This window comes from Nyctibius grandis, chromosome 1 (assembly GCF_013368605.1).
Source record: "Nyctibius grandis isolate bNycGra1 chromosome 1, bNycGra1.pri, whole genome shotgun sequence".
In the NCBI taxonomy this organism is placed as follows: Eukaryota; Metazoa; Chordata; class Aves; order Nyctibiiformes; family Nyctibiidae; genus Nyctibius; species Nyctibius grandis.
Window position 1 is genome coordinate 7,136,235 of NC_090658.1, and position 115,277 is coordinate 7,251,511.

At 38.6% G+C, this 115,277-nt stretch overlaps 1 protein-coding gene across 1 annotated transcript; it reads right to left on the reverse strand.

The window, feature by feature from the left end:
* Positions 1 to 18,668: 18,668 nt before the first annotated feature.
* TASP1 (taspase 1) lies at positions 18,669 to 108,254 on the reverse strand. Its single transcript, XM_068405196.1, has 14 exons — positions 108,191 to 108,254; positions 104,407 to 104,624; positions 102,566 to 102,633; positions 100,930 to 100,998; positions 92,465 to 92,585; positions 90,912 to 90,996; positions 84,640 to 84,719; positions 72,305 to 72,411; positions 64,721 to 64,840; positions 63,728 to 63,806; positions 47,615 to 47,725; positions 37,775 to 37,885; positions 31,874 to 31,947; positions 18,669 to 20,105 (listed from the first exon to the last, which is right to left on the reverse strand). Exons 2-14 carry the CDS (start codon positions 104,549 to 104,551, stop codon positions 20,013 to 20,015), a joined length of 1,263 nt encoding a protein of 420 aa, XP_068261297.1. The 5' UTR covers positions 104,552 to 104,624; positions 108,191 to 108,254; the 3' UTR covers positions 18,669 to 20,012.
* Between the last annotated feature and the right edge of the window lie 7,023 nt (positions 108,255 to 115,277).

The following is a 115,277-nucleotide window of genomic DNA, read 5'->3' on the forward strand; positions in this document are numbered from 1 at the left end:
TATCAGGTAGTTAAAATGCAAGGACAACACATTTCCCACTCCCTACTTGACTGCTATCATCTTCAGAGCAGGAGCCCATGGATGCTTCCCAGTTGCAAACTTTTCAAACTTCCTGAAGCCTTCCCCTCCCTGGTGGCACCAGTGCAAGTGCTTCTGCCACATCCAGTGGCTTTGCTCAAGTCACCCATGGCCATGACAGCAAAGACCATTGCCTCCTTTAAGGGTGCTGTGACTCTTTCATTTCCACCATGCCAGATCTGCAGGACACGTAGGGCAAAATCAAAGGCAGAATAAGAGGAATCAACGTGCAAAATTTTGGGATGTGACTGAGGAGTGGCAGAACAGGCAGGCATTTGTGCAGGGGGGCTGTGCACATCAGCCCGCTGTCAGCACGCTGTGGGGCTCAGCACACCGTGCTCGCCCGGGCGAGCGGAGGAGGGCATTCGGCGCCAGCCGAAAAACCAGAGACTGAGCTATGCCAGTCTCACAGTGTAAAAACACTCAGCTCCCTCTCAGCCATTAAAATGAATGAAGAGCAAGACTGTTTGGATAAACATCAGCCAAAAGAAACCTTGGAGGCGGTTAGAAGGCTACTGCTTCATACAATATAGACCATGTTTCCAAATACAAATATTACACTTGGCAAAGACGCTCCTTTGCTTCATGAGTTATGCTGCATTTTTTGTTATGTTTAAGTTTGTGCAAGAGGTATAAATAGCTAGACTGGTATTAAATGAGCTTTTCATTTTTTTTTTGCAAAATATCAAAATGGTCCCAGCTCTTCATGGAACAAACACACACTATATTCTTGGGCCTGAATTTTCGTTGCTAATTACAGAAAGTACCATGTAACTGAAAAACAATGTTCAAGAGCCAGACGTGAAAAATACAACTTTCCTATATGAAGTCATTTTTCAGAAAGCTGTCTGGAGAAGGGCATCTGGTTCACCATATAATTTACATGTGTACATACATGCTTATTTGCCTCACAGAATGGTAATTAGTTTCTGCTCGCACCATGCTAGGACATGAGAAGCCCCATGTCCAAGCTGAGGAAGACTGCACAAGACAGAAGTACCTAGTTTTGGTCTTTGGTCGCAACTGCTTTGGTCGATCCTGTACTCCCCAAAAGCAGCATTAATAGGTAGCCCTGATTACAGACCTATAGACACAAGATTACACTTTACCCCACATACAGCCAGTTGCTGTAGCAAACCTCAGCAAGCATCCATGCTTCCCCATCTCATCATGAGAAGATACTACAACCTGGAGGCCCACAAAGCCACTGTAAGCGTATTTCAGGTCAACTTTGGCAGAAGTACACCTGGGGTTGGGAGGAAATTCTTCAGTGAGAGAGAGCAAGTTGCTTTAGGTGGTTATTCATCCCAAACTCAAACACAACCACATACTAATCACCAGAATACGCTGGAGGCCAAATGGCATTTTTATTTATTCTTCGGTAAATCTGAGTGTGCATAAACACCAGAGCACAGCAGGGCCCTCACTAGCTGAATCCCCAGCCATGGCCAGGACCTGACACTGCTTCTTTATCAACATGACAGCAATGTCTACCTGGTTTAACCAATTCATGCCTGAGTGGATAAACAAGTTAATTTTAAAGATGGATATAAATTGAACTACCCAACAGTGATGCAACACTAAATGACTGTCTTAGATAAACCATTGCAAGGAGTTCAAATACACCATTAGTTTAGCATTGCAAAGGCCTTTCGACTTCAGACAACACAAAGAGCTGTCTATTCCCATGAAAGTCAATATTTACTTCCATTAAAAAAAAACCCTCACCAAATATTCCCAAGTATTTTAGAAGTGTTATAAGACCACCATACCAATAGAGCAGACATCAACCGAAACTACGAGAGTACGATTAATTCTTCTGCAGCCCGCAAGTCCACAGCAAATGCATATTGCGCACTGTTTACTTACAGGGGGTTAAAGGGAGGGGCACACAAAATCCTCTGTTAAACTAAAGTGCTTTTGCTTGTGAGTGGAAGTGGTGAATGCCCACCATGAACAGCTATTATTTAATGTGTCACACAGGACCTCTCCATCCATTCATCTGATCTCACCAGTCAGGCAAGAGCAACCAAGGAGAGTGTCACCTGCACAAATGCCTCTGAGGCTCGAATGTTGGACAGCGCTAGGTCAAATGCTGCAGATTAGTGGTCGAAGTACAAAATTAAACACAAAGCCATTTTCTCCTCTAATCCCTCACGGTTTTGCTGATGGCCAGAACCTCTCGTCAGAAGCAGGTCAAGTGTGCATTGCAGTACATCTTCATAAATGGCTTGTTTACTATTCTTCAGGTTGTTTCCCCTTGTACCAATGAGGGAAAAATATTGACCACCACTGATACAGGGGCTGATGGGACAGAATAAGAATTACTTTTAAAAACCCCACAGAAATGTTGATAATTTTAGCTCCTGACACCACTCTCTGGGAGTTGTTGAGCATTTCAGGAAGTGTCTGACCAGTAATAACCATCCTACGGCAGTGTGGCCACTCTTAATTGAAAGGCCTCCGTGCATCTTGTAATCAATGTTTCTTGACCTCATATTCAGTTCAAATCTCCGGCTGTGAGAAGTGCCTTGTTTTTCAGCCAACATGATAATCCCCAGAAAACATACTTAGAAAGAGCTGACTTAGACTTACCCAGCTTTGCACTCATTTGCTATGAAAACAGCATCTCCCAAAACAAAGGTGTGGGACAAAGCAAACACACTATGAATTAGAGAAGAGCCATTCCCTGCATTTGCTTACTGGTGCTCTTCATTTGGAAAAAGCTTATATTTTTAACACCACAGAATTAGTACAGGGTGGTGAACCTTAAGCTGTCATTAGAGGCTGCCAAATGAGCCAACGTCCCTTGTGTCAGTAAGTAAACAGGGGTGTACGAGTGTTGAACAAACAAACAAACAGAGCAGGCAGGGGTGTCTTTTTGACTCCGGCGTTGGTCAGAGGAGTAGGAGTCTAAAGAAGCCCTGTGCTATTTTCTCTCTGCTTTTGCACCAGACGCTGGTATGGGTGCCTTGGGTCCCTATGCGGACTAGTGAGATCAGTTCAGTTACCTGTTTCATCGTGGTTAAACCATCAAAAGATCATCCCATTCTTAGATGAGTCCCTTTCAGTAGTATCGAAGAAGCAAAACATGAAGGAAATTCAGCCTCTGGATGAATTAATCTGGTCAGCGAGATTCCTCTACAATTCAGGCAGATGTTGGTCCGTGCAGAGCTGCAAAGACAGCTGCATATTTTTTAACAGGTTTTGCTCACACCGAGCCACATCACAATAGGAGCTAGACCTGGGAGCCCTCCTGTCCAACCATGGGTGAGGGAAGGGACCTGGGGCCGCAAAGCCGCTTTCTGGAGGCACTGGAGTGACAGGCATGTGAGCAGGTCCAGCGTGGTGTGGAGGCACGGTCAGACAAACCTGTGTGAATTGTACCAGTGTCCAGTGTACCAGTGTACAATTTGCATACAGACAAACCCGTATGAATGGTATGAGCTGTGTGCCTGTCCATGCATGGTCACTTCCAATATTCTCTTCTCAATAAAGCCCTGGGAAGTCAAATGCAAACCAGGCTTGTGATACCTGTCCAATGGTGGCCTCGCCAGCTGAGCTCAAATTTCCCTGCCTTTGTATGCAGAAACAAAAATACCATCCTTCATCTCCCCTCCTCCAAACTGCCCATAAAAGCCTACCAGAATTTCTTCTAAAATTAACATCTTACTCATGCACAAAGGGGAAAAAAAAGAGATGGAGTAAAATACACAACAATGTATATAGAGTTGGCAAACATGGGTGTTCATTTCTGTCTGGGGAATAGGACAGCCCAGCCAGGGTAAGTCCCTTGCTGGTCTCTGGGCCCTCTTACAGCTAGATTTACCATAGTTGTGATTCTGCTGAAGATTTCATTTTCCCATTCACACAACCTTCCCCACCTCCTTACTCTGCCTTCATCCCAGATCCAAAATTGCCCATTTACTTTGAAGACACATCACAAGCCCTTTTTCCTCTCCTTGGCTGAGATAGTTCTGTTAAGAAAGAGTAAGACTTTAAATATGTTGTGACTTCAGGTTTCATGCTTACTGTGGACTGAAAAGATAATACTAAAGCTTGCTCTTCTCATTTTTTCAAGTGCAAAAGCACTATTGCATTACACATATCCATCAAAAGAAATACTGCTTTCACTTGCATATTGTTACCATAAAATCTCTCTAAATGACCTACAGAACTGCTGACTGTGATCCTCATACAGGCAGCAAGGACAAACAATATGTGATGCACAGGGATTTTTTTTAAAGTCATGATCTAAAGGTAGGAAAAAAATAATGAGCTATCAATTCTCTGTTGACATCCCCACTGCTGTGCACTTTGCTAAGAAGTTACTGCCTCTGCAGACAGGTTGCCTGGAGGTTTGCCTCCTCCACTTCTTTGTGTCAAATAAATAGGTGAAAGCAGCCCATAGGCTCCTTCAAGCACAAAGTGGATCCTCAGTCAAGAACTGGATGTGGGACTTGTGTTCCCTCGTGTTTGCAGTGGCTGCTGCCTTTCAGAGGTGAGATGCTTTATTTTCCACAGGGAAGGAGTTTCTCCCCCCCACAGATAGACACCCTCTGGCCAGGCAGCCGTGTACCCATGGGCTGCCATCACTCCTGCACCTCTAACTGTTGCAGATTGTGCATAACTTGAGGGAGGAGGATTTGGAGCAGTTTAATGTGAAGCTCTGCTGACCATCCCAGGTGGGCATGAGGTCTATTACACAGTTTGGAAGAAGTTTCCCTGCATAACTCAAAGGCATCACTCAGCCAAAGCTAAACACTTGCCCTCTTTATCTCCCTGAAAACTGTTCTTTCTTCTGCACCAGGGACGTGCTTTCATTTAAGTTACTCAAGTTTAGCATCTTGTCAAAAGCTCCCAAAGGTCTTGCATTTTGCAGAGGTGGACGGTGCTATGAAAACACAGGAGGTGTGCAGCTGAGTCAGGGACAGGCGTCACCCCCCCGGGACACCTGATGGCCCCTCATATTTCCTGCACTTCCCTCCATCCCATGGGCCTCGTGGCTCCGAACTCCAACATGTTCACGAGCTAGTGACATTTCTACGGGAGAGCATACAGAGTATTAGGCAGCCGTGATTTAGCTGGTGAGGAAGTAATGATTTATAATAACATTTGAAGCAGGTCATTAAATATGACCCCCTCATTGCAAACCCCATGCTGAGTAAGATATTTTCTTGTAAATGATTTGCCAGCAAGCTTTTCATACTTCTGCCTAGTAGCTTTTCCATAACCAAAGTCAGACTCACTCACATTTCCCAAGCCCTGGTAGTGGTTTTTCTTCAAACTGTGAAAACATCTCAAGGTTGCTGCAAATTGGTTAGGGTAGCTCAGCAAAGAGGCAGAATTTGGGGCTGTTTCAAGGACATAGCTGCTTTCTCTGATCTGAACGTCACTTTGTTAGAAATACAACCCCAAAGCTTCTGAAGTGAAAGCAACTGAGATTTTGTTTTCCTCACCTGTACAAGGTGCTTCGCCAACTGCTCTCCTCATTCTTCTCAAGCTCCCAACACAAGGTCACCCAAGCACCTTCAAGAACCGTGCCCACTGCTGTGACTGGCATTTTTCTCTTTACAACCCAGCTCTTCAGGAAGACTTAGTCCTGAAACCCATGGCCACAGCCATCTCGAGCTGCAGAAGTGCAGAGCATCCTGCCAGAGGCTGGAAATTACACTGCAACATTGGGCAGCTGTGAAAGCACCCAAGAAACCTACTGCAGTCAAAACCCAGCAGAGCAGCCTACCTTCCAACATGGGAGGCTTCAGCGAGAGCAACTTTCATATTCCCTTCTTTTTCTTTAATTCCCAGAAGGAAAGTCTGCTTTCATAGCAGGGAGAGCAAACTGTTGTGCTGCTGCCTCAGTGTTGACAAGCTGCTGGTTTGTAGTACCAGAGTCAAGGCTGTCCCAGTGCTCTGACAGGGGATATAAAAAAAAGAATGTTGCTTTTGGGGCACCCAGCTAACTTGTGTTTAATTTTCTCTGTCTGACATCGCTAAGCAACGTGAATCCCTACCTTCCATCTGCCAAACAGTGGATACTGCTCTTCTCCGAACTCTCAATGATATGGCCAACATGTTGCTGAGGCTGCAGGGTGGGTCCCTGCCTGCATGTGAGCATTCAACGCACACAGCAGCCCTGTGTCTGCTAAACGCTGATGCCTTGACTAGAGCAAGGAGGATTTCTGCTGAGGGCTGCTGCTCTTCCTCGGATGGCTGTGCCCACACTCAAGCTGAGACAACTCAAACCATGCCAGAGGGCAATAATGGAGTACCCAGAGGTGTTCTGCTTTGTGGGGACACCTCAAATTCTGCTTGCCCTTCCTCTTCTGGGAGTGGCCTTCTCCAACATGAATCTGCGGATACACCTTTTCAAGGCAGAGAAATCTGGGAATCTGAGGTGATCACTTTTTCAGTCGTGAATAAGTTATACTCCTGTCCTTCTGAGAGGCATTTATAGTTTTGCAACATCACATAGCCCAATCCAAACTCCCGCTGAAGTCCATGGAAGCAATCTATCTTGTGTTATGTCAGCTCCAGGCCAGGCTTCAGTCTCCAAAGGACAATCACAACTGAAGATAAGCAAACAAGCTGCACAGTTTTGTTTGATTTTGCCTTTTAAGTATAATTTTTCATCTGTGTAACTAGAACTGTTCCTTCACAAATGAGGCTGGATCATATTGCATTCTGCATTTGATAGCATGAGAAACAAAATGCTTGCATTTATTTAGCTAGCAGAATTCTTTCGCCTTTTATGGAGAGAAAAAAAAACCCTCCACCAAAAAATCAGAATATTTACTCTCATCATAAAGAATACTGCTTTCTGGTATTCTGCATATCTGATGTCCCTTAAAGAAGAAGGTACATAAAAACCAAATAATAAGCATGTAACATGAATAAAGCCTCGTTCTTGCTTTAGGAAGAACCAGGCCACATGTAAAAGGTATCAATACTGAAAGTATCCAGTATTTGATGTCAAGCACTGGGTGCTCTGTAAGCCTGTTCATACCTACAGCACAAGCAGCTGGAAGAAGACAACACTTTCAAGAAGGCAGATAATACTTTCTTTGAAGCAGAAACTCATCTAAACCATACAAGGGAAAACAATTTGCTTGTGAGCGTGTTTGTAACCTTAATTTTTTAAATGGCTCCAGCTTTGGACAATTGCAGGCAACTGAAGCTGCCCCCGTTGATGCCAGCCACATTCATGCCTAGTGCAAGCTATGCAGCTGCTCAAACACAGGCACAGAGTTGAGCCCAGCATGTACAGAGCCACCAGGGAGATGACTGGATTTACTGGCGCTCAGCATTGCGCTCCAGGTCCTTAAAACCAGCAAGAAGTTTGTGCTGAATTTCAACCTCCCCAAGCAACCGTTTTTGCAAAGACCGATTTGCTCTCAGTGTATTTACAAAGCCAAGCCAGAAAGCAGCATTGCTCTCCACGGTTGGAGTGCAGGGCAGTCTCACAGCCGTCACAGCGTTCTGCTAACACCTCAAGCACAACGTGAAGGCTTAAGCCTGAAGGCACGTTCTCAACAGCCCAGGGGAGAAAACACTGAAGAGGATTTATTCACTAACGTACAACTGGCTGATGCTCTGCTCAACTCCATCCTCAAGCGCACTTGCAGCGGAGGGGCAGGAGGGGACATAGAGTAGCAAGCTGTGATGTTACCACACGTGTTAGTTCCAGCAGCGAAGCCGTGTCAGCGGCTGTGTCACTGTCTGTGGTACCCCCCTGTGGCCAGGTCTGACATAGCAATCCCCGTGCCACCTGCGACCTTCTCCCACATCAATCTCCTGCTCTTCTTCATCGCTACCCACCACCGTGCCACCCGCCATGCTGCTTCACCCCTAGGGACCTCCATGCCACGTGTTCATCCATAGCAACCTGCGAGCCACCCACAGCACTTCTTCCTCCCCAGCAATCCCTGCACCACCCTTGACCCTCGGGCCCTGGTTTCTGAGCACAGCCCTTGGTGAGCACAGAGCTCCCATGGGGCCGAACCTGCCCCGGCACAGGGTGCAGGAGCTCCTGGCTCTGCTGCTCACTGAAGGCTGCCCAGAGGAATGGAGCTGCCCTTTCTGCAGCTCTCAGCTGGGACTCTTTGTAGGGATGGCTCCTGCCTCTTTCCACATCTTCTAATGTGGACTGGGGCCCCCCAGTTCAAGAAAGATAAGGAACTACTGGAGAGAGCCCAGCAGAGGGCTACAAAGATGATCAGAGGGCAGGAGCATCTCTCCTACGAGGAGAGGCTGAGGGAGCTGGGTCTGTTTAGTCTGGAGAAGAGAAGACTGAGGGGGGATCTTATCAATGCTTACAAATACCTTGGAGGGGGCTATCAAGGGGATGGGGCCAGACTCTTCTCAGTGGTGCCCCAGTGACAGGACAAGGGGCAATGGGCACAAGCTGAAATATGGGAAGTTTCACCTGAATATGAGGGAAAACTTGTTTACTTTGAGGGTGACAGAGCACTGGAACAGGCTGCCCAGGGAGGCTGTGGAGTCTCCTTCTCTGGAGATGTTCAAAACCCGCCTGGACACGACCCTGTGCAACATGCTCTAGGGGAACCTGCTTAGGCGGGGGGTTGGACTAGATGATCTCCAGAGGTGCCTTCCAACCCCAGTCATTCTGTGATTCTGTAATCCAGCTGCTCCCTCAGCTCCCTTCCAGCTGTCTGTGTGCCGCAGGCAGGCAGGGCCCTGTGTGGGCAGGCAGGGCCCATGAGCCCCCCACAGCCACCCCATGCTGCTGGCCACCTCCACCTCCTCTGTTGCCAGCAAGCACAGCCCCTGTCAGCCCTTGGCAGGGTGCTGCTGGCCACACGTGGCATGGCGAGTCTGGGCTGGGAAGCGAAAGGAAATGGTGCGAGGACACAAGGTGCGGAGGGTTTCCCTCCTCACCTCTGCCCAGATGTGCAGCGTGCTCAGCAGACACATGGTGTTCCTAATTTCAGAGGATGCTGAAGACACAGGGAAGCTCAGGGATGCAGGAGTTTTAGCCAGCAGGCAGCTGGTGCACGAGGCCCCCCATGCCCATCATTTCTCTTCACAGTCCAAGCAGAAAGGCTGTTCTTGTTGCTGCTGGGTTTTGCGGGGCAGGGGGGGGGGGGATATTTTTTTTTGTTTTTAGCCTTTTTTTCGGTATGGCAATGCGATGCCAACAGATGGAGCTCTCCAGAGCAGAGACCGCTCTCTTTGGCAAAGCACGGAGGAAGCAGGGGACAAGCATGGAATTCTAATTATTAAACATAATGAGAGATGAATCATCTCCAAGCAGGAGACAAACTCTTATTTACTATGCTAAAGTGAAAAATAAGTCTGTTAACAAAGCTATAGCCCAGAAGGGGGGAATCCCAGGATTTCTCCATCTCTGCATGTGCGGATGTTCTGTCCCAGGAGAGAGGAAGGGCTCATCACACCCCTTCAGCAGAGGGCTGGAGCCTCACAGTCCTATGCTGGACTCACATCACCACTGACCACAGCTTCAAATCAAAAAGATACATCATGCAGGACTTCTTCCTGCCCCCCAGCCTCATCCCAGACTTCAAAGTCAGGACACATCGGCATGTCACAGAGCTTCCTCCCGTCATCTCCTTGGAGTTGGATCAAAGTCCTCAACCCTCTTCCCTAAACTGAGGCCACAAGCACAGCATGAAGCCTCCACAGCTCACCAGCAACCAGGGATGTGTTATGGGCTACCAGGAGGACAGGAAAGAGGAAACAGGTGACCCTTCTTGGATTTGTGCATGTGTGTGCATGGACAGTGAATTTGGGAGCTGCATTGTTTCACCAGGGAGCAAACTGGGAGGAAAAATGCACTGTTAAGTGTTATTGCATTTTTTTCCTGGCAAGACAGACCAAAACAAGATGTATTTGGCATCCTTATTGGCACATGACTAACAAAGAGCAAAGTCTTGCAGCCTGTCTGCCAGTGAAACAGAAATAACTAGAAAACTTAAGAAGAGGAGATGTCAGTTCTCATTTGAAAGACTTTTGTCTTTTCGTCACTTTCAGGTAAGGAGAATTGATTAGTTACCAGGCAGGGGAAAAGAGCTCGTGTCTTCTTTCCAGCCACATGAAAGGTTTCAGCAAAGAAGAAACAAAAGATTACGTGGTCTTTGTGTCATAAGCCCTGTTCCAAAAAGCCAATGTATCTACTTTTATATAACGGATATAGGATTTCTCATGGCGAAATTACCTGAACATTGCATTGTCCTTAGCAAAAGGATCGCATGTGCACTAACGGAGGGACATCTTTGATGGAGAACTTGCGGGGCAGGAAAAATAAACTGCATCAGTACAGAAAGCAGGTATGGATCCTTTGTCACCTTCACCAGCTCCACTGTTGCCAGCAGGGATGCACTGGCTTCTTCAGGTGATAGTCAGTGTAAGCCTGGCACTACATTATTGTGCAGGTGATTTTTACTGGTTGTGAAAAATATGAGAAGTGAAAAAGGCAAATAAACTGGTGAAAATGAAAAAAAAACTTTTGCACCAATCTAAAAGGTTCTTAATTGTGAATTGAGCTGTTCTGTAATTGCTGGAACAAACAATGCCTTGTTTCTTCCAGATTTGAGCCAACTGGAGCTCACAGCAACCTACATTTTAGCTCCAACTAACTGGGGAAAAAATCCTGTATAAAGGCTTTCTCCTGCATGGATCCTCAAAGGACTCATCAGTCTCCTTTTAATTCAGGAACTTACTATAGTTCTTCATTCTTTCTGACCACATACATTAACTGGGGAAACTTAACTGTTTACCCTTTGTTAACAGTATTGAACTGAGACAAGTGATGCTGTTGGGGGAAGAGAGGAGAAAGAAGAACTGAGAAGAGTGGAGAGAACGGGACATAAAGATGGACACACATAAAGACAGCACACACACATAAAAACCTTATTTACAGGAGCACACTAGCCTGAAAAACCCACACCTAGGATTTCCAGATGAATGAGTAATCACACTTACTAGCCAGCCTGGCCACCATTATTACTAAAAAACCACTAAAATGGAGTTTATGGAGAATACTCTTTGACTTATTTAAAATGGGGGCTTCAAGGATTTTCTCAGGCGCCAGATTATTCTGCTGACCCTTGACAGTAATACACTGCTAGAAGGGGCAACAGCATCAGAGTGGTGGAAACAGGCTTTAGTACTCCTAGTACTGTGGCTGCAAACCGTCATGCTGTAGCATTCAGAAAGCGTCCTGAAGAAATTGTGACATATCCTCAGGGCAGGGTTAAGGTAAGGGTGAGTGGTACAGTTCAGTTTTGGGGGGGTGGGGCGAGGAATCAACAGGTCTTGTTTTCTTCATTAAAAAGGAAGCCTTTTACCTCTTCCTGTGTGTCATTTATGAAAACACCTATATGTCTGTGGCTCATTCTATTGTGGTTATAGAGATGAAGCAGTAGAATTTGGACTAGGTTGAAGACAAAGAACAGGGGTTACTTGAGTGTTGAAACCCACCGCATTTCCTCAGACACCTAAACACTTTTGGGTGCCACTTCCCTGCTGGGTTAATCCCTACCAACCACCTTATCTGAGCTTGTCATCTCCACAGAAGTAAAAGTAACTTTGTTTTAAATGAGTTTAGGCGACTTTAGAGACAAATAAAGTGAAAATAATTCTACTCTAGCAAGGCAAACAAAAGGCATCTTAGTTTCAAAACTGAAAACAAATAAAATAGAAAAGTACTGAAAGAAGAAAACAGCATTAGCTCATACCTGAACTTAAAACTCTGTCTGAGTCACATTTTGGACAACAGGATGATTCAGTTGCCTTCTGCCCCTTTTATATTGTTTTTAACAGTGAAATTCATCCTGGGTTTCTATTCATCATTTATAGTTGGGAGTTTCCTTATTTTTGAGTTCTCTGCTAATTTAGGTACCTCCCTTATGTTGGTCAAGATTCTTGAAACTTACCTGGGAATAACTATTTCTTCGATGTGCAAAGAAGACACATCAAAATTATGCTTTTTTCTATCATTTTCCCTGAGGAATGAGCTGAATTGCAGCTCTCAAGTTGTAACATTTTGCAAATCATGTATCATAAAGCATTTTCTGCTGTGCCATGGCATTGTTTGTCTTTTGGTTTGCTAATTTTCTTTCATGGATGTTACATGACACATTAATACAATAAACATGGGGGTTGAAACAATCTCCCTTCCCTCCTCAGACACACATAGTATTAGTTTCAAAGGCCATCGTGTCACAACATTGACTGTTAATTACCTCAAATCTTGGCATGCTCTTATCTCCCTGGAGGAGTTCACCGCCTTTCAAAAGGGCTAGCCTCCAACCTTTAGAAACTGTTTCTTCATCAGATGGAGAACTGCACTTAACTAGAGTAGATTCCTGTAAAATTAGACACAAATGCAATTTTATAAACATGGCGAATTTTTCCCAACAACATCAATGGTGCATTGTAGCAGTTACTTCCAGAGGTGGACTGGAAGCAATAAGAGCAACATCCAACAGGATGAATAATCACAGTGAGCGCAATGAGGGGGCAGTTTCATTTTGTACCTTATCTGATTTAACATCAGCCAAAAGCGGGTTATCCCATCCTCCCTATCCCTCTTCCAGCTGTGCATGCCTGTGTTTCCTTTACGTTAGCTCTAACAATCATGCAGCTGCAGGGCACAAAAAAACAGTTCACTGGCCCAAGAGAAAACTAACCTACCAGAAGAATCTCTCCTGCAAAGTTTTACTTTTAGATTTGGTCCTGAAGGGCGTTCTGGGTGTGATTGTAATGGATATCTGCGGTGCGTTGGTCTCAGCCAGCTGCCAGGGCCCACCCAGCCGCTCTCTCCCTCCCCCCCCTCAAAAGGACAGTGAGGGGAGACATTAAGATGAAAAAACTCATGGATCAAAGTGAAGACACTTGCCAAGTGCCATCACGGGCAAAACAGATGACTTTGGGAAAATTAATTTAATTTATTGCCAAGTAAAATAGGTTTGGATAGTGACAGACAAAGGCAAATTAAAACAACACCTTCCCTGCACCCGCTCTGTCCCAGTCTCAAAGTCACCCCCCCCAAAATTCTCCACCACACCCTACAAGAGGGGCTCACGGGGCTGTTTCTCACATTTTTTGTCCTCACTCCTCGCTGCCAGGCGCTGTTTTATCCCTTTCTTACACCGGCTTCCCCCGAGGTGCTACTGGCATCATGGAGGGGCCGGGCTGTGCCCTGCAGGAGGGCCAGGCTCTGCCCTGTGGTAGGGCCTGGGCTGTGCCCTGTGGAGGGGCCGGGCTCTGCCCTGCAGTGGGGCAGCTGGAACCGGCCAGAACCGGCAGGTTCCGGCCGCAGCTGGCACTGGGCAGCCCGGGCTCTCCTCAGAGCCCCCCACCAGCCCTGCACACCTGCACACAATTCCATACCAGAGCCAAAGGAGCTTGCTTTTAGCCACAAAAAGTACAGCAGCAATATTTTTTTTTCAAATACGGACAATTCAATCTCAACATTAAATTGAATCTCCTCTGGCCCAGGAGATTTCCATCTAGGCGTCACGCTGCCCAGCTGTATCAGTCAGATACAACCCACATGTTAAGGAAACAATTCTAAAAAATATATTTAACAGGATTTCTGTGCAGGTAGAATACATACAGAAGGTGTTACAATCCAGGCTGGTATGGTGGTACATCGGCACTTATTCTTGAACACGGGAGCTTTGCCACTGCTGAGCTGTATGGTGGCAAATCGAAATCCTTGCTCACATTTGTGTTGTGATGCTCTAATCTGTACCATTCAAACACATGCACCCAAAGTGAAACCAGGGCTGTAGAAATGATCACCTTTAGCACAACTCTTTAACTTATAAAACTATGCCGAGAGCCCTTGGCTAGTGAAGAGCTCCTTTTGGAGCAGTCGTCGCCTGGCTGCATCAGATTATTTGCCCGGAGGAGACTGCGGTTTGGTTCTTCCACTTGGCTTTTTGAGCCCTGCACACCCACCAGATATTCCCAGATAATCCAAAAAATAAGCATGAGTCATCAGAACATCTCGCACCATCTAATTTCCAAAGTCTCCAGTGTTGACATTAAGGGACTCGTAATGGTTGAGTCCTCTAAAAGAAATACTTCCAAGGGTGACATCCTGGCTCTGCCGAAGCTGACGGCCGAGCTCCAAGTGACCTCGCTGGGGACAGGATCTCACTTCAAACACTCGCCTTCAAATAGTGCTTTCTGAAAACTGCATTTTAACAACTTTGAAAGGCTTTTTGTTTTAGGAAGATGAGTTTAGTTGCTCTCTTTCTGTATGTCTATGTGGATATTTACAGCAATATAACTGAGCATAATAGATCAGGCAACCCTAGCCTAAATATCAACTATGATATATTGTAGCTGATTGATAGGCTCCACGAGGAATGGTGAGATAAACTATGGGGGCTTCTCCTCTGCGAGTCCACCTTGACATCTGACTGCCATACACCCGCACAGTGTGCATAGGAATAGCCATGTGTGCCTGAAGGTGCAGAGTCTAGTGGGAGTTAACCATGCGAGGACGTGACACTCAGTCCTTAGCTGGCTTATACAACCTCCAGGAAATATACTGACACCATAACTTCACAGCTGTTTTCTCTCCAGGATGACTACACTATGAGCATGTTGGAACCTGCCAGCTTTGCCACCTTTACACCCCGCAATCACCCTTGAGGGACTGGTGAACGTAGTTCTCTGTGTCTCTCAGCTGCTGTTTAAGAAACAAGGAAAAGCACCTGCTTCAAAATCCTGTAGCCTGGACCCAAAGGAAACCGTGCTTGCACATTCACACTGTCCATCTGTAGTTTCAGCAATCCCTGTGCCCGTTAGCCAATTTCTACAAAGCTGAAGAGGACCACAGCTCTGACAGATGCTCACTGCCTAGGGGGGTTACAGGCAACCCCTGAGACCAGCAGCTAGGAGGCACTTACACAGTCACCACTCACATATGCTGTTTCTTGTGCAACAGTCATATGTGGACACTGGAGGCATGGGGGTTGGCTAAAAGTCTTGCAGCAGGTGGAGACAGAGGAGCTGGGGTAGCTGACACTTCTGTACTGTGATAGAGAACATGGGAAGAGCAGCAGGATAGTACCTTGCAAGGCACTGCAAACTCAAGGAGCATAGGACAGAAAATAAGTGTATTGCATCACTGTCACACAGTAGACTTCTAAGGCAAGTAAGGGTATCATGGTTAAGGCACAAAGCCATAGGAAAGCAGTTCTCACTGTATCTGTTGCTCATGTGTTCGCTAACATTTTATTTGGTTCATTAGGCGGGCAGGAGTGGGTAACAAGACAGACATTTATTGTGTTCAAATCACCATTAAGTGATGCTAATGGTCTTTACAGGGATTTATTGCCCAGTCCTCCTTACCTCTGTGTTATCTTGTAATGGAGTGAATAATCAAGCACAGGGCTATTAGAGCAGAACAACCTCCTCCAAGCTTTCCTGTAAAAAATGAGCAAGAAGAAAAGAGGTAAGTTCTATTAATCAGTATTAATCTTTAGACCTACTACACAAGTCCTTTACCACAAGCTATCGGTGATGTCAGCTTCCATATAAAATCTCAATACAATTCCCTGCAAGTTATAGGTTCTCAGCATCTCTTGGCAGATCTGGGCTCTTATCAGAGGCAGTGGCACTTTCTCAGCTCGCCTGCAAGGCATCTACAAAAACCTCTGCTGACACTCCATGCTGAAAGACACAGAAATTCTGTGTTTGTCCTCAACTTTGCCATAAACCAAAATTACTCTTTCACATGAAAATCCTGGCCAAGTGTAAGGTGACAGTTTGAAGAGATGAAGGAGTATAAATATCCCTTGGAAGACGAACCTTATTAGCACTGTGAAGGATATATCAATTCTTACCCAGGTTTCTTCAAAGTTCTCACTAGTATTTCCAACTATTCTTTCTCTTCTTTCCTTAAAAATAATTTTGTTTTCTCTCCACCCACTTTACATGGACTCCTGTTCTCCCCTGTTAGAGAAGTTTCTTTGTATACTCTGCTTTCTAACAAGAGCCTTTATTTCCTTACCTAGCCACATTACAAACTTTCCCTTCAACTCTCCAGTTCTCTTCTAAGCCTTCTCCTGCCAATCAAGCTGACCTAAAAAATCAGATTCTTTCCTAAGTTGTATTTTAACCTGAAAGGTGCCTCTCTACTGAATTAGAGGATGGGATTGCAGTCACCTAGAATCACATAGGTCCAAATACCGTTAGAGTGGCAAAGCTTTAGAGATTCAAGAGATGCTTTTGAAATAGGGCTGCACAGAGACTGCAGAGGGTGTTCAGTTATTTGCAAACATAACACCATAAAAACTTTCCATGCAATTCAATGTCTTTGAACAAATGAATTCTGGTACCACTGAATGACTAGAACTGTTAGTATGTCTTGTTGACTCAAAGTAAGTGACTCACATAACAACCAGAAGACAAAGAAATTATGGTGGAATTCAAAGTTTCCATTTTTAAAATGTGTAGACACATACTCCAGAACTTTCCATCTAATTCCACATCATTCTGCTCAAAACTGAGCTATAAACTGTCCGGTTGCACTAATACCACATGCCACTGTGAAATGTTGCACCTGTTTCACCTGTAATACTATAATAACCATTAGTTTTGGCTTCTTTTTCTAGACTCTGCTATTAACCTACATTTTAAGTAATGATGGCAGTTACCACAGCCTTGCTAATACCCCTGCATTTATTACCAGCTTTGCTTGCACTCAGGCTTCATTCTGCTTTCACAGCATCTTCCATATTGTTCTTTAAAGGCGAATGGCTGCAGTTTCCCTATCCTCCTTAGTCACATCTCTTTCACAGTCTCTCTCTTTCACAGGATTTCCATAGATGAATTCACAAGCAGAGAAGCATGCTCTTTGTACCTACAAAATACACAAAATTGAGTTCAAATCACCTCTAAACTTTCTTTAGTGTCAGAGACCTCTCCTCCCCGACTTGCTCAACTGCAGCCCTCTGAAGTCATTCATTGCAGGGCCCCACTGTTAAGGTACAGAAGTAAAAATTAAGGTATAGGAGCAAAGGAAGATGGAAAATGAGCTATATGTTAGGTTTGTTTTAGGCTATTATAAGCTTTTAACAGAGAAATTTATTATGGCAGAAGACTGACTACTCTGGCACCAACCTGTCTGCTACAAAATACTCTAGGACACGTAATTGTGTGTTGAGTATAAAATCAACAGTATTCAAATTGTATTTATATGCATTTCAGCTGGTTGCCCTTCCTTTATAATTTTAGCCAGCTATTACTGTCAGCTGTATAATTTCCTCTCGGACTCTATCTGCTTATGCCAGTGGCAATGGTTACTCATCACGTACAAGAGTTTACAGACCACTTCATTACAAAATGTGTCCATCTTCACCATATATTTTTTCATAATAAATTTTTTCTTTTTTCTTTAAGTCCAAAATAGAACTGGTAGCAGAATTAGACCCACAATTAAAATAGTGTAAGATCTTTCATTGGCTTAAGTGGGAGTTGGATGATAGGAATTTCTGCTCCTGCCAGTCTTGATGATTGTTGATGCAGAAATTCATATGTACTAACACAGTTTTCTTCTCACGAGTACCTTAGGTAGAAAGTCAGCTCTGTACCTGGTTTGTGCTCTGCACCTTGCTTGTGATTCTCAAGACAAGAGACTTTTTTTTTTTCCCTCCTTTTTCCTCTATCTAAACAGAAGGAAGCAAAGTTGGACAATGAAAAGGGACACTGCTCAAGTTCAAACAATGATTCCTAAGTAGCTTCCTGAAGAAGCCTTCCTTTTTTGGCAAAAAAAAAAAAAAAAAAATCTAGTATTACATAGACACAAAAGCAAAGTAAAAGCAAAACATGTTGTCTGCTGTTCGAGTTATGATTTTTTTATATATATATGTATGTATACATATAAATAAGATTTTGAGATAGCATGTGGGAAAAAATTATATGCTGTAATGCAAATCTCCATAAGGAGATATTAAGCAAGTAAGGGGAAGAAACAATTTATCAATTTACACATTTTACAAGCCATTCTGCCATGCTTATTCCATGAAAGAACAAATTTATGCCAAAGTTTCTATGAAGCACTTTTAGAATGAAAGCAGGCTAACACTGTTACTTTAACTTTCCCCAAAACAATGCCATTTTCATACATACAAACCCATACATGTGATCTTCAAATGTTTCACTCACTACATAGTGAAGTGCCCACACAATCATTTAACACTTCATGCTAGAGCAATTTTAATGGCTCTGACAACACAGCTTCTCTGCTGGAACATTTCTGAAGCAGAGTCTGCACTGCCAAGCTCTCAGCTAGCGTAAAATGGTATAGCTCCTCATTTCATCAGACCATGAGTGTATCACTGAGGAGCCAGTCTGATATCTCAGCACAAACTATTTCAAAGAGATGCATTCCACTTTTTGTTCCTGCAACCTGCAAAGCCTGTTTCTTATTGTGTACAGAACTGTATCAAAATATCTTCAACTATAGGACTACACTGATGCCACAATTAAAAAAACAAAGATGACAGTATCTCAATGTATGCTGTAACATAAGAGTGAAAATGAACTCAGGCTATTAAAAAAATTTATTAAGATTTTTATCCATAAAAGATTGGTACTACAATCAATGTAACCATTTAATCAGTCAAGTATGTCTGTTATAGGCAGGCACAACATTACAAAACAGGCAAGTACAATGCCCGATTAAGCGAATACAGTCTGAATATCTATTCATCCACTATTTCTGAAAACAGAATTATCAAATATCCACCAGGGAAAAAGATGAGCTATTTTAGTTTCTCTTTGGCATACTTATCAGGACAATGAATTAATTACAAAAGTCTTCTATTGCTGCCAGTGCTGTGAAGAAAAAAGTACTGAATGGAAGATTTTATGTCAGAACTCACTTTGAGGACTCAGGCAATCTGGCTAATGTATTAGAACCGGTGACAGAAGACAGTTCAGCTGCCAATGCTTCACAAGGCAGACAAGGATTACATTGTTTTATAATGCAGTTTTGTTGAAGGTATAAAAAGAATTACAGTAAATTTATGCACAGTACATACATATTACACACAGTTATATAAATACCCATGCTGTGGCTGGACTTTAGGAAGCTGCTTTATCAATAAGAAAGCTAGTATCAGACCTCCCAACATCCATTTAATACACATTGCACTTCGCATCCAGGAATATGTTCATTTCTGTACCTCTCAAAAATAGATTTAAAACAGAAGTGAAGAATAATATTGAATCTTTCCATAAACTTTGTTTTCTTATTTACATTGTAATATTCCATTATACATAAAGACTGCGTTACGATACATTATCTTCATATAGCTTTTTGTAATACATACAGCTTGAAGCTATTAACATCTTAGTTTGGGCACAGAGATATGACCTATACGACTATTTAAAAACAATTCTAGCCTTAATTTTGCTCTAGTTTGTTTCACTGAAACCATTCTTTGACAAAAAAAAAATCCTCCTTATTGGGGAGGAAAAAAACCAACCCATGTCTAAGCCACCTCTGGATTTCCTTAAACCACTGAGAAACTTAGAAACCATAATTATTTTTGCATAATTATATAGCCACTTCAAAGGCCTGTAACTTTTAAATTTAGAACATGAATGACAATTGTGACCATATCTTTAAATTATTTTTTTTTTTAAGCTTTTGGTTATTTTTTCAAAACATAAATGAAAACGCAATCAATCATACATAATCTTTGCACAACTGGGAAGAGTTCCTATTTTATTAGGGAAAAAATGAACATGCGCACACTCCCATTCGCAGAGTGAGAACATAAACTACAGCAGCACTTGTCTCAAGTTATGGTGCACATACGGGGTATAAAACAAGAGTAGAATTTCCAACATCTGTTAAAACACAAAAAAACCTTTTGTACAAAAAGTCATTCACATTCTTTGCAATGAAGTGAGGAATCAGCTGTTCAGCTTTCTGGACTCTCCAGCCGGCAAACTCCTCCTTCTATGGCCACGGACTGTCCTGCCACAGCTCCAGGAGGAAGTCTTGAAATGTGAGTCTGTGGAAAAGTCAAGAGAGTTTTATCAAATAAGAATAGAGGCAAAATTACACAGGACACAAAGCAAGCTTGTAAGTATTGAACGATTAAGCTGCTCCATCACTGAAGTCTAAGGGCAAACTACAAAGCAACTTGAAAAGCTGCAAACAACTGGGATTCTTTTTTTATTTTGTTTGCGTTAATGTTTAACACATGAAGAGAAGGACCATGACAGATGTGTAGAAAAGGTAAACTGGATGACCCAGTTCACTGAAAATAGAAGAAAGGAATATCTAGCGTGAAGACAAAAGAAAAATAGCTGTGGCATTCCATGGTTCGTAAGTCTATTTCTTAGGGAGATTCAAAAAAGTTTAGTACTGCATACAGAAACATACTTTACAGAAATCTTAGACACAATAAACTATTTGACAGAGCTAAACTAACACTGCAGAGCATAAGGCAACTGTGATGATCAGGACACAAAGAAGAAATTTATCTGCATACAATACCTACTGACCCACCTAAAAACCCAAAGACTTCCTCTAAAATATTTGTTGCCAACTGTCAAACAAATGGACCCAAAGAGCAACTGTGTTTCTGTCAACAGGCATCTTTTCCATGGAGACGTTTTAAAAGCAGGCCTTTCGGATGGCTCTGTAGCATTTTGGCCAGAAAGTAAAAGCCAGAAAGTGGCCATGTGTGTCTGTGTTCACAAAACTTCAGCTTCTAACTCTATCGTAACTCAGTGACACTAAAAAAATCTGTTAAAAGATCCTTTATGTTCCGAGGTGTATTTCATTACTGATGGGCAAAAGCATTCACTTATTAAAAGATACTTTGACTTATTGTTAAAAGTAATGACTTTTTTTTTCCCCCCTTTGCACACATTTTTATACTGTGAAAACTGCTTATGTTTTCATCCACACTGTTGATTTGGAGCTACAGCAAGAGCCATTTACAGATACATCGATTGCTTTCATATAGGGTCAAGTGGCTAAAGCAGCGTTTAAACAGAACAACAAAAAAGAATCAGAAGCACGTTTCTACAAACTTCAGCATTTCCTACTTTCAGAGCTGCTGAGTGGGCTCTGGTAAAACACATAGAGCCTTAGTAGAACTCTACAGTGAAATACAGCTGGTAACAGCATTTCCACAGGCTCGAGGCTGACAGTGGCAATAGCAGGGACTCACCAGCTCAAGCTGTGCTCCAGCCATCCTGCCCACCGAAGCAGGAGTGCTGGCCTCCATTCCCCTCGTGAGTTACACATTTCATTAAGTGATTCATTAATGCTCAGACAATATAACACTTAAACAATTATTAAATTAGGCACTAGAAATGATTCCTACTACAATACAAAGCTCACAACACAGAAGTTGCTGTCATTTAGAAATTACAGCTTTCTGTAAGTGCAGCCAACTACTTATTTAAGGTTTTGTACGTACATTATCCCATTTAAAAGATTTAAGGGCTGCAAAATGTATAACTTGCAATGAGTTGTGACAAATAGTATAGATGTAAAAGTTCAGCAAGAATATCTTGCATTAATTGAGCAGAAAGTGATTTGAGACTGTAACCACAATTCATTGCATCAAAGAGACATTTTGTATCTCAGGCAGCTTCTTTTAATTCCTTTCTTGATAAGGCTATCCTGGTGTCTGCTCTTAGGTGGTCTTGTTTTCGGTTAAATTACAGAATGAGATTTAATTAAAAACATTTAAAGGTTTTCATTTTACTGCTAAAACTTTGATCTCTGGCCTCCCGCTTGATATATGAACATCTTCCTACTTTCAGAACAATTCTGGTTATGACTGTGATTTACCACTTCAAGAAGAAAAGATTTCTTTCAAATCTGTTACAGTTTCCCCCAAAACGTAACTGAAAATTTTTGGAGATGTTATTGCGTAAGTTTAAAGTAAAAAAAAAAAAAAAAAAAGGAAGAAAAACAAGTGGAAGAGGGACATTTTTTATTTTATGACCCAAGATATTTTTCCAGGTCTGTGAAAATTTCTAAATGACAAGTGGGACAGGATGACAGCATAAAAGCAGCACTATTCAATGAGCACAGCAGCAAATTTCCTTAGTGGAAGAATGCCACCGATTGTGTAGTGCGATACTGCAATCGAAGCAAACCAGCAGCCCACTGTAAGGCAGGCATGTTTTATAAGTGAGACTGCTTATACAGTTATCAGTCAGAATTACTAGCACATCATTGTAGCAATACAATAAAAAGCACAGAGGCCCATGGATCCTGCCAAGAGGCATAAGAGAGGAAACTTGTTACTGAAATAGAAGAAATATTAGCACTATCATGGATCTTATAATCACATTTTTTCATTATAACTACAACAGACGTGATTTGTGTAAATTAGTTTTCTGACCTAAGTCATGGATTAACCTTTTGCATAGGCTTGATTTATCCCACACCTCAAAGTTAAATGCCTAATAGACCCTTATGTAATTGCAGGAGCAAAGTATGAGGCTTCATTGAATCCACATGAAATTTATAGATCTTTTTATTTTTAAAAGTTAGTTAAGCATAATATGCTAGTAAGTTCTTGAGCAAGGAAAGGAAAATACACAAGAGGGGATAAGCAGATAGTCAATATCTAGCAATACATTACCAAGTAGCTATGCTTAAATAGCTGTCCAAAACACATTTCCTATACAAAAACTCATTTCCTATAAAAGGAAAAACACTTTTCCCATACAAAAGCCTCCAAACCACTACAGACTAGCATCTGTACATTTCCATTTACAGAAACACCCATACCACATAGAACAAAACCTTTCTTAAAGCCTTTACTTGCATCCTGTGTATTTGCACACTTTGTATGATGGAGAAAATACAGACACTGACTACTTACTATTGTCACCAATGGCTGCCTTATGTAGAACAAAAAGGAGACAGATCTAAGATGATGATAGTGTTTAAAATGTTATCTAATAAGTAATATGAAAGGATAACATTGCCATGTGAAGACAAATTCAGATAAACTCCCAAGTGAATTCTGACAATTATATCTTCCTTGTTCTTAGCCGTAAGAACAAACTCTAATATAAATAAAAAGAAAGATCAAAGAGCATTTAATATTTTTAAATGCAACCACAGAACTTATTTGTACAGTTTGTTACATTTTTATATCCCAACATCATATTTTACATTGAGTCCAGATTGTACAGTGGATTAGGTTTAGATTTTAAAAACATAAAAATAAAAAGAAACAAAAAAGAACAACACTGGAAAGCTTTTAATTGAATTTGATTAGTCCGTCAGCTTTACAAGTCAAATGAACACACATCTGGGGGAAATTGTGCGTGGGAGCAGAAAAACAGGAAAAGAAAAAGTTTTCCTGAATTAATCCTCCACTCAGCTTCATGGAAGCCTCTCTCTGAGGAAACCGTATGCCAAGAAAAGGTAGATTAAGAACGATGGGGCTATCCATATCTACAGCTCCATAAGCAGTAATTTTACTGTCCCTGAGAATATTCTGATTTGATTTGCGTTCCTAGAGAAAAGTGAGGTTGGTGAGGGCCCAGCAGGAGCAGAGGTCCTGACAGGCAGGAAACCAGTTAGTCACCATAGATCTTTGTCTGCAGCTTAACGGAAGAACCTCATGCCCACAGTTCAAAAGGAAAAAAGGTAAATGCTAGATGAAATACTTGATTTTGCTTCTCACCTCTCCATAAAGCACAGACAAGCTAACAACCTTCAGACACTGATTCTTACTCTGTGTACTTGCCATCCAAACACACAACGTTTCCTTCTTTCCCTCTGAACCAAACCAAAACCATGGAGCAACCAACTCCCCCAACCCCAGTGCTGCAGACACTGCCCATGGAATGTCACTATCTCTCAGTCCCTTTTGATGCACACTGGAAAGTCCAAAACTAATAGGTCTTTCTGCCCTGGAATAAGTGTTAACTGCTACAAGGACAATATATGGTTTCATCTTTGCGTCATGCACACTTGATCTACTTTTCAAGTTACGTATTTTAAATAAATACTACAAGTTGTGCCAAGACTTACTTTACTTCATGTCTCATAGACAAAGATTCTGAAACAACCTTGAGACCAACTAACATCAAAAAGATTTTTTTTAGCCTTTAAAGAGCTAGCCTCCTCCTTTTATTAACATAAAAGTATGTTTGTCACAACAGCAGCCTCATTTTTTTTTCATTAAAAGCATAAATACAATGTAAAATGAATATAAAGTTTAAGCCAAAAGACAGACAGTGCTGCATGAGAAAACCGAAGTCAATCAAATGCTGCCAAGAGGACAGAGTACAACTACCACATGGCAGCACATTCAGTTCTTAAGCAAATCTAGGGAGTACTTCATGTGTTTAGCTTTCTTAAGACATGCTCAGGATGTGCTTTGGACAGAATAATTTATAAAACAAACTTTTTCCATTCATTACCCCATTGAGATGAAATATAATGAAAGACCAAGGACATCGTAAATGAAATTACTTTATACCACCTTAGTCCTTAAAGAAAAGTACCAAACCCATATATTCTTCAGAAATTCAAAATTACTCAGAGGCCTACAAGCTTTTTAGCTGGGTACACGCTTCCACCACGAGAACCATCTGGCCACTTATTCTCAATTTATTTTCTAGGCAGTAATAGCCCATTTTGGCAGCAATAGCCATCCTCTGCTGCTCTGTCTCCTGGGAAGCTTTCCTCCAACATGGTTTGAATGTACACCTCCCATACGACAGGAGAAGGTGCCCTGCAAAAGACTGGCAACTGCTGCTGTCAGAATATACCATGTACAACTTGTTTGGTGAAATTTTAAAAAAGAAAAAAAGCAGGGGGGGAGGGAAGAGGGGCTCAGAATGGTTGTCCTTGTTGGCAAAAAGACAGAAAGACAGATGTACTGATGGCATGCTTCTGGCCCTCAGGCACTGAAAATACTGATTCTACATACAGGTTGCTTAGGAAACTAATGGTTTTTTCAAGCTCAAATTCATTCTCTGGGTTAAGTATATTACCATACACTATTTATGTATCTAAAAACATTAATATAATGCATTAGAAAAAAAATTTTTAGAAAGTTGAAAACTAAAGCATTTTAATCTTTCTAAATCATCCATACATGTATTTAGACAGTCTAAAGCCATGTACCAACTAATCATCTGTTCAGCTCAGCATCCCAGGCTTTTGTAGAGGTATTCTAAAATACTGCCATACACCTTAAAATGTGATTTTTACCATTCTGAATTGCAGATGCTAAGTCAGGTTATTGCATTTATATTTGCATACCTGGATACACAATGCCATCTTCTCGGCTCCATTCTAAAATACGTTGGCCAAATATGAGGAGAGTTCCAGAACTAGTGGCTTTATGCAAGAACTCAACCCAAAAAACTAAACTTATCTTCCCATCTCAGAGCCCATAATTTCCATGAAGGTCTACAAGCCAAATATTTTAACTGGTATCTTAGCACTGAAGGTTATTTCCAGCAAATATAAATACCTTACTTTTATGAGAGAACTGGATGCTCTACTGTATGTAGAGAGTTCTTTTCAAGTGAAAATTTCTGACTGATTCCCCAGTCTCCAGACAAGAGTGCAGATTAAAGAAAAAAAAGTATAAGAGTGACATATACTTTTCCTGTCTCATGAAGTTAAAAGACTGTCTCTGTAGCCTGAAATGAATGACTGAATTATTTGACTTAGTATTTCTGTAAACTAAACAGGCTCAGTAAATTTTTCCACTAATTTTCAAATTAGAATTAGGATTCTTCCAAGATGTGTTTCTTCACCCAACAAGCACTGGATAACCACCCTTCTCCTGACTAAAGGCCTTCACAGACCTTTAACTCAGCAAGTAAAATACAGAAGCCCATCATCAGAAAACCAACATCACTACAATCAGTGTTTGTCATATGTATCACTTCAAACATAGAGGGAAGTCATTTTGCTGAATTTTACAGTGTTAGTAAAGGCAAATAAATCTGATTACGGCACCTGACATCTCAACAGGAAAAGTGAACTGGAAACGGTCTCTCTGTACGCTATGCTTCCTCATACTGGAAAATGAAATTAACTGTCAAAGATAAAGTTTCTGTTTGCATACTGCAACCACAACATTTGGTGTAGACAGCAGTTGTTGCTGATGGGTGTTTTCAAACAGCAATATGCAACGCTCTCCACTACTGTCACCCCATATCTTGCAAAACAACTGGAATTTGGTTCATCAGAAAATGGAAAGAATGGCATATGTAGCTTTGCAACACTAAAACCTGCCATAACATAAAGCTTAGTAATTCATGTTATAAGAACTGAATATCTGCCAAAGAGAGATTTAAACTGGCAACTGAATTGGATTCCGTTCAATATTACAACTAGGTTTTTAGAAATTCACTATCTAGGTCATCTAGTGCTACAAAAACTAAAACCTATGAAGCTGAACTACAAGGATATCTCAAGAGTATTGCAACATTTATACACAGATCATATAGTACATTTATACCCACGAAGAACCATACTGAGGTGACATATTATTTCAAACATCTACACATAACACAGGACCAAAACTGCACTTTTTTGGTATTGAAACTGGACCTTTCACCGGAAAGCAAGCACTCTGACTTCAAACACTACTGAAAACACAGTGAGGAAGCACCTATTTTCAAGCAAAAACATCATTCACTACCAACTACTCCTCTCAATCACTAAGATAATACAAGGAACTTGGGAGATCCAGGAAAAAAGAAATTCTGTCGCACATCCTGCCCACTTACACTTTCTGCACACAGAATACTGTGGGCCTCGAGGGAAGAAATACTCTGCAGACCCCGCCTGAGATAAAAGGGCTCCTGCTTGATTATGCACAGATACACAACACAGCCAAAGAGAGGCTGCCTACTCATAACCAGAACCTTCAAGAGATGCAGTTGGTATGCGAATTCACATTGCAGGCATACGCTGCACTGTCCTTTGAGATTGAAGAAATTCTCTTCCTCTGCAGCGTCCTTCATTGGGCAAGCAGACAAGGAACAAGAAGATATGAAGACTATATAACTAAGAGGAGTCAATTAACTTGTAACCTACCCACAAATCTCTTTCCTGTTCTCCATTTACATCTAAAATCACATTAAGGGTGAATTCAAGGAGTTATTTCTCCCCCTCCCAAATTACATGGCAGAAGGTCTCAAAGCCCTTCATGCAAACTGACAAACTGCTCTACCAAAAGCTATACCAACCACTAAGGCCTCAAATATTGCACATCACCTGTGACAGTATGGACAGAGCTCCTAGAAGCGACACTGTAGTCATCAGAATACAGCTATTTTCCCAATGGTGACAACACAATTGCTTAAGCTCTCAGAACGTAACCTAATCAGTTCAGGAAAATTGGAACTGATTAATTGAAAGCTGCCAGAGTATCTTTAAAGAGGTCAGAGCTCCAGTAACAGGATGACCTTCTTAGCTGATGCTATGATCAGCTGTTGGATCTATTATGTATCCATAAAAAAGCATCTGGAAGGTTTTCTGAAGACTAGTGTGTCAGAAAGAGAAGAACATTTGGGCAGGAAATCTAAAAGAGCTAACTGCTTACCAAAGATCTTGGATTCATATAAACTAATTCATGAGTCAACATCACATAACAAAAAAGAAAAAACATATCTCCTCAGTTCATGAAGATATTTAATCTCGCAGTCCTTCAATCTAGCAGTCTTAACTTTTGCTGATGCAGCAGCTACTGCTACAAAAGGAGCCCGGTAAGTGCAGAGGAAATCCACAGACTAATATTTCCTATCTGTTCTCATGGCTGTGGCCACAAACTTCCACAGCAGCCTAGAAGGGTCTAACAGCCTCACTAACTGCTAGAAATAGTTGAATGTCAGCTTATGTGACAATTCTACCATCATACGGATGGCAATGCAGGAACATGCTTCAGGAGATCTCAGGAAGTCCATTCATCTTCCCATGGAACAGGACTAATGTTGAAACAATCTGTCATGATACTGCTTCAGGAAAGAAGTCTGGGACTGGCAACTTTTAAAACAGAATGTATCTGTCCCTTAAACTCATTATAGCAGAGGCTCCAAGGCACCAGCCTGGATAAGTTGTATCAATAGCTGGTATAGGTGAGTTCCAAGAACTATATATAAAAGTCAAAGCTGTTCAGATGAAAAGTTAGTTTCCTTCCACATCCAATACATGACAAACACTGGCACTGAGTGATAATGAAACTGCTTGTGTCAAGAGGGATGACAAGAAACAAAGAAGAGTACAGTTCAACCAGCGAGGATATGGCTTTGATCAGCTGTTTGTGGCAGTGATGTAAGGGTTCAAGGACATAAGAATCAGAGGGAACTCAATGAGATATCCACTATGCAGGTAGTGAAGATGACATTGTCAGTGCTATCTGTGGTGGAGGAGCTGAAATACTTTCAGCTTTGAGAGAGAGCTGAAGGCAAGTAATAGGACATGCAACCAGAGATGACTGTGTCAGCAATAAGGTGTGAACTTAGTTCATCTGGCCAGCCTCCACAGTATTTTAGAAGTAACATTCAACCAAACATTTTAAACCAACGCTCAACAGGAAACAGTGACTTTTCCAGGCAACTGGTTTTCCAAAAAAAGACTGGACACCTTTCCAGAAAGTATGCTTTAAATCAAACTATTAGCCACAGTGCAAAATTGTTCCACAGCTCTTGCAGGCTCAGCCATTTTATACATTTAGGCTGGCAAGTTAGCATTTGGGCAGTCTAGTTTGGAGGTGAGTGACTGGCTGCAGAACTCAGTCTTTCCTAAATCGGGAGGAAATAAACCCCTGTTGCAAGGATACCTCCAAATCAGTACTTGGAGAGCTCACGGTGCTAACAGCCAGAGGCACCGGCAGGTCAGGATGCACAAACCACTTCAAGTCTCTGATCTCACTTTCCTGTCCCACTGTTCTTTTAAGGAGATGCTGATAGTTACTTGGTTGAGTATGTTTCTACCTCCTAAGCATACCACTGCCTGCAGGTGAGCTGGTATCTAGCCTGCAAGCACCTTCTAAGAAGGCCTCCTATATTGCCACAGTCTTCATGTGGTGTTCAAGAGCTAGGTCCTATTGTGAAATGCATTAACCTCCAATGCAAAAAGAATCATGCTAAGATTATAAAGCAGGATTCTATTTTTCCTTAGTATGTACCCCTTTATATAATTGTGACTCTAATATCAGTCTAATTCATAACAGTAGACACTTAAAAACCTCCTCACTTTCTAAAACTCTTGCTATAAAAATATGTTTTAATTTTCATTAAATTGAACCAGCCCAAAATCTGCCACTGTGACAACCCCTCGGTTTAAGAATAAAACTTGCATCCTAGACTGATGAAAGAAATAAAACTGAAGCTCTTTACTACCCTAGAAAAACAGGAAAGCAAGATGTTGCCTTACAAGCTGCTGCCTGATCATTTTGCTATGGTACTCATAAACAAGTGATATTTTATACTTCTATGAATTCTTACACCATTATTCTCTCATGGCAAGCACACAAAATTAATTGTACCAAAACAGTTACTCTATTAAAGAAAAGGGATTTTTTTTTTTTTACTTGCAATACATTGTGTTCTATTTCAAGCCCAGTTTTCCATCTATAACTTAGTCCTAGTTGCAGCAGAATAAAATTCCAGCTTTTATGACAGAAGACTTTTTTTTGATCAATAGAAGTCAGCAGCAAAAGTATTTGTGGTTTTTCTCTGGAAAGCATTTGTGGCCACAGACTCAAAGGAGGAAGAAAGGGAGGGGGATTAACTCTTCAATGAAGGTCAAAAACATAATTTAAAAGTGAACCAAGAAGAGCAGCTGTGTCTGTCAGCACAATCAAGATTACCAGCTGGAGAACCTACCAGCAGTATGAAAACAATGCACACCAGATGTCAAATGTTGCAACTGTGAGTAAGAAAACATCTCTGGGCATGGCACTGTCATGCTAGTACTCATTACCAGACAGATTTCATATTTAGCTTTTATTTATTAATTAGACAGACACTACCAGGAAGAAACAATAATATTTTGAGCCTTGCAGTGTAAGCCAGAGGCAGGTGGAAGAATTTAACATCACGCATTCTAATAATTCTTCTTCTTTCACTGCAAACACAAGATAATGATTTTAAAACTAACTAGCCAACACTAGAACATCTGCAGCTGAGCTTGCTTTAGTTTCACTCAGTTCAGTCTGAGCTTTTAGCTTGGGTTTGGATTCTTCTCTAATAAATCTGAAACAAATATTAAGAAAAGAAGTAAAACCACACTCTATTCCATGGATAATTAACTGGAAAGAACTCTACATAAGTCATGAAAGTGAGGACTTCACTAACACCTCTACCAGCACTTCCTTTACCAGCTGCTTTTTATCTTCCTCCTCCTTCTAGAGCATTCTTGTTTCTTTTCTATACATTTTACTCCTTGAGGATGAACTCATCCATTCCCAATGCTTCAACCAGCATGTTACACCATTCTTGCTGTTTAAAAATATCTGATGTCAGTTTCCTTTTGTACGTTCTTTTATTATCTTGCTGACATCCTCCTCTGTATTTCTCTCTCAAATGAAATACAGAAAAAAGAAAAGCGGGGGGGGGGGGGGGGGGGGGGGGGGGGAAGAGAGAGAGAGAGAGAGAGAGAGAGAGATCTGGGTTTTGTAGTCCTCACCCTCCATTGCTGATGACTAAACTTTCTTCTTCACCGGATACACAACCAGCCATTTCTGGAGAAAGCCAACAAATCCAGGCCCTCAAATTCTTTCCTTTTCCAGGCTTTAATATTAATCCTTCAGTCAAAACACTGAGTGTCTTTCTTGCCCTTATCTGCTGGTATAAACTTCTTGGCTATCATCTTCTCCTCTAATACATGCAAGTATTCCAGTAAACACCCCTGCCTCCTCCATTATTTTAACCATATCAGGGAGCCTTCTTATTCTAGCTCTTTCCCCCTGTTTTTTCACTTCCTTTAACTAGTTCTGATCGTTCACGCTCAGTCTTGAATATTTATGGACATACATGTATAAATGTCTACAGAAATCATGAGTGCCTCTGCTTGCAGCTTCTCCCATGTTCATTCTCATTGTCCAAACCCCTCTCCTAAATGCTCTGGTTGCTACATTGCAATACCTGCCTTTTTCTTCCTTCAGTGCTATATTCCCAAAAAGAGGTGGCTCATCCTCTTGGTTAATCCCTACTTCTTCATCTTGATATTAAGGACTTTTCCAGTTTCCATTGCTAAACTCAATTTTAACATACTATTTCTCTCATTCAAAAAAAATATGATTAGGCCCCAAGAAACTGAAAACATGGATGTTAATATCCATATTATTTATCATAGAGGCTATTCTAGGAACTAGCTTGGAAGTTTGTTTTATATTCTCTCCGTTCTTCCATGATGGTGCAATTGCTTTACCTGAAAGAAGACATGCCCACAGAAAAATACCTTACCACCCTAAATAGCCAGTATAACTGAATCAAGCTGGATAAAGTCACTCAAATATGTTTACTGCCAGCAGAGTGAATGGACATGAATGAATGTGTTTGTGGCACCTTTTCCTGACATAATACATATGTTAGCATAGGTTTATTAACTGTTGCATGTAGGTTTGTTAACTGCTGCAATTAAAAAAAGAAGGAATTAGAAATGCCCAATCAATAGATACATTTAACTGCTTATGCCCCCATTACTTTTTCCGTTCTCTTAAAGATAGACACTTCTTATATATTTCATTATCATAATTTCACATTCTCCTTAGCTTCTGCACTCATTCTACTGTATTACAGCCTACTCTTCATGGCTTACCTTAGCTTTGCCGTCCTGTGCAGACATATATCCTACACACATGCTCTCTGTTGTATGGCTCCACAGAAATTCCACTATAAAGGAAAATGCAAGAAGTCACAAAAAATGCGTTGGTTTAACATTTAAGATGTAATTTAACAAGACTGGAATCTTGAGAAACAAATATAGCTTAAAATATAGTTTGGGAAAGGACAAAAAACGAACTTAAAGAACAAAAACTACTTACCAGAATAATTCAATCTCAAAAGAAACAGCTATCAAACAAGGAAGATTTTCCTGCACTATTTGCAGTCACACACTGCAGAACTAATACCCAGAATGAGAACATTAACGATACAGAGCCTCCAAGATGAGAAATACACCAGCTGCAACTACAGTTAAAAGATAGGACCAACTTTTAAAGCAGAGGCCTGTTCCACCCATGAAGTAGAAGCAGATATAATTTGCATTTGTTTGCCTTGAACCCAGACATAAGCACACTACGACAGCATAAACCCAGATGGCGTACAAGGATTCTGTAGAATTGTAACACTATCAACAGAATAACCAGTAACAAGCATTTCTTCACAGAACAGAGCATAAATATATACAGAATATGTAACTACCAATGTGTAAATGGAGATTTGTGGTTTAGCTGCCCAAGTAGGATACAGGAAAACATGCAGAAGTAGTAAAGTCTGCGAGATGAGAACTGAAGATACAGATCAGGCAGGAAAGACATCTGGCAAAAGCAAAATAATCCTGCAGAAGATGCAGGAGAGACGTCCAATGGAAGCAGAGTAACACTGCATAATAAGCAAGAAAGACGCCTGGCAAAATTAGAGCAAGACCTGATCCCAAAGGTATGCTGAATTACATCGAGAGCATATGCAATCACCCCCTTTCTTTGGGGAGAGGGTAAGGAGCACCAAAGGTAAGAGAGGAAAGAAAGATGAAGAAATGAGCCCATTTTGATTTTGGCTTCCCCATTAAAGCACTCTCAGGTCTGATCACCTTGACTTCTAGCACTAACTATAAAGCATCAGCTCTCTGGTACTGTATACTCACAGTTAATTTAGGATATAAATGTTAAAGACCAACTGTTGTGTTTGTAGTGATAATGATTAAGAAACCTAACCACTGGTAACGTGTATTGTTAACGCATGTTAATCCAGTAAGGTGTTCTGAAGTGTGAAAGCGTCCCAATTTATTAATCGTTTAAAAGCCCATTACAATGATCTTTAATTCCCTGATACATACACAGGTATCTTTAGATATACACAGGTATCTTTATATATACACACACATATCCCTACTCAGCTGCAACACAAAATTCAGACAAGCAGCACATTATTCATATGTTTAGCTCCCATCAAGTGGAGCTTTATAAATTGCCACACTATATTCTTCCTGCTCTATGTCACAGCATTTTTCTTTGTGTTCATTAAGTACATAATTTGGAAGGTGGAAAAAGAAAGAAAGAGTAGCTGATCAGAATTCAGGGTGTTTCATAGAATACTGTAAAAAGTTTAAAAAATTGCACTGAAGTATAAAGTTTTCCTTTGGATTACAGGAGGAGTCTTACATGAATCACACAAGATGCCATGAAAAGCTATTCCCAGATATTTCTTTAGAGACAGACTTTCACATACTGCAAAAAGCATCAACAGATAGTTTTAAAACTCTTATTCATTCCTATTCCTCACATTCCTTTAATAGGGTTGATGAAGGTCACAGCATGATGAGTATGCTTATCCTTTGAACCATTTATCCTTTCACAGCAATTAACCCAGAGCAGATGATCAAAGTTTAGACAATCCCAGCAAGACTTGAAGATTCTGACAGATATGTAGATTATCATCATAAAAGAAAAATGAACTTCATTTAGGTATACACTTTGCTCCCCCATAATAGATTCATGAGTGATATCGCCAAAGGTTAGTCAAAAGCTTTCAGAGAGTGAAACATATTCAGTGCAATGTAACTGTGTTCGATGAGGCCAACCCCTCCCTAACACCCTAAAGGTTCAACTGGAAGTGAAATCCTTTATTTTTTGGAGACAAATTTAATCTTATCTTTCAATTTTGAGAAGCTAGACAACAGTTCAGGCCAAATACCCTCAAAATATTATTTCTTTGCCTTTGATAACTCTAGGTATGTTCTTTTATGTTTTTAATAATTTTTTACTTCTACATTGTCCACCAAAGGTAGCATATACTAGCGTAAAACATAGTTATTGCTAGCTATTACAAGTACTGGAATTACAATGAAAAACCTAAATTACACACTTATCTGAAGACATTTTACATATTTTCAACCATTTAATAAATCACTTTTTTGCAATTTGTTTCAATAGTTAAAAAAAAACAATAAAAAAGATCATCCTTGCAACAATGACATGAGATTTCACTATTCTATACACCGAGTTCTTCAGTATTACACAACTTCTCTTCAATCCAAACACCACAAATACTATGTATGTTTACTTATATACTAACTCAGCATACACTACAAGGCAGGAAATTTCTGTGGTACAGAAAAAATATCTTTAGAATAAGCTGTGCTACATGAATCTTACTTCAGTGTAAAGAAAACCAAAAATCAATGGACAAGTAGTCTTTACTTATGATGTATGATATATGGGGATTTTCTTTATAAAATTTTTGAGGAAAAAACCCCAAATCTTCCTTAATAGGAACATGTTTTCTTACATGAACAAACATTAAATTAATAGAAGTATTTCTCTCACTTCCAAACATAATAAATTGAAGGTTAAGTTGATCTTGTTTGTTCTTATTCAATCAAATTTGTATTTTCATTTTCTTAACTCCTTTTTATGGATAGAATTTATGTTGTAGGATGTTTTTCCACTAGATCAATGACATCATAATTAGTCCATTCTTAAATCTGAAAACTGTAAATCAAACCTGCAACATTCTCTGTATGTTTAGAAACCCATGCCCTGATTCTGGAGTCAGGATTAGACAGTCTTGGCTTTCAAATAGTTGAAAGACAAGAGTAAGATGATTGTCAAAGTCTACTTTAGAGTCTATTTCTTAAAAAAGACAAGTTATTCAAGTAATAACTCCAACAAATATAACATGCAAAAGCTACTTCTAAAACCTTTTCCCATCCAAGCCTTCCAAAATTCCTTTGTTGTCCATCAGGATAATCCCAGAACCATCATCAGAACTGAAAGGATTCACCTCCCACACCTCTGGTTCTTTGTCTTATGATGAGATGTTGACCAAAAGCATAAGACACACAAACTTCAACTATGGGGTAGAAAAACATGAATGTTATTAACTGTATTGAACAAAATTACTTATTAGATGAAATGACTGGAGAGGGAATATGATCAGACTCAAGCTGACCAGCACAAAGTAGTGCATGATATTTAAAGATTGTTGGTATGCAAGCCAGCAAGGTGTAATACCAGAACAAAACTGAAAGATATCATACATCTCATCCTGTGCAACTGTAATAATTTGACCCTAGAATCCTGGAAGTCACTGAACAGACAGCAATAAATACTTGAGTTTGTGAGGCTTAACTCATCATTAAGACTGTATCTGCTGGCTCACCTTTAGCACATGCTCTGCCTGCTACTTGAGGCTGGCTGTAAGCAGGCAAACTCTGGTGACACACTGTTAGGATTTAGCGGGACAAAAGCAGTAATAAATTAAAACAAAGGTGTCTTTCTAAACAATAGCCGATAGATTAAAAAGAAATTACGCAAGTCAAGAATTACCAGGTGAGATGCTATGACCTGCCTTAATACACAAAGTTAAATGAGGTGATCAAATTTGGCATGTCACAGAATCACAGAATCAACTAGGTTGGAAGAGATCTCTGGGATCATCGAGTCCAACCTTTGCCCTAACACCACTGTGTCAACTGGACCACAGCACTAAGTGCCACATCTATTCTTTGCTTAAACACCTCCAGGGATGGTGACTCCACCACCTCCCTGGGTAGCCCATTCCAACGCCTAATAACCCTTTCTGTGAAGAAATTTTTCCCAATGTCTAACCTGAACCTCCCCTGGTGCAGCTTAAGGCTGTGTCCTCTAGTCCTGTTGCTAGTTGCCTGGGAGAAGAGGCCGACCCCCACCCTGCTACAACCTCCTTTCAGGTAGTTGTAGAGGGCGATAAGGTCTCCCCTCAGCCTCCTTTTCTCCAGGCTAAACAATCCCAGTTCCCCCAGCCACTCCTCATAGGACATACCCTCCAGACCCTTCACCAGCTTTGTTGCTCTCCTCTGGACTCGTTCCAGCACCTCAATGTCTTTCTTGAAGTGAGGGGCCCAGAACTGGACACAGTACTCGAGGTGTGGCCTCACCAGTGCTGAGTACAGGGGGACAATAACTTCCCTAGTCCTGCTGGCCACAAAGATGTCAGATCTTAAAAGACAGGAAAGCTACTTCAAATCTGTAATACTACTTACAGCGATTCATGAAACACTTGAGGAAACAATAATAATGCAGAGGGTCATGCAAACAAAAAAACCCTTTAATTCTGGTAGCATAACATAAACATATATTAGACAGGTCCATGTGACCCAATACATAAGCACATAGCATGACCAGACATGTATGCCCACGTCTGAGAAGCACCACAGGAAAGGAGATGGTACAAGTGTCATGCTGAAGTAATTCATATGCCCCCAGTCCCAAATCCCTGTCTTCAAAGAGGAACATCGGGTTTATTGTCTCTGGGTTCTATTTCCACCCACCTCTGCTAGTAGCCTACAGCATTGACTTTTCTAGCTGTTTCTCTATGACAAACCGCCTGACAGTTTACTATAATACACTTGTTCCATCGTAAAGCAGCAAGACAGATGAGGATCTTGTTTCTGGGACATAAACAGGGCTGTACAGCTCAGAGCCTTTTTAACCAGTCAGCTACTGATGGAGGCTAAGTACAGTTTTCTGCTGATCTCAATATAAACAGCAAGTAATCCTGTCATCTGCATATGCAAATAGTAACTGCGACTTATCTGAACAGATTTTCCTGGCATAAAAAAGAACTTCTAACCATAAACCAACTTCCCTTCCAAATTTTAAATCTATCCTTCAAATTTGCACGTTTTATCCTGCAAAAAGGAGGAACAAAGAACTTTTAAATGGCATTTTTAGCATATAAACTACTGAGAAGCAGTAAACAGCCATATGCATTATCCTGTGCTGGTTTTGGCTGGGATAGAGTTAATTTTCTTCATAGTAGCTAGTATGGGACTATGTTTTGGATTTGTGCTGAACACAGTGTTGATAACGCAGAGATGTTTTCATTATTGCTGAGCAGCGCTTACGCAGAGCCAAGGCCTTTTCTGCTTCTCACACCACCCCACCAGTGAGTAGGCTGGGGGTGCACAAAAAGTTACCGATTGGAAGGAGTGAATGAATCCCTTATTTTGCTTTGCTTGCGTGCACAGCTTTTGCTTTACCTATTAAACTGTCTTTATCTCAACCCACGAGTTTTCTCACTTTTACCCTTCTGATTCTCTTCCCCACCCCACTGAGGGGGAGTGAGCAAGCGGCTGTGTGGGGCTTAGCTGCTGGCTGGGGTTAAACCACAACAATCCCTAGCTAAAAATGTGATTCTTTCTATGAGGAGCATACCACGTCTCACCACAAGCAACCGTTACTCCTATGCCATGGTTTTAGAAGGATCCCACACAACCCTCTGAATCACAATTCTGCTCAGAAATAACGAGTCAGAAAGAATGCTCTTTTCCACAGTTTTAGAGAACAAGGCTAATACTATTTCACCTTCTAGAGTTTCATCATCTCAAACAATTTCAATCCCTTTTTGTTTTCTCTGTGGCCTTTGAACAATGGTAAATGTGCACAGACAGTTTTTATTTCACCTTTCACTTTGAGTTAGCACCTAGCTCAAGTAAAAATGAAGAAGAATTTCTTACCTAGTAAAGTTGGCTTTTCCTGTGATGATTCAGGCTCTGCTGAACACCTGCAAGACCGAAGAACTATCACACCCCCGAGTACACCTTCTTCATTCGCTAGAAAAGGTGAACCTGGGTAGAACAGTTGGAGAGAATTATTTGCAATGGGAATTGTTTCTTGGGTATCTTTTTTATTTCACTTTTCCTGCCTTCCCTCTTTAATCCTGTCACTAAGCATTGATAGGACTGTCAGTTCAACCAGTGTTTTTACTAAAGTATCAGTTTTATTTTTTCTAGTGTTTCTAATTACTAGATTACTATTTAGAAACTTACTTATCTACCAGTAATCAAAAAAGGAAAAAGAGCTACATGGAATAAAAAAAAAATTGGGAATTACATTTGTGAGTGCAAAACCTTTTGTTCTTGGATCAGGGAAGATATAACAATAAAAAATAGAGTGTCAAGTTGCAAAAAAAATCATGTCTCAATATTTAGTTCTTTCTGTACTGTAATTAATATAAAGATGGCCACATATGAAAAAAAAAATCAAGCAAATTTGGGTCACTTTTACAGTTTATTCATTCTTCCAATTTAAAGCACTTTGTACAGAGACATCAAACTGCTATAGACTGTCTTCCTTGCTGTTTTATGAATACTAGCAGAAAAGCCAAAACACATCCTACTTTTTAAAGTGGCTTTTCTGTTGTTAATTTAGGACATATGATATAAAACATCTTCTATCAGAAGATGGAAAAGTTTTAAAGTTAGCTGAATCATAGAATCATAGAATAGTTTGGGTTGGAAAGGAATCAAGTCTAAGTATTCTTTTTCTGGTTTGTAATTTGAAATGAGATTCCTATAGTTTTAAATGTGGAAACAATGGTATGATTTACTTATGATTTAAAATGTCTTGAGCCACAAAATTAACCAAGTTCTTGCACTTAAGCCCAAACAGACCCCTGTCACACACTGGCAAAACACTGTGATTTACAGTTGAACATACAATTGCAACAGGCATTTCATATTTCAATTATTTTCTTTTAAATAAATTAGTAGACATGTCTAATGCACAGACACTATAAAAGGATTTTCTGGCCACAAGAACTTCAGAGCAGATCTACTCATCAGTCTCCTTCAACTTGCCCACAGCTATTCCTATGATTAAAATTATTCCTTTAACACAAATAACAACAAAAAAAAACCCACTAAGAACCAACTTCAAGCTTTACTGTCAGGAAAACTAAAAGCTTTACCATGTTTTCTCTTGACATAATAGCAGCCGCATTCAAAAGTGATACAAGGTGGTCATTACAACAGAAGCCCATATTGCAGGAAAATAATAAATGTGGTATGCTTAACAAACAGTAATATCTTATTTGACCTAATACAAACAGATATTATCTTTAACGAGCCACTTGCTTTGTAGAAGAACTATTACTAGGTACCAATTACACCTATTGTAGTACTCATTAACTGCGACCAAATCCCTGTGAACCAAGAATCCAGCCAATCATACCATAATAGATAATAAAACAGTGTTTGGTTAAAATAGAAATGCAAAGCTTGGGGAGTTGTAAAGTTTTACCACCCAAATCAAAATCTGTTACTCCATGCTTTCCAAGATGTTAAGTTTATCTCCTATACTTTCACTGCATTAACCAAATACTGGCTAAGTATGTGGTATGAATTCTGTAAGCAAATGAACAAAAAAAAGTGGTTTTCTTCATAGAGGACATAAATCCTTTAATCTTAAACCTTAAACTCAGGTACTTCAAAGACAATGGCTTAACCTGAGCTTGGTCTGCAGACCTAATCTTATACTCAACTGCATAAATTATTCAGACTATAAGCCATGCTGTGGTGAAAAGCCACTGCAAACAGAGAAAGTTTAAGTTTGTTTCTTTTTTTTTTTCCCTGTTTTTTTGGGGGGGTTTGCTTTTTTAATAAGCAGTGTTTCTCCTCATCTTTCAAGGCCTGTGAAAGGTTCTTTCAAGGTTCTAGTGAAAAATACTAATAATCTCTTTAAATAGAAATGTTAAAAATGTCCTACTTCAGCAAAACACAGCCAGTAAACAGTATTTAAAGCAGACAGCATACTTAAGGCCATACTAAAACACTAAGATTGTGTGAATAAGCATAAAAATAGACAGCAACTACTGATTATAGACTTGATGCCACTAACTGGTTCTAGAAATGCTTACATTGGGTTAATCACTTTTTTTTTAGTGTTCTTCTTTCTCCCACATTGAGGAAAGAGTAGGTGAAAGAAAAGTCTGTAAATAAACCAATCACATATTTCTTCATTTTCTCAGTACTTTTGTCAACTATATGCCATCATCACTGATCTAATTTTCAATAATGTGAATAACTTGCACATGCTAGGCTCTCTCTTTGTAAACTTTAAGAGAAGACTTGGCAGTATTCCAAGTGGAATACAGAATGAGAAAAGTAATCACTCAAAGTATGTGTTTTGTGAGACTTTTTTTTAAAAAGGGGTTTAAAAAATAATTTAAAACTTGAGCTTCAAGCACATAACACAAACTCTTAAGCTTACAATTTCATTCAAAGAGATACTCTACCTATACATGCACAACTAAGCCATGAGAATCCCAGTTCTGCCAGTGTAAATAGCATTTATTTGACTTTAAACATGCTGTCCATCATACTGCCCTAAATATGTACACAATTGTTTTCTGAACCAAGTTACTTCCTTCAATGATGATGCACCATGAAAGCTTTATTACTAGCCCACAAAATTCAAAGGCTTTGAAGTCCATGCTAAACACTCAAAAGCTAGAAAACTGAGTGTATTAATTCAGCCTTTGCTGAAGTACATTTCCACTCTACTGTTATTTCAACTAGAAAGCTCAAGAAGATTAATTTAACAGTGCTGTGCATGATAAAAGTGCCATAAAAGCATAAAACACACCAGATAAGCAAAAAGCTTATCTTGTGTTTTCTGCTTCTCTAAGAGCAACACAAGTTGGACCCTTGGAGTAAGGACAAATGTTGGTTACGCCAACGAGACCAGGTCTTACAGCACTAACTTTGTAAGAACTGACCATAACAGTAGTACTGGGGTGATAGAGAGATGAGTAAAATGGCTTAGAGTGACTTATGGGCAATTTGAATGAAGTATTAAACCAGGAAATGTCTTAGAAGTTTGTATTACGCAAACAAAGCAAAGAAGATGGGACATATTATCTCTCTTACAGATGGAAACACAGCGTTATTTGCCCAGTGGTGCACAACATCACAACCCAGAACTGACAGGCTATCCTCATTCGTAGCACCTTGACTAATATACTACAACACAACAATGAAAACGATGGGATCATGTTGGCTTTCTTATTGCAGCCAGCCATGGTTCAGAGCTGTAGCAATAGAGATTGAGCCAAAATACTGTTGCAAGAAATTACTGAGATTTAGTATTGTCAGCTGAGCTACTGAAGATTTTTTTTTTTTTTTTTTAATGAACAATCCAGAGTCAACTTTTAATCTTCTACACGATTTCATCAGAACGAACATTATTCTGGAAAGGAGAAAAAGTCTGGAACAAGAACATATCCCTTCTTCTCACCTCCAAACACAAACAGCAAATTAAGACACAGACACATGGTCTTTTGCAAAACCCCTGCAATGGTTCATGATCTTCTCACCCACACCACTTCCACGACCCGTCCATTTTCCCACTTCTGCTGGAGGTTGCCATCCAGAGTCATCAGCAGCAAATTTCATGACTACACCCTCATCCATTCCAGTCACTTTCACCAGCAATTTCAGCTAAACCCTCTCAGTGCAAAATCAGCAACAAGATAGTATATGCCTTCAATTCACTGCACTAAGTTGTGGGGAATCAATCTCTCAACAACAGCAGTAAAAAACAGTTGCCTACAGTAATAACATTACAGTGTTCTACACTACAGTAAATTCAGAAAGACTGTTTCTCCTCCCCTAAAAATCAGACTCTAAGCCAAATTAAATACACGCTGAACAGCACATTCTTTAAAGCAGAGAATGTATTTTATTTTCCAATTGAAGCAATTTTTAAAAAAGTTTAAAAGAGGGATTCAAATATATTCATATTTGTTTAAACAAAGATATTTCTGGATATGCAGACATTACTGAGGATTACAGTTATGCTAAAGAGTGTATTTTAACACAGCAATACAGTGCAAATGAGTTAGGTCTACGTTAAGCAAGATTCTAGACAGCTGAACGCTATTCATCCATTATTAAACCTGTAAAAATAATGGTACAAAGTACTATTATACTTTATTTCTAAACAGAATCCATGCACTCAACACACATGAATTAATTTGCGTGTTTTCAAACACTGTGAATTCACAGGTTAGGAACATATTTCATTAATTTAGTTCTAGAAATCATTTTGTTACAGCGAAGCCATTGAGAAAAAGAAATAATAGTGCAGATTTCTGTAAAAAGTAACAATATAGGTATTGGCATTTTTAAATGCTAATTAAATATAATGTATATGAAAACAGGAAGAGAAAAGGTGCAACTGAAATACGGCCATGTATATTAAAGTCATAATGGTTTCTCATTAGAAGGAAAAAGTAATCTGGCTCCCACACTCCTACATCATTTTTGCTCTCTGTATTCTTAAGAATGATAGATCTTGCTGTATAATTAAAAATTCAGTAAAAATAAAACAAAATATGCCTACTAGTCAAAAATATTTTTTTTAAACTGTAATAAAATAGAATTGCTAGACAAATCTTTGATCTAATAGCTTGCTAAGGACAAAACTACAAAAACCTGGGGCTTTTAATACCATTTTAAGTCTCACGAAACTCATCGTTCCTTCCCAGTTACACCGGCATAACTTTGAGGAATTTGGCATAAATAAAAATCCAAAGCAAAACTTCAACTACAGCATTAACTAATAATGTTAGCACTGACTGGCCACATCAGAAAGAAGGGGTAGGAAAAAACAAACAAAAACCATCTTTCAATAGTTTTGGTTTAATCCTCACCTCCCCAGTCAGAAAATTGTATTTTACACAACACATTTCCCTCCTTCAAAGCTGAACTATTCTGTTATTGCTTTCTGACATATAGAAAGCATTACCAAGTTATTATTTATGTATTTTGTACATTATTAATCTGCAGTAATGGTCTCCTAAAAGTAAGAAAATAGGTCTTCCTAGCAGCTCCACATTCACTGATCCCATCAAGTTCTGCAAGAGCAACCACAACTGAACACCACGAGCCAGGTTCAGCCTCAGACCAGGGATAGGGCATACAGATTTCACAAGTGTTAAGGCAATCGATGACTTCAACATTCAGACTTGCTCTGAAGGAACTAGAGTTACAAGTGAAAAAACATTCTTCTATGTCTCTTGTAAATTAAACTACTCCCATGATGAAGGTCACCTACTCCAAACGCATACGATCGGTAAGAGTTGTTCATTTCTGATCCTGTGCTTTTTTTCCCATTTGTAGCTACTGGACAGATCCAGCCTAGCACAAACTCAACACTAAACTGTAAACGAAGGGGTTTATTTACACTTACCCAGCTGAAGGACTAACCAGCTGTTCATCAGATGTTTTACATTCATACTCTTCCATAGTAGAGAAACCATTACCAGCTTCATTGTTTACATTAGATTCAAAGTCTTCAGAACTTTGGTCTAAATACTGACTGTGACGTGGTGTAACCAATTAAGTACTTTAGCATCCCCCAGTTTCAACAGAGTGCAGCTAAACAGTTCTAAATCTTTTCATGCTGTAATGCAAGTGAAATTCAGATTTTTTCAGGTCAATAATCTAGAGATCACCTATGCCACTGGCCTTTGTCAGCTTGTGTACAGAACGTGTTTAAAGTGAAGCTGTTTGCCACTCTGCTTCTGCTATGTATCCCACTGAACTTCAAGCTAACAATTTAAATACACGTTAGAGGAATATATAAGCACTAAATGAAGCCTGCTTTTAATTTCATGCACAATTACTTGTTAAATGTTTAAGCTCAAGCTGTCTGAAACCAGAGACCTTTATATTTTATTATAAGTAATTTAAAACATCTGTTTAGAATTTTTAAAGAAGCTTCAAGGAAAAGCACCTGTACTTTCAAACTTTCTTTCAAAGAAATTAAATAACTGAGGATACCTCTGTCCAATAAAATCCCAGTGCTCTTGACAAGGAGAAGCACAGTCAGGACCTAGACAAACCCTCATGTAACACCATCACATTGCGTTAGTTTTTCATCTGGTTTTATTGTGCAAGTAACGAATAGGCCTGTTCTATTCTGCCTACCATCAAACACAAACTCATGAAATTTGAAAACTTGTGGTGGATGAAATATACGAAACTCTTCTCAAATCTTTTCCCCTGTGTGACGGAGAAGACACAATAATGCTTCCATAGCATCCTTCCTCCGTTACGAAACCACAAAGGATACTACAGAGCTGAGAGTGATGCAGCGCCGCAGCACCTCAGTATGAAGTAACACTAACACCGTGTAACGACAGTCACTGCCCGTCTTGTAACTGTTTAAGTATGAGGCTTTTTTCCACCAACCAGCGTAACTCATGATTGGGAAATTCATATTCTAGGATTCCTAACTGTCCAAACCCCTGCTCCCAAGAGAGGTCTTTGACACGAAATTTCAAAAAGAGAGTGTCAGCATTATCCTTCTGCTATTACCTTTCCGCAGACATTGATCAGTTGTGAACTGAAACACAGCTTAAAAACACAAGAATAGACAATCATATTTCTGCTAAGGAAAGAACAAATATCAGATTCCAACTATGTCTTTCAGCTCATTATTTTCTAGTACTTTATAAGAAGCTTTAAAGTACAATTCGTAACACTGCCATTGTTAAAAGCCCAGATTTCCCGCCAGTGAGATGACACAAACATTTACTCTAAGTCTGCATTCCACAAACTTGGCCACATTTGAAAGGAATGATGAGTAACAAAATCCTCTGTTCTTCTGTTTGGAAGGTATTTGTGTTTACAGAACACCATTCTTTGACTGCATACCAAGCCTTTAGCGCTCTTCCACTAAAGATATCAAGCCCATTCGATTTACAAAAAAATCTAAATTTCGTTTCTCTCACCTCCAATTCAACCATCAATTGTGCATTATCCACAGTAAGCTGGCTCTGAGAAAGGATGAGAGAACTACATCTGCCATTAGTTTGCTCATCACCTGCTGTTTAAACAGCACTCACTGTTTAAGCCAGGCATTCCCTAGCTGGAAGGATTCCCAGGGCTCTGCGGAGACTCTGAGAGTTCTGTAAACAGGAAGCACCAATCTGATGGCAACTGCCAAAATCAGCTGTTCATCCCTCCAACACAAGTAACGCACATTTTGACTTCTGACAAAACATTCTAGCTGTGCTTTGCTAAAGCTTTTTTTTTTTTTTTTGGCCTTGGTCCATTATAATTCCGGCGAAAGTTTGACATGACCACAAAATAGGGCTTTTCAAAAGAGTAGCAAGGAAAAAATCCATGCCTGTTAGCCAGTTTTATCCTATTCTTTCACACCGGTAAGAAATCCTTGTCATACCATACATCCTGAGATTTCAACTAGCACATCAACATCTATGAAAATTCAGAGAGGAAAAAACTATTTAGTGTAAGTCCAATCTTCTAAGTGTAATGCATTTTTTCAACTGTTGCACTATATTAGCAAGACATAACTTTGCATTCCATCTTCAGAATTGCCAAGATCCCCCAAAATCACACTGCTGGCTACAAAGTTAGTACTATGTCACATGTAAACAGCAAGATGTATCTGGATTTTGAGGTTTTCCTCAATGAGTCTTCTTTCATAGGATAGCTAAGAGTAATCTAGATTTTATGCTTTCTAATCAAAACACAGAATCCAAGCACTCCACCTACACACAAAAAAGGTGGCTGTATTTTTTATTTTCCCCGTGTCAGCTCTGCCATAAAGTACAGCTGAGAAGCTAATACACATACCCGCTGTCATGCAACAAAAAATTGCAGTGCTAAGTTTCTGAAAATACAAGACAGAACTATCTCTAATTCAAACATGAAACTTTAAAAAGAAATTACAAAACTTTTTTTCCAAAATTTTCCTATAATGAAATGCATTAATTTGATACTGTCATTCTTTTCACTTTCCCTTGTTTTGTTGGTTTTAGTCTGTTTTCCCAAGGCAATATGACACCACACGGTTGGCCTGGTACCTCTGTCTGTGCAGCTCCTTTCTCTGCAATCGATAGTTTCAGGTATAACAAAAACTTTAGCAATATTCAGTATGTTCTTAAGTCCAATACAAACACTTTCATATTTTCAGTAATGTATACAATGTATATATCATATACTAGCCAGTTAACATTTAAAATAAAAACATCCACTATGCAAACTGGTGGCAAAATACATCTGGACGAAACAGCAAGAGAAGAACTGCATTTTTGCTAACAGTTACCAAAAAGAAAAAAGAAAACCCAGAAAACTCAAAGCAACTTAAAGGAGGTACCTCAACTAAAAAGTTCCTGACTTTGGTCTTTTATCAGCCACTTTCTATTAATTACTTTGGCAGTAGCTTTCTATTCTGTGTGTGTGCATGCACTAACATGAAATTGCATAAGGATATGGACCATTCGTGCTTGCTTTTAGTACTCCTACCACAAACAGCAAAATAAATTTTGAGAGTATGGACTGAAGATCTGACTTTCCTGAAGTTAGGGCCGCTTCCACGCAACACCTTCATAGTAGTGTTACAAATTAGCAAAACTATCACAAGCATCCTTCCTAAAGGCCTCTCTTGGGTAAATAAATCCCTGATTTTGCACCACTATGCACTGGAGTAAGCGATTAAATACAAAAAGTTACATTTGTGCTGCTTGGATTATAATCTCTTTGGGAACACACCAGGATTACTTTGTTCTGCATTCTTACAGCACCTCGAAATGATTGCAATAAAGTAGTAGATTATCAAGTGCAGCCTTCCAATGCGAAGGTGACTTCCCCTCAAACAGTCAAATGTAAAGTTGTCAGAAGCAGAGTTTAATATGGACTCAACATTACTAACAGAAATAAAGAAATTGCAACGCATTGTTTGCCAAGACCAACGGCAACAGTTCCTAGGCCCCAAAAAGGTATGCCTGTCCCTCTTTCACTTCTAATTAAAATACCATAAAAATGAACTTTGGCAACACAGTGTACAAGAAGTGTTATGTTATCTACAAGAAATTCTGAAGGTCAAAATTGTCCATGGATTCTGAAGTTTCAAAAATTTTAAGGGCTATAAAGACAGTGCAAATTAACATATATGCCAGAAGTCTCATTGGAATTGATGCTATCTTCAAAAGTTCAAGCTTATATAGATATTTTAAAATTCCACATTCATATTTTGGTTATGACTTGAAGAAATAAAACAAGATCTATATTCACTAGAAATTAAACGTGTATAAGTAATCATGTGTAATCCTCTCAAATCAAGGAAAAAAATTAGTTTTACCTTACAACAGTCTTGAATGAAGTCTACTTCACTTGATTACAAGAAATTAATTTCATCATGTAAATAGCAAACCAGAATCTGTCTGTCCAAAGCATTTAATTAGAACATGCAGTGGTTTTGAGGTCTATTATATTTAAAAGGGTTAACATGATGAATAATTTTTATCAATGGCCCTAACCACCAATTCAAAATACACAATTGTACATCACAGCTGGTGATTGAGGACAGAAATTCTTTCTGATTTAACATTTTTTAGATGTAACACAACACTAAATTTGAAGCCAACTGCAACATAAGGCTTCAACAGAAATCACAAAAATAAGCATCTTGATTTTATTTAATAGAGTTAATTGCATTTTAAACAACGTTATGCAATGTTTAGGCAATTAGCACCATATACTTACCAATAAACTTGTTTTGCATAGTCTCTAGGAGAGCTTGGTGGGCATCTTCTGTTTGCAAAGCACATGAACATTCTCTGGCCAGTATGGTTCGGACAAGGTGCTCTCCACAACCTAAAGAAATGTTAAGATTGGGAATAGTCAAAGTATTGATATCACTATGAAGAAACTATCATTATTTTACATCATCACAGACAAATTAAAAAAAAAATATGCATGACAGCTTTCTGCCATATTTTTCCTATTTTTATTTTTTAAAGAGAGTGACACTGAGTCACACAAAATGTAAGCAGTTTTTCTCACAACTTTCCTGAAATTTCTACCACATAAACCAAAAAAAGGTTAAGCACAGAAAGATGAAACAGAAATAGTAAGAAGAAATAGCAAGACTCTCTCTGACTTGTCATCTTTATCCAGATCCTGCAATTCTCTCTCAAAGAATCCACTTACTAATCATTCTCAGACGAATGATCCATGGATGCCACTCTCTTCAAACCAAGAACATCTTTCGTGAATGCCACAGTAACTCCTTTGCATAACATAACCTTGTATTTAGTCTATCTGATTTAGCTTTTTGTCAATGAAGGAACATGTGAATTTACCTATGCTTGTTTGACAGGGTGGCTGCTCATTTGACTCCCAATAAAAAACTCCTGTAATTTTTAAAGGTTTGTCTTTAAGAAACTAAAAAGCCCCAGCGAACAACCACTTATTGCGTCAGTGCTTTCTATAACTATCCCCTGAAACCTGTTGATGACGAAGACAAATAGGTCATTAGTGCTACTCTTACTCCGTAGGAACGCTTTCACACCTGCTGTTTTTCTCCCACACTCTTTTCCATCCTGTAATGTGCTTTGGGAGATACAACTGTGCCCAAATGGTGCAGTGCATGTTTATTGGATCAAAGTTTTCTTGGACCTGAAAACACAGTGGTGATACCTTCTGCATATATACAAAAGTCATTATACTACTACGCCTCCCATTTGTTGACATTTTTCCTCAATGGCAAGGAAGCAGATGAACCAGCTAGAAAAGGTCTAACCAAGCCCCAGTTAAGCTGAAATGTGTTATCCAGTTAGGAAAAAAGGAAAAACACAACTAATTTAACAGCTGTAATATGACAATGATTTCAATTATCTAAATTTAGGTTATTACAGTTCGATCAGACTTGTAACTTCAGAGTATATCAGGGCCTAAAACTGCGTTAGACACCAAAATATATAGAGAGAAGTCAAATATAGTCAATTCCCAGTTATCTACATATATTTCCAGCAAATTTCTCATTAACCATGACAAGATGCAAGCACTGTGCTGGCTCCATACAAAAAATCAGCTATAATCCAGTTGGACTTACTAGCTCAGGTGCAGAACTACATAAATACACCTACACAGCTTCCAGAGACAATTTATGGCTGAAAACAATCCAGCTGCTTTCAAACAGCAGAGACTGAGCTGGTAAAACATCAGACCTATGTTGGCTTTGGACAAAGGCAGCTCAGTCTCCACGGATAACACTTTACTGGAAGAACTAACAAGCCCAGGACAGAGAAAACTGAACGACACTGGCTGAAGCCAGCCTGGATCTGGCACAAAGAATGAACTAATAAATAAACCCAACCTAAACTGGCTCCAGTGCAGCCTGCTGAGCTTCCCAATGTGCTGAGTTTAGAGCACTGACTGGTTCGGGCACAACATTGCATGAACTCACATCGGCAGGTCTAGCACTGTGTCTTGGAGCTACTCACAGACTGGCTTCTTGTTCTCGCCACCACTTTTAAGCCCTAATTAACATGGCAACCTACTCCAAGAATCTCTCTTTCTGGTTACTTGTCACACAATTACATCCTTGCTCTTAAAGGCAAAGTGAGTTTAGAAACACTGTTTTTCAAAGACTGCTAACACAGAAGAAAAAAAAAAAAAGACCCCTCACCTCTCATTTCCAAGACCAAAAAAAACCAACAAAAAAACCCTACAGAGCATCATATATGCATTAGATGTCAGAGAATAAGCCCAGGGACCAGACTGCAGAAAAATGGTGTACACATGTCCTAAAATCTTGGTTATCTTCCATCATCAAAATTACACCTTAGTATTCAGTTATGTACTCCTAGTTGGCAGTGTCTCCTGATTAATACAATTCTGTTAAACTGAATTGTTTGGAGTGGAGTACTTTGGCATTGAATCTACATATAATTGGTACCACAGAAAGACAAGAAATTCTTTGTATAGGAAACATTGAGTAAAAAAGTTATAAATTTAGAGGAAAATGAAAGAGCTGAAATGCTACAACAATTACACAGGAAAGGGAGGCAATTCTTTTGAGCACAAGAAAAAAAGTGTTTTCATTGAGACTGTCAAACTCTCGAGTTATTGAGGAAAGTGTCCTGGTTGGGGTATTATCTTCAAGAGACTCACACAATACAGCGTCCTCAACGGCTGCTTACGGGAGGGTCTATCTGTTCATTGCCTCATTACTTCCATGCTTGAAAGCTTTTGTCCACAATAGAATTGAGAGTTATTTAATATTTATTTAAGATAAAGCAATGTATCAAGAACATGCAAAAACGGCAAATTGCATTTTACCCATAGGCTATCATTTTTTCTTAAACTAAGGAAATTTAATGATAATGAAGTTTTGCTCTAAAGAATAAAACTAAATAAGCATATGCTCCAGCAAAAACTGAGCAAGTTGATTTTTTCTTGAAAAGAACCTGTTAACATCTTTAAATATAACATTTATACCCTAGATGAGGTAAGAAGCATAGGACTTAGAATGTGAATCAAGCAAATGAGACACAAAAATTGGAGTGAGCCTATGCATCTCCTATGCATCAAGTAATAAACCAGATGTTATTACTTCACAATTTTAAAGTAATTCCTAAATTGGCATCAAAAAGACAATAGTCATTTTTTAGCATGATGTACATTGTTATTTTCCCCCAAGAGAATGATTTTATTGAAGAGTTCCCATAACATCAAGTCTGCTACAAAAAAAAAAACCACCAAAATAAGACAGAAAACTTAATATGGGTTAAGAACAGCTGCAGCACACTGATGTGATCCAGGATCAACCACAAGGAAAGCAGCTTTGGAATTCTACTAACACATCACACATCTCTACATCCCCACAGACAAAGTCATTTCTTTCTGTCATATTTCTGTCAACCTATAAGGCAGCAAACTTACAGACTGCTGCTGGCAGTATATGTAAAAATCTTTCAACACATCACATGCCAGCAATCAGCAGGGACAGATAACTAATGAAAATAATCCCCCCATTTTGAAAAGAGAAATTTGTTACTGCAGTTTTTGATGTAGGAACATCTATTTTTGAACAGAAAAAATAACTAAGTAGTGTTTCACATACTTTGACCAGATAAATGCTGAGAAAAAGAACTACCCTAATTATTCCAATAGAATTGCCCTTCCTATTACCTTAAGTTAGAACCAAATATCAGAGTGTGAACTGCCTTGCAGGTTTAGCAGACCTGTATGTCTCTATAGTCTCAAAATGGGAAAACACTGTAGATAATACTAGGGCTAGACACAAAATAAATGTATACACAATTACAGTAACCAAAACCTAATTTATAACTCACAATATAAAGCTGTGGGTTCAAATTTATAGCTCTATTCACTTGCAAGCTAACCACCAGCGTTAGCCAACTTCCGAAGAAGTTCTATTAACATGACTCAAGACAGCAACTACAGTCAAAGCTATTTGAATGCATTTCCAAATCATGCACATGAGCTGATGAAAATGTAAATCTGGTTCATTTGCTTAACTATCTCACATTATACAACATTTAACTGTATGTGTTATTATACTTTGCGGTTTTTCACTGAATAATACTGAAACCAAACCAACAGGGACTCCTAATAATTTTTCGATTCTACATTAAAGCCTCAAATGCACTTGTTTTAGTAACTTTCTTGTAAACAGAGTTTAAATCACTACATTATCCTTTCCCAGTTAAGATGACGACTTCTTTGGTAACCTGAAACTCATTATATCTCAGAGACAAACGCTTTGCAATGACAGACCAAAGCTTCCATAAGCCTTCACACAAGAGTGACTCAAATGGAGACAACTATCTGGAAAAATTTACTGGGTTAAATTAGTGCTTCTCACTGAAATAACTGTTCCATATAGTAAACAAACTCTTTTCCTAACACAGTAATATTGTGCAAACACCATGTTGCCTACTCATAACCCCTCTGCTGACAAAAATACTACTGTTGGAACTACTGTTGTCCATGTTTGCAGAGGTAAGTACAATTAGTTGCCCTCCTCTAGGATCACTACCGGCAAAGTGAGTAATATTTCTACAGGAAATGTATAGTCTATTTTGATAAATAAATAAGTAAACACATACATACATGCAAAGAAAGGTATTTTGATGCAAGTTTCTAGCCTCCTAGGTTAAGGGGAAAGAAGTTTAAAAAAAACAGATTCCTAAAGGCCTCAGAGGTACATGGCAGCAACAGGCTCCTATGACAAGGGAAGCAAAGAAGGATAAGGCTCAACAGTCATAAACACATTTTGCACTCAAACCAACACACTTGCTGAGAACCAGAATCTAAAAAAAAAAAAAAACCCAAAGAAAACAAAAAACAAACAAAAAAGAGACCAAACAAGCAAAACTCACAAAAAAAAAACCCCAAACAGAAAACCTGTCTTCAACCAGAAGCTTCTAACCCTGCCTGAAAACCACTTGGAGATCACACAGAGAACTTCTAATGATCATACAGAGAGCATCAGAGCTGAGTCTCAGAGACACATATCTCCTTGGATCACGCCACAGTACAGCTTCTAAATGCAGTGTTTCTTTCAAAGTGCAAAGCTAAGCAACCATGAAATATGACTTCCCTCTTCCGTGGCTATTTAAAAGTGTAATTTCTGAGAATAAGACCACTCTTCCTATTCAGACACTCCTCATTGATTCCTACAAGATCCCCAGAAGAACCTGTGAATCTACAATCTCTTTTTTTTTTTCATAGGCTCTTTTTCTTCTGTTATCCTATTATAACTTAACAGTTATACATGTATCAGTAGTCCTCTCAAGTTACTATTTCAGCCAAAAATAGCACTGAAAAGCACAAAACCCCCAACAGACCTTTTTTTTGAGCTTTGAGCACAGCAAGATGGTCGTTCCTGCACTCCACGCACCACACATTGCTGATTAGTGAATCAGACCAGGCAAACCAGAAGCACCTGTTATGTTGTACAGTGCTGTACAACAAGCGAGACACGTGCCTTTTTGCAGAGGAATGAGAGACAGGAACCGATCATGGAAACCTGTTACCACGTTGACAAAGGACAATAATTTTTCAACTGTCATTCATAATTGCAGTAGTGGGCAGATACTCTAGAAAGGAACTCTTTGGTACCTGAATGCCACTGTATGCACAAGACAGGAAATGTATCAGGGTTGCACACCTTAGCAGGTATAAGTGTGAACTGTACACCTCACTGACCAATTTAAAGATTTAAGACATTTTTTTTTGTTATAGTCCATAAAGCTACATAGACGTACATACCCTGATTCACATTTTCAGCGTTTTCTGCATATACCTGATCATATTAGTAATGAGCAAAGCTTAGCAAAGGCAAGTTTTGTGAGCATGTGAACCACTAGCCATTATCCTGTAAAGCCAGGCCCGGTCTTTGCATTTCAAGTACTGTTTAGCTATATGCATATAATGGTTTTTAAGCTCCAAGTCTTTTTGAATGTTTTGTTCTTTTTAGCTTGCCAGTAAATGAAACCAATGTAATTCAGTAACACACCACCGGACAGGTGCATACTGCAGCACAGTAGCTACGCAGACAATCCAGATGCTGTTCGTGAAAGTATCAGTTGCTGAACTGAGAAAACAGACAAGCCAGTAACGTTTAAGATAGAGCTTAAAATTTTGTATATTTCCTTCCTAAGTGATCTTTAATAGTTAATAGGTCTATTCCGTAGTAATTTGCTAGCTTGCCTATGCACAACTTACACAACAATGAAGTTACTAGGATTTTTTTGTGGGCTTTTTTTTTTTTAAGATTGTTAGCAACTTTGATTTTCAGCTATTATATTGGATACTATTTTACACTGCATACAATTTTGAAGAAAAGCTAAGAAATCTGAGATACAGTATTTAAATTTTAATCTAACCTTCTGTACCAAACAGTAACTAATACTCTACTTAATTCACAGGTTATACAAACCTTAACTTGCTATAGACTTTGGTCCTTAATTTGAGCGTCATGCAAGAAACTAAAGATTAAGTTACTATTTTTTCTCGACATAGTGACTTCTCAAGTAGATTTCTAATGCTTGAAATAACCACAACAAGAGGGGAAAGAACCCAGCACAATACAAGCTGAACATCCCATACAATGCGTGTTCTGCATCTTATAATGTTCTAGCAATGGAACCAAGATGGCAAAGGAAAGGAAGGCCTTTTGCAAAGCAAGGGCCTCCAAGCAGCGTGTCAGAAAGAAATTGTTTTTCTGCTTCTTTTGATGGGAGATGCTTTCAAGTCAGGAAATTAGAAACAGGTGTGCCAGAGGGCACACACACATCCATGCACCACACTGAAAAACACGCGTTTTCAATTTTCAGACATGAAAGAGACTCCTGTTGAATGGAAGGAGAAATGAAAATCTAGCTTGCTTTCTGCAAGCCATAAGCACAAAGCTTATGGAGTTTTGACAAGCTGCTGGAGCCTATCTAGCTATTGAAATGTACAGTACCTCAACACAAAGTGTTGGAACTTGTTTTAAAGGAGTATAAAATGGAAACTTGCATTACTCACATTCATTCAAGAATGGAAAAATTAATCTAGTTTACTCCACTGCCAAAGTATGACTCTTCTCTTTTCAGAAGCTAAACATAGAAGTTACAGGTTATCTTTATTTTATTATCTATTCCATACAGCAGAGTCTGAACCTGGCTCTAAGTTGTTTCAACTTTGATGTTGTTATTTTCAGTTAAATAGTAGTGCCTAGAAAAGGAGTGTCAGTTAACAGGTTAAAAACCTACTATTATGTTAAAAACATACTATTTCTGCTTTATTTCCTGAATAACTTCTAGTTATGCCTAATGCAAACACAGTGAAACCTGTATTTTAATAAGCTCTGGCTGTCATTACCAGCATCTCTAGAAAGAGCCGACTAAAACCTTGAAAGCCAATTATTTTAAAAAACAAAATATACTATAATAAAAATATTTGGCTGGTAAGATATTGATCTAGTGAGTTACACATTAAAATAAAAATTTAAAGTCTAATTCTGAAAAGACATCAAATGCTACAGTCTAGCATAATGCACTACAGAACTAAATTAAAGTTGCATAATTTTAGCTTTTTGTACTCCTATCAGTTGCTGCATCTTGCCTTCATACTAGCAGGGAAAACTTAACTTACTGAGCTGCTGCCAGGAAGAACACCTGCAAACAAAGTCCTGTCCAATTCCTAAAGCATTGATCCTAGAGGGATCAATGGAGCACATTCTTGATGCAGACAGAAAATTCTTAGATGTTAACTTCCAAAGTAACAAACACCTACTAAGAATATGGAAATGGAAACTTGCCAAAAGGTTGTAACTTCGGTAAATTTGGGTAGGTTTCAAAGATAATAAAAGACAAATTCAACATCGACAAATTGTGTCTAAAGTGTTTTCTCTAAGGAAACACGAGAAAAGACTTTCTATATCTTTAAGGTTTTAATATGGGCAAAATAAAGTAAAATCACTCTGAAGAACAACTCATCCAGCTTTTCTACAATTTTACAGATGGTGGAAAAAGAAGACTAAATAGTTAAAATATGCCAAATGTATGAATCCTTCACTTCCAAATAGTGGAAAATGCCAGATAACTTTAACTATTAAAAAAAAGCTATTTGTTTCAGTTATCATGAACAACGAGAATTTCAGATGTACCTCCAAGAGAGGTTAGAATGAAGAAAAAATGTAGTTCCATTAAAGTGGATACACATTTTACATTCTTCTTTACATTTAAAACATTTTGAAAGATTAATTTCAGTTAAACTGAAAACGAAAAAGCAAGCTACTTTTTGCCTAGGCCTTGATTAGAAGGTTTGTTGCTATTGATCTCTTTGTAAAAATACTGTATCTTTCCAAACTACGTCACTTTTGTCACAAAATTCACAGGAAAGGAAAGAAGAGAGTAGCTGACTAAATGTATAGTTATTTTCTACCAATCACAGAAAAATGTTTAAGATGTAAAAACAGGGTTCAGCTTGCCGCAGTCTCCATTTCACTTTATATCCTTGTATCTATTTCAAGCCATTTGGGCAAGGTATGGCAAACAGGGACAGGAGTAACAGTGTTCAGAGAAGGAGACAGTGCTGCACGGCTGGCTGCTGCCCCAGGTTACAAACACACCGCTCTGAACGGTGGGCCTTCCGCGGGAGACTAACACTTCTAAAAAGCCCGTCCAACTTTATGCTTACAATACATTATTGCATTAAATCCAATTAAAATCTCAAGAGGCAATAAGCACTCTTTGACTTCTGCATCCATCCAGTTCTGCTTCAAAACAACCCTTCCAAAGGCAATTCAAGCAACCATTCTGATTATTTTGTGGACAAAACCCACAGCTTTGAACACTGCGGTACTGTGTTTAATTGACAGCTTCTTAACGCTACCATTCCCACAAATCATCTCTGCCTGTTGCTTCCTCTCTCTTCATGCAGCCTTGTGGTGGTAGTTAGTTAGTTCAGACACCACATGCTACAGCACTGAAGCCTCCAAACAGCATCTGGACACAAAGCCTGAACTCTTGACAGAAGCATTCACTTCAGCGGTAAATACTGATCTGTCTGGAGATAGACCTCTTTCTTCCTCTACCCTCTGGTTCGCTGTAACAATGACATAACTCTTCTCCATATGCAGCTGCTTCATCTGTGATGCATTAAATTACCTATTATTCCCCAAATCTTACAGGGCCAGATTGATTTTGAGAGATAATACATATTCCTACCAAGAGAGCAACTATCATAATACCTATCTCACATAGTGTAGCTCAAACAATTTATACAGGAAACAAGATTTGCACTTGAAATTCCTCTGGACATTTGGAGCATGGACTCAGAAGGATGCAGGCCAGACAGACAAGTGGCACCTGCCCAGGTATCAGCAGTCACTGGATTCCAGCGCAGCCACTACTGCCCTCAACACATGGGGATCGCAAAGCCGAAGTCCTACATCACAAATCAGTTTATTGGTATTAAAGCTTCCTTGAAAAATATTTAGTCCACAGATTTGCACATCACTGTGGTTCCTGTCGAAAATGAGTTTTCAAGTAAGAATCTACAGTTCAATGGCTTCCATAAGGAGAGATGGAAAAGCTGGCTGAGGGCACAGCTCAACAACCAAATTTAACAAGCACAAGCCATCTCTCCATAGGTGTCATTTCCTATTCCACATTACCTGTTCCGTTTTGCCTGCAAAAGCATCCATGAGGCACACAATGGACTGGAAAGAACAGATATGAACAGAACAAAACGTAAAAGTTTGAGCAGGAAAAGGCAGGGGGAGGAAGAGTGAATACACTTACTTCCTTAATGACAAGGATTTCAAAAACAAGACAACCCTCCTTGAGCAGGGGGCTGGACTAGACAATCTCCAGAGGTTCCTTCCAAGCTAAACAATCCTGTGACTCTTCACAATACAAAATGTGCTATTTTTCACTTCATGGAATGATGTATCATACATATGCATGTATATCCAACACAGCTTTTAAAGTAATTTGATGTAATCCCTAAAATGCCTGTATGAGAAGAACAGAGGCCACTGCTTTTGACCTGGGACCTTAACAGTCAGTCCTGTAGGATCTTGGTGAATTCACCAGCATGAGAAATTGTTAAGGGAGTCGGGCACATTCTGCTTACTTACACAGAATACGTACAGTTTCTGTATGCATTCCTAAAACATTGCTGCTATCTGTATCTGATTTTCCTTCAGTCAGGAATAGACTCTGGGCAGGGGAGAAGAGCAAGACATCATTGAAAGACTTCTCCCAGACTGAATCCTCGACTACACCTCAGATTAGGTCCATAAATCTGATATTCCTGCTATTTTCTCAACAAAACACAACTTTGGGCTCAGTCCTCAAGGCCAATTATATTTGCTACCATGCTTGATTTTTCTGAAAACTCAATCTATTTAAAGATCCTACTCCTTTTTCTTTAGGATTATAAACCATAACTAGGTCCCATTTAAATTCTCCCTAGGACATCACATCACTGTACCTTTCTTGTATCAAATATTCTCCTCAAACGGATTCTAGTAAAAGCTGGAGACTTTGCAGCTTTGTGGTACAGAATTTCTGCATTTTGTAAATAATGCAAGACCTTCTGTCTATCTTCAGAAATGCAATATTAAAAGGTTTGCTGATTTCAGTGGCTGATACACATACACAAAGCACACCAGCCATGCATGAAGAATGGCTAAGTGTGCTTTCTACTACCTACTGTTGTAAAGATGTAAAAAGGAATGCAATACATTATTCTCAGTCTCTACATTTCCACTCAAAAATTGCACTTATAGTTGCATTTTCAAAGCCTCCTGCATTAGCTGTTACTGTAATTTTTATATTTATGTTTACATTTTACAGTTAAGGTTCTATATATCCAAAGAGAATTATCACTTTTCAGCTTATCTCCAAGGAAAAACACAGCCTGCCTGCCTCTTACCCCAGTAGTATTACTTTTGGCACAGTTAGTAGATGACTATTCACAATCATCATGGATATTCCAACTGGGGAGAAGATTCAATGTCACACTTGATATTATTTTGAATGAGAATATACACAAATTCTCCTATTATGTTCAGGAAAAAATAGGAAATGTTTTCTTAAAGTACAGCCAAAAAAACAGACTATTGTTTCTCCTGTGGTCGGCTTTTGTTCACAAAAATTTTCCCTTCAAATAATACCCATCTTCCTGTGTTTACATCCACATACAAAAAACATTCCCTAAAGAGTTCCAAGTGGCCTGACAAGTGTGGTTTTGGCCTCTATTTTTTGTGAGGTGGTGGGGGTGCTTAAAGGGGGGGGCTGTTTTGTTTGTGTATGCACGTGCAAACGTGCGCAAATGTGTATGCATGGGCTTTTAAAGACCAAAGATTTGGCTTCTACTATGTTGATCTAAAACCCAGTTTAGCTGTACATTTATGCTAAATAAAGGCCACTGGTAACGCTCATCTCATTTAACAAGATTTCACTCAGTCTCTACCATCATTCTTGCATAGAATGGCGCTTGCATTGTGTTGCTAGATGTCACAGTTAAGTTTGCCCAGGTATCTTAGCTATCCCTGCAACTGCAACATTCTCTGAATTTCTTGAATTTTAATACTGGGTTTGAGAGACTATAAACATTACATCCTGTAATGTTTATACTTCAGTTGCCAATAAAGTCACACAACTGTATTTAAAAAAAAATGAAATTAATTTTAATATAATTCAGAGTTCATATGTTGAAATGTCTCCAAAAATTGATATTAAAAAAGCCAGAAAGATTTAACTTGTTTACACAGAAACTGAATTTTAGACTGAGAGTTACAGAATAAACCTTGAATTTAAGGCCCTTTATATTCATGGTCATTCCTAAGTTCCACCGTCTGCCCCATCCTGTCTTTAGGAACTCTTCATCTGTTGATTTCAGTTGTCCCACCCCCTTTTAAACTGTAACCATAAAATATGAGTTTTACAATATCCTGTATTTTATAAACCATGAAATAACTTTTGAGAAGCCAAACAAAATAAAACCAAAGTCAGTGTGGCTAAACAACAAGGCCAAGACTGCTAGAGGTAAGAAAATACCGTTCAAAAAACTGAAGTTATGCCCAAACAGGTTCAGAACTGCCACCTTTGGCACAGGAAGCCTGCCAGCATCCACGGGGCCAACAGATGATCAAGATGTAAAAGCATGTCTTCAAATAATACATGGCCATTGAAAGAAAGCTACATGAATTTGGAAATACTTTTAATGAAGTACTTTTACGACTTTTTTTTTTTTTTTTTTTTAGTGAGGAAGGTATTGAAAGATATGTCTTAAATCAAAGCTTCAACAGAAGGATTTTAGAACAAAATTAATAAAAATTCAAGTATAAAACCTACTGCGTTAACTGTGGCATTTAAACTAGCACTTTTCTTTTTCCAAGAAAGCTTCTACAAAGGTAAACCATCACAGAATAAGAAAAACATTCCCAGTAAAATTTAAATAACTGTGCTTCTAAGTACAAAAAGAAATGAGAAATCTTGAGAAAGTCATCCTGACCTGTTAAAAAACAAAGATATCTCCAGCTTATAAAGTCCCAATATCACAAACTGCTAGAAGCTTGGATAACACAATGGAGGTGCTTTTCCCAGTTCCGTACTTTTCCCCGGACACCTGCAAACACCCTCTATCTGAAACAGGACACCAGACTATCTGGAGCTCTGGTTTGACCCAATGTGCCCATTCTTACATTCCTGCCAATTCCACGTGGATTTCAATGTGCAAGAGTTTGGATTTGGTATGCTTAGAATTCCTATTCCAGACTCTCCCTTCCCCACACCAGAGGTTTTCCCCAACCTGTTTGATCCCTTGTTTATCATATCATAGTCTCCAAAACCCAAAGACATGAGCAATTTCATAAGTATGGAATTAAAATAGTTTACAAAAAAGATTAAATATTAAAAATTTCTTGTAGGAAACTAATGCCAAAGAGTATCCTTTTTCAAGGCTGAATATAAAGCCTGATATAACAAACTCCCAAGGCTCAAATTTCTACCACTAAAAAAAGTTAAAAAGTCTAAACCAGCACAAATATTAAACAATTTATTTCCCAAAGAATCCTTAAGTTAAAATTATTTGGTTTAACATATATTAATACTTAATAATTTAGAGCATACTTTCAATAAAGCTTTAAGGGAATCCTAGTTAAACATTTCTCTTCATTCAAGACTTTTTTTTTTTTTAAATTCCAAATGCGATTTGATGAATCAGCTATTCTGTGAAGTCATTTAACAGTAAATATTAGAAGTCTACACATACAGTAATCAATACACACAGCAACCAAAGCCTAAGTTTCTCCCCCCCCACCCCGAAAAAAAATTCCCTGGAGAAAATGTTAGGATAAATTTGCGCCAAATTTACCACTTAAAGACAAATTAAAATGAAAAGACACATGAAATTAAAACAATAAAATGTTATATTGTGAAAACCACAGAAATCTAAACTGATTGCAAATTTCAGTTATTTTATGTACATGTTTTAAATGCTTTTACATACAAGTGTATATGTCTGGATGTAAAATGAACCATGAAATGAATGGGCATGCACACACAGTTTTTATTTATGCATAACATGCAAGCTTCATTTGTTGCTGTTTTTTTTTTAAATATATGTCCACACAAAGCCAGTTTAGAAACCTACAAGAGGGGGGTATAATCACTATTACAAATACAGTCTAATCTGATTTTACGTACACCAAGTGACAACACTTATCTTCTCTTAGGAAGCACTATCAATCTTACAGCTTTTCAAATCAAGGCACCTTCTAGAGTTTAGGCAGTACCTTTATTTTCTAAAAATTTCATCCAATAATGATGTTATGTTAACATGTTATTTCCTTGCTTAGCCCTGGCAATTTCACCTTTTGAATATTTGCAAATATTTATGCCCCCATTCCCATCTCCTGTTGTGATCCAGACAAATTGCAAGTTTCATTCTTTCAACCTTTCCTACAATTTAATTTTTTCATCTCTCTACCCCTTGATTAACTTCATCGTTCACATTGTTGGATGCTCCCATTTTAAACAAGAGTCAGGGATCAATATATTTTAAAACTGCACTGAACATAAATTACATTATAAAATAAAACATTATGAGCTTCTGAAAATGGAAAAAAGAATGGTATTGATTACAGAAGAGTTCTCACTTCCTGTAAACATTTCTATCTCCCTGTCTCTCTCTCTCACACACATACACACACACACTTTAAAGGAAAACCAGAAACAAGAGTTTAATTAAACACCGCTAGTCTGAATTTCAAATCACTGCATAAACAGATGGCCACGCTTCACAGACTGCCAGCAGCCTATTTCAATTAACTCAGATTGATATTAATGTGATGTCATGCAAGCGAAAAGATTTGAACCAAAGAAACGTGTGTGTGCGTGCGTGTGCGCGCGCAAAATAGTTATAAATAGTGTAACACTAAAGTATTTACCACTATATAAAAGTGGTATTGGCAAAAAGAAAGGAGGCTTCTATTTAAGACCATCATTAAACCTAAACACTCCTTTAAGTGTATCAGGATGCTTGCCGGTACTCACATAGACTTCAAATCCAGCTGACTTTGTAAAGAACAGTTTTAAAACATTAAATAAAGGTGTCCTTCTCACCTTTTCCACAAACAGTCTCTAATATTGGACTTATACTCACTAATTATTACGGTCACCAATACTACAATATTTAAATATATTTGCTTATGTAGGTAAGCGTTTATTAAACTAAAAACAATATGGTGTTCCTTGAGTAGAAAGATCTTTGGACACTTCTGCATTCAGTAGACCTTTCCTTTGCATAAGTACTAAAAAGGACACTTGCTCTTACTAACATTGAACTTAAGGGTGAATGTTCACACGTTTTCAACAGTGTGAGACAGACCTGAACACAGAGGAAATTAGAAAGGTATATGGACTTCAAAAGCAACACAGGGTATTTCTGATGCTCTTCAGCCTCCGTCAAATCTTAGTTCTACACTTACCTTGCTCCCCCCACTATTTCTGTAACAGGACTCTAACTCTGCAGTACTCTTGGGATACAGTTTACATCACCTAAATCTGAACTCTGCAAATTTTTTCATTTCTCCCTATACTGAAGACTGGTAACTCTGACCATTAAGCAGTGGTCCAAATCATAAATTTTGCATCCTGACATAAGCATTTATGAAAAAGTATTAGAAGTAGTTTTTCTCTTTGAGACTGTTCATACAAACAGGGGGAAAAAAAAAAAAAAAAGAGAAAAAGAGATGAAATGCAGTTCTTTCAACTGCTTTTATGTGGGAGTTGCAAAGTAAAGGTAACTCCCACATAACTTCACCTTAAAGCTTTTGTGTTCTACAATATTCACCTGGTATTATATAACAATACAATTATCTTTTCAATGTCTGTTCCTGACAAGTTAAAAACATCCTGGCTTACATTCTCAAATCTTAAATTGCAGTATAAGCCACCTTCCTAGTTATCTTTTGGGTTTTGGGGTTTTTTTTTCTTTCTAACTTTTACTATTTCTTCAGTCCTGTTCCATTCAGTAGATCTGTTGACAAACTTGTTTTTACAATTGGTATCTCCAGTGCTTAGCATGCCAACTGATAGAACAGCTCTGTGTGACAGCTGGCTGATAGGCATCAAATGAACAAAACTTTTGTGTATCCACAATCCTGAGACTTCCAAAGAAGAAAAGAGAAGCTACGCTAATTCTTACATCACTTTCACAATTTCTGAATAAATGTTATCCAAGACACTTATTCTAGTAATTTGGTTTTGCCTTTTCCCCTTCCTTTTGAGAGGAAAAGAGAGACGGAGAACAAATTCACTTAAATATTCACTTAAAATAGTAATTAAATATTTTGGAGGGAAAAATGCTGTTTGTAGAATTTTGTATCCAAGGGACCCTCTTATGCTAAAGGACCCTCTAATTACCTTAGTCCTTTACAGAAGGTTTCCAATCACAGAGGCATTCTGTGTTCAACACAATATTAGGCTTATAACAGCACTTCTTTACAGGAGGACAGGACCCTTACTACACAACAAATACAGTACATCCTTTCAGTGCCATACAAATTCTTTTAAACAGGATAAAAAATTCACATGATTGTTAATTAAGAAAAAAGACCAATACAAGCAACCAACAGAGATTAATTCATGGAATTAAAGACAGTACTGACATATATATATATACACATTTATATGTAAATACATGATACACATGTAGAATGTAGTCTGGAAATAATGTTAATATTTTAATTCACCATTCATAGAAATACTTTATTTGGATTTTTTAAACTAATTACAGAGAAATATTGCAACTTTTTGAAATATTTATAAAAGTAGCAAATACCTGAAGTACTCACAGCAGTGGAGTAAGGGGTATGAGCTCCTGTATTTTCAGCCCAGCAGCCACAACCATAAAGAGCTGCCTAAGAAAAGTACATCTTTCATCAATTTAAGTATACAAGGTTTTTGGTTTGTTCCCTTCCCTTAAAAAAACAAAACAAAACAAAAAACACACCACCACCACCAAAAAACCCCAAACCAACCAAAAAAAAAAACCCAAGAAAAATCCAAGTATTAATACAAAAGACAAATAAGAAAATCATATCAGTTAAAATCGCAATTCCAACCCATTTTGTTGTATCTTTTATTATTCTTCAGAACTGAGCAATTATGACAGATGTATGGTTTTCTAACCTAACTTTACAGACGATAAAAGTACAGACATCAAAAGACAAAATAATTCCAACTGTTCCCTATTTATATGAAGTCCCTTTCACTGTGCTATTCCAAAAGAAAATCATAACTATATTTCAGAGAACCACTTTTAGGACAGTTGCAAAAGTCAACCAAAAATACAGCTGTACAGCAATGGAGTATGACGTTTCTAATGTACCCCAAAATTCTCTCACCTAATAACAATAAGGAATGCCTATACTTGATATGTTCTTTTAATACCTTTGTCACTTCTACCAATCACAAGAGGATTTAAAAATTAATTGACAGCTTCCATAAGTATTGCTGAAAATTTTATTTTAAAACACTCTTAAGCATTTAATAGACTATTTGTGGTATTCAGGAGGTATTTAAGCCCAAGAAATTAAATTATTAATAGCTCTGGCAGAAGGTAACTAACTACAGAACAACTTCTTACCTGTAAATGTTTTATAACACTGGTGAAGGACACTAAAAACAAAACTTGCATTGCAATGCAGTGATAATGCCTTCAGAGTTTAATGGGAAGGAAGCGAGAACATCAGTTTGCTATAACAGCTCTTGCTTAATATCACAATTGTTTGTGACACTGAACGGTCATTCCCAACTGAAAACGTATAATCACCTGACCAACTCTTCCAGGATGCTTTAGTGCTAAACCTCCACTGGAGACAGCAGCAGCAACATTTCCTTCTTGGTCAACAACAACTGCACCAACTGTATCCAATGTTCCTGAGTCATTCTCCTGCAGGACACACAAACAGAAATAACTACTAAAAATAGTATATTAAAGTCAGGTTATACTTCTTAGCAGTGTGCAAACTAACATACACAAAACCAAGTGACAGGGCGATCAACAAAACGGATTTGTAATTCATGCATACTGTAGCAAATGTGCTGCCATAAATCTTCCCAAAATGCTCTCTTGCCTCACACAGGACCTGAAGAAAACCTCTCTGGAAACAAGAAGGTAATAAACATCTTGGAACTCATCCAATGCTTGGATTACCTGCCTTTACTCACAGAAGTGCCAAAAATGCTGTTGTCTTAGTGTTGGGCACTTGCCCACTAAGAAATGATTCAGCAACTCATTCTGAAGATGCCATATCAAAAGGCGTTTCCCAAAAGCTTCGACATGACATTTTCAGAAACTCTGATCGTTAAAGCTATATATGGTTCAAAAAAAAAAAATCCACAAGAAGTAGCTTACCATGTAAAGAGAAAATTCTGATATTCTGAGTGAAACAATAAATAGAAGCCTTGAGAAGAAATCTCCCCCAGGATAGATTCTTTCTCCCAGACTTGTTCTCAGTTCAGCAATCTTTAGTGGCTTCCTGGCTGAAACAAATTACCCTTCACTCCCTCTGGGTCACTAGAAAAAAGTCCTTACTTCCATCACTTCTGAGGCAGATTTGCTTCCCTAAGGGCAGGAGTCTTTCAGCATTCATTCCTGATGCAAGATCTTTGCCTAATGTCTCAGAAACACTTCAGCTGTCTCATCCTGGATCTTTCAGTCCTTCCCTCCTTCCTTAATACACCACGTTCAGTCACTCTGAGAGAAAGAGCAGTTTTCTCCTCTCTGCCTAGGCTTGCAGTAGATTCCCTTCTCTACAGGGCCCAGGGCAAGGCACCCTGACTTCATGCCCAGTCACACACTTTTGATGGGACACAGCATGCAGTGTACATAAAATAAAATGAACAAACAAAACCCGATATATCATCCATCACTTACTCCAAAGATGAACACTGCTGTTGCACAAGCCCTCAGGCCTTTAGCTGATCAATCTTTCCTGTATAAAAACTTACCTGCATTAAAAATATCCTACACAAACTTACCCAAGCAAACAAACCCAAGCAATATTAAGCTATTCATGTAAGTGCATATTTTCTGGACTAGGATCCAGAGGGAAGAAGGAAAAAAAAAAATCTACAACCAACTATTCAACTTCCAATTATCAAGTTGCCATCATCAATTAAAATTTCCTTGGGCATACAACGTCACTTGTCAAGCAGAATTCTTAGGAGACTCATGCTGATGATACTCTGGCCACACTTAATTTAAGAGATAACACTTGAGTTAATACTGTGCCGGTCTTAAAAGGAAAAATATGCAATGCAGCACTACAGTGTTCTATAGTATCTGTCAAGCAATTGGAACTCCTAAGCCGGTGTGTCGTCCTTGGCTTTTACCCAGAGTAACAGTAAGTTTCTTCTCTTCACCTACACCTAGATCTCCCTGAACAAGTTCTACACTCAGAAGCTGGCACTAACCATACTCAGAATTAAAACAAGCAGATGGATGTCCTAACAGTACAGTAGAATAACTGCATAGAAAAAGAGAGGTGAAAAATTATAGATCAACTGGCATTGGGAAGAAGAGTAAGTTGAAAAGCAGAGGAAGGTAAAAAACAGGATCAGAGAAGGTAGGAGAAGGAGAGGCAAAAGGAATTTTGAAGACTGGAGCAAAGAAGAAAAGAAAAGAACAAGTTCTCTTCCAAGTTGTAAAGATAAAAGAAAATTAAGGAATCATTCCTTAACTTCTCACGGGCAAATGCATTTCACAATTCCCAGGACTGCCAGCCACAACCTAATTCAGGTATTAACCCAGTTAGAACAATAATATTCAGTGGATTGAAAAGATCTTAAGCAGCAGAGCAGGCTGCTCACTGGAGGTGCAGACCCCCATCTTCGGAGGTTTTCAAGATCAGATTGGATAAAGCTCTCCCCAACATGAATTTTCCTACAATGCTATGATTTCTATATAGAGAAGAACTACTAATATGATGCAGGTTTTCTTGACCATGCCCTGACCCCTTTTATCAAAGGAAATTATATCCACAACAAAAAACTTGATTAATAGACAACTACAGATATGAAAATGAAGCCCATCAAAGTTAGGAAATGCCAGAATTAAGGCCACCTGTGTAATCTTAATTCATATTAAATCAAACACTTGGGGCTCCCATAATGAACAGAAATACATTTTAGAAGGATGAAGTTCAGTAGAGATCAGTATGTTTTCCATATCATCTGACAGCAAAGAAAAAAATGCTTGCAGCCTTCTTTGCAGCATCTGTAAAACTATTTGCTCAATCTGCCATCCATCTTCCGCTTTAGCTCTCACATGCGTAAAATATTTGCCTTCAGTAGCTATATTACTAATTTCTTTTTTTTAAAGTTATTTTAATGAAAAAACCACAAGCATTTACAAGTAGATGTTGCATGGAAACTTTCTTCACCATTATTTCCTTTAAAAGAAGATCTATTTCCTATCAGTATTTGCTGTCAATTCAGTGGTATAGTTTACTTGCTTTGGCTCATTTTATTTTTAGATGGGGCAACTTAGGAGGGCTGTAAAACTTTTCTAAGGGAAGCTTTTTTTTTTTTAACCTGGCCCACACAACCTCGTGAAAGAAATCTGCATCACTGAAGCGAAGGAATTACGTATTTTCTTCCTCAGTAATACAAGTTTGGGTTTTTTTTTTGTGATCAGAAAAAGAATCACTGCTGATGCTATATATATCCTTACTCAACAAACTGAAAACCAGTGAGGATCGGTTCTATTCCATATCCAATGGGAAAAACATGTTGTCGGATCTACTCTAGACCTATTTTTATGTTTGCTCCCGTTTCAACATTACTGACTTCACACACAAGTGACACCATGAATCAATCCTCCAGTTCAGTACTAAAAGTCTTCTACATATGCAAACTGTACTGACAACCCTATGATTTCCAAACCAGTAAATGAAGAGCTCATCACAATTCAACACAGGAACTTCCTGTACTTCTCCATACAAAAAGGCATTATGCGCCTGAGGAGTTCCAGGAAGAATGCACCTGGTGAGAAGACTTTCAGTGTCACACATTTCATCTCTTCAAACCATATGAATGCTGAAAAATACAGGATCCCGTCAAGCTAGCATCAAGACAATCAAAAGAAATATGTTAAATACTACAATTCATGAAGTCTAAAGTAAGTCCAAATTCTGTATGGATCCAGCAAGGACTAAGTGAGATCCAGCTTGCTTCTCCTTATCTTTTTACATATTTGATTCATTAATTTAGCACCTTAGATTTAAAAATTTTGCAAGTTCCAAAGGAAACTTTATTATTATTTGGTGATATCTGTTAACAAATTCCATATCTCACTTCAGCTAATAATTTACACTAACACACACATTGCGAAAGCAGTTTGGGGGTTTTAACAATGCAGTATTGCATCCTAAAAATAATCTATCATGTAGTTAATATTTTACATGGAAACAATCGAAAGTCAGTGTAAAAAGTAAGACCTCACATTACTCAATTAATTTGCACCTTGCAACTGGAAGTTTATTTCATGAAATCATGGACCAAATATTCAAACTTAGCTAAGAACATGCACACAAAGCAGGAAGATGCTCATCTGCACAAACGCAGAGTTCTATCAAGTATTTTGGAAATCTCATTCTTCCCTTCTTCTGCACATAAAAAAACAGAACAGGGCAACATATAAATTTTCTAGTATGTCCCATGTTGGCCCTTTACAGATCAAGTGGGAACAGAGAGAAGCACATTAGTGGATAGCATTATCTAGAAAATAATATATCAACAATTAATATATTTTGATCTTTTAAAATCTCAGATTTAAGGTGTTCTTGATAGAGCACTTCCATTGATTACAGCAATATTTAACAAGGTGAGAGATAATCTTTTAAGTAACATTTTAAAGTATTTTGAAGAAATACTTATAACTCCATCTAAGTCAAGGGAAAATGTCGCTATTCTGTGAGCACTGGGACCAATTCATACATACCAATTTCTAGAAATGTTTTCTTCTAGGGCAACTGACAGCATAGCATGATGCACTCGCACAGCAATCTAATCTTGACAGAGTATGCATGATTGGTGCAACATTCGTATGTCTGAAAAGGGGCAGTTACGATCCAATCATACAAAACTCGATAAACAACCCTAGCCTTCCCAGTTTAATAGTTGTTTGGTACGTAACAGAACATTTTGTCTGACCTCCATGTTTAAGACAAGGGAACTATTTCATATTGTATTCTACAGGTGAGTTTTGTTCTTTTTTCAATTTATTTCTTCTTTAAGGAAAAGGAAATGCATAGAATTCAAATTCCTGTTCGAACTGCAAGAATAAGACAGACACTAGGATTGCTATAGCCACTACTACACTTACAATTGCCTTCACAGTCCTAAAAAATTTTATTTGAGGAAAAAGTTAAGTAATTAAAATTCACGATATATAACAAGAATGACATATATTGCTATGCATTGACTCTCACTCATCCAAAGAGTTCAAGCTGCAACTGGCTAAAAGTTCATGTGGTACGTTCAAGGTGATCAATGACACAAATTACAATGCAACAAAATACTTCAAAGAAAATAATGTTTTTCTGTTGAACAAAGACACACTTACTTTTCTTTTCTAAATATATTCAGTTATTGTCTCAATACAGTCAGTAGCTGAAGAATAATTCAAACTGTTGCACACATACTTGAGTACATATGTTAAACTAGATACTAACAAAATCAGTTTTAATAAACCTCAAAGTCAATAATGTTATTTATGGAGTTAAATAACTAGCCTCTAAAAAACTAACTTATAAACACTAACCTATAAAAAAATGTATGTGCACTAGAAATTCTTAGTGCCACTTATTCAAACCAAGGAGAGGACAACAACTCTTACAAGTAACTTCAGCATAGCTGTAAAAAAAGTTTGTAATAGCAGAAGACTAATTAAAAATAGGGCTTTTAGCTAAACTCTACTAAGCTATTTTCAATTACAATTTCCTCTGGTAAAAGATAGGTTAACAGGAAGAAGACAAACATTTACTTCTGATGTTTACTGGTGCTTGAGGTGAGAACTTCAGAATGGCATCTGGCTGAATTAACACATCATAGACAGTCCTCCTACAAATATGTTTACTTAATTCACACACAAACAAAAATGATTTCTTAACTATGTAAATCAATATATGTCACTAGAGCTTAAAAAAAGTGTCATTTTTCACACCTTCAAAATTCAGTGAAGTTATTAACAGATCTTCCTGTGTGCAATCGCATAACCCTCTACAAATCCTACATTGGGTAAACAATGAAAAATACGGCAAAGAGAACATTCTATTTACTTGGAAAATAAAAGTCCTTTAGGAAGTTACACTGCCTAGTTTTCCCATACAATCTTTATTAAATTTAAACAGCCTCATTCTTTTTGAGCTTGGTATAATTTAACTTTTATTGAAAAGTAATTTTTAAGCCTGTATGTTTATTTTTAGCTAAAGAAATTTATCAAAAGCTAGAACTTCCAGGTAACTTCAGCCTTTCTTGGTCTGCAATACTATCTCTTCACATAGGCCTTTTAGTTATGATTTCCATTCAACTTCAACTTTGTTAAGGTCCTTTCTACCTTGCTCTTCTCCCAACTTCTAAAATTTCGTAGACAAAAAAAGACCAGAAATTATAACAACTGTGCACTACTGGCAACAGAGGCATATAAGCTAAGCTCCAGCATAGGGTCGAAGCAGGTGGGAGTCAAACTAGACAATGAAACAGCTATCAAGTCCTGCTGGAAGGGACAGCTCTGCAGCTCCAGAGAAGCACAGTAAATAAAAAAATTAAATGAGTATTTATTGATTAAAGCTTAACTTTGACAAGAAGATTAACTCCTAATTATTCAAGTATCTAAACTGTTTTTGAGCAATTATTTTTAAACCTTTTACGAGGGCTCAGCTTTGACAGTACGAGTTTTGGGATGACAGATTATATGCCTCATCCTTGCTAAATGACCCTTTTCTAATAGCTTAGAGCGATCATTCTACTTCTGGGTTTTTTTTTTTAGAATTTGCTCTTGTAGAAGTTGATTTTTCATTTCTATTTCATTTTGAAAAACTAAGCTTCCTGTAAGGCAGCAATTATCTTACACTCTGTGGATAACACAAGCAGTCCACATTGTTAGCATGGTTTGGTTTTCATCCCCCCTCCATGGTCAGGATGTGCCCAGAAAGTTGACAAAACTGGTGTGTTACGTTACCGGATTACTTACCGGTGAGTAGAGCTCTATTTGATCACCTCCTTTACCTACCATCATTGGCCTTTGAGGGTCTCCCGCAAGCGCTGCACATGACTCTGGAGCCCTTGAAATTTCAAATTGCAGGTCGGTAAGCTCATGCATTGGCATATGTTTCAAGCATTGACTTGCCCCTTATTACATGAACATCAATACCGTACAGAGTCCCCTCCTCCCTCAGTTACATTTTAGCACCATTACTTTCACAAGGAGGCACGTGAAATCCTGTAAACAGGAAAAGTTCCAAAACAAATAACTAACTTTTTTCCCCTCCTCTATCCTTACTTTCTTTACAGGTATTATCTCCTTGAAAATAGAAAAATTAGCACCCTGCTAGGGAAAACTTCTTATCTAAGAACACATAAGAAAAATGCCTAATTTATCACTGGTTTGCATTTGCACAGACTACAGAGAATAAACTTTTTTGCCAATTCTCTGGGATTTATACGTTATTTATATCAACATAAGGCAGTGGTCAGTCAGCTTACCAAAGTGAAGAGAAATGGCCAATCCGAAAGCCCACAGGCCCAAATAATGCATAGGCATTTAATTTAAGGAGCTATACTTTAATATGCAACAGTAAACACGAATACTGTGATTGACATTCTCAAATGGTAACAAAGGCTTTAAATTCAAACTACGAGTGAGGGGAACAGAGGGAATCCTAATAGTTTTGCAGTACAAGTAATATGGGCCAGGTCAATGCTAGATGCATGCACAGATGCACATGTTTACCTACCTGATATTTCAAATTTCACCAATTCCAGCTCCATAATGCAGTGCGCTCAGGAAACATTAAAAAGTGGGAAACAGTGACAGAGATCCCAAGCTAAAGAAAACGTTTCAGTAAATAATTATCTGTTTGTGTTTACACTTGCCATATTTCCAGTTCAAAATGAGCAAAGTATTTTTCATAGCACAATCAAGATACAAAGTGTGACAGTTTGGTTTTCAAATAGCAAGGCAGAAAGTTTTAATTGCACTAAGTTATCATTATATCATCTAAACATTAGGGTGGTCAAGGAGAAGTGGCTTCTGATACTACATTAGTCTCACTGTATATACGATATGAAATTTATTAGTAATCAGCTGTAAGTTTAGGATGACACAATAGAATTTTAAACAGGAACTAACCTTTTCATTTGATTGTCGTCTTCTCTTTATTTGAATAAGATCTGTTTCCACCTTTTCAGCCAACTCCAGCTTCCTCTTGTTCCTCTTAAAAGCTGCTAAACTAAACCCTATAAAAATAAGTCAAAAGCATTTAACTAAGTAAAATTTACTTAATTTAAACAAATATTGATAAGTTTACATTTTGGAGGTCTCATTCCTCACATATTTTTACTGATGCAAAAAAAAGCATCAATAAAAAAGCCAACAATTAAGTATTTAAGCTTCAGTACAAGACGTTTGCATCTTTTCCTAAGTGAAAAAAGTTCTACTACTGTTCAGCAGCAGTGATGGGTAAAATAGCTAGTAGAAACAAGTTGCTGAACACATATGGAAGCTGTGTTGGTCTGCGTATCTGTTTGGCAAAGAAGCAGCAATGCACAGAAGAGGACAGAATAAGCAGCTTGTGTTAAAATTATTGTTTTTGACTGCTGACAAGTAAATAGATACCATGTGAGCTCATTCTGATATCCATAAAATTAGGCTACTATTTTATTACCTTAATTGCATATCTGTATGTTTACCCATATATTTAAAGCCACACAATAGCCTAGCAATATTTTTATGTTCCATAATCCAACACAGTCTAAAGACCACCTAGGTCTTGAAAAGACAAACATATATTTTCCACATCTAAGTCCCACATTCAGAAAGGAAATGTTCTCTAAAGTGGAGTAAAAAAAAAGTTATGCCTAAGAGACCAAAATGACACGTTCCCATTTTAGAAGTTTCAGTTCATAAAAAAAAATAGCAGATATTGATAGATTTAGTTTAAATTAGTTGTGACTTAATATTATCCACAGATTGTCTTAACATCGCCTTTGAAATGCGGAGAAAAGAGGAGGGGGGGAAAAAATGCCTTTTGTCACTTGTTTGGTCATGCAGAATCAAGCTAACAGGAGGGCAGATGTATACACAAGTAAGTCACAAATTCAATGGAAGTTAAAAATCACAGGTTTCCTGTTTAATCTACAAGCCTTTAAAAATGTCATTTTAAATGAAATTCTGAATATAGCTACATCGTCATTATTCAGAAGACTGGAACAGTTGCAAGAACAGTCTATGAATAAAATCAATATTGCAGAGCAAACAGAACCCAAAGCTTGCATTTACAATTCTCACAAAGTACACAGACAGCGAGCATTTTACTTCTTTGAAACTTCCCCATGCAGGTGCCAAAATCACCCAGAGAAGTCTCCTTTAAGCCTGTTTTAAGTACATAAAACTGGACCTTAAACTACCACAGTTATTCAAGTATATAACCCAAAAGTAATGAAAAAGCTGGCTTTTCTCTCCAAAAACCTAATGAATACCAGTTTCTTAAAACTATAAACACATATTAATCTGCCATCACCAAGAAAGGAACTCTTTCTACCATACAGAGCTGATTAATGCAGCTACTTTGGACAACACATTTCTATGTTTGAAATGAGGTCCAAGAGGTAAAAAACAAACGCTTGATAAGCGGGAGCAGGCAAAGAATCATTTTAGTCTAGTATTAATTGGGGATGGGGAGGAACAAACAAAAAACCCTCAGAGATCAAGAATTTGTTAAACAAAAGTGTCCCAAAATAAACCAAGCCAGTACCTTGTTTTTAAAGAATTTTTAAACAGGAGAACTTGTAAGTTGACATGACTTCAATAAATATAGCAAATATATATGGGCAGACCCACAATATGGGTGATTAAGAGTGGTTCCTGGCCTTGATACTCATCAAAAGTAGCTATTACATGGGGATAAATATGCCTATGCCTGCTATCTACCCCTGCCATTGCCCCCCACCAATTCAGAAAAAAGCTGTGTACCTAGAAAAGCAAAACAAATACGAGGGTGCAGGAACCCATACACGTAAACCTGAACACAAGAAGTTTTCCTTTTACTTCAGAATCTAATGTTAGTGGTGTCCTGAAACCTTCTGCAATATTTGCATGTTCACCAGTTCAAATACATGCACGAAGATCACATCAAAACTAGAAGATACATGGGCTAGTTCCAAGCTCCTCTCAGCATCATCACTCCACCTATAGGTTGGTTGCTACTGATCCTGCCATTTTTTCCACAACATATGAAGTTCTCCAAGCTTAAGAGAGATGTTTCATTCACTTAAGTCCTCTGTCTCTAGCTAAGCAATTAAACAATTTTCAGAGTTTACCTTGTGCTTGAAGATTCTATTTGTCTTTTCAAAACAAGAAAAAACCTGAAGATTTGCTTTGAAAGATCTATTTGTTAACTGTAACTTATCTGCATTGTCAATTCAAAGTGGTATCAGTAAGCTAGGAAATACAGGGCAGAAAACAAGTCATTATTAACAAAGAAGTATACATTTTACTAAGCAATAAGAAACACTATGTATGAAATTAGGCTAGCAATGTACCACCTTGTCCATGTTTACAGAATGGACGACTCTATCCTACAAAGCAATGATTTTGGCTAACAAAAAACCTGTGCCGAGTCCCCAGGTGTCAGAAATATTTTAAGTTCCCAAGTACCCCAACTGCCTTTCAACTGTCTGCTAGGGTAAAGACTTGTCGTGCATTTTCTCTCTATTGCTTTTCTTACTTTGCTCGTCTCATACGTAGGAGAAGCGGTGCACTGCATCAAGGACTCTCTTACTGGATGATCAGATAACCAGAGCCCCAGGAGATGCTGTGGCATGCAAATTTTGCGTATCTTGGACCATGTCATACAGACAGATGAAGAAAGTTTTCTAGTAACGTACAATGATGTAGGTTGGAAAGGATCTTAGGAAGTCGTATAGTCCAACCTCCTAGGAAAGGAAAAGCAAGTCCAATTTGAAATGGCTGCATAGGAACTTGTCAAGTTTTGAGTATCTTCAAGGATGGAGATTTCACAACTCCTCTGGGCCTCTGTTCCAGTATTTGATCAACTTCATGTTAAAAAAAAAATTTTTTTAAATTAGTAAAAACCTCACACATTCTAATTTACACCAGTCCTCTATCATCCTATCCCTATGTATCACACACCACCATAACCAAGTAATATACCACTTAAATGCACAAACGCAGAACAGTCTAGGTTAAGGAAGCTAGCATGTTTGCCTGGTAAAATACACAAACTTTCCCAGCTTACTCCATCACAACATCTACCAAATTTAACCATCAGCTCCTATCTGTGACAGATACTGTGGTATTTATGACATTGGAAAGTTCATACCGTTACACTAGATGGAGATATTAAAGAGGTGCCAGTCATGGTTCTGTACTTCTGATGATGTGAATTTTGATCAGAAACATCCGAGGGTCTTTTGGCGGGGGCGAGAGGGTGACTGGGGAAGTTCTTTTTCAGGGATGGAGGAGGGCAGGTTTTTTAATATCGTACCTCTCTTCCCAGAGTTACTTACATTAATTCATATTAATTCAGTAATTCCAAAGTTTTATTCAGTTTAGCATGAAATGTCATACCTATCCATACTGTAAGGGAAAGAAAGTCTATTCAGACTTCCCCTAGAGTGGAAATTTTTGCACTCAGGCTACATTCAACTTCAGAATATTTATTAGGATTAACTTTCATCTGAAAGTTGAAGATTTTGTTTTAGCAAGGATTGATGAATAATTGTCTTTCATTATTTAGGGAAAATAATTATCAGTGATTACCAATTCCCCTTAGCAGGATAAAAGAGCTAATACCTCCAAAGTGACCGAAGAATTGCAAAATAAAGGACCAGTTTGTAAAACAAAACTTAGCAATCACCCTTTTTTCCTTTGACATAGATTTATGCCAAACTTCAGATGATCAGTTAAAAATACAATGTCTTGAATCTTAAATTTGACTTTTTTTCCCAAAATAAGGGAATTGAGACTAATTGCTAGTGAAAGGCTACCTGCCTTCGGTTTATTCCTGCCTTTGTGATGTTCTAGCTGTGTAAAACCACTAAAAATGTCATCAAACTGTGTAGTACCCTGCTTGCTTTGTCTTGCTCTAGAAGTGACAAAAGAAACTACAAAACACAAGTGAGCTCCATGCTAAAAAAATTAAATATGAAATTAAAGTTTTCTGAAAACATCCTGTAAGTTTGGTCCTTGTCAAAGAACATATGGCATTTTAAGTTGAATAAAACATCTTACGAAATAAAAAAACAATCCAAGATTCAAATGTGTCTGGTTAATGATGCACACATAATATGGAAAAATAACTCACTGAAAAGTTATTTTGAAAATAAGCACTATACACAGAAGGAAAAAGGCCCAGACAGAGTTTAAGTTCATAATTCACATTAAATCTAAAACAAAAACTCAACTCTGTGGTGCAAGGATGCTAAGAAGTTTCATTTGTCCTAAATGACAGTACAAAAAATACTCTCACCTTCTCCAACAAGACAGCACATTCCAAGCTTGAAAGGAGGAAAAGGACACAACACAGTGTTGAAGACAGGCATGTTTTCCTAAAACAGATGCAATATAGCTACATCAGCCTGAAGTTGCGTGGGCCAAGGATAAAGGGAAGAAAGAGAGGAAGAGGTTATCGACTGGGGAGGGGAAGAAGCTAGAAAAAGAGAGGTAAGGGAGCAGATGGAATTTTAGTTTGAAAAATTCTTGGATTGCAGCCCAGAGGTATTGTTGGAATCTATGGAAAGGTATTTAGTACAACAACCTTTGATTTTGCTCAAAAATTTAAAAGTTTATATTAAAATCAAATATATGCTTTCAGATCAAAGTCCCTGACCGTTACTACCCTACACAGTAATAGCCTGTACACTCAAACTCATTCTTAAAAGAATTGCATCTTGGAAGCCACAGAGTACAACCAGCCATTGTTTTGCTTTCTCATTTATGTACACACTGTCATAAATAAAACTACTTCAGAGCTGCTGGGAGAGGAAGAAAAAAAAAAAGAACAAAAAACCCCACAGCTTTGCAAAATGATTGTCTGTTAGTGTTTAAATGCCATGCTCAGGCCACCTCCAGATTAAAGACATGTAATGACTGACAAGAGAAGCATATGAGAACTAGAACATTAAAAGCTCAGGACTTCAGTCTCACATTTATGGTATTTATCACGTGTCCCTGCAATGCAGCATGGGGTGCCTCTTTAAGAATGAATAATCTTCAAGGACCTGAAAACATCTTCTCAGTTCTCCACATTCTCCCTTCAACCTTGCAAGGTACCAACAGGAGCTACCCACATGTACTCTGTACTTAAATGCACTGCATTTTGGGTCTAACTGTGCTAGACGGTGGCAGTACTGGGTGGAATACTCGGTCATGGCAGAGTTGCAGAAGCTGAGACAAGTGTAGGGGTTTGCCATGGAGAAGGCTCAGTGGCTTGAGCACAGAACAGGTGGAAGTAGCTCCTGCATGAGAGGTTGGTACTAGTGGACGTGTCAGAACGTGTGCTTGATAACATGACATATTATCTATAAATGCAGAAGAAAAATCTCACAGGCACATCTTGCTCAAAGTTAAGATTGTTACAGATTTTCCCATTTTCAAAAGGTTCCAGTGTCATTGGGTAGCCTGATGACAAAGACCTTCATTATATAATTAGCACAAGATCCATCTCCTACATCATCACGGCTAGACAATAAATACAGCTTTTATACAGGCTTTTTACATTGTTATCACCACTTTATAGAAAGAGATGAGAAAGTAATTTTCAGCAAGCAGGTCAGTGGAATAAAAAGAAACTGGTCTCTACATCAGTTCAGAGATGTCATTTGTGTGCCACTGTTTGCCATAAAACTCCCACATCATTTACTCATCTCTTGTACTAACCCTGTTGCCACCCTGGCAGTCTGAACATTCCCATAGCTCCTTTTACCGTTATAGTATGTACAACTAAAAATTTAACCAAAAAATCTTGACAGTTCTATTACATAATGATACAGCAACTCAGTAAATGAAAGACAACTGCATTCCCCATTCTACACAGCTCTTCGTAGTCACCTTTCACAGCCCATTAGAAATGATCCAGAGAGCAGAGGTAAGAGAAAAATAGTTATAGAGAAAATTAGAATTGTCCTATTCATGGACCCCTTGAAACTACTGAACTGTACAAACAGAACAAAATGCAAGACTAAGGCACTTTTCTTTTTCTTTTAATAATGGTAAAATTCATACATATCTACTTGTTAATTCTAGGTCTGTGTACTTTAAGTAAGCCTGTAGCTGACAGGCTGTTTATTATAGTACACTAACATTTCTTGTCCAAAGTTAATGACAACAGTTTTTAGTAAAAAGCCCATGTTTCCTTAAAATTCCCATGCTTTTATAAGCCACATCTATTCCCTTGCGTATTTTCATGCTAGGTAAAAAAATATTTAAGTGAACCAATTAAGTTTTCTAATAGAAGTTAAAAAACACAAATTTCTACCACCACTAAATCACAGATCAAGCTCAGGACAATACTCAAACCTTCCTATTCACAGTGGTGGAACAGCAGGCTGGGAACACAAACAGAAACTCCAATGTTTCTATTAGAGTCATAACAAATTATTATGCAACAAAACATTATGCAACCTACAACTGCTTAGCAATTGTTGTTTAAAAGCAAACGGTAAATTGAAAATATAAGCAAAGTCAAAGAATATTTTTAAATCTTTGGAGTACAGATCGAGCTCTGACCAATCATACAGCACCCCCTGGCAGACACTTCTCAGAGTCAACTGAAAGAACCAGAACAGAGAACTTTCTACATTTTATCTTTCTATTCCATATTAAAAGAGAATGCAGCTATGGGAGGGTAGTGAACTAAAAAGGAATATACTAGCAAATTAGTTAACCCACAGGAATTAAAATGATCCACTGAAGAATTCTGTTGAGCAGTTGCTAAAATAAATGGCACAAGTGAAAACAGACAGATGAAAATAAATTTCATTTTAACAAAGCTATTTTAAATGACAAATTAACACCACTTATACTTGTTTTGGGACCAAAGACTACTACTGCTACTTCCCTTGTTGCCATACTTTGACAGAGACACCAATATGAATGGGGAAAAAACCGCACTCAACCTCAAAAGCATATTAAAACAACCCCTATCTTTCTCAGAGCACTAGTACATAGATCTGTTCTTCATAACAAGAACTCTGGGTAAACTCTTGCTGGACGTACCATTTCTTACTACTTCCTGGAAGAAATCTCTTTTATCCACCAAGCAGCCTTTCCTGCTCCCTTGAAGATTTTCATTCAAAGCGTCTCTTGGGTACTTCAGCCCAATTTTTTTCCCTGGCTAACTTAGAGCCATTCTATTGGCTGCACTTAGTTGTTCAAATTTCAGAACTGCAAGTGGATCTGCAATATTATGTCCAGTTCCAGGGAGGGTTCACATCATGTCTGGCCTTTTTTTTTCCCCCCCCCTTTTTTTTTTATTGCCAGTGAAAAACATGCACTTAAGAGAGTTCATTTACTTTGCATATTATGGAACAGAGGTAGCAACTTTTACTGTTAAAAGACAATTATCTTCTATCTGAGAGACACCTCTTAGCTTCCTAAAACCAGATATGTATTCAGATTAACCAAGCTTCCTCATCAAATCCCCAAAGCCCTTGAGTTTCTGTCCAGGTATCTTTCATTCTCACCCTAAAAACAAAGTAACAAAACATACTCTAAGCCACTGCCCTGAGCCACTGTCTGAACCTCCTAGCACAGTTCCAGCAAGGCAGCAAATGTTTCTCTCAATGAAATAGTGAAGCAGAGGAGAGAACTGGGAGTGGGGTAAGGTTTGGGGGTTTGGAGGAGCGGCAGGCTAGGTAGGCAATACTGGTGGACAGGGAGACAGATGGTGTCACCAGAAGTTTGACAATCTGCATGACACTTATCTAGTGTCATTAAAGAATCCAAGCAGCCAGAAGATAAAAGGGAATTTCCTTGCATACACAAAATGGGTTAAAAATGCAAAACAAAGTACGAGTAAATAAATGGCCTGTTACAAGTGGAATGACAAACCAACCTATAGTAGCACTTACTCCGTTCAACAACAAGATGTGATTTTACTGATGACACTAAGTTATTCAAGATAATAAGAGGACTTGCCTGAAGGATTTCAAGTAGTGACCTGACAATAAAACAGCAGATTTTTTTCAGCAAATCTCAAAATAATGAAAAAGAAGTAGCTCTTCAAATAACCCATAGTTCTAAAGGTTTTTGTGGATGCTAGAAATTAATATGGGCTCAAGAGGAAACAACAATTTCATGGCAGAAAATACCACTGATTACCTCCACGTATGCAGGAACCAGACACGACTCAGGAATTTAGAGTCTGGGATAGCAAATGAGGCAGGGAAAGGGAAGTATATATTCGCTCTGTTCTTATATTCTTCCTTAAGCATCATTTGTAGCTACTCTTGGATTACAGTTATCAAGCTATGTGGATCTTGCTGCATGAGTAGTTACCTTCCTTCCCTTTCTCTTTGAAGACAACATTATAAGCAATTGTAAGATGCTGTCTTACACCACGTCATCTTTGTCAAATCAACTACCTTGCATCTACTATAGGCTGAACTGAAAAATTCAGACAAAAGTGCTTCAGTTATTACTAGCACAGGCACAGATATTGACAAGTTGAATATGTATCTCAAATTTACGTTGCCTATTTAGAATGAGGTATACTTTTGACATTTATAAAAGGTTGCATGATACAGTAAATTAGCATTTCTGGACTGTAATTACACTCAACATTTTGATCACACTTTCAAAGCAGTCTCTTTAGTATAGGGTAATAAAGCATAAGCTAGTATGGGCTCTAGTAGTGGCAGGAATTAAGTTCTAGTATGGGCACGAATTAATAAATTCAGCTTTCTTCCAGACTGCAGGCAACACAGGCAGACCACATTTCATTTTTAAAAAAAAGAAAAAACAAAAAACAAACACCCACTCACTACACTGGAAAGCCACCAGATTTCTACAAATGGTAGAAATCCCATTTCCTCAAACATTTGGCAAACTGAAAAAGACAAAGCAGGTGAGCCTTGACATAACCTTGATGTAGTTCAACAAGTAACATGGTTTAAAACATCATTGCAGTTTGGTGCTTAGATACTTTGAATAGTTCTGAGAGAATTATGGAGCGTGACCACAAAGCTAATGGTGCAACTTTCTTTGTAACTGATCATTGGAGAGTTCCATCCGTGCAAAACCAACCACGCAATCCCACAGCCTTATAGCATGTATAACATTACTCTTGCCATCTCAGGTCCAGGAAAATAGAGACAGAATAATGTGACTTCAAGAATGTATTTTCCATGTGCAGCACAGAGAAGCCAAAACATATGCACCTAGTTCTCCCTGCTCATACTTATTGCAAGTACATGTCTAAGATTTGGATTAGGGTTTTTTGGGTGGGCTTGGTTTTTTGTAATTAAGTTACTAAGCATATTTTCCTGATGTTTGGCAATTACTTCAGTTCTTCATTTTACAGAGCTATTCAACAGTCACGTAATTTCAAGTTAATTCACCTCCAATTCTCCATGCAAACTCTACCATAGCAATTGTAGCAAGCATAATCAAAAAGTCTCCCTTTTTTTGAAGCTTGTTACATTATTTAATGCAATAGTTTGCTTCCCATGACATCTTCTGTGGTTGCTTGGAAACAGCATTCTCTTTTAATTGTTTCTTAAGCACATCTAACTTTCCCTCCCCTGGCAACACTGGAAAAACTATTTTGGCTTTCTTACATGTTACCTGTAAGGCAGGTTCCAATTTCTTTTCAGCTATAACAACCCATGTTGTCACACACAGTGTTAATGGTTACTTTCCAGCCTCACTGACCAGAATTCTACACGTTACAAGACTAGCTTTGCTAAGGACTCGTAAGGAAATCAGCATAAGGTTTTCTGTAACCAATTTTTCAGTTTTTTGTTTGCTCTTTCTTGCTGTTGTGGTGTTGTTTTTTTTCAAGAAAAAAAAAAATCAGATATACTACCCGTTAATTATTATACTGCAAAATTAAGTGTACTCAACTCTTAGGAAAAATGACAACTTTTAATTTGCTTTTCCCAGATGCCTCTTAGAAAGGCTAATAATGCAGTCTTAGCGTAAGCTAGTATTGTTTTCCTACCTATCCATTTTAGGCACTTAAATAGCAGACACTGCCATCTCATCTTTTTTGAAAAGAAAACTGAAGCACAAGACTATAATAGTCAAATACCTCCTTTCTGTAAATCCAGTCAGGCATAGACTATCATTTATGCTAAGGTCAAGGAACAGAACTAGAAAACATCTGTGAAGAATTCAGTTTTAAGTAATTTGCTTAGTATTACAATGAATATCTGATTGAATCTCAGCCTCTGCCACTGATTTTTTCAGCATATCCTTCAATTACCCTAATCTGAACTCATTCTTCCAGCAAAACATTCACATAGTCTACACTCAAGTCTTAACAGTCACAGCCTGCTTCACAGCATCAGTTCTTTCCTAGAGCAGGTCCCTCCTGTGCAATGGCTCAAGCATATAATCATGTATGTTGTGCGTTTCAGTATGTATAAACCTGGGTGAAGGCAGAGGGTGAAGGGAGCAGAGGGAAGCTGGCAACTTTAACACCAAAATTTTTTTTCACTGACATTGCAACAGCAAATGGCATTGCTGCACTGACTTTGAAACAGGACCAACTTCCCAATCTTGGTTGTTTTAATTGTTTCAACGCAAATTGTTTTGCTAAATAGAAGTGTGCTGACTGTTCTGAGGAGACAAAAAGAAATCACTGGTGTTTTGGAACAGGTTTGTGAAAATATATTGGCTGGGATTATTCTTCTGATGTTTCTGCAATGAAAATTCATAGTCTGGGTTAGGTAAACCAAACTAGCAGTGGTCATCCTTATTTTTAAGCCACAACGTGCAGATTTGCTCTGACCAGAGTACATTTTAGCTAGTAAGATATCATCTGGCAGTTAGTGTTACAGTCTAATCATCTCTGCCACAACAGAAACACACTGGTACTAGAAACAATGGAAACTTTTACGCATGCAAACAGAATTAGTCAACAAATCTTCCTTCTGGAGTATCTCCTACACATAGGTAGCAACTACTTTCTTAAAAAAAAAACCAAACAAACCACACCACAAAAAAAACCCAAACCTTTAAGTGTTTTTACTCTTTCTAGAGTCACAGAAATAAAGGTGTTCTGCTTAACTGAGGCCAAAAGTTGTTCTGCAAATGCTGTTTTGGACAGCAGAAGGATAGAGCAAAAGTTTCAGTCACGTGGAACTAGAAATCAAAAAACTTTCTGTTCAAAATGAAATGTATCATGAGTATGTATGAAAATTGGCATGATTAAGTAAAATGGTGCCACTGTTTCAGGTGTTACATTTAAACATTGAGTATTAGCAACTTTGAACTACAATTTCTGGGTATTTATATACATTTAAAACTAGGCCAAATAAAAGCCTTAAGGGGAGCCCTGGGTTTCAACGTCTGGTTTATAGACTACTCCTATATTTTATGCAGTAATACTATTTACTGTAAAATAAAGAAACATTCTGTAATCTTCCATGTTCTCCTTCTTCTTTGGGCAATGACCTCTGATTTATTTCCTGCATAACTTCAACAGGAAGCACAGGGCATACCTTCACCTACAGCAAACTACAGACTAGTTGTAACGGCACTTTCCCAAAGGGAGAGGGACTGGAGAAGAGAAGGAAGGGGAATGACGTCCTCCTTTCCATGGGTAAGTGCACTAATTTTTAGCCTAGTTTATAGATGGTGTATCAATATAACATAATCACTTCTTTTATTTTAAGAAAAAAAGTTTTTGTAAGAGACCTGACTACTGCTAGTGTACACTACAATCCAAGTCCATTTTCTGGGTTGGATTATTCCACCATATCAGATGAAGCAAAGACTACCTAGATTTAAAAAAAACAAACAAATAAATAAATAAAAGGCAAATGAATTTGACAGCCTGTTTACACTAGAGCAGTTCTGGACAAAGACTCAGAGATGGATGCAACCGTAGAATCTGAGAGCCAAACTGGCATCTGCTGAATTTAGATACATGGCTAGTTGGTGCTTTTAGGATACAAGATGGGACCACAACTGGAGACTTACAGGACTGAGCTGTTAAAGAGCCTACGTTTCGGTAAAAAAGTCCTTCATTGGATTTAATCCTAGAATCACAAATTCACTTGAATTAGATGTTGCTAAAATGCAGCTGAAGTAACAGTTTATAATTTTTTCTATTTAGGTACTTAATAGAAAATTAGTAAACTTAAACCATCCTGATACACCATAATACCATAAGCTGGTTGAAAGTTAAGAACAGTGAAGTGATGTACACCTCAAAATAGGAGGCACCATTTAAAGTTACTCTGTCCTGTTCTTCCTACTGACACCACCAGTTTACTCACTTGTAGTCATGATACCTGGAGGACATGCTGGTATCCCGTGATCAACTGCCCATCTGTAAGCTCCTTCACCAACTAAAAAGCTAGGAGACACAGAAGAGGGAGTTTAAACAAAACCATATAACAAATCCCCCTTTTCTTGCAATTACTTTTTTCTGCTTGGTTTGGTCATTTTAAAAATTGTTAGCTGTCTACCTTTCTCAGAAATGTCAGCTATAATTACATTTGGCAACTTTATGTAGTTTCATTAAAAGACTACACAGCTCTGACATTAAGTTTAGTATTGGATAAAAACACGTGCTATTAAATTTGAAATTCATTACCAAATAGCACCGGCTTGTCATTGCAGCTAAATAGGACAAAGCCATCTAGAATCTTGCTCTCTGTAACAACTTAGTAAGTTCCTGAAGACCAATAACATGGCATGAATGAGGCGAGAATGGTAAGGTATTTCCAGTAAAGTCAGCCAATGCCACAGGAATATCAAGAAGTCCTTTGAGAAGTACAAGACAAGCTAAAAATAAGCCTTACTTAGAAGCATAAAGGTCTATCTCACGGAGTTTTATCAAGCATTTTCAAATGAGTCAAATACACTGAATTTTTATTATATTTGCAAAAAAAACCCCAACAATTTCAGAAGTTGTTTTCTAGTCAGTACTGAACATTTTACAGTATAGAGACAGTACGCACTACTGTGACTATGAACGATAGCAAAAACGTTGTACATAGACATGTAACTTCTAGGGGAAAAAAGCAAGCTTCAGTTATCTATACTGTTTACCCTTAAATAATTTAATCTGATTTTCTGAAAAGGGGAATGTGGTAGTTGGAAACAACACATTTTCAGAAAGCTGCTGCACAACAGTACCAACAATGGCAACGCAGTAAAGAGCAACTATTTCCAATCATAACTTCATCTCTCCCTTTTGAAATAAGAATAAAACAACTGCCTACTGGACACAAAAAGTAAAGACTGAGGATTTACAGCAATTTCAAAAAGTTTTACAGAAATACCAGGATTATGAATATGAGGCTAAAGAAGTTATTTCAGCTACAAGTGCCCTGGGGCCACATAGTATTACAATTTCTGAGAACATTACTGATATAGCAAATTTGTTGGCATTAATGCTGTTGGAAGTCTTCTTGACAGTGTTATATCTGACACCTGCAGCTTTCAGTACATAGTATTTTGAGGTGGTACTTTATCTTCTCTCTGACTTAACCAATACAAGAGGTGTGTCCAGTCTTTCCTTACAAAAGCCTCCAAAAAAAAGTTTATCTAGATAAGAATTTGAATTGTATAATACATATTTCTTACCATCATTAGGGCAGTTCCAGATAAATATTGTTCATGTTGCAAGATACTGTAGAATAAGTTACTGGGTACTTTGGGAGAACTCAAGTGTCTCCTATTAGGTAAGCTAGTGTTCAAGAAACAACCTGTCACCTTCATTAACTTGAGAGAAATGCAAGCCATAGCCAAACCTAATGGAGTAGTACTCTTCATAGACTAAAAGAAGGTAGTTTTGGTCTTTAAAAGAAAAGTTTTCTATCAACAATACATTCTCAGGAAGTGAATAAGCACTTCCTGTTCAATAAAACAACTTACACAGAGAGGATGGGTAGGTGAAGAAAGTATCAAGCTCAAATATTAGGAGTTTTATATATGATAACTTGAATAGCACAGATCAGTCAGAAACACTGCATTTTACAAGCAATCTCACAATTGCCTTTTTAATACTTAAAAAAACAGAAATAGTCACTAGTATTCATGAGGAGTGCAAGAAAAGCACCCAAGAATGTATCAAAACTTAAGTGATGTGACTTTTACTTTGCTCACACTGGTGTCCTTAATTCCTAGATTCCTCTCCCTCCTACAAGGGGGGCACAGACAAAGTATTTTCCAGTTCTGGTCCCAAAGAATAGTTAGATTAGTTGAAGCAGGCATCTAATTGAGGCCCCATAACAGAGATCATCCAGCTTTTTTAAACTTTTCAGTTCGGATGTCTTGAAAGGACAACATAATCACAGAAAAGTTAAAATAAACAGTTTACCAAAAAAAACCCCAAAATCAGGATCTCAGTGCTTTGTCTGTACTACCTATCCTGTATCTCCTATAAATTCATGGAGAATTAGTTGGTAAGAGACTCCTATGGGACATACAGCATGAACTCAGTTCTGCAGGTAGTCAAATATGTGTAATCTAAGCAAGACTAAACAGTCTTTACACCATCCTGAGCAAGTTCTGTTCAGCACAGAGCCACATGCACAATTGTACCAGCCACAGATGACAGGGTGGCGAGAGGGTGGGAACCAGCAGTCTGGCACTAGGCAACTGCTTTAGTTGACATGAGAATCATCCATGTAGCCATGTGAAAAAGCTGCAGCAGACAAGAATTAACAGGGCAATACTTTAAGCTGACATAAAAACAAAACTATCTCTAAACAGCTACCACCGAGCTTGATTTACTGAAGGAGAGGGAAAATAGAGAATAAAGCCAGTGGGCTATAGAAAGCAGCCAAAACCCCACCAAGTCTCAAAAGCCTTTAGGCTAATTGAAAATACCATTTTCCAAAGGGGGAAAAAAACCAAAAACAAAAACAAAGGTTGAATGAGCTTGTGCTCTGCTACTCTGAAAGTTGGTTCTGCACACACAAGATAAAAGATCTTTCTTGCAAATATATCAAATGAAGAGTACTCTGTAGCTGTTACAGTCTCAGAACACATAGACGATGAAAACATCCTCCCAGCAAGGAGCCTATGCTTGGATGTGCTTTCCAGTTCCAGGCAAACTAGACCATACTAACAGAAAATGCAAGTAAAGGTCTCTAAAAATGGTCTTTGTAGGCAATTTTCTCCAAGAACATGGTTATCCTGGTGCTATTTGCTTTAAACAGGACCATTTAATATAGGCCATAGGGAGATGGGCCACACCAAGCTAAACAGAAGTGGCAGACGAAGGTTAGGTTCATTAAAGATGGGCAAGGCGATCCCAAATGTAACAAAGTCACTTTGTAACATTTATTATAAAATGCAGCAACCACTCTGAAAGCACCTTACTAAGAAGAAATTGTTCTGAAGAAATACAGAACAGAGATAAAAGGTGGTGCAAGTCTAGGCACTCCCTTGACTATGCACTGCCCTACAAGTTACACAACGTACATATCCTGCCTACAGCACTGTAAAACTGGGAAGCAATTACAAATTCCAGTACACCCCAAGGGGGAAAAAATAAAACAAACCCTAAGAAGGGATTCTTTCCTATATGGGTTACTATTAATACTGAAAAAGGGACACAGACATGAACTTAGATAACAGGTAGTACTAAGGAGTTCTAAGAAAGGAGACATTTAGGTGTATCTGCACCATCCTGCAATTCTTAGGTACCTACACTTTAACAGCAAACAGATATGAAAAAGCCTTTTCCATTAGGAAAGTCAAGTTTTCAACATAAGAAATAGAAAACCTTCAAACTTATTACTACAAAACTTCAATCCGTTATTCTGCGACCAAAGACCGCTTCCAAAGATCCATCCCATACATAATTGTGCAATTATAATTGTGCTTTCTTTTGTAAAGTTATACAACAAACACGAATGTCTTATATGATATGTAACATTTACAAGTTCAGTATTTTCTGTTCTTGCATACATAGGCAGAGAAAATCCTGACAACATCAAGCTGAATAAAATATGACAGAAAGACGTAAGGACCTTAGAAGTTTCAACAAATGCACTCATGCATTCAGGGATTCTCTACTTTAAACTTTTTAAATTTTATTTTGGATAGTGGGATTCTGTGTTTTAAACAAGATGAAAAGATACTGATCCAGAATGACACACTCAACAATTTACAGCACATGGGATATATCGGTTAGGACGCTTGATCACTCCTTCCCAATAAGCTTACCGTCTCAGAATAAATTAATTCACACTCATCAGAATTTCTTCTACTGAAAATTAGAAATGTACCACTTTGAACTGGTTTTGAACTGTCACTATAAAAACAGGTGCTGAATAGGGGTAAACAGGCCAAACTAACTGCCTCCATGTGTTCTTTTATAGACAAGAATCTCCATAATGCCACTTTTACTAATCTCACAGTTCCTGAATGTTTCTTGTGTGGTCATGTGCCAAAAATTCTGGCCAAGAAACATTAAGCTAGCTTAGATCATGCTATAGAAACAGTCTCTACCACTAGGCTTCTTTAACAAGACAGGTTCTTAGGCTAAGCAGTATCTGGAAGATTCCCCAATACACTATTTGCCCAAGACAAACAAGATGAAACTTGCATATCTTTACAAATAAAAATCAGTTTCTAAAATCCTGACACTTGGTAGGAATGCCAAAATACAGCTGCTCTCTTGCCATTTGACTACATATATTCCCAGCTTGTGCAGGATTATATTTCAGTCCCAAAACAACCTGTCATGCCAAACCCTGCCAGAAAGGCAAGGCATGAAATTGTCAACAGTCATCACCTATAATGAACACGAGTTCTATCATTCGGAACTTGGGATACCCAGTATGTACAGGAGCATCTACCAAAGCAAGTCTAAAGAACAACTCATTACATCCCACTACTATAAATTGTTCCCAGGGTAACTAATTCGCTCTAAAAAATACGCGTTGAAAATCCAAAATGAGAAAAAGGAAATTAAAATATATATTAGGTAACTCAGGTCCACAATATTTGCACAATAAACTGTATGTGTTGGCTCCAAAGACAGTTCATGTCTCGCCTCAAGAGTTTGAGCTCCCTTGTCTTTAAAAGCATCTGTTAGCCAAGACCTTGCACACTGTTTGAAAGATTTAGTCCTTTGAGGAAGAGAGGAGATAGTTTCTTTTCCATACAGTTATTTTTAAAATAATAGCAGCATAAACTAGGTCATGAAGTTACAGCAAACATGCTAAAATGCCCAAGTGCTCTTCCTTACAATTCAAGAAAATACTGTGATGATACAGACAAAACTAAACCACAAGTGCTTGCTCCTGTAGCTGACTTTAGTACTAGTTCTGGAACACCAGAACACCCCACCTCATTTGACACTCTCTTTAATGTAACTCAGCTAAGCCCCACTTTCTCCTGACATCTGAAGAAATGACCTACTAACAGCAACTGAAATTCAAGTTTCTATTCCTTAGTAAACATCTCCTCTGAAAAAAAAGAAGTTCTCACTAACTACAGTCACTCTTTTCTTTCTTCATTAAAGAAGAGAGTTTTAGATGCAAAACCTGCTTGTTGATGGTTTGGTTTCAGCATGGCTTTTTTTGATCTATGACCTTGCTTTACAGCATGACCCAACACTGAAATAGTGCTTTTCTTCACTGTTTAAACAGGAATATTATACCATCCAGATACAGACTATTTGGATAATTTTACCGAACAACATAGTAAAGAAAGTAGAATTTGTGAATCTAAATATACATATTCTAAACTACGTAAGTGCTGGTTTAATACATCTGCAAATACTGCAGCCCATTAGTTAGCAAATGGTAGCAATTTTCTGCAACGGGTATGATAACTGAGGATAGCAGTCAATTAATGTGAATGGATCATTCAAGTTCTCTACTTGTCAATTTAAACTGCTAATGAAAATAAGATGGTTTTAAGAGCAATCTATTCTGACACATTTCTTGGATTCTTTCCAAAATGATGCAATAATATTTAAAGTTGTTATGCATTTAATAGTTACCTATTCCATTTAAGTATTATACCCATCTCAATAAAGGAGTGCATATTTTCATTGTTGTAAATACTATTAAATTTATCCTTAAAATAACTTCCCATTCTGGCTAAGAGGAAGTTACTAAACACTGCACATTTCCACACTACAGCTACAACATAAAGCCACAAAGACAGGCAGTAAAGTAAGATTCTTCTATACACTTGTTAAAAAATATGTTGCTTTTTTTAAAGGTAGACAGAGGCAAAGGCAGTAGAATTTCATTTTAATCTTGATGTATTTAGGGATTTTTCAAAATGCTACAGTAAAAACTGTAATAATTCAGTATGATCTAACTGGACATAATCATACAGAAATTATCACAAAATGATGTCACCATCTATTCACAATACTTCTTTCTGCCCACAGCTTCATCAAGCACTCAAGATGTTTCAAGATCAGAGAACAAAGCTTATCTTCTTTCTAAAGGCACGCTATTGCTGGTATGTAAAACAGCACCAGCCTTCTCGGGATAAGATATAGCCTTCAAATATTGCATGCAGTAGAGACAAAAGACCAAAGTAAAGTCAAGCAGAACAAAGCAATTACCAAGGTGGAATTCTGCCAGCAGAGAGTTTTCCTTTCTGCCCTTCACACAACAATCTATTTGCAACTGAAACTGGATTCTTGATTCCTGAAAAGAAAAATTAGCAAAGAATGGGAACAAAACATTAAAATATTTTTCCATGTAGCATTGTAGTGTTCATTTTGGCAATGGAAGTCAGCTTCCTTTAATTTCCAAGGCTTTGCCAATTCATTAAGAGACAACTTGTGGCATTATGTTTCGATTTAGTAACAACTTTATCAGTTTTTCCTTCACATGTCCTATTAGTGGCGACAAGGCCTTCTAATCAACACATACACCCCCTTTGATTGTTTTTTTTAAAAACAACAAAAAGAATCAAATTGAAATATTAGGAGTGATCTCCTACCACAGAAATCTCAAATTAAATCTGTGGTATTCTACAGCCTAAAGATGTTTTATGAGCATTAATTTTGCAAGACGGAAAGAGCTTACATTTGGATCTATCCGGCCAGAACAGGGATTATAGGATTCAGACTTAGCTTCCTCTCACTCCCTCATTTCCTCCTTCCCCATGGTTGGAAGGATACATTTTCTAACAAACAGGGCTTGAAACGCTTCATTTTACTATTTATTTTAGATTTATATCTACATGAGGAAGTTATTACCACGGTTTAGAACTATTCTAGGATAAAGAACAAAGCTTGACATGTTGTCAGAAAAGCTATTCAATAGTAACAGTTAAAGCTGTTCAATGTACTTATGACAGAACCTCAACAATCCCTGTTTGGGACTGTAAACCTATATTTGTTTTGTACTGAAAGCTAAAACTAGACTAAAAAAAAGAAAAAAGAGAAGTACATTAGTTCTCAGGTTAAATAAGTTCCACATGCAAATGTATCTAACCTTATAACAGTAAACAAATCCAAATGTAACTGATCATGTGAGAGAAACTCTAATGAAAAAATCTACAGCATACAGAAGTTCTATGTCCCAAGCAAACAGCTTGACAGATGAGCAGCTGCACCCCTTCTCAAGAATACGTGAGAGGCTTCAGTTTGGAGGCTAGCATCCTGCATAGCCTTCCGACACTATAAAGGAAACTTTGGTCCCTTAGGATCCTAATTTGACCTACTTAACTAAGAGACCAGAATATCAATTTGTCTTATGATTTAATTACATACAGTAAGTTCTTCGAGGAGACAGAAAACAAATATAAAGCCTGATTTAAATGCTTGTAATCATCTTCTTTTTTTAATAATCGCATTTTATTGCAAAGTTATCGTTCTACAAATTCACCCAAGCAACCTCAGTCCCATTGTGAATACTGTATAGTATCATACAACTGCTCTGCGTCAAAGGATTATGAGTGAACTAATAAGACAATATGCTGGACAAAGCAAATTAATACAAAATTATTTCAGGGAACAGGAATGCCTCCCCTCTTTTTAAAGGGGGCAGAATTTATTTAAACAGGGCAGTATTCACAATGTCGTCCCCCACAAAAGTAACAAAAAAGAACAAAACTGATCTTTGCACTTAAATCAGTAGTTAGCTTTATAATACATAGTTAACATACCACTCAGTGCTCCAACTGCTCCAAAATTTAATGACTTTCCATCCATTATACTGGCATCACATTCTATCTTACCCAGAAGGTTTAGGTTAGATCCCAATCCTGCGTTTGTAAAAGGAGAATCCTAAAACCAAGAACAAAACACTGTAAGGCCACGTCCAAAACAGACTAGATCAAAAGCTTTGTGTAACTGATCTAATGACACTCATCTTGATGCAGTGCACTTTCTTTTTCTAGTAGTTTAATCTTCCACAACAAAACCAACAGCAATCTGAACATGGCATCTCACATTACTATAATGGATACCTTACACCCTCTATAGGGTGTGATATAGCTCAAGTGTAAGTGCACTAATATAAAACCCAATCACCCAAGAATTTAAGGTGATCATTTCTATGCAAGCAAAAGCCTTACAACACGAGTGAAAATCTCTCCCTCCCTCCCCCAAAATACATACTTCATTTGGTCCCCAACCCATCAACTAACATTTAAGTAACATCTAATAATCACTACACAGACCACAGTCTACCTTTGAAACTTTTGCTGCTGTGTCATACTTAAGAAAGAACTGTACCTCTCCTTAATATTCTAAGCCTGTGATTGCAGCTCTGCATGCAGAAATAAAGAATCGGCACCAGTAACAACTCACTTTGTAAAATTTCTATTTGATCATTAGCATAAGGACAGTCATTACTGTGGTCTGAAGACTTCTTGAATAAAAACCAAGATGTATTTCATAGAAAGTATGGGACAACATTTAATAAACTAACTAAAAACCTAACTCCTCTTTTACTAGCACCTTCTGTAGCTTTCTGCAAACTCAAGGTTCTCAAACAAGAAATTTTGCATGTTACAATTAAAAACACCCAATTTTGCCCCCCCCCCCATTTCATGAGAGCATCCCCATGAGTTTAAAAACACAAAATTTCAAAGTAGCACAGTTCAGGAGTCTCACTGTGAGCTCAATATAATCCCCTTTTTCTAGATGCAAGCACAAAATGAGTACAGGACAAAGAAAAAGAACAGCCAAACAGTAAAATTTCAGAGAGATGCTGCATGCTTTCAGAGTTTCATATCTGTTTTTATTACAACAGCATAACAACTTGACGTGACAAAGAAAAATGGTTGTCTAAACCACATGTGAACACAGCAATGAAATTAGATGGTCATACTTTTACAGTACATGTAATAAAAGCTGAATCAAGAAACAAATCTACTGGAAACAGCTCAAAGTTCTGTCTTAAATGTTAAGTGAACTGGTTCTTTTTTGTACATACTAATTTGTAATGAATACAAGGAAACAAAAGAAAGTGACAGCACACAGAAGTAAAAATAAATTTGACGTTAGTAAGTCAGTTAGTTTTTGTTAACTTTCAAATAAGCAAGTAGTGAGTACATTCAAAACCTGTTTTGCAGGATGTTGATTCAATTTACAGAGATATTTAAAGCATTCTTAGTGTCTGAGTCACCAAAACGCTATCTTCCTGAAGAATCATGAATGCATAATACATGATTAATACATAATCATGAAACAGACTGTAATCTCCCCGTGTTCTTTTTACACTACTCATCTTTATCTTCTGCTTTTTCCTTCTGCATCCAAGAAATAGCACAAGATTTTATCCCATTTTATCCTATCCTATTTTATCCCACACCACAACTGATCCTCAAATTCACTGTGTATATTCATTGCGTTGTTCAATTTGACAGCTATGCCTCACAGTAAATAAGTAAATTAGACAAGATTTTAGGATAATGAAACATCCGCAGTTTAGCGCAGAGGGAACAACTTTCCCCAGAGGGTGGAAGTCAGGGGGAATATGATTAAAAACAAGGCTACCAAGGTAATGGCCTTAAAAAGGCGGAATACTGCAGAGCAGCCGCTGGCTTAACCAACTTCATTGCTCCCCAGGCTCTACAAGTATGAAGAAAAATAAGTCAGTGAAGTTTAGAACAAAAGGAGAAGTGATGGAAGGAATCTGAACACGAACGGTGAAAGGTATTTGGAGGACAAAGTAAAAACAGGAATGCATTAGGATGAACAACGCTTACTCCTAGTGCTGTCCAAGTTCCTTGCCCATGGGTAATCAGAGTGCACAGACCTGCAAGCCTGGAGATGAATTTCTAATGTTCTGTTCCAAAACCATTCGCTCAGTGCATTATACTCAAAAGCATTAGCAAAGAGGAAGAATTTTGTGCTCTACAGATTTGTCACAGCCACAAAGCAAAGACAGCTGTTATCTTAAGAGCAGATGTCATGGCCAAATAAAGGGATTAAGAAGGACCCAGCAGAACAGAAGTCCTACTAACACTGTCCAGAATCCTTCTGCAGTCAAGACACAAAGCTCTCTACCATCTGATAAACACCATAACCAAAAGAGGGTGATAAAAAAAATACAGGACACAGAGTGGCACTGGTTCACTTTATTTCTAAAAACCTAGATGTGCTTGATGTTTTGGCATAGCACCTTCACAGCATCAAGGATGCACCAAGAGACAACTTACTCAGAGAATCGCAAGACAAAGGGAATGCCACTTGTTTCTCCCTACAGAATATTTATCAGAATACTACAGAATATTGGATAAAGAACTCCACATCAATAAAATTGTAGATGCCTCTTTGGCAGCATAACTCTCTCATTTTAGGACTCAGAATGAATCTTAACAGTACAATCAGTCACAACATGAGTTGACATCTCCAGTAAAAAGAAATAAAGACCAAATTCCAAGCACCTGCTCAAAATTTCTGTGGAGCTTTACAATCGGACTGCACTCAATTAAGAAGATGGTCTCAGAATTGCCAAGAGGAAGATAGTCTACTCTAACTTGACAGATCTGAAAGGTGATCTGATAACAGCTTTAGACAGTGCAAGAACTGGGTGTGAACATACGGAATTTCTGATACCTACCTGAGTGTCTCTGAGATGAGATATAAAGCCTTTGATATGAAGCAGGGAAAAACTTTTATGAAAAATTGAAACAGAAATTCACATCTACTTCATGAATAGGCAAGGACATGAAATACACCACATAAATACATCTCTTTTTGAAAACATGAATCTCTGCAAAGTCTGACCAAAAGATTTCATGATTCTGATATACAAATGGAGGAATACAAGTTATGAAAGTTAATGTGTATTTTGAAATGAAAATTCAAAATCTTCCAGGAATGCAGAAACATTACTAAAACAGAAGCATGCATGCTTTCAAAGGGGGAAGAAAATAAACTGAGCTAACTGAAGCAGTCTCTTCATACACTCGGATAGAAAAATGAAGTACTGCAAGAACTATATGACTACCAGAGGATGGGGAAGAACCCAGTCAAAGCATGTATCCAAGAAGCAGGAGGAAGGGAAAGGAGGAAAAGGTTTATAATACAGAAGGTATCTTCAGGAATACACTTTTATTTAAAAACACAAGCAGAGATCTGCCTTTATATTTCTAAGGAGACTGAAAAAAAACAAGAAAGCAAACCAAGCATGAGCTTTGCATGTTAACAGCAAGCCCTACTACCATAGAAAAGTAAAAAAAAGAAGAGGGAAAAGACAAACAAATGGCTATTCAAAGCGTTTTAACAAAACATAAGCTTTCAATTACATGAAAAATACTAGACTACCTGGCAATTACTCCGCCACTGAAATATCTCTAACTTACAACATAAACCTGTAGCAAAGCAGATAATATAAAGCTTTAAGACATGAAACAAGAGTTTCATTTTCCCAGGTTAGCCCATCTTGTAAAATCTCTTCAGCTACCGAGGGTATCATTTTTATTTTTAGAATCCTTTTTACTTCAGGATGTATTTATAAATGTTCTGGCAGCAAACACAGGCATGCTGAAGGTTCTAGCTGTGGTCAAAGTTGGAATGCTTGAAGAAGTTACTCAACACTATAACATTAATAGTCCTGAATTACATCTAGTAACAGTTAAAATGCTCTATTTTCAACATGTGTTAAAGAACAGTCCATTCATCTTCAATACAGTTTTGGCCATGGTTTATTTGCAACTTTTAAAAGGGATTCAAAGTCTACAGGCATTTCTTTTACACATTGTGATTTTAAAATTTATTTTTCTGTAGGAATTTAGTGACAAGAAGTAACAGTCTACAAGGATGAGTCATGTCCCTTTCAATTACACCAGCTAAAATGTTTTCAAAGAACAGTTTTGTCACAGATTACTGTTAGCTACTCTGCTACAAAACTTCATAGATGTTTAATTTTTTTAACTAGAATTAACAGCTTTCAGTTCATTACCCATTAAAAATTCATCTATGGTGACTGCCTTAATACAATAAGGCAACTGTCATTGTGCTTTCATCTCTGAAGAGAAGTCCTTGGGACTAAGATTGTATATTCGAAAATCTTAATTACAATAAAAGTAATAAACAAAAACAAAGACAAAACTATTCAACAAGAAAGAAGTTCTTTCACTGCAAAATTTTGCTGACAGCCACGCAAACCCACTGCTTGAGTACACCAACAGGTTCAAAATATCCTTTGCATTGACCCACAGCAATAAAAAAAATTGCAAAATAAATTGAGCAATTTCAGTAGCAAGATTGAAACCCAAAATGTGACAACTGCTTCCCCATCAACCATATTAATTTCCAATTTAAATGATGTTCATAAAGAACATTCTACTGAAGTCAGACTGAAGAAATAAGTGATCTACACACAGTATTAATAATTTCTAAGTCTGAAATCTTCACCATTCTTTACAACAAACTTATGTTCTTGTCTCAGTACCTGAACAGTAGACTTTCTGAAGTGCTCTGCAGTCAAATAAAAGCTTGAAATTGCACACTGTTCTCACAACCATAAATACAATCAGCATATAGTTTTGCTGAAAACTGCAAGTTTTAAGGGGGAGGAGGGGTATGTGGAGGATGACCTCTTCCTCCCCCAAAAAAAGCTGTCCAAATCCCTTTGTGTTCCAAGAGAAACTCAGACTTCATACGGTGGCTCATAGCAAGAGTGCAAAAAGAAATGCTACTGCAATAACGTCTTTGTAGAAGCATACAGTGTAAATGATGAGTTTTATGAAGCACCTTGTCCAGACCCATTTTATTACCAAAAGCTGAGGTAACATGTTCATTTCTTTCTCTGCAATGACAGAGTTCACAAACTCAAAAACGTAACTGCCTTTAATCAGGTTATCAAATACAGCTGATGCTTACGAAGACCAGCACAATTATTTAACAGTATTCTGGGTCAGCTGCTCTTGTTACTTTGTAAAACAAATCTACCTTTTCTCTAGTTCTCTGTTAGCATTGTTATCTTAATCACAAACCACTATTTCACTTGAGATTCATACAGTCCAACAAAGAAAGGCTGTTTTTTCTCCATTTAGAGCCTGCAAAAATAAAACAAAAAACAGACAGCATACCACAAGCAAACTGTCAGCTTGCTCATAAAAGATCAAGAGCAAGCCTTGTGCCTCAACAAGTCTTTGAAGTGATGCCTCTTGGATTAGCTGAAATTCCGTGTAATAGGAGTTGTGTAATTGAGCAGAACTGAGGAAAAAAATCATCTTTTGTGACACTTCCACAAAAAAATATTTGTGCCTTGAAAAGACTACAGATTTTGGGAATACAGCATTAAAAATCCCATAGAACTGTAACAGTGATTAAATATTTCAGATAAACTCACAGCAATGCGTTCTACAGCAACCAAAATATCAAGAAGTTACAAACAGTACTCCACAACGGAATCTGTTATCACATGTTATACAAACTTTTGTTGTTCTGTATCTTAATCTGTATTACAGTGACACACGTAAACAAACACTGTTTTCATACAGATTTTTGCTATGTATTTGCCAACTCAAAATGCTAAAGTTCTTTACGAAAAGTCACTATTTTTTCCTGCATAAACAAAGCGGTACTGATAGCTTATTACAGAGGCAGTCAACATACAAACCTACATTTTTACCCGTAACATCTTGTAATTCATGAGAAAAACTATTCTGTTTGCTTTGTTGACTTGCCACATGCAGTTTCTGTTTTCCACAGAGCAATACGAAAACCACCAGAATTAAAAGAGAAGATGCAGCTCCAGAAATGACAGAGATGTTTGGAGGTGGGGTTCAGAATGAGAGATGAGTAGATACAAACCTTTCAACATTTTGAAAGCTGACAGTCTAACACTTTGTAATTTCTCATAGCAGATCAAAAAAACTGCCACTGCAAACCACACCATTTTCGGTTTTGAGTATACCTTTGATTGTTCCTCAGTGTAACTGCATAGCTACGTACTTTAATTTAAAAGAAGCCCAAATCCTAAACCAAATATTCTTTATCCAGTAACAGAGAGAACAACCCACAATTAAGAGGTTATATAAATCACTTAATAAACGAAAGCCAATAATTACACTAATCACAGCAGTACAACCTGAACAAAATAATATTTAATCTTACAAACAGGAAAAGAAAAAAAATAGTCTTTTCGCAACAGTACACACGAAAATACTACCTAAGACAATTATAAAACTAGAAAGTGGAATGATGGCAGGCATCACCCCACCATAGTAGCAAGACAGATGAGGAGAAAAGATTGCTGATTGGAGTAATTTCATAAAAAGGTTTTAATTTCATCTTAAAGTCATAACTTCTTACATGGATGTCACTTCAGAGTATTTAAATCTACTAAAGTGAAAGAAGAAAAGCCTCTTGGGGATAACAAAAACAGATAAAATATTTACCTCAGGCACAGCTGCAAAGAGACATATAACTGTTAAGTTAAGCTTCTTAAAATATGTTTTCTCCTGTGTAGCTCAGGAACACAATACAAATCACAACAGAAAGTAGATTTTTTTTTTTTTTTTCCACTGAGGAGGGAACTGACACACAAAACAACCAGTGTTACTGTGCTGTCAGTAACAGCAGCCTCAGTTAGTTTATGGAAGTGCATTATAAATAATTCCATTAGAGAGAGACCTTTTGTTTTCACCCAGCTATATTTTAATGTGTAAGGTAACACATGAAAGCATATTTGAACAGTTCAGTGGAGACCAAAAGTACTGTTTAAAGCCAAGAAGCTTGTCAAGTTAAAAGTACGACTGAAGTCTTGGCTCCTAGTCAGCATGTCGAACACATATTAAAGTACGTACTACCTGCCTTACACTAACCCTATCAACTATGTTAATTAACACTTCCCCAACATACGTGTAAGCAAATCCACTGCTAATCCTCTCAGAATACTACCATAAATTCCAAACCCAGGAAATTATGTTTACAGCACAAGACTCACCTTGCCTTCCTTCTTTACTAATAAAGTTGGAGAGGAATAAGCAATTACAGAAGAGGAGGAATACCTGTTTCAATCATTACTGCCATGAGGTATTAGTGGACCTAGGACAATAACCAAACTGCCTCATTTATATCCCAGAAATTCTTTTAGCTTCACTCTCTTCTACATTATTTCATAGGGACCCTTCACTAAAGTCAGATGCTATAAAAATCTCACCACTCCAAAAAGACACTTTTCCAAAAAACTCAGAAACAGCTTATCAAGACTTTCTGTCTTAATTAACAAGTACCATTTTGAAATAAAAGCATTACTTGTCCTATTCTTCTACACATATTTTGTCATAAAAATCAGAAAAAAGCATTATCTTACTCTGGAGTCATGTTTCTCTGAGCAGCCTGCTTCTAGTCTCCTATCCCACCAGAGATCACACAGACAGAAAATAAAAAATGTAAGAAAAAAGCCTTTGGGAACTGCACTAATTTAAGTGCATAGCAAAAGTATGTTGTGGGACAAATAAGAACTTAGAATTCCTACTTCATTTTCACAGAGTCCTTTAACTGGATGGAGAGACAAGCAGTGTTAAATTTATGCAATCACTTTTGTAGAATTATCCCGAAGAACTGAAAAAGGTATGAATAACACAGCCCAAGGAAGCATACTCAGAGACACTTACCTCAATATAATTACTACATGAGAGTGTTAATAGAACTACTAAAGACTAACTACATCGAAATTCTTTGGATCATAATTTCAAGAAATGAAACATAACTCAGCGTGAGATATTAATGCATACAAAAGGAATGAGGACTTATCCTACAATTTCTCGTTAACGTGTAACCAGTAGCATGATTTTTTTCCCTATCCATGAAGCAGAGCCAGTACAGTCTGCCTGTAGCTCAGTAAGTCAGAAATAAAGTTCCCTACAAAGTCTTCAGTAAGTCTTTAATGATTATATTTATTCTTTAAGGTTAACAACTATTGATAAGGCATACCTAAGATGACAACCAAATTGCACCAACTAGACAACTTCCATTGACTTTGCATTTTTAGACAGTCTTTAAATAAGTCTACTCCAAAATATAGTGGAAAAGCAAAAGATAAAATTAGTATAGCACAAAAATGGACATCTCAGTAGATTTCCCATTTGAATTAATACCTTCCTACAGAGAAATCTGGCAATGCACCCAAGAGACATATTTACTACTAGTCAGAAATTCATACCTCTAATTCTATAAGTGCCGCAGTCACTGCATCTGTTGCAAGAGCACCAGCCTGCAGCTTTTCAATTGCCTGTAAAACAGAATTTTTAGTTGATGATTAGGACATTCTAATATTCTATGACTAAATCCTACATTTTCCTAGTTCTGTACAAAACAAAACCTTCACCAAATTAGTTTAAAACGTGAGAGGACATAAAAACAAGAGGCACTGGAAATAGTCAGTATGTACCACGTGAGGGCAGATGTGAAGGCATGATTTTACTCCTCTGACATTGCGACACTGCCTTTAGTAGCAGATTCCTGCATGGTCAAATTTATAGCAAAATAAATTCTTATGCCTGGTGTCCTCAAACATTTAATGTTTCAGTCAAAAGGTTTCTAATTTTCCTTCCAGGTTCGACAAAAATCCCTAGTACCATATATGGAAACTGAACAGAATCTACAAGTAAGCTCATCTAAAAGCCAACACACAAAAACAAATCAAATAAGACAATGTTATCTTCAAATTATACACGCACATAAAAATGAACTTCTAGAGCCTAACATTATTTCTTAGATCCATAGTGGACAAGATCATACAGTCAAGATCTCTCAGGGAACCCCAGAAAACAACTATGGCTGCATCTTCAGTTGCAAGACAAGCCTGCGACTGTTTGTTCTTCATACAAATTATGTTGGCTACCTAGCTTAAGGAACCAAACAGAACCTCAAATTAGACTTAATTTCAACAGCAAACAAACTTTTTTCACACATAACTAGCTGGGAAATGAATATCATCAGGGCTAATGCGCAACTTTAATGAAGCTAGTGTTAAGTTTGGATGATTTTCGAGGCTTCTTATTACAAGATTAGATCGGTATTAGGATTGAGCAACAGAACTGTACGATCAAGTGATAATTATCAGGGGCCAATGCTGAGACTCTTCTAAAAAGCCTGCCAAGCTCCCCAGTTCCTTCTCCCTGGAGAAAGCAAAAGGCATTAGAAATTTTGGAGACAGGTCTTCCAGCTTCTCATTCAACACTTAGTAGACAAGACTTGACAGTTCCAAAGCCAAATTCTTCGATAAAAAAACCTTAATTTCAATGGAAATGAAAGGCTTAACATTTCTCCCTTTCCAGCTTTGCAAAGTGGCGTCTGATTTTTTGTTTTGTTTTTCCTGTTTCTACCTTCCCTCCTATTAAGCAGTTAAGAGCTATCAAGAAGAAAAGAATTTCAGAAATCCCTGTATTCACAGAGCAATCTGGATGCTAGAGTTTCAATAAATTCCAAAAAGAGTGGACATTGATGAAAGAAAAATCAAGACACCATATTTAGCTCCAGAAATCCCAGAGCCTCAGGAACAGTGCAGGAAGCTGGAGGAATACTCCATGTAGGTACCACTGTGACCTCCTCCTGTTCCCCCACCGTTCCTTTGGTGTCTGCTATTTGCCACCACTGCTGAGAATGTTGCTGCACCTCATGGCCATGCACTCCATTGACTCTGTATCATGTTAACTGTTGCTGTTCCATTTTTCCTCTAGAAATGCGTACAGCCTGAGTAGCTAAACCCAGATATGCCCATTCATAGTGAAGGGACAGTGCTGCCAAATATATTTCTTGTATACCCACTGGAAGACTGTGGAGCTGGTAAGACATACCTTCTGACAGGCTCTTTTGCACACATGCTTGTATTCTTTAGCTTTGGATTCAGAATGATAACCTGCACCTACAATTAAGGCAAAAGGAAAATAGATTATACTACCTGACAAACTACAGCCTATAGTTTGCATAAAGAATTAAGATACAGGCAGATACAGCCTCCCTTATTCTGGATTACATTGGCATTTCGTTTTTGCATCGATGACTGACAATTTTATGCATTCCAACATTGATTCAAATACACTCAGTAAAATATAGGACACACAGCATATATGCAGAAGCATACAGGTATAAACCTCAGCATCATACAATCTCTTCCTATAAATACTGTCCAAGACATTCCAGTCTGGCTCATTCTTGGAGGATTTCCAGCACAGTTGTTTTTATTTATTGTCCATCATTGGGCAAAAGCCCTGGTTTTAAGTCAAACTCCAATTCTCCCTTTACCACTTATTTGCAAGTTTGCAGTTACCACTCTGTTCACCTTCTCATGTTTATGCTACATCTTTAGAGCTCATTATTCCTGCTTTAGAACCAGAAGAGGTCCTTGAAATAAAGATCATACACATTTTTTCCTCTTTTTCTCATTTTCAGTCTTTATGTCTATCCCATTGCATCTAAACTTTTTGCCTTGTTTTGTAGCCACTGCCCCCTACTTCCATACCTGAAAAATTTATCAATGCCCACTACTCGACTAAATACAGCATCAGAAAAATAACAGACAAGACTAGCACGCTGATATTTAAAATCCAGTTCTTCAGTTTTCCCATTTTTTGAACTTGAAAAATATGCTTGTATTTATCTCAACTTCCCATTCCTCACCTTTAGAAATGTAAGCTTTGGGAAACTCTAATAAAATAAGTTTTAACACTAGAAGTGAAAGAAAAACAAATTTAAACCGAGTAAAGTAACCCAGTAAAGGACAATATATTGAACAATTCTATTTGCTCTTAAAATAGAATACCAGGGTCATCAAATATCAGCCCAGAATAAGTTCTTTGAGGTTTTGGGGTTTTTTTACCTTAAGGATTTTATAACCTAAGCAGCATGTTGGTTTTTCGAATATTTTAGTTGTCACCAGGCTACTTTGCTCAATTTCACCTCATGTCATCACACATATGCTAAAAACAAATATACAACCAGACATAAGCATCACTAATATTTTCAAGATTAATAGTATTTAAGAACAAACCTATTATAAAAGAATTTATGCGCAAGACACACATAACATCATTTTTGTATCACATCTGAGTAGATGACCTCTCCATTACACATGGAAAGAATAACTAGTAATACACTTAAATGTGAACAAGATCAAAAAAATTAGACTTGGAGGAAAACTTTCAAAAGAGTGGTTTTTGAAAAAAACTACTACTTCAAAAGTGAAGTTCTGCAACAAATGGCCTAAGGAGGCTTCAAAAAGTCTTAACTAGACTGTACTTATGGGTAAGTTTGACAAGAAACTGTCAGTAATGAAACAGCTATGTTTGATTCTTCTGTAGGGTAAATAAATAGACTGAAAGATCTCTGACATTTTGTAGGTTTCCCAAGCTCAGCAGATAACTGCAGAATGTGACATTTTATAACCATTTACATTTAGTGATTTTGTTTGGGGTTTTCTTTAGCAAAGGGGAAAAAAAATACCATTCAGAACACCCAAAAACACTACATTTTTACTAACAGTTTCCAAAATTCTCCAGTCAATGCAACTTCCAATCAAACTCCCCACTCCCAGATTTAAATCCAAAGTTAATGTCACCTCATTAATACACTAGTAGTCCAAAGCCAATATGAAATTTTAGTTGATTTCCATTCCAGCTGTTATGCTTCTGCATCTTACCTGCATGGACAAGCACAAATCCCACTCGTTTCCCTCTTTGGGTTTGCTTTGTTTCGGGCTCTTTGACCACCACTTTGACAGCTGTAACCTGAGACGATTTGGAAGGTAACACCTCTACCGAACTTATCCCCTTCTCCATGATCATACATTAAGATCACCATCTTCTACCGGAGAAGAGCATCCTTCCATTCAAAAATAAACTCTGGCGAGGAATCATCCTAAAAACAAATCACATGTATATGTTAGATACTGATTTAAAGAGATGAATTTCATACAAATAACTTCAGAAAGAACTTCTGGAAGAAAGGTTTGAAACAAGGAGAGTATGCCTCTTGAAAGAAGGGCTTCTAAGTTCTGCCTCTTTCCTAGCTAACAGTATTAACAGACTTAAAAGAATCAAAGTCCATGTTGCAAGTTGAAAGCAGCCTCTTCGTTACAACTTAACTTGAACCTAATAATCTTTCCAGACATCATAGGGAATTGTTGATCTAAGGATTGCCCACAACTGACAGAAAGCTGCTTTCCATGGTCTCCTTTTATTCAACATTACTACTTCTTTCTCCACTCATCATGCCTTACTAGTTTTTAATGTGATGATGCCCCACTGCCACAATCTTTACTTCTTGTAAGTGTCATTCCCTGTTTGTGTAGAAAGCCCTAAGCAGCACAGTAGCAATGCTGGCAAAAGCTGAAAGACAGTATATACAGTTGCACAGCAGAATCTCCTGTCCTTAGATCACATGCTGGCATCTGCCTGTGTGCTTTTGTGTCTCCATTTCATGTAGGGGATGTAGAATCTGTGCATAAACACAAATTCAATAGTCACGTAAGAAGTTATGAACATGCGCTCCAGAGAACTGTAGCATATAAGTAACACTTAAAAATGCCACACCTTTTCCTTTCTTTTGCAGGAAATAGCCATTTAACATCCTATAATGAACTCCTACTCTTCCATACTTTTTCATCCCTTACCCTTATTATTCACCATTAATTTGTAAGAGGGAAAAAAAAATTATACTTTTTTTTATGGCAAAGTATTTCTAAAAAAATGCCAAATAAGCCTAAAACGGTGAAAGAGTTTGCCCAAATAAGTGTAAGGATAGCTACCATGATTATTAGTGAACCACAACATGCTTAAGTCAATTTCAAATAATTTAGTAACCCCAATCTTTTTTATCTTAACCCTGAAGATGTTTACAGAATTTAATGTTTACAGAAAGTCCATAGAAAAACTGTCAGTATTTTCTAGCATACAAAACAAAAAAGCTCTCAAGTTAAGGTACAGAACGATGTATTTTTCAGGAGTCAGAAAACAAACTCACTGTATTTACTGCTCCTCTTATCCACAGCCTAACACACATTAATCCCTACACAATACTGTTTCTCTAGTTCAGCAACTAAACTTTAAAACAGACACATTCTACATGTGAATTAATTCAGGAAGTGAACAAGCATATAGTGTTAATGCATGAATGGAGAGCACCTCTGTAACGTTTTAGGATATTCCAACATGATATATATCACTCCTGCTCCTTGAAAGGGACCACTTGTAACCTAAGACTACTAGTAAGTGAATAGAAGTGAAAAAAATGAGATGTTCAGTACGTAGGATTTAAACTGCAGATTTCACAAATGCTATATGGCTCACTCCAGTAATTAAATACCACTCCATTTAAACAACCAAAACAATGCAAACGATGTTTAGCACGATTCAGTGCTGACACAGAACAAACTTGCTGGTTTACCACAACCATCCCTTCAATAATGAAAATTAGCACAGCTTTCTAGGAAGTTATTTATTTCTGCTCATTTTTTCTTAGATGCTAAACGTATAGAGGTAACTTCATATATTTATAAATTTATATTTTAAAATTAAATATGAACATATTGTTATAATTATAAATCTGTATGTACAAAATGAAAGACCATACAATACATAGACTCTACAGAAATAAAAAGCATTTATGGACTACATCCAATTGTAATGGTCTCCTGTATAAACTTCAGAGCTAAAATTGAAGTCCTAATCACTGCATTTACTTCCTTTTTGCTAATAATAATGAAGAAAACTCCAGCAGCCGTTGGTACAGGCAGTAACCTGAAACATAGTCTGTTTCCAACAAACTCTGCTTTCCTACACCACAGAGAATGTCATTACAGCAACAGGGGCATGACGAAAACTTAAGCAAAACGACAGAGGAGCAAGTAAGGAACCTATATTCTTGCAGAAATGAAGGAAATAGTGTGGTGGTAGGGAAAGTAATAATGATAGTTGTTAAATCATTTTTGAAAACAAAGGTACAGATGCCACTTAAAGACTAATAGCATAACTTCAGAATGAAAATCCTAATTAGGCCTTTACGTACACTTGGGTCTGAGAATGTGTTCATTTTTACCAGACAACATATAGTCAGCCTATCTCAATAATTTTCTTCACTTCATAACACTTCCTCCACATTAACTCAATTTTGTCAAACCCTTTCCATCTCAAACCGTTATTAAAGTCCTTTCAAATTTCATTCACAAACCTGCTGCTTCCACTTTGGGAGCTCCTGTTGGACCCAACCTTTCCCCTTCTAGCTGCTTCTAGGATTTATCTGTTCTCTTGCCTGGCTGTCATACATTCATCACTTCTGATCTCATCCCCTCTTGTTACACAGTTCACTGTTCTACATCTGTACAGCGACAGAAACGGTGGAGGAATATACTCTCATTCAACTCCTGAAAAACATGAATCACAATGATTTCACCAAAGCAGACCACAGCACTTACTGAACTGAAAAATAACGCTGAATCCTACGCAGGCACTCAGAAAAATGTAAATAATTCGAGTGTCACACCCAACGTAGAAAGAGCTGCTCGGTCTTTCCGTGCACTTGCCATAGACATCACAGCGATTCTATCAGCCGAGAGGTGACCCTCGCCCTTGCCCCCAGGTTCAAAGCTCTGCCTAACGCTCGCTGCACCAAAACCAGTGTTTGCTATAGAGCAAAGGCGGCAGAGGGATGAAGGAAGGAAGAGATGCACACGCCGGTGTCTCTGTCTCATACTGGCAATATGGAAAATTTCGGTTTTAAGAGCTTTTGGGTTTTATAGTATGAAACCTGGGGCGGGGGGGAGACGAAGAGCATCAGGGCGAGAGGAAAGTGCTTAACCCCACAGGGTGCAGCCCAGGCCCCGCAAGGGAACGCTGCAACAACCGGGATGGAAGAGCAGCAACCGAGGAGCTGACGAGGAAACGAGCAACGGGCAGCGGCGAAACAAAAGTAAAAGAGAAACTTTTATTTGAAAAAAAAATCCTCCGCGAGACCTCCCGCGGCCGCTGCCGCCCCACGGAAGACCCCGGGCAGGGCCGGCCGGGCGGCCCCGCGCTGCCACGGCGGCAGAAAGCCCCGCACAAGCGGGAAGAGGCCGCGGCGGGCGCACGGCGGGAGGGGGGCGCAGCCCGGCGCCCCCGCGGCCCCGTTACCCCCTCAGGGAGGCACCGGCCAACGGCCGCCGCCGCCGGGCCCCGGCAGCGCCATAGCAACGCCCGGGGCACCACCTCCCCCTGGGGGGGCGCGGCCGCAGCGGCGGGGGTGACGTCACCCAGGGGAGCCCCCGCCGGCGGCGCGCGGACCGCTCGAGCCCGCGCGGCCGTTCCGCCCTCACCGCCGCCCGCGGAAGCCCCGGGGGGAGCACAGGCGAGCACGGGCGCGGGAAGGCGGGAGAGGAGAGGCCGGGGAGAGGCGGGGACCGGCGGGGCTGAGGCGGGGCAGGGCGGAACCAGGCACGAAGCACTCACCCTCCGCCGCTGTCAGCCTCGCGCACACCCGGAACCGTCCCCCCTCCCGTTGCCTCGGTGAAGATGAGGCGTCCCGCCCACCGCCTCCCTCCCATTGGGCGAGGCGAGCCAGGCGACCGGAAACAACGCAGGGGCCGATTGGCGGCTCGGAAAGCGAATGCGGCGCCAGCTGCTGCGGGAGCGCCAATCGCGGCGAAGGGCGGGAGCTCAGCGCGGTAGGGCGCCCCCACTACCCCCCTCAGGCTGGGAGGACCGAGGGGGGGCGGTTTCGGTGTCCGCGGCCCGGGGTGCTCAGGGGGCGCCTGCGAGAGAGCGGGCGGCGGCCGTCGGCTCCCCGCGGGGTGGGGAAATGGCGGCCGCGGCCTCCCCGAGGGGAAGGTGCCGGTGAAGGCGAGGGGAGTCGGGTGCGGGGCTGTGGGGAGCGAGGGTGGGAGGCGGACGGGGCGCACGCTCCTGCCTGTGAAGCAGCTCCGACCTACCGGCCCCCAGCCCGCTTCGCGGCCCTTTCCCGGGCTGCTGGGCCTTCGAGCCGCTTCTCTCTCCCACACCTTCGGTTCCTTCCTCACAAACGGCTGTTTCCAGCGAGCAAAACCAAGGACAATCTAATGAAAAGCGTGTCCTGCGTCTGATGTGTTTTACATAAGGATTTGGATAGGTTTTGCTACCTTGCTTCCAGCAGACACATTACTTCTGGTATCTGCCTGGAACAAAAAAACATTTACTGATTACAAATAAGTATTTTTCGTAATAGTCCTGTCAGGAAATCTGAACAGTAATCGCATGTGTCGCATCTCCCTCCTTCAATGGTCGTTTGAGTCTTGTGTGCTACTACAGGAATATTGAGTTCCTATTAACTTCTGCCCATTTTGCTGTAAAGAGGACTGAATATCAGCTCTTCCCAGCATCATTTTCTAAAGTTGCCTGCCCAGGAATGAGGGCAGCCCCATCTAAGTCCCATTTCCTTCATACCTTCTCCGATGATCATTACTGTCAGTTCTGGGAACCAGCTGCGTACTTCATTTATCCCAGTCTACGTTGTCTACTGTTCCCAAAGTGCCTTCACGCTTATGGTCTCTGCTCTTTGTAGGACTATGAAACTTGACCAGATGTTCTTACAGACTTACATTGTTGAGTATGTTTATCTTAGCTGATGCCTCAAATTTTCATTTGCAACGGTCAGCTTTTTCAAGTTTAAACTGTAAAATTTTTATAAGATCAAAACACATTTGTTCATTCTGCAGAATTCAGTAAAGAGTTTTCCCCGATCTCTTGCTCAAGCTCCAATGTGAGAAGTGATAAGATGTACTTCATATTTAAGATTCTCCTGACACCTCTAGATGAAACAAATTTCAACTCCTCTACCTTTTTCTTTTCCAAAAAGCCAGCACAGCATTTAACTGTTGCAATGGTTCGTGCTACAGTGAACAGTATCCTTCGCTCTCTGCAAACCAGCTGTCAGAAAGTCACCTGCTTCAGCCAAACTGCATCTCTTAAAGGGATTTTTTACAAATTAAGTTTCTACAGTTACTTCCTCTGATGCTGATTTCATTCAATACCCGAAATTTATTTCAAAGCAAATAATAACTCATAATAGATCAGTTACGCTTCTTACCATCATTACCAGGTAAGACAAACATAATTTGGTCTCACTCACATTTGTGGTGAATACATTTTATCCTGTGGCCACCACATCGTACACAAGTTATACCGTATATTAATCGTTAACAGAAATTTGAGCACTGAACTGTCGGGACCCAAACAAAAAATCTGGAAACTAACCTTTTTACCCCCAGACTTCATTCCATCTCCACTGTGTCCTAATCTTCCTACACAGGATCTTCCCCATAAGGAGGCTCCTTCCTGGCCTGCCTTATAATCACAGCAAGCCCTTTTATGGCTTTTTTTTCCCCCCAATAAATAACAATGTGCGTCCATTAATTTTTGTATTATTGACATTCTTTTTCACAGACCAGCCTTAAATTTTTTTAAGGATGTAAAAAATGTCAAGAACAAATGCAAGTCTCCTTTTTCAACACATGTTTTTGGCACACAAAACTATGTGGCTTATGGAGATCGGCTTTTGTCTTCCACGTTACCAGGTGCTTCCTCTTCTGCTGGATAGAACTACAAGGAAATAATGTGAAGCTCACAAACCCTTAGAAGATCTTTGGCCTCCTCTCACAGATTTTAACTGCAGTTCAAATCCCAGTTGCGAGTTACTCTGTTGCCAATTTTTTTTTTGAAGTCCTCCTTATTCTTGACAGTGATGCTGAAGCCAACCCAGGAGATTCCACAAAGCACTTTTTTTACCTCTCAAATGGCAACAGTTACATTTGAGCTAGGACAATCTGATTTTTTGGGAAAGGGAAGGTGCTGTTTGGAAGCATTGCCACACACTTGCCTTCTGGCTGCAGCCTGTCTTTGACACACAGTGTTGGCCACTACCAAAGCAGCTTCGGTTTGACCTTGTGCATTCACCTCTATGACCTGTACAAGGTCCTACGCACCTTCTGCCCCTCTCCCCCCTCCCCCCCCCCCCATTTTCCCTCTCTTTGTCCACCTCTCCTGTCTGTCGGTTAAGAAAGAGGCAGCACAACATGTGGCTGACTCTGAGCTACACATATTTTGACTTGACCCTTCTGTCAAATCTCCTTGAAGTTGGCCAGCAGGTTCAGATTACGAGTGTAGGCTGACAGGCTGATGGATAGACAGCGTGATCACGGAGCCCTTCTTTCTTTAGGGGGGAAACTAAAACCATCATCAATGTTTGGTCCTACCCTGTTCTCCAAGAGAACTTGATTTCAAATCCAAATGTCTGTTTTCACTTGGTTTTTGATGCTTTGATGCTACTTAACTTGTCCCTTGCTGCCGGTGGCAGTTTCCAAACTGGCCAAATATTTCTTGTTTTTTCCTATTTTCTGGTCCTCACTCTTCTCTAGATTTGTGGTGCTACTCCAGTAGAAAGGTGATCTCATTCTGTAAATCATTCCTCAGCATACAGGTTTGAAGTGAAAGGCTTCCTTTATTCCTTTTACAAAGTTTCCAGCTGTGTTTTAATACCTGGTTTTGGTTTTGATCTGTTTCTTGTTGATTATCTTAGATTTCTTCTTGCACTTTGTCTGCGTTTTGAAGCAGACTCAACTAGTTTTACTTCCTAATTTGATAAACAGCTTATCTGCTGCTTTAATTTAGTCTGAATAAAAGTGGCTGTTCAAGCCCAAAGGCTTCAGTGAGGCTTCATGGCTTCATCTCACTTGCTGTACTATAATGAAACCATTAATTAAATAAAATCTGAGATAAGAATGCAGACACATAAGCCACCGCTTAATTACTTCTTGGAACTTAAAGTATTGTTTTAATACTGACACCCTCCATTTTCTAAAAGAAAAGCTCAGAGTGGATATTTTGGGGTTTTTTTGACCAAACGTTGAGTGGGTTGATCCCATGTGCTCAGTAAGAATTTAAATGCGTTTGCAGCCAGGCAGACCCGTGGACATTCATGCAAGTACAAACATATCCCTACAAGAAGCCCTTTAACACAACGCAGATGGAAACTTCTCCTTTGACCAGGATTTTGAGAAGTGTTCTGCTCCAGAGCTGTGAGTGACACTCCGTCAGAAGCCATGTGCAAGGGGGCAGACGTTTGCTGTTAAACTTGGCGAATTGCTTAACACCATGCTAAGCAAAATCATTTGCTCAGCTCAGGGAAACAACATGAAGGGTTGCTGCCTCATAACTCCTGTTTCAGACTCAGTGTGAACTCTTGTCAAATAGAGTGAGGGTGCATGCCCTATACGTGTCCTATAGTTCCTCCACTATGGAAATTCCTTGCAGAGAGAAATTTTGGAGCTTCTTTGAGTAAGTTGAGGCAATGCAGTATGCATCTATGAGGTTCTGTCAAATCAGGCCCATGTATCTGACAACATACATTCAGATACCAGACCAGTTTCTTAAGATGATGTGGACAAAGAACAAAGAAAAGGCAGAAACCATTTGATCCCTCCATCTTGATACAACCCATCCAAGTCTGCTGGTTTTTATTTGTAAGATGACATAACTTCATTAAGAAACCTATAGCAGAGTAATTCAGGTACTTCACTTCAAGGCAGACTAGAATTTGGCGTCGGAGATGCTAAGCATGGCCCTCAGGTGCAGTGACACAGAATATTCAATTTAATAATAAAAGACAAGAAAGGAAGACTTTTCATCACAGTTTAGATCTCCCTTTTAATAATTCTTTAGCTTTTTTGTGGGGCAACAGGAGAGCTGCTTTGAATAAAGAGTTCCCGACCTCACAAAACCACTTTATCCCTGCTTTACAAAAGGAGGCATTCCAGGCAACAAACAGCTGAACCTTTGGACTGGGAGGTCTCAGTGCTTTTGGACACTGGTTAAAGGACAGAGGATCTGAGAAAAGGCAATAGAAGAGGGGAAGACTCACATCCCTCTCCTATCCCTTTTGACCCAGATGAGAGTACGATCAATTCACAAGAACTTCAGCACTTTAACCAAGAATTTGTCTGGGAAGTGGCCATGTGAAAAAAAAAAAAAAAAAAGAAAAAAATGCAAGCACATAAAAATACAGCCCTGTATCGACTGTTCCAGTTTAGTTTAGGAACTTTGCAACTCATTTCTACAGTCAACAGAAAAAGAAGCTGAGTGCTCCAACAAATATGAACAGAAATTGTTATCTGAATGAGTGCACGCAGAAGGAGAACAGCATCTGAAGGCCATTGTAAAGGCTGCAATCAGTCCACTCAGATACCACATTATTAATTCCCCTAAAAGACTGGCTGATCTTTGCAGGTAGCATAAATAAGCCTTCAGTCTTCTCCAGGCATGCTTGTTGTTTCCTCTGCGTATGAAGAGGCCCCTTCTTTGACTTCCAGCCAGTAAAATAATGTTTTTTCCAGATAACGAGCCACTTTACATGAGGAAAATACTCTAGCATCCTGGACCTGTCTGAATAGCATTCCACATACTCCCGCTGCTCAACACCCACACACGGTTATTTCCAAAGCTCGTTCCATCGCATCTCAAAAAACTCGGTGTGATTGCGATCTTCTCTCAGCCAGCTTTCACGGTTGTAACTAGATGGGGGCCAAATCATAAGCCGCAGGACTTTTGAGAAATGAAACTTCAAATATGCATTCACCAGCCATTGCCAAAATAACCCCTAGTAGTAAATCCCTGCAAGGTTTTGTCTTTATTCCTTAAAGATGGAAAGTGAGTTATATGCGTACTGGCTACATACTGGCCATTGTAGCAGGACAGTCATCTCCTCATCAACTGCTATGGGAAATCAGGAAGCCAGGACTCACGGAAGAGTGGTTTTCAGAGTCAGAGATCATTTCTCTTCACGCCCACACAAAGCATGGTGCAGATTTAAATATGACAATTTAAAAGTACGTATTTTGGTGAAACAGACCAAGTTGGTGACTAAGTAAATCCTGGACTCGATTTTCTCCAGAGGTTTTATCATCTCATTATTTTTATGGGTTTTGACCTGCATGGTTGCTTTCTGCAGCTCTCTGTGGGTAATGATTTAGTCCAAACCAAAGTTGTTTTATTGCACTCAAGGTGTGATACAATTTCAGTAGGGCAGTCTTCGCAACATCCTCCTCTTCAAATTCTGTGATACTGATCCAATTGCAACAAAGAGAGTTCAGGATACTTAAGTTCACTATGAAGCTTTAAGAATAATTGGCAGAATCAGTCTCTCATTGGGGAGGTTCTGATCTTCAGCATGTAAAATAAGGAGAAAAAAAAAAATCCTTTCTCATGCCTCCAAACTAGCTCATGAGCTCTATCAGCAAATTCATGTTTTGGAGAGGCTGAGATCGGTACAAAAATTGATGCAAGTTTATTTCAGGACAAAATTTGCACTTTTAATCTACAGCTTTTTAAATATGTGTATTTAAGTTCATTACTGTTACCCCTCTTCTGTATATTGTACATTTTACCTTTCAAAAATTTGATTTGCAGCAAAGTAAGGCAGCGATTCTGTGACAAATGTGTCTTTGCTTACCAAAGCAACTTGCTTCGCTGTCAAATGTAAATTTGGGGCCCCTTAAGAAAGCCAGCTAGCTTCAAATTTACTGATACATTTATATTCCTTTTAGGTGTCACTGGTCCGCTACACCTCTTTTGATGCTAATATAAGAGCGTTGCAGGAACCTCATGCAGCATCCCTCTGGCTGGGTAAACTCCACAGAGAACCATACGCAGCACACTACTGTTCACTGCTAACAGTTGGGACATGCACTGAAGTAGTCAGTCTGGTCTTCTGGATCAAGAAGGTGATGATCCATACATGAGGCTGATGGGCTTCTATAGAGCACAAGGTTCACAGAATCACAGAATGTTAGGGATTGGAAGGGACCTCGAAAGATCATCTAGTCCAATCCCCCTGCCGGAGCAGGATTGCCTAGACCATATCACACAGGAACGCGTCCAGGCGGGTTTTGAATGTCTCCAGAGAAGGAGACTCCACAACCTCTCTGGGCAGCCTGTTCCAGTGTTCGCTCACCCTCACCGTAAAGAAGTTTTTCCTCATATTTATGTGGAACCTCCTGTGTTCCAGCTTGCACCCATTGCCCCTTGTCCTGTCAAGGGATGTCACTGAGAAGAGCCTGGCTCCATCCTCATGACACTTGCCCTTTACATATTTATAAACATTAATGAGGTCACCCCTCAGTCTCCTCTTCTCTAAGCTAAGGAGACCCAGCTCCCTCAGCCTCTCCTCATAAGGGAGATGTTCCACTCCCTTAATCATCTTCATGGCTCTGCGCTGGACTCTCTCTAGCAGTTCCCTGTCCTTGAACTGAGGGGCCCAGAACTGGACACAATATTCCAGATGCGGCCTCACCAGGGCAGAGTAGAGGGGGAGGAGAACCTCTCTCGACCTGCTAACCACACCCCTTCTAATACACCCCAGGATGCCATTGGCCTTCTTGGCCACAAGGGCACACTGCTGGCTCATGGTCATCCTGTTGTCCACTAGGACCCCCAGGTCCCTTTCCCCTACGCTGCTCTCCAACAGGTCTGCGGTTTTTATTTAATCACAATAAATTAAAATTAAAAACTT

Coding starts and splice junctions, on each gene's coding strand:
- TASP1 (XM_068405196.1), bottom strand. CDS start 104,551: ATGATCATGGAGAAGGGGATAAGTTCGGTAGAGGTGTTACCTTCCAAA. Junction 92,586..100,929: donor CGGCACTTATAGAATTAGAG/GTATGAATTTCT, acceptor TCTTGGTTTTAG/GATTCTCCTTTTACAAACGC. Junction 64,841..72,304: donor GACGACAATCAAATGAAAAG/GTTAGTTCCTGT, acceptor TGTGTCCTGCAG/GAGAATGACTCAGGAACATT.